General features: G+C 46.9%; 2 protein-coding genes across 6 annotated transcripts in view; one reads left to right on the top strand and one right to left on the bottom strand.

Moving 5' to 3' along the window:
- Positions 1-11,403: 11,403 nt before the first annotated feature.
- Positions 11,404-105,153, bottom strand: SUSD6 (sushi domain containing 6). 5 transcript variants are annotated; one of them, XM_060140362.1, is made up of 7 exons: positions 104,899-105,153; positions 66,276-66,381; positions 61,970-62,174; positions 21,904-22,101; positions 20,796-20,934; positions 17,216-17,634; positions 11,404-15,256 (listed from the first exon to the last, which is right to left on the bottom strand). In XM_060140362.1, exons 3-7 carry the CDS (start codon positions 62,088-62,090, stop codon positions 15,231-15,233), a joined length of 903 nt encoding a protein of 300 aa, XP_059996345.1. In that variant the 5' UTR covers positions 62,091-62,174; positions 66,276-66,381; positions 104,899-105,153; the 3' UTR covers positions 11,404-15,230. The 5 variants fall into 5 exon arrangements, with proteins under 5 accessions (XP_059996345.1, XP_059996335.1, XP_059996374.1 ...); XM_060140352.1 differs by lacking the exon at positions 66,276-66,381; XM_060140391.1 differs by lacking the exons at positions 66,276-66,381; positions 104,899-105,153 and adding an exon at positions 104,273-104,367.
- Positions 105,154-143,883: 38,730 nt separating this feature from the next.
- Positions 143,884-144,179, top strand: part of CCDC177 (coiled-coil domain containing 177) — a 2,091-nt gene continuing 1,795 nt past the window's right edge. The window contains exon 1 of the mRNA XM_060166628.1: positions 143,884-144,179. This exon is cut by the window's right edge and continues 1,795 nt beyond it. Within this exon, the coding sequence (XP_060022611.1) occupies positions 143,884-144,179 (296 nt within the window).

Here is a 144,179-nt window from a genome sequence, read left to right on the forward strand (position 1 = left end):
CATCAGAAAATCTACAAACAACACATGCTGGAGAGGGTGTGGAGAAAAGGGAACCTGCTTGCACTGTTGGTGGGAATGTAAATTGATACAGCCACTATGGAGAACCGTATGGAGGTTCCTTAAAAAAATAAAAATAGAATTACCATATGATCCAGCAATCCCACTACTGGGCATATACTCAGAGAAAACCATAATTCAAACAGACACATGCACCCCAATGTTCATTGCAGCACTATTTACAATAGCCAGGTCATGGAAGCAACCTAAATGCCCATCACCAGACGAATGGATAAAGAAGATGTGGTACATATATACAATGGGATATTAGCCATAAAAAGGAACGAAATTGGGTCATTTGTTGAGACGTGGTTGGATCTAGAGACTGTCATACAGAGTGAAGTAAGTCAGAAAGAGGAAAACAAATATCGTATATTAACACATATATGTGGAACCTGGAAAAATGGTACAGATGAACCGGTTTGCAGGGCAGAAATAGAGACACAGATGTAGAGAACAAACGTATGGACACCAAGTGGGGGAAGTGGCGGGGTGGGGCGGGCGGTGATGGTGTGATGAACTGGGAGATTGGGATTGACATGTATACACTAATATGTATAAAATGGATAAGTAATAAGAACCTGCTGTATAAAAAAATAAATAAAATTCAAAAAAAATAAAAATAAAGTAGGTAAGTAAAAAATGTCAGTATGAGTGATCTATTTAGAGGGGTGGGAGAGAGGGAGAGGTGTAAACACCAGGAGTAGAAAAGCAGGAACGGTTATATACCGAGCCTCTGGGGAGCAGAAGTGGGTGTGGGGAGGGGGAGGCAAGGCAGATGGCTTTTTCCATCATTACTTGCCTTCTTTGTGTTTTAAACAATATGCTTGTAGTAATTTAATAAACAGAAAAAAAAATAAAGGGTACATGATGACAGATAGTAAAATTTTAAAAAATTAAAACACTAAATGCGAACAAATTTGGAAAACATATATTTAAATAGATAACTTTATAGAAAAAAATCACCAAAATTATCTCAATGAAATGGAAAATCAAATTAACTCAATAATCATTCAGGAAATTGCACATATGGTTTTATAGGTCAGTTTTATCCAACTGTTAAGAGCCAATAAACTCTGTAGTCTACAGTTTCAGAAAATTCAAAAGAGGGAAGTCAAGAAAATATTGTTCCATGGGGTTAGTACAGCTCTGGTAGCAAACAGGGACAAGAAAAGAAATTTTCAGACCGTTTTCACTTACGAATATATGTCAACTGAAAAAAAAAAAAAAAGCACAACACATGAGAGTTGTGAGTTAAGTTTTATTTAGTGCCAGATAAGGACTACAGCCCGGGAGACAGCCTCTCAGTTCCCTGAGGAACTGCTCTGCAGAGGAGGGGGAGAGCGTCAGTGTATATATGATTTTAGTGAAGGGGGTGTGTGCAGCCAAGCACACATTTCGGCGGAAGGTCGCTGCTAGTCATGAGGAGCAGATGCCTCTGTTAACAATTTTAGTCCTTTTCTAGATATGAGAAGATGCAAGAAATTGAGCTCATAAAATCTCCTGAAAATATCTAAGTATCTGAAGGCCTGTTCTGTCAGCTTTTCTCAGAGCACAGAGGGCCTCCTTCCTGATCTCCACCCCGAACCTTTCAGGGTGTGTTGAGGGTCAGTGACGTCAGGGGCTAGTGAGTTCAGTCTTGCAGAACCAGATGGCGAGCGACAATTTCTAACCGGCAGTAGATGCCAATTAAACAAAAACTGCGGTGTATTTTAAGACACACGGGCACACGAGTGACAATTTTTAATTGGCAGCAGATGCCAATTAAACAAAAACGGCAGTGTATTTTAAAACAGGCACACACGGCTACATGCTCTTATCGTAATCAAGTTGGGTTTAGCAAGGATAGGAGGATGGTTTAATAGCAATCAATTTTATCACTATTCAATATAATGCATTACATTAACAGATTAAAGAAAAACACGTTACATCTTATCTTTTCTGTCAGTAAAAGCATTTGATAAAATTAAACACTCGTTCATTATTAACAGCAAACTAGGAATTAAAAGACACTTAGCTATGCTAGCCTATGAGAGCCAGCCTGTGAGCGAATGTCCCTGAAGTCACACAGAAGGGGTTTCTTGGTATTTGCTGCCGTGCACACCTCAGGAAGAAGATGCTACCAGGGGCTTGTTTTGGAAGCTTGTGTTAAGTATTTGAGGTAAGTTTCAAGGCAACATGGTTTTATTCTGGCCTGGGGGCTGTCAGAAAGTGGAGGCAGTTCTGTGATTGGAAATTTCCCTTTTTATCTAGGAGGCCCTCTGGACCTCCCCCTTTTTCACGAGTCTCTCCCTGCTTCAGTCTCTACCCCTGATAATGATGACACCTAGAGCATGCTTTAAAATCTCCTAGGGTGCCCCTCCACCTACAGGGTAGCATTTAAAGTCATGAGAATGTCCCTCCCAGCCCTTTACCATAAAGCAGTCTCCAGGTCCATGCCACTGGGAAGCACATCCCCACACACACACCCTCCCTTCCAGCCACACCAAACGCCCCCCTGCTCCCCAACATCACAGCTTCTTTCAGGCTTCTAGGCCATGGCTCACAATTTTAGCTCAGTCCAGAAGGCCCCTCCCCTGCTCACCTTCTTTCTGCTGAGCAAACTCAAGTCCCAGATTAAATGTCAGCTGCTCTGCAAAGCTCTAGCCGGTGGTCCTGTACTACTCCCCGCTATTTTCCCCGGTGCTGTCTCCCTCCTCATCCTTCCTGCAGCCCTTCTTTCCTCTCTCCTGCCCTTCCTCCATCTTCCTTTCCTACTTCAGTGAAATAATGAGTCTCTGGACCTGCCCTGCTGGGCGCTGAGGAGTCAAGGGTGAACCAGGAGGCCACAGATCAGTGACAAGACTAAAAGAGCCACACACGAAACCTCCAGGACCCAGCAGTGTCCACACGTTCAGCTCCACAAGCCCAGCCCCCAGCACAGGCCTGGCACTTTGCAGACGCTCAGGGAAAATCTGCTGGGTGAAAGGAGTCTGTTGTAGGTTGAACTGCATTTCCCAGAATGATACGTTCAAGTCCTAACCCCCAATACCTGTGAATGTGACCTCACTTGGAAATAGGGTCTTTGCAGATATCATCAGGTTAAGATGAGGTCGTATTGGATCAGGTAGATCCTAATCTGATGACTGGCAGAAATAGAGGGAAATTTGGACTCAGACACAGGGAAGATGGAGGCAGAGACAGGAGGGATGCATCTGTAAAACAACAAGCGACAAAGATTGCTGGCAGCCACGAGAAGCTAGGGAGAGGCAAGGAAAGATTGTCCCCCTCGAGCTCTCAGAGGGAGACAGGCCCTGCTGACTCCTGATTTTGGACTGCTAGCCCGCAGAGCTGTGAGGGAATAAATTTCTGTTGCTTTAAGCCATCTGGTTCGTGGCGACTTGTTCCTGCAGCCCTAGTAAATTAATGCAGAGTCCCAGGGTCATTGCCCATGAACTCCTGGTCACATTCCCTCTCCACCGCCCCAGGAGGCCACAGGTGCCCAAAACTCTGCTGCAGGCTGCATCTCAGCTTTCCAGTTTATCCCACCCGCCTGGCCTAAGCCTCCCTTCTCTGACCGGCAGAGGACTAGTGTCTAGTCTGACATTAGATGGCGCCAGCAGGCTGAGCCATCCCGGCTCCCTCACTGTGGGCTGAGCTCCCAAGGCCAAGACAAGGAACAGACATCAACTTTTTAAGTTCTTCCCAAAGAGCTGGCTTTTGTTCTATCAGAGGGAGGAAGTCAGATGCTTTCACCTGCAAACTGTCCTTCCCAGCCTCCGAGTTTGAGCTGCTGTGGGGAGAAATCAGAGGAGCCGAATTATTGCCCTCACCTCCCCACCTCCCTGGGGTTTTTTTTGTTTTGTTTTATTTTTTTGTTTGTTTGTGGTACACTGGCCTCTCACAGTTGTGGCCTCTCCGTTGCAGAGCACAGGCTCTGGACGCGCAGGCTCAGCGGCCATGGCTCACGGGCCCAGCCGCTCCATGGCATGTGGGATCTTCCCGGACCGGGGCACGAACCCGTGTCCCCTGAATCGGCAGGAGGACTCTCAACCACTGCGCCACCAGGGAAGACCCTTCCCTGGGTTTTGCCCTCCCAGGTGGGCTGTGTTCTGCTCCTTCGAGTTCCCTTACATGTTCCTATGGGAGGCCAACCACTTCTTTTTTCACCCCAGAAGCAATTCCCTAGAACAGGCTTTGATTCTCCCCCTGGACAAGTCTGATGGACCCTTCCCTGGGTCCTGGTCCCTCAGCCCCATATACTCCGGGACCCTTTGCACAGCTCCCTACATTCCCTCCTTCCAATCAAAGCCCTTGTGCACTTCTCTGTTCTTCCTCTTTTTCTCCTCCACCATAGAGATGTACGGTTGACCCTTGAACAACATAGGGGTTAGGGGTACCCACACACAGTAGTGGAAAATCTGAGTATAACTTTACAGTCCAATGTCCATATCCAAGGTTCTGCATCTGTGGATTCAACTCACGTAGTACCGTGGTATTTACTACTGAAAGAAATCCATGTATAAATGGACCAGCACAGTTCAGACCCATGTTGTTCAAAAGACCAGTACAGTCTTTTTACCTGTTTTTTATTCCTTTCCATACAGTAGAGTCAACCACAGAGACCTCAGACCTCTTAACCTGAACGATCTTCCCAAATATGTGAGCAACGGTCTCATTTCTTCCACACTAACTCAAGCCCACCTTCTGGTCTAATCACCTGAGGGCTGCTCTTCCTTCTCTCACCAGGATGCCTGCAGTGGCCTCCTGGTTAGGTTTCCACTCTAATTTATTGTCCACCAAGTTCTTTTCTAATATACTCAGAGCCTGTCCTTCTGCTCTTCAAAATCCTTCTTTGGCTCCCACTTGCCTAGGGAATCCCATCCAAATCCTTAAGACAGCAGTCAAAGTCCTGCTCCAGCTGGTGCTGTCATATCTTTCTAGCTATTTCCCTCACTAGCTTCCTCCACGCTGTCTGCCACCTGGATACGTCACTGTGGGAGAGAGCTTTGGTCAGAGCCCCCTTTGGAAATTGAATGTTATATTAATTTGCTGGGGTTGCTGTAACAAAGTACCACAGACCAGGTCGCTTAAACAACAGAAATTCATTGTCTCAGTTCTGGAGGCTGGAAGTCCGAGATCAAGGTGTTGGCAGGGTTGGTTCCTTCCAAGGACCGTGAGGGAAGGAGGCTCTCCTTGGCTTGTGGGTGGCTATCCCTGTGTCTCCACATCGTCTTCCTTCTGTATCTGTGTGTCCAAATTCTCTCTTCTTATGAGGACATCAGTCATATTGGATTAGGACCCACCCTAATGACCTCATTTTAACTTAATTACCACTTTAAAGATGCTATCTCCAATTTCAGTCACATTCCAAGTTACTGGGAGTTAGGACTTCAACATATGCATTCATGGGGGTGGACACAATTCAGTTCATAACATGAAAGATTCCAAGCCATAATTTTTATTTTCTCCAGGAAGGCAGGTGGAAATAACAGGCAACGAATACTGTTTATTGTTCTTAAGCAAAGCTCTTTGGGGAGCTGTGTGTCCCTTCCCAGAAGGCAAATTACTAATCTGTAACAAAAGATCAGATACATTTGCAAAAGTTCTTTGTGAATATTTTCTCTCTACCTAGGTATCATGCATTTTGTTTTTTTAAGAAATAATTTAATTTTGAGCAGGTAATATATTCACTTGCTGCAAAATTCAAAAGTACAAAAGGTGTAGAAAATGACCCTTCCTCCCAAGTCATGCTCCATCCCCAGAGGCACCCAATGCTGACCATATCTGGAATGATCCTCTGTGCACAGAAAAGGATGTACATTGACACATTTTAAAAATCCTTTTTTGTACACAAATGATAGCGTTCCAGCACCCTCTTCTGCACCTGGCTTTTTTTGGTTGTTTTTTTTTTTTTACAACAGTGTATCCTGTAGATTAGTCCAGAGCTATTTTATTCTTTTTTTTCCTGTATTCATTTTATGTTCAGATGTATCATATGTATTTAACCAGCCTATGTTGATGATTGTTATTTTCAAATTTTGACTTTATTAGACAACTGCAATGAATAGCTTGTATACTTTTGATTTTCCATGTATTATGCGAGGATATCTTTCAGAAAAATTCCTGCAAGTAGAATTTCTAGGTCAAAGAGTGTATTGTAATATTCTTTAAGTAAATAATTTTATTTAGAAACAAATTTACAGAAAGTTTCCTGAACCATGTGGGGAGTATGTTGTCGGATCCCCTTTAGCATGTATTTCCTATGAACAAGGACATGCCCCTGCATAACCTCAATATAACCAACAGAACAAGAAATGAACATGGATACATTACTACCGTCTAATCCTCACACTCCATTCAGGTTTTGCCTGTTGTCCCAGTAACATCTTTTATGGCAAAAGCATCTAATTTAGAATCATGCCTTGCATTTCTCTGGAACAATTCCTCAGTGTTTCCTTGACTTGTACGACCTTGGCATTTTGAGGACTACAGGCCAGTGATTTTGTAAAATATCACTCAGTTTGGGTTTGTCTCACTTTTTCATGATTAGACTTAGGTTGCATTTCAGGGCATGTTATGGAAGGGATGCTGGGTTCTGTCACTGCATTCTATCAGGCAGTGCATGATTTTGACTTGTCCCCCTAGATGAAGTAATGTCTACCAGGCTTCTGTTTATCTGTATGGACTCCTGGTCTCCTATCTTATTCAATGGATTATAATCTATTATATTATCATCACTTTACTTTGATGCTCATATTGCTCCTGATTTGGTCAGTAGAAGCCCCTTCCAGTGGGAGTCCTTTGGACATGTACCCATCATTTCTTGAGCACTTTTTTTTGCTCAACACAAAATATTACAGGCTCATCTAGTAGTCTTCCTGCCTGGACTCTGGAAACAGCCATTTCTCCAAGCAGCCCTGGTTCCTTTTAGTGGAAAACAGTATTTAAATGCCAAGATCTGAACTCTAGATGTGCTCGCTGCTATTGAAGTGTCACTGCTCCCAAACCCTCTGGAAAGAGCTAGGGAATATCGGTGTGTGTGTGTGTGTGTGTGTGTGTGTGTGTGTGTGTGTGTGTGTGTGTGTGTGTGTGTGTGTGTGTGTGTGTGTGTGTGTGTGTGTGTGTGTGTGTGTGTACATGCATATGTGCATTACATCTATATTTCTATATCTATTTATGTAGATTGAAACCATGAAAACCTACCATTCCAATCTGACACTGCAGGGTTCATTGTTTGTTCTGTTTCCCATTCTGATATATGTAACTCTGCCCCCACTTAATGGCATTAGAATTGAATTGTTCAGAAGAGAAGGGAAGAGGAGCTGCACTGTAACTTGATGGTTGCCGCCAAATTGCTCTCTGTACCAAATTGGTAGAGAATGTACCAATTTACACTCCCAGGTCTCTACAGTCTGGAGAGTCCTCTTCTTCATACTTCCCACCCCACAGCTCCTTGGGTTTTTTCTTTGTTTGGTCGTTGTTGTTTTCAGTTTTAATATTTTAAAAAATTGAACTATAGTTGATTTACGATGTTATATTTCTGCTATACAGCAAAGTGATTCAGTTATACATATGTACATTCTTTTTTTCATATTCTTTTCCATTATGGTTTATCATGCAACATTGAATATAGTTCCCTGTGTTATACAGGAGGACCTTGTTGTTTCCACAGCTCCTTGTTGACTTACTCCCCTACCTGTAGTGTTAAAACACAATTCATCCTTCACGATGCAAAGCAAATGGCACCTTCCCTAGGGAGTCTCTCTGCTCGTCCCCGAAAGAAAAGAACTCTTCCCTCTTCACTCTCCAGGCACGTGGCTGGTGAGCCATTAGATTTCTTTAAGCTCTGCCTTAAGTTTCAGGCAGCTATTTAATCTCTTTTCTCCCCTGTTAGTCTGCAAACTCTTAGAGGGCAAAGACTGAGTCTTAGTCACTGCTGTGCCCCTGGAATCTAGTATCAGACTTTGTGTAAAGTGAATCCTAAAGAGAAAAAAAATTTTTTTTTTTGGTTGATTGAATTAGCAAATGAATGAATGAACAAATGATTAGAACAGGAGTGGGAATGGCCATCCCATAGAAAGGCTACAGCACCAGAGTCTCAAAAAGTCTTTGGAGCCGATGTTGAAGGGCTTCAGGAGGCCACCCCAGAAGCCAGAGCAGCCCCCATGCTTGGTGTGTTTGTGTGGAGCCGAAGTCCTTCCTTTCAGCCCCAGCCAGCAGGCTGAACCTGCAAGCAGGCTGCCTTTGTTGGAGGCTGGACTACCTGCTCCCACAGGAAGCTCTGCCGTGGGGAAGTCCACACTTGCCAAAACCTCCTCAGTTTTCTGCCAAGCTGGGAATCGTCTGCCACCCCAGGCTCAGGGACAGTTCAAGCTGCCCCAGATGGGCTGCTCAGGACATTCCTATGTTGTGAAATTTCCTTTTCTGGGGGCCGTAGGGCATCATGGGAAATCTGAAATGCCAAACAGCTGTTCACCTCTGGGCGTGGGACGGGATGGTCCCCAAGCCCTGTGATGCTCCTCTACCACCACAGAGCTTAGAGCAGCAACCCGGGCCTGTCTTGGGAACGTGTCATGTCTTGCCCAGGTTCAGATTAATTCCTTTCCTCAGGAATTTATCTATCATCTTTCTCTACATATATAATGCATTATTTAATTTAGAAGAGGAATCGCGGTTTTGATTTTTCATCTCAAACATGGATGTCTCGGACGTCAAACTTGGACAGTTTTCGATATATGTCTTTGTTACAAAGAGTAAGCAAATTATATTTTAAAATTCAACTTCAGGAATAATGAAACAAGTGTGAATCAAAGCACCATTTTCTGTCAACTGGCATATTTTTAAAAATGATAACTCCCCATGCTGGTGAGGTTGTTTAGGAAAATGAACACTGCCAATGACAACATAATTTGGAATAACTTCCTTGGTGGGCAATTTGAGATATATCAAAAGACTCTAAAATGTGTGTTTCTTCTCATCTAGCAGTTTCATTTCCAGTAGTTTATGCCAGAGAAATAATTTAAAATACTATCAAACCACTGGTTCTAAGAATTAAAAAAAAAATTTGGCAACTTCAAAGTCCAAATTACCAATATGACAGAAAACTATACAACCATTAAAAATGAAGTCAACGAAATTTTATGAGATTAGAACAACATTGCCAGCAAGAGGTGGAATTATGGGTGATTGTAACGACCTATTCTAAATTTTCTCAAATGCCTATGTGTTACTTTGGCGTACTGCAAGATATTTTAAGTAGTCTGAGAAAGCCCTGCCCTGGAGACTGTTACTACTTTTGTTCTTGCCTAGGGGTCTCCACTTTCCAAATTGGGAGGCAGGGGTTCAGCAGCAGGGCAGAAAATTCTTCTGCTCTCCTCCCATCCACTTTAAAACCTGAGGCAACCACTTCAAAGACAGCCATTCCCCCAGCAGCTCTGCAGGTTTCGCGGGCTGTTGCCTTTGTCCCCCTCATCTGTCATCAAGAGAAAGGCCGCAAGCCTGTGGTTGACCCCGTTTTGACAAGACTACCCAGCATACCTTACCTGATGGGACGTGTTTCTGCCCCTATTTCCCAACGACAGAGACGACTTACCTCTCACTGAAACAAGCAATCTTTCCTGTGTTTTTTCTTGTAGAGGAACAACTCCCGCCGCTTTGTGAATTTATGTCTTATCACATTTCTGCATAGCTTAAATGCCTCCTCCCGACACGGTGATGGGTACGTCCCATCCTTTGAGATGAGCGTAGTTTATTATCCTCGTGAACAGTGTGCCATTTCCCTGCCCCGAAATTAAGTGTTTTTCCTCTACCTGAAGCTCACTGGTGAGACAGAGACTCTGAAAGGCAGAAAGAAGGGGGTGAGGGCCTGGAGAGGCAGGCAAGCGTGTGATGGGGCAGGAACGGGCCAAGGGAGGGGATCGCTCCGGCAGGGGTATCTGGGTTTGAATTCAATCCCGGCTCCGCTTTGGGCAAGTTAGTTCACCTCTTGAGGCCTCACTTACATTCTATATCGTCTGGGGCTCTGGGCAGGGATGGTGCCCACCTTGCAGAGCTGCTGTGTGGGTTCCATGAGTTTATACACACGGAGTACTTAGAAGCCTGCCTGGTACGGAGTAAGTGCTTTTTAACGATCAGCTTTTATCACCATTACTCCTATTGGTACAATACTCTTCTCTTCCTCTCCTTGCAATTAATGTCAGTGATGTCTGTGCGGACCCTTCTGAGGACTGGTGCTCTGAGGCTGAGACTGGGTGTTTGGCACAGATGTCCCTAGAATGTTTTCCCACCTGACACTGTTAGAGAAACACATCCTGACCATTACCCCAAGGGCAAATTTAAGGGTGGCATGGTTTTCAATGCCAAAATACCCTGTACATCTCTCTACTCACACCCTTGACTTTACTACCGGTTGCAACTGCTCGAGTACTGTCGGCCTCTCCTACCTGGCAATGATGACCTCTTCACCTCTATGTCCTCTGCCCTTTCATCTCTAGATCTCGATCATTTCCCCTCCCCAAACTGTGCCTTCCATTTCCCCATCTCAGAGAATGGTGTTGCTGTTTACCTAGCTGCTCAAACTGCCTTATTTCCCACAAGACCAACAACTCCTTACATGGTCTCCAGGTACTTATGTTATATCCCCCTAAATTCATTCTTCTTAAGAGACGGAGATAGCTTCCCAAAAAAACAAACAAAAAAACCCCCAGAGCTTACTAAGTCATTCTATTACTTAAAACCATTAAGGCACTTGTTGCCCTTAGGATGAAGTGAAACTTCTCAGCTTGGCTGGCCGGGGCCTCCTACCACTGGCCTCTGCTTACCCCGCTCAGCCCGTCCTGAGCCACTCTGCCCTCAGCCCTGCCTGCGGCGGCCCTACACTCCTTTCAGTTTCTCAAACTAAATGTGCTTTTCTGCTGCCTTCACACCCACACACACATCGTGCCCTGCTCCGCAGCCTCACTCTTCTGGCCCTTCGCATCTCAGCTCACGTGGCATCTCATCCAAAAGGTGTTTCTGACCGTCCCCCAACATAACTTCGGTGATCACAGCCATCACTGCATAGTGTTGTGACTGTCTGCTTTCCTGATACGTTAGGAATTCCATGCAGGCCCCAAACTCACGGTGTTGCTCACTGCCGAATCCCAGCGTGAGCACAGTGGGGGGCACACTAAGAGCACTAAAAAACCAAGAGAAGTGATGTATTTCCACTTACGTTTGTGGTCTCCCTTCCCTGTACCTTCATCCTGTCTCCTCTTACCAGGTACCTCTCTCCCCAGAGCTAGCGCTTCATCCCTTCACGAGCTCCTGCCCATAGGAGGGTTGCTGCAAAAACTTTCTGGAAGGATCACATCTCTCACAACTGCCTTCATAAGAACTTTTTTTTAATTATTATTATTTAGAAATGCAGTTATATACATAGAACAATTAAAATTAAATTAAACTTTGTACAAATATTAAAATACTATCTTCACACCCACTGCAATGTACAGGATACCAAAAAATATATATATAAAATAAAATAAAGCAAACCCAAACTGACTGACATCCTGCACAGTCAATGATGCGTGTGTCATGTGAAACCATTGCAGAGATTCCATAGTGGTGTGATGAGAAGCCTGGGCAGGGTGTGGTGGGCTGCCAGGCAACCCTCCTCGTCCCTCTCTCCTCCCTGCTTGGCGATCCGAGTGCTCTGCCCCTGCATCTTCCCCAGCTCCTAGCAGAGGGCTCAGCCTTGGGGTTCTCATTCAAGATTCTACCAGATTTTCAACTGGCGGTTAAGAGGAGTCGCTTCCCAGGAAAGTTGAGCCTGCCTTTCCCTCTCTGGGGAACTGGCTACTCTACCACTCGGTGCACCCATATGTCAAAAAAAATCCTCTCGGAGCCCCTCACCGGACACCAGTAATGACAGGCCCGATGCTGAGAGCCAGGAGCCCTAGCAGGCTCCACGAGAAACGCTCCCAGCCTCTATCCTCAGCAAAGCACATCTGGAATTAAGCTGTCAAGCCCGTGTCCCTTCCCTCCTGGGCCCGTTATTCTCAAGGTGGGGGGCGGGGGGGAGGAGGGGAACAGGCAAGGATCTAGAAATATTTGCAGCATTTTCCATTCTCTACGTAAAGATGTTCCCTGGGAATGGAAGTGACACTGTTATGTAGAAAGCAAGTGGTTTGAGCTCTTCTGGGATGGGGAGGGGAAAGGCCGAGTGCTAGGATTCCTGTGCCACCACTAACTTAGCAGGAAAAGTGTACCTTTGTCTGTCTTGCCATCCAGCTTCTCCACGGAGCTTTAAAGCTGGGGGAAGGGGAGAGGAGGAGGGCAGGAAGAATGCGGATGACAACGTGAGTTCTGTTTGCAAATGGAGTGTTAGCAGGATATACATTGAAATACCTTATAAAACCAAAAGAACTCACAAAGTGGCCAGGACTCGGCCCATTTCACGGTTCGCACCCAGTGAAGTGGGAGCATAGCACACAAAACTCAAAAATGGCAAAAGATAGAGCCTACGTGCTGAACTAAGGCATTGAAAGGGATGGAAATTTTAAGTAATTTTCACCACATACTGGCCCTTGAAAGTCACTGGAATGTGACTGCAAGTTGCCAGGATATAAAACCTGCACTGAGTCAGCTCATGTATGCAAAACAAACAAACAAAACAAAACACCCCTTTTTAAAAGTCCTTTGGTGCCAACCGTTCTCCTGGGCAAGTCCTCTGCTGGACTCCCCTGGAGGGGAGCCCGGGAAGCCAGACCATGGGCAGTTTTCCCCACCTGCTCCAGGCCCCTCTGGCAGCCCCAAGCACCACCTTGTCTCTCAGCCAGGCCCCACTCCAAGGCAGCTGTGGGGGGGCCCTGATCCTTCGCAAGGGACAAAGGCCAGAAGCTCTAGAAACAGCAGTGCATGGCTGATGTGGGAGCAGAAAGCTCACTGCGGTAAGCCGTCGTGGGTGTCAGCAGCAATGAGGCTGGCTCTGCACTCACAGGCCGGGGGACTCCGGGAGGCCCCAGCAAAGCCAGTGACGTGGGGGACGTGGCAGGGAGGTTCCTGACTTTTCCCTCTTCCCTACCGGGTGGCAAGTCTGGGCTTGTGATCCCCAGGGCGGGCGGGCCAAGGGGAAGAAGGGTTCAGAGGGCAGGGGGGCCAAGCCGGTCACCTCTGTGGCTGAATATACCGCAAACAAAAAGTGCAATCTCTTGGGTGAGAAACCCAGAGTAACTGGATAGAAAAAGGTAAGAGCTTCCATTTAGAGAAAGATCCTAGACTAGAATTCAGCTGTTGGAAGATTGGGCAACAGAAGCTGCAGGCTCAGCAATGAGACTTTGGATGCCTCCCGCTGGTCCCCACTGGTCCCTGCTCTCTTTTGGAGGAAGACAAGGGCTGCCGGTGGGTGGAACAGAACCTGTGCAGGGTGAAGCGGCGGGGCCGGGGACCCTGCCCTCCAGATGGGCCCCGTGCCAGCAACGGCCAGCAGGCACGTCTCCAAAAACGGCCTCTTCTGAGGCCAAGGACAGCCCTGCTCCGTTCCGTCTCCCTCCCTCCAGCTCTCGGGCCAGGGCTGAGGGCACACAGCACGAGAGGGCTCGCGCGGGGAGGAGCCGGACGCACGCAGGCGCTGCCCTCACCTGAGCCGAGGGAAGACTACAGGGGCGGCGAGCCCCCTGGCAGAGCCCGGAGTAAAGTGCGCGCGCGTGAGTGGAGGCGGGAGGCAGAGGGCGGGCCATTCGTTCTTCTCCTCTTGGAGGCCACCCGCAGCCACGCCGGAGCTACCCTGTCAGGCCAGGAACTGAAAACACATCGGGCTCTACTATTTTCACCACCCCAGGCAGAGGCTGGGGGAAGGAGCGGAGGCGCGGTGCTTCAGAAACAAAACAGTAACACGCGCTCCGTAGTGCCACATCTCCTGAAGAGGCAGCAGCCCTGTCAGTGCGGGACCCTCGGCCGAGGGAGCGGCCCCAGCAGGGCCCCGGAGCCAGGCTGCTTCCAAACCATCTCCATCAACAAGCTGGGGGGGGGGGTGTGCCAACTGTGTCTTGGGCCCTCCCGGTGCCGGGAAGATCAGGGAGTCGTTTGCCAGCTATGACGAGTGGAGGGGCGGCAGGGGAGGGTGGAACGAGGAAAAGCAGCAGCGAGGCAAGCAGCAGGATGCTTCCTGGGCACAGTTACTAAGGCACGTGACTGTGGTGAGGAGGACCCTCAGGACCGGGGCGGAGCTGCCTGCAGCTGCCTGGGGACACGGTCGGCCGGCGCCTCTCAGGCCCCCTTCCCTCACCATGAACCCAGAACAGGGCAACTGGCCCCAACTGCCAGCGACCAGATGGGCATCTCATGGCATCTCAGCAACACTCCCGACCCGTGGATGATACGCCTCAGGCCTCGGCCGGCAAGGAAGCCGGAGCTGCGCAGGATCAAACCCAGGAGGCCGCATGCAACTCCCCCCTATGCTCCAGGGAAAGAGAAAAGACCGGGGCCAGGAAGGCCAGATGCTGGAAGTAGGAAGTGAGAACTTGCATATGCGGAAGGCGATCGATCATTATCAGCCACCGTCCTCCCCTCCCTTGGGATCTTCTGGATGCTTCTTGGAAACTCGACAGGGCCAGGCGCTGGCACCTCTGAGCTACAGAGCTGGGCGCTGGGACAGCTCAGGCCAAGGGAGCCACAGCTTGCCCCAATTCGAGCCACTATCGGATCTGCTCCTGCTAAGGGCCGCGGTGCCAGCCCCCGAAGGAGACAGGCCAGACCCAGGCCCGGCCCCCTGCGTGGCAGAGTGCCGCCACCAAGGCTTGCAGGACAGCAACAAGCCCGCAGGACAGGGACACTGGACGGGCGGGAGGAAGGCACAAGTAAACGCAGCGCTCTCGGGCCCACGGGGGCTGCCGCCCAAGCGCTCGCTCGCTGGAGCGGACCCGGAGGGCTCGGGGAAGGAAGGGCTCAATCCAGCACATTCAACGATGTCCCCGACACAGACGGGAAGGCTGGGCCAGGCAAAAAGCCAGCTCCTCCAGCTGTCCAGCAGGCAGATGGTGAGAATCTTCCTTGAGTTTCCAGCCAAGGTGGGCCTGCAGGCCCTCAGAGATACAGAGATACACAGATACACAGGTGGCAGCTCAGGTATCCGGGCAGGGCAGCTGGAGTACGCGGTGCTCAAACCCACAGGGAGAGGGAGGGAGGGCAGAGAGGAGAGAAGCCAGCGGCAGCCCTCATGCTTCTTTCAACAGTGGGATATCTGCGGGCAGAGGAGGACGGAGAGCACAGTGGTTAGCCCGTGTGAGTGACTCTGCAGCACACCTGACCCCGTCGCAGGGATCCTATGTTTAAAGAAATAAAATGCCCTGTTCACAGGCTTCTAGGTAGCCTAAATCCCTCACCCTTTTCTACGCCTTCCTTGCTCATCTCTCCCTCTGCCTGGGTGACAAAATCTGAACATTCAGTCGGGTATTCAAACCCCTTCTGGTCCTACCACCTTGAACCCTCTTCTCTGCTTTAACTATGCTGGTTTAGTTGCTTCTCTTTCTATCCTTATTCTCGCCCTATGAGGCTCCTGAGCCCTGGTTAAGTCTCACCTCCTCCTTCAAGCCATCCTCCAGCTGTGTGATACTGAGTAAATCACTCCCCGTCTCTGGGTCTTGGTTGACTCATCTGTCACCGGGCTTAGACTGACACCTTAAGGGCCTGGCTTCCTTCAGTACTGTCAGCCCCAGACAGCTCAGGCTTAGCCTGCAACCAACTCGATAACCTATGCGTCTTGTTCTTTTGCACTCCTCATTCTGACATGGACCCTACCACTCTTGGTTCCATTTTTTCTCAAGTATAGGCCCCATCTTCCCAACTGACTGACAATCCATGTGGGCAGAGAGCATGTTTCACAGCTCTTCCCATCACACCTGAAAGCTAATCCAGCACCTGGCACAGAGGGGCTCTTAGAAACGCTTGTTCAATACCTGGGACAAAGCAAGGGAGCAAAAGGAGAAGACGGGAGAAGAGCTGGCACCACCCTGGCTCCTCAGGAAGGATAAGGGCTGAGGCTTGTGTCAATACGTGCAGACATACAATAGGCAAAGCTGGCTGCCCGTGGGGTCACTGGCTTCCACCTTTAAACCCTGGCCACCTATTTAGTGGCCCCTTCCTAGCTCTACATCCCACCAAGAGAAAAGCAGGCATGCTGCTGACAATCAGGAAACCCTACGCCTGATCTGCACTTAAGAACTTCCAACTTCTTTGCTTTCAGCTATTCTAAACCATACACATGAACTGTGCCCAGGACTCCCAGGGAACAGAGAGTTTTCTCTAAGGCTCTTTTACGGGGGGGGGGGGGGGGGGTTGGTAAGTATAGAAGTCCTCACTTTCTAAAGGGAAACATCTAGATTCGGTCTGCATCCTGAAACACAGTGGGATTTTACGTAAAGATGTTTTTTAAAGTGACAGAGTCAATCCCGATGTTCGACTCTCCAGGCTCCCGTAAAGGCAGAGGTGTCAGGAGGGGGCAATTTTGTTCTCTGGCTGGTTTGCCACAAAGGACCTGGAGTGACCTGGGAGGCAGCATGGCACCATGGGGCTATAACGCAAGTTTGGGAGCAGATCCATCGGCTTCAAATCCCAGCTCAGCCACCTACCAATGGGCAAGTGACTTAACCTCTTTGAGCCTCAGTATCCCTATCTGTAAAATGGGGCTGGTAATAATACCCACTTCTCAGGATCACTGTGAGGTCTGACTGACACAGAGCAAGAAAACCAACTAGCACGGGACCTGGCATGCTCCCCTTTAAAATGAAGCAGCTGGAATGCTCCGGGAAAGGCAGGCTCAGTTTCCTCTGTCATAAGACCCCACACCTCCTTGTTATTCCTGTTCTTTCAGGAACATAAAAATTATGACAAGAGGACAGGCCCCACTCCACCTCCAACTGGCTGTCTACCCTTTGATTTAGCATATCCCTGAGGCCATGAATAGTTTCGGAGACTCCAAACCTATTAAAATTCACAGACAACAGTGAAAAGCCTCCCTATACAGAGCCCAAAGGCCTACCTGGGGCTCCGAGGGTAAAATTCTATTTTGTAGGATAATCCCCCAGGTATTATCTTTCTTTGCGGCCAGATACACCAATTATCAGAAAGGTTCGCCTTCCTTCCTCACTCCCAGCAAGGACCCTGAGCAGATAATAACTTACGATCAGCACCGAGCACCTACCATCTGTGTAGTCCTCCGACGTGAGGCTTTGTATGTCGCTGTTCTCTGAATCTGGGGCTTCTTTGTGTGCCACTCGGCTGTTCCCTGAGCCGGCCACCCAGGAAGAGGGGGCTGCCTGATGCACCATCACAGTCTCCGAGCCCCGAGAGCCCCGGGCTTCACACAGTCCAGGCTGGCCTGGGGCCTCCTCCTCTCCACCTGCGGAGGAGCAGGCCCCCTGGTCCTGCAGCTGCTGCTCCCTTGGCCCGCTCCTCCCACTGGGCCCAGACCCTTCTGACAGCACAATCTGCACTCTGGGGTCAGCGGGCGGCACACAGTGACCGGAACTGCCGTACACAGCCTCCTCATACGACGGCAGCGCAACCTGGACTCCATCCACCATGATGGACACCTGGTCCCCGGACACCCCCTGGTCACGCCTGCATCCGTAGGGAAGGACAAAGGAAGAATCAGAATACACGCACAGGTAAATATCACAATATCAACACCACCAACCGTTTCTGACCACTTACTATGGTACCCGGCATGGCACTAAGGGCTTTACACACGTTGCCCCACTGAGTCCTCACCTGAGTCCTTTCAGGTAGATTGACCAAGAATGCAGATGAGGCTCAGAGTAGTTAAGTAACCTACCCAGTCGCACAGCTGGTAAGGGAGGAAGCTAGGATGTGAATCCATTCCACCTGCTTCCAAAGACTGTGTTCTTAACCTCTGGGTACACAGGCACCTAGCTCTCTGGTCCTGTGCAAAAACGAGAAAGCTAGAGACCCAGAAATAAAGCCATTCACTCAGCACAGCTAAGACAGGAAAGTGGGAGAATGATGGCTACAAATACCCGTGAATATACCCCTGCCTGCGCACTTCATGCGGGTATACTGTATGGTATGTAACTGACATCTCCGTCAAGCTCCTTTTAAAAAGAGGAGGAGGAAAAGCAGCACCGTGGTCTGGAAATGGGACACTGGACGCAAAAACTGAAGAATTTTATTCTTTTGACTCAGCCACTTTGCTTGCCTTTTATTTAGTTTTCTTTAACTTCGTAAACTTAAAAAAATATGTGAATTATAACACAAATATTAGCCAAACATTGAAAAATGTACAGCTGACTCATTCCAGAGGTAACGTGGCGTACAAACCCTAGCTGGGTCAAGAAACAACGCTGCTGGTACCGCCCAGCCCACCCCCACCGCGTCCATTCCTATCGCCTCACCAGCAAAAGCAACCACGATCCTGACTCTCATGAAAATCGTTCCTTTGACTTTTATTTTAGTAATTTTACTGCCTAAACATGAATCCTTCAACACCAGTTATTTCTGCATATTTCTGATCTTTATATGAATGGGAAAGACAATAAATGCGCGCGCGCGCACGCGTGCGTGTGTGTGTGTGTGTGTGTCTGGCTTTTATTTAACTCAACATTATAACATAACGTTTGGGAGATTTATCCATGCAAATACTTCTTTTCTGAATTACTTTTATATATGCGCTTTTTTTTGGCCACTGTGAGGCTTGCAGGATCTTAGTTCCCAGGCCACAGATTGAACCCAGGCCCCCGGCAGTGGAAGGGCAGAGTCCTAACCATTAGACCACCAGGGAATTCCTGAACCATTCTGAAAATAAGTTATTTCTTACTAATTAAGACAGTAGTTAGCACACACCTCCCAAGAACCTCTTTTCCTATGTTAACTACAACAATATTTACATCCTGGAAATAACATTGGTATAATACTGTAATACAAATGTTCCCAACTACCCAAAAATATATCTGCTTCAGCTGCTGTCTTGTTTGTTTTCATCCACAATCCAATTGTGGATCATGCATTGCACTTAGTTGTCCTGTCTCTTGCATCTCTTTTAATCTAGAACAGGCCAATCTCAGCCTAGAACACTACACGCCACAGCACTGTCTGTGATGTCATGTCCTCTTCTGTGTGTCACACCAGGAGACAGTAAGGTCTATGGCTGGACCATATTATTATTGCTGGACTGTTTTATTTGTTCTCAATTTCCTCACCTGTACCTGCAGATAAAAATCTGTACTACCCAGTTCAAATGGCACACACACAGTGAGGATGACAGAAGTGGCACTCATAAAAGTGCTCAGACATTTCTGGAAAGAAGGGAAACTTTGATGGCAGGGTGGCATCCGAAAGCAGAGTGCATCCTGGCATGCGCTTAACTTTCGTTATTCAAAATAACATTTTTTTTTTTGTTTAAAAAGTAATAGATGTACAAAATTTAAACAGGGTCTATAATGAAACCCAAATCTCCCTGCCTCTTAGGCAAAATCAGTTACTTTGAACACACTGACTAGTTAACTACCAGGGGAAAATGATCCCTAATTTGGAAGAAATGAGGAACAGCTCGAGTTGACTTTACATGGCAGTAGCCAATTCTTTCAAATAAACAGTCCCTTCCAAATCTTCTCTAGTCTACTAATTGTTTAACTACCTTTAAAAATAGCTGCTACCCCCTGCCCCAAACAAAACAAAATAACAAGATGAAAGAAGAATCACACACACAGTACACACAGATATTAAACCGGTCCTTGTCTGTGCATTCCAAACCAGGAGCATTTTATTTAATGCAGTTTAGTCTGCTCCTTCGTGCCTGTGCCTGACAACAGTCACTGAGGAAGGGCTGTGGATGGACATAAACTGTTTTCTTCAGAGGGAACGAGGAAGGGCCAGGGCAACCCAAGCAGGTAAGGGGGCCATGCCAGCCTGGGAGAGTCCACCATGAGGGACCCACCGGGGGCCAGGTCCCCACCATTGGCCATCCCCACCCCAACCTCACCTATCCAGTCTGGGATGGTTTGTGGCTGGTGCACTCACCTGGAATAAGGAAAGTGACAAAGGCAGGCAAGAAAACCACTTCCTCGGTTTCCAGTATGGTATAGTGCAGTGCTTGCCAATCCCAGCTGCACGTCAGAACCACCTGGGGAGCTTTTTAAACCACTAATGCCAGGCACCCATCCCAAACTAAAGAAATCAGAATGTCTGGGGATGGAGGCCCAGGTGCTGGCGTTTGTTTTTAGTTTCCCACAGGTGCCTCTACGTGCATCCAGGAGAGGGGAACAGGGAGACAGGGCAGTGGCTCACACCCATGAGCCTGCATCTGAAACGCTTGGAGGGCCTGAGAAACACAGAGTTTCTCATTCTGTTGGTCTGGGGTGGGGCCTGAAAATCTGCATTCCTAACAAGCTCCCAGGTGATGCTGATCCTGCTGGGACCACACTTTGGGAACCATTGATGTAGGGGAAATAACATGCCACTCGAGTTGGACAGACTGGGGTTTAAATCTCACCTCTGTCGTCACCTAGAGGGAGGACCCTGAGTGAATGACTTAACCGCTCTGAGCCTCAGTTTCCTAATCTGCAACGATCCTGTGAGGATGAAGACAATGTATGCAAAGCAAAAGCACAGTGCCAGGCACATCTGGAAGCTTAACACACGGCAGGGCCCTCCCCTTCCCCCGGGTGCACACAGACCAGCAGAGGCCAGCAGGCCCTCCAGCACCCCTCTGCCAGCCAAAGGCCAGCCTCCACCGTGACGCACGCCACCCGCTGCCACTGGCTCACCTGCTGTGATGGAAAGACTTCAGCTTTGGCTGCAGCAGCACAAACAGCACCACCAGGAGGAGAATGAGCGCCACGGAGCTGGCAGTGGAAGCCACGATGGACAGCGTGGGGACCCCGAGTGACGTGTGGGCGTCTTTGTCTACGGGAACAAGCCATCGTCAGACGTGTTTTGTACCCTGACACACGGAACGTGAGCCCCACGGCTGACCTTGTCAAGGGCCCCCTGCACAGTGCCACGCTGAGACATGCTCCGTACGGCCAGGGCCACTTTTGGAGTAACGGTGCAGAGTGGCTTTTACATCAGGGAAAGGGGACATTTCCCTATTCTGTTCCTGAATCTAAAATTCCCTTCACTTCACTTCACTTCCCTAGAGGTCTTACCTTTATAAACCCCATCTGATCCTGTCCTTAAGAGCAGGCTGGAAGACATGAACCATCCAAATGCACACATCATTCCACCATCTGAAGTCCCACCCATGTGGCAGGAAAATTTATAAGAACAGGGCGGTAATAACAATCTGTTCTAAGATCCTGCAGCTTCAGTTGTAAACCTCAGGCCTGTCCCCACCCTTCTCTGGGGTGTCACGGTCTTGAAGTTCGAGTGAAAGCACAAAGATGGCTGCATGACACACTCTCCCGCAGGCAGCTGGATTTCCTGTCATGCATGACAGGAGGAGGCGGAGGGGGACAGGTCTTCTGGCCAGCTGGACTGCAGCTCCGTGACAAAACAGTCCACTTCCATTCAAGGAAAAATAATATAAAAGAGACACTACAGAAGGTGCTCGCACCGCGCTCATGGGTTAGCAGAACACAGTCGGAGGTCACCGGCACTGGGCTAGGCAAACAAGAGATCCAGTGCATCAAAGGGACTTTACATAGCACAGCAGATGCCTCGGTAGCTCGGCTGAAATGCACTGGGACACGCACCAGCAATCCAAATGCCTTTCACAGAGACATGAAATCCCAAAGGAAAGGAGGCTGCAGGGCATCCGAAGGGCCATATGCTGCCCCACAGCACAGGGTGCTCCAGAGGGAGCAGGTACCACTTCCCGGGAGTTAGAAGAAAGCAGGAGCCCAGCAGCACCCCTTACTCATCCGCCAAACTGACCCTCGTTGAGATGACAGCTGATCTCCATGGCGGGCTTCCACTCGCCATTCTTACACGTCAGGTACTTGTAATCACCCTTCAACATGTAGCCTTCAGCACACAGGTACTCGATGACGCTGCCCGAGTTCAGGGGGTCTCTACAGGGCCGGGGGTGGCAGATGTAGCCACCATTCTCTGGCTCCGGGGGCAGGGAACACACTGCAAAGACAGAGAGAGCAGAGGTACAGTGGTGAGGTTTTCCAGCGAGACTGCCGTCAGCGACAAAGAGGGGCAGCTCTGAGGGCTTCAGCAGGAAACACACCAGGAGCAAAGAGCCAGCCCCTTGGAAAGGCAGCCGGCCAAACTCTGCAAGTTCAGGTTGCCAATGACAGAGGGAGGCGCCCTGGCAACAGGGGAAGCTTGGCTGCTTGCAGCACTTCCCCTCGCCCTCCCTCCCCAGCACTGCGCCTTAGGACAACTGCATCCATCACTGAACAGTAGACTTCGACAAAGCTGAACTCGCAGAGATCTAGTGCATGTGGGGCTTTTTCAGCATTTTATTCTTTTATGATTACAAATTGTGTATTCTTTTTTTTTTAACTCTCAGTCTATCCCTCCCCCTGCCACCCTTCCCCCCTGGTAACCATAAGTTCATTCTCTAAGTCTGTGAGTCTGTTTCTGTTTTGTAGATAAGTTCATTTGTATCTTTTTTTTAGATTCCACATAAAAGTGATATATATTTGTCTTTCTCTTTCCCTGACTTACTTCACTTAGTATGATAATCTCCAGGGCCACCCATGGTACATATGTACAATGGAGTATTACTCAGCCGAGAAAAAAGAATGAGATAATGCATCGCACAATGTGGTTTCAATAAAACTCACTGAAATACACAACGAATCAGAGTGACAGGTGATAAAACACTGGTAACCTGCACAGGGGAAACATTAGCCTTGTTTCCAACATCAGTACCAGAAAGGATTCCTTCGCATGATAAAAATGTGACTTCTTGGCATCAGAGGGGATTTCTGATGCATTTCCTGGGAGGCTTCCCAGGCCCCCATGCACCACCCATTCCCTGACTAGAGCGGTCACTGGCATCACTCGTCTCTATCCCATGGTAACGCCCATTATTTTTCATTCAGGTAGGACTGTTTAGCTTTAAAAGCACCTTCATTGACCTCCTATCTTATTTATTCCTCTGACAACTCCGTGAGGTAGTTATCATTCCTCCCTTTGAAGATGAGGACACTGGCCCACAAAAGTTAAATGACTTTTAGCCAAGTCAGGCAGACCTGGGAGCAGAGCCAGGGCTTCCGATTGTAAAACGTGTGCTCTTCCCACCAGCAGACACTGCTTCCACCCTAGGAGTGAGCGGGCCTTTAAGGAGTGCATATATGTCAAGGTTGCCTCCCCTATGAACAGGTCAGTTAGGGAGATGGCAAGTGGTACCTAAGTGTGGTGGGAACGCTGGTGTATAGGTAAGTTGCAGTAATACATCAGAGGAGCCGGAAGGCCTGAGCAGCCCAGGGAGAAGGCAGCCTCCCCTTCTGAGCCTGGACAGACACTACAGAACTGAAGTCCCCAGGCAATGGATCATGGGGTATGCCTAGCAAAAACAGGAGGGGACAGGAGGGGCACTATGGGATCACTGTTAAGAAGGCTGGGCTGGCGGAGAAGACATGCTGGCAGGTGGCCAGGCACCGACAAACTTCAACTTACCACAAGCCTTACCTACCAAGGCAGGAAAGATGAAAGTCTCTAAAGGACATTTGATTCTGCTGACAAATACCCTGTCCCCATCGTGACTACCACAAGGACATCAGTATGAGAATAAGAACTGCTGGGTTTCTTTTCTTCACTTCCTCTAACAGACCTGGAGCCTCTGACTGTCTGAGAAAAGGTGCTCTCCCTTCATGGGACCACCCACCACTCTCTCACCAAATGCCACTTCCCTTCAACCTGCTATTAAGCAAGATGACTGCCAGCCAGGCTGTGGGGTGGATACTAAGTCGAAAAAGAGATGGTGGCTCCCTGCCCTTGGGCTGCTGATCACTGAGACTAGGAGAAAAGACTCCATATTTAAAGCTGTTAAAACCCTGGGGCAGGTCCACAGGGATCCAGAGACGTCTAGGCAGCCTCTCTGAACCCGGCAGATGAGCCCAGCAAGCCCCCTCAGTCCCCTCTAAGCACACACCTCCTCCTCTAGACTCCTCCCACACCACCCACCTCACCCACCTCGCCTCTAGACTCCTCCCACACCACCCACCCACCTTGAACAGGAGGGAGACACCGGCATCACATTCCTTCTGGCGCCTCTCTCAACTCTGGCCAAGCAGTTCAAAGAGCCGGCCAGCTGGATTTCCAAAGGAACCTCAGCAAACTGCTTTACCCTTTACACTTACCCTCTTTTGTTCAGGGCAACAAGCCTGCCACAGATTCTCCCGGCTCTCCTTGGGTTGTGTCTAATTGGTTCATTTCCTCAGGGTAATTAATGATGAGCACCCAGGGGGCACTTCCCGAAAACAGGCAGGACCCACTTACAGGTCCAGTGTGCTGGGGAAGACAGTCCCAGGGGAAGGGCTGCTCATTCTAAAACCATTCCCGCTCTGCTGGGTACTTCTGCCCATAAAGCCCACATCTTCACGGAATCTCTGAAAGGGGCCCTGGTCATCACCTGGCACCCATTTTTTACGTGCAAAAAATGAGGTCTACAGAGAGGCGACTTACAATTCTATTTCAATTCAACTAATATTTACTGATTACTGTGTAGGGATCATTGTGCTATGCTCTGAAAAAGGATAGAAAGATAAGCACTTCAGGTACTTGTAGCCAAATAGGGGTATGACAAGTAAGTCCACACATATATTTTTTAATTAATTAATTAGGTTGGTTGCAGCAGGTCTTAGTTGTGGTAGGTGGGCTCCTTAGTTGCGGCTCGCTGGCTCCTTAGTTGTGGCATGCGAACTCTTAGTTGCGGCATGCATGTGGGATCTAGTTCCCTGACCAGGGATCAAACCCGGGCCCCCTGCACTGGGAGCTTGGAGTCTTAACCACTGCGTCACCAGGGAAGTCCCAACACATATATTTTAAAAGTTGCTTTCTTCACGGCTTCTGGGTTTTGTGTCTTGGCTAAGGACATTTTCCTAAACATACTCTCCAATATCTTCTTCTAATGTTTTATAGACTGGGTCCTTTGTTATGCAGATAATACCTTCATAGAAAAAAAAAAATCTTAGGAAACATATACATGGTACAAAATCCAAAAAGGAAGAGGGTGAATGTGGAAAGTAAGCCCTTCTCCTTTCCTAGTCAGTGCCTCTCTCCAAAGATACTCCACACAGATTTATTCTAATACACATCAAAGAAAGGGATTAGTGTCACAAGAGAGGGAACTCAGAGCAGGAGAGACCAGCGTTGTGTGGGGAACGGCTGGGAACAGCTCGCGGAGGAAGTGGCATTTCCAATGGGGCTTGATTTCAGCAAGAAAGGAGGTGGTGGTTTGAAGCTAATGCGCCAAAGTGGGACCGTGTAGATGAAGCCCAGAGAGCAGCAAGTAGCCTAGGTTAGCTTGGCTGCATAAGAAAACTTGGCCGAATGAATAAATAAATAAAATATAATGATAACAGTAGTAGTAGTAATAATAATACTGTGATGAAACCATCTTGTAGAGGCGTTGGCTGCAACAGGAGGTGTTTATACTATATTCAATGGGCAGAATTACAAGAGGAGCTGAATTTGATATAAGATGGACAGAAGTTGAGAGAGCTTTTAGGGTAGGTCAGCTGTAGAGCAACCCCTGCATGGTGAAATACACTGGACAAAAGTTCTTTTATGTTTGTCTATGAGGATCATACAAAGGAAACAAACTACACTACGTTAGGTTCAGCGTCACAAAGGGACTGCCCCAGGTCCGAGGAAGAAATAAGGAGGCCTTAGAAGGAAAAGTCAGAAAAAGGCAAGATTGTTTTAAGACGCCAAGAACATAAGGAAAAAAATATGGCCCAATCAAAGAGCAGAGTGGGAGAGCCGTGGCAAAGAGCAGGTGCTGGAGAGATCCTCTCAGTGACGCCTGGGGTTCACAGGAACGGGAAGAACATCAGGAAGAGCAAATAAATCATTCAGTGGCTTCCGGAAGCCCCTGTTCTGGGCAAGAGGCTGACTTAATCAGGCGTGCTCTAGGACAACCCCAGGTCCGCAGGGGGAGTTTCAAGCTCTGTTCCTAGTTCCAAGAAGACAATGAACTCATCTGATTTGGCAAAGCTGCGTAATTTCAAAAAGAGAGGGAGAAAAGCCAGAAGATGGAAATTTTACAGAAAAAAATCAATTAGCTCTCCTCAGCTTCCTTCTCCGCTTTCTGTTATCTCTTACACCCACTTAGGCCTCCAGTGAGCACAGGAAGCAGCGAGGTAATTCTCCAGGGGGCCCCGCAGAGTGCCTGGAGCACAGCAGTCATTGAGCGAGAGACCCTGTGACCAGCTGGTGAGGGTGCAGACGGAGGAGACGCAAGGCGATCTGGCTGATACTTCTACCCCAGAGTCCCCGCAGCCTAAAACCATCAGCAGAAACCAACAAGAACCCCCAGTCAGCACTTCTAAATGTGTTTTGCTTTTGCCGTTTTGGGGACCAGACTTTTAGGAAGAAGAGACAAATTAAAGACAAAACAAAGTCTTATAAGATTCCGTAACAAGGGAATCAAAACAAGCTCCAGGAATGGCCCTGGGGTCAAAGTGTTCAGTTTAACAAACTGAACAAATACCTGAGCCCCTTTAAAACGAGGTGTGGGGGCGTAGGGAGTGTGAAGATCAGCTTGAGGACAGGAAGCAGACATGTAAACACCTAGCGCAGTTAAAAAGACTCAACCTAAGAGGTGTCCGTCCATCTGATGTCACTTATCAAGAAAACACTATACTCCCACACACAGCGCCTGAGGGCTTAAGAAACTGTGTCAGTGTTCACTTGCAGGTTTGAAATAATGTCGTTTTACACCAAAACCAGTGCACTGGCATTGAGAACACAACTGAGCACAGAGAAATAGGTGCTCAGTGAAGGTGTTCAAAGGATGGCCAGAGAAAAGCTTCCCTGGGAACTCAGGGGAGAAGGAAGTGGTTCCCCCAAACCCACCACACCAACACGGCAGCTGTGGCCATCAGGGACACAGCTGAGGCATTATCAGACGTGTCCCTGTGTGGCTGTAACTCCATCAAACAGTTAAGAGCGAGCCTCTCCTCACAAGACGCTCTAGCAGGGCCACAGAAGTAAAGGAGACAGGACCATGCCCTCAGAAAGTTTACAGTCTACAGGACACGGACACACGCACAGCCAACTCTGATGTAAAGGAAAGAAGGAAGTGTTCAAAGGTGAGCTCTTCTGTTGGCCTGGGGTGACCTTCTGGGTAGGGACATCTTTTCTGTTCATCTGAGAACCGCTGGCGACCAGAGGAAGGTGAGAGCCCAGGCAAAGAGAAACGGGAGAAAGGGGAGGAAGGAATGGATGGAAAGCACACACCTAGCACAATACTGTCCAACAGAAATATGATGCGGCCACACAGGTGATTTTAAATTTTCTTAGTAGCCACATTGAAAATGTACAACTGGTGAAATTCACTTTAATAATATATTTTATTTAACCAATATATGCAAAATACATTTTTGATCGCTCAACGCATAATCAATATAAAAATTTATTAATGCGATATTTTATATTCTTTTCATAATAAGTCAACACTTACAGCACATCTCAAGCCACACTAATCGCATTTCAAGTTCTCAATAGCCACCTGGGGCTAGTGGCCATCGTACAGGACGGCACAGGTGCTAGGGAGCTGAGAACAGTGGGAAGGGTTCAGACCACACAACTGAGTGTGAGACAGGAGGCTAGCAGCAGATGAAGACACCACGGAGCACTGAGGGTCCCTGCAGGTTGCTTTTTAGAGCACTGTCTATGTGCTTGCTCTCAAAGCCCTTTCTTGATATATGAAGGTCCAATTTCTACTTCTAGCCCTCAATGGTTTGCTAGGAACAGAGAGAGCCAGAGAAAAAGCAAGGCAAAAACAGCAAAAAAAAGAAAAGAAAAGAAAAGAAAAAGTTTAGATTTCAAACGTGCAGATTTCTTTTTGCACGTAAGACAAGGAAAATAATAATTATTGCAAACAGCATCATTACGTGTGCCAGGCACTCTTCTGAACTCTCTCTTTACACGAAGCAGGTACTATGTTTTCTCCATTTTATAGTAAGAACAATGCTCCAAGCCACATCTCTAGATGACTCAACAGGCGCTCTGGCTCCTGAGCTGCAGGCCTGACCACGAAGCCACGGTGGGCCTGCAGAGGAGGGCAGGACACCAGGCTCCATTCTGCGGCTCATCCCCCGATGGACTAGGCCTAGGGCCTTTGGAACATCTAGCTACTCTGTGAAAGGTATGAGCTTGCTAGTTCAAAGGGGAGATGATTCTCCTCAAGAAAACCTCCCCAGAAAGTTGGTACTGGGCACTCCAGACAAATGCAAGGGGGGATGGGGTATCACATCTGACTACAGTCTAAAGGTTCCTTCTGAGGTCTCCCTTAGAAATCGCAGTAATTACAGCTCCTAGTCACTGACCATCGACTATATGCCAAGTACCAGTCTAGGCACTTTACATGTTTACCTCATTTCAACTTCACAGAAACCCTGTAAGAAACATTATTATAACATTATACAGGGAAGCAAATTGAGTGAGAGAGGTTAAGAAACTTGCTCAAGGTCACCCAGCAGGTAAGAGGCAGAGTCAGGATTTGAAGCCAGGAGGGGTGGGGCCCACTCCACGGCACTCCCTGGGCAGCAGCAAGGGTGCTGAGCCCAGCTTCTCCTCCCACACCCGCATCTTGGAAGGGGAGCCACAGAGAGAGGAGCCCAGTGACAAAGACAAATCTGGGTGCTGCCCGTGGACACTGGTCTCTCTGGGACTGTTTCAGTACACACAGGCACTGAACCAGATGGCCTCCGAGCCTGCCACTGGCAAATCTGTGTAAGCTGGGTGGACGGCCAGCCTCACCACCTCCTGAGATTCCTTCATAAAAGTCCTACAGCCACCGCAGTTTTGAACTGAGCACAGGGTGTGAGAGGCTCCAGGAAAACCATCCTGTCTGTGCAGAGGCTCCTGCAGCCAGCATCAGGGCAGATTCCTACCCTGGGCACGTGGTGAGGTCAGAGAACCAGGCAGGCGGAGGTCAGTTAACTCAAGAGAGAACCAAGGGCTGCTTCTGTCCATGGCTTTCCCTGGCTTTCTGCCTTCCTGACCCCACTCAAATAGTCAAAAGTCTAAAACAGGCTGCAGCGAGAGGGAAGAGAGGATTTCTCATGCCATTTGCAACCTTCCTCTCCTCTAAGACAAACCTTCCTAGCAGTCAGACAGGAAGCCCATTGTCCTGCCAGGATCCCTTTTCTCATGAGAACTTTCCACATGCCGGGAGGAGGGCCAGCTGCAGGGTGCTCAAGCCCTTCCCAGGGTGTGGCCCTGGAGCCGGGGTGGAGGCTCAGTGGCAGAAGCCACCACGGCTTAGGCTGTCCCCACAGCTCCTCGCAGGCCCCTAGCACCACCTGCCTGAGAGGGGCCCAGCCCAAGCCCTGCTCCGGGGGCCTGGCAGCTCACAAGTGGGTCCGGCTTCAGAGCCTGTCCCTCTTGTCTTAGGCCTGAGTCCCTCACTCCCCCGACCTCACAGGAGAGGGGACATGCCAGCCAGCAGGTCAGAGCCCACAAGAAGGAAGAACATTTTCTTTATTGAACCCTGCCCCAAACATAAAAACTCTTGTCACCTGGAAGTAGCCATCAAAGTCCCTAGTCATTCTGAAAGAAGAAGTGCTCATCCTCTGCCTGGAAACCCTGACCTGAAACTACAACGGGGTCAACTGAAACCCAGCCCATCTTTCAAGACTCAGTTCCAAGGTCGCCTGCTCCAAGACACTGTCCCAAAGAGAACTCAGCAGCACAGGGTAGAGATTACCAGCCTGCGCCTACAGTGAGAGCACCCGGGGTGTGTACCGCTCTGACCGTCTCCCACCACGTGGGCTCAGGGAGATCTTCCTACGCACCAGTTCCCTCATTTGTAAGATGGGGACACTAAAGGTGTGTACCTCACAGGGGCGCTGTGCAGATTCATCACAATCATGCAGGTAAAGTACCCGGTAAAGGGCCTGTCACACTCCAAGTGCTCAATAAACAGCAGCTTATTACTCCTCCTCTGTTTTCCCCTAGCATCTTCACACCTCTCTATAAACACCACTGTATTGCCGTCTCTGCAATTATTTTCTCACAGGTCAGTCCTTCCCCCACCTCTCCATTAACCCACCCACCTACCCAAGCTGTAGGGCAAGCATCTGTTCTCCTTCCTGTTCTGATTCTTGTATTCCCAGAACTCGGCACAGAATCTGGCAGAGAGTAGACGCTTAGTAGAAAACTGACTTGACTTGGAAAATTTTGCCCACATTTCAAGGCACTACCTTGTTTGTAAATGCAAAGGGTCACATGGTTTCCGATTTGAGATAAGTCAGGAGCAGGTAACAGCTGAAACAGGAGGGAAGGGGGCAGGCCACAACCTTTAAAAGAATGACACAGCCACAGGACAAGACAAAACTGGTTAGAACTAACCAGATCCACGATGCCACTTCCAGTGGACCTTGAGCCCCATTATACGCTCATTGTAATGCATTAGCTAAATGGTAACACCCACTAGCGCCATGACAGTCCTGAGGCCAACCATAATAGGTCAAAAAGTGGGCGGTGGCCCAATTCCTGGAAATCCCCGCCCCTTCCCCCAGAAATAGTTGGAATAATCCTCCCACTCATTAGCCTATGAAATTACCCCACCCATAAAAACTAACCACCCCATATTTCCAGAGCCTCTCGCCTTCTGAGATGGCCCACTCTCTGTCTGTGGAGTGTGTTTCTCTCTAAATAAATCCACTTCTTACCCATCACTTTGTCTCTCACTGAATTCTTTCTGCAACGAGACATCAAGAACCTGAGCTTCGTTAAGTCCTGAAACCAGGTGTGTGATCTCAGTTAAAAGACGGTGAGTTCAAGTCCCAATCTCGCTTTAGGCTGGGTTCGAGTCCTGGCACATGGGTTCAAGTCCCAATCTGAGCTGCACGGTTTTACAGCAGAGACTCCCTCTGCATAGTACATCTCATGTTCTCTAAGTTGGCATCTACCAGTGAAAATATTCTCCCAGCCAACCAGGATCAGGGCCACAAAGAGTCAGAGCACGGTCTGATGGATGAATCTGGGTTTGACCTAGGGGCCTGCCCTGCAACCCTGTCAACTGCCTGAGCTCTTCTGAGCCTTGCTCCTTGACAGCCAATACCCACCTCCGTAAAGTGTTTGAGGGGACAGATGAAACTGTGTACCTGAAACTGTCTTGCATCATGCCTGGCACACAGTAGGCACTGATAAATTCTTCACATTTATTTTCACATTGTAAACTCAATTCCCACCTCTGGTTTTTGGAATGGGGCAGGGCAAAGACTCTGGCAAAGAAAAGAAAAAGGACTGCTTCAGAAATTTCTGGATATCTGGAGAGAGGACAGGCAGAGAGCAGAGAAGGAATACTTTGGAGGGGCTTGCTTTGCTACCTCCTCCTCCAGCTCAGTAATATGCCAGCCCCTTCCCCACTTCTCAGCAGAGACTGGGCTGCTCTTGGCTGACAAGTGGCCTCCATAAGGCCTGTTACCCCTTCTCACAGCTCAGGGACTTGGGGGACATGCTGTCAGCTGGGACTGCACGCCCTACCCCACCCCTAAACTGTATGACTGCTATAAAACGGGCAGGCAGGAGGACCACTCGCCTTCTCCTGCTGCTCCAGGCCTGGGCTGTACAGCATCCAAAGCCCCCCACCCAATGCAGTGACCTACAGAGCAGCGCCCACAATTGTCTGCCGCCCCCGCCCCCAGGATGTTGGGACACAAGCAGAGCTAGGGAGCCAGGCCATTCCACAGGCATTAACAAAATGATACTGTGTTCCCTTGAGAGTGGTAGTTAAAGAGTTAAGAGAAAGCAGATGTTTATTTTTTTCCTCATCAGCAATTGCTACTTCCTGGTCTCATCTCCTTCATCCTATCATCTAAGGAAGTTGCACACAAGTCGGCTCTCGCCCTCAGAATTCCTCACCTCCAGGAGGAGGTAGGCTGGTCCTCCGGAGGAAGGCCCCAGTCAGCTGCTTAAGGCACTGTCCAACCTCAGAAGGATAACTGATGAGCGAGTGATAATTAACTTAGGAGTCGGGCTTGGAGTTTACAACAGGGTTGCACTCTTGGGTACAAAGCTCAGAGTTGTGGTTTCATTTCCAATTCTGCCATCTAATGGAAATGCTTCATGCCAAGTCTGGTGCCAGGCACACACAGCAGGCCTTCAAGAAACACCAATTTAAATTTAAAATAAATTTAGAGATCTCTGTTGCCCAACAGGGTGGAAGTGACTAAGAGAATTAACATTTACCACCAGGTGCTACACTAGGCACTTTAAAGTCGCCATCCTAATTAATTCTCCCATCCTGTGAGGAAGGAAAGTGAGGCTCTGAATTTAGTAGTGGCCTGAGGGTACACAGCCACCCAGTAGTAGAGTCTGGATTCCAACTCTGGCTTGCCTTTCCCCCCATTATAGGGAAGCCACCGGTCTACAGATGCCACCAGAAAAACTTACCCCAAGACCTACAGAAGTATAGCATGGGGGTGGGGTCCATCTGACAAATGTTATAGTAATTCCTGTTTGGAGAAGAATGTGGACTGGTGAGTGTGCCTGTGCCCAGAGGACTCAGCTCGTATCTCAAGTGGGGCCCCATTTTCCCAGAGAAGTGGTGGGGGGAAGGCAAGACAGTGTCCTTCACTAAGCTCTGAGCATTACAAACAATGGAGCGCTTTAAGGAGTACAGATCCCAAAGCTGCAAGTGGGAGAGGGTATGGGGGCATTTTCAGCTGGGAACACAAGCCTTCCAAGAGGGATGCATGACTAAATGCAGAACAGGGACGCGAGCTAGAGTAGATAGAGGGCTGCCCTTCTGCCAGCTGCCCAGAATACACAGGATCCCTGGGGCAGCTCTGCCAAAGCCCAAAATAAACAGCCTCCTCTGCCGTGTATCTCCAAACAGTGAGTCAGGCAGCGTCTTGCTTATGCTGGGTGCTCAACAAGCCACTGCTACTTACCGAGGCCCACACAACTGCAAAGAATGAAAGGAAACAATCGATAAACTCTACCCACGGACGGTGGCAAAAATCAGCTGAGGTGGCAGAAATCAGCTAGGGGGATGGCCTAAAACCAGCAAGCACCACACTTCTTTGAAAAACACTCACCAGTAATTGACGGGTAAAGGCCTGAATAATCTTTCCTGAAAAAACAGATGTGACTGGGTCTCCCTGTGACAGACAAGGTGCAAATAACAGACTACGAGTCTCAGGCAGGCCACGAAGTGAGCCCTGTATATTCTGTAGGGGCTTGTGTCAGGCTGACCCTACCACGAGACTAAAGGAAATAATAAAAGGGAAAAGCTGTTCTTTTGGAGGGGGGTGGGTGGCATGGGGAATGAAGCTAGGGCTAGGGGTCTTGTCTTTATCACCTCTGAACCAACAAGTATAAGGAACACTGTGACAAATGGACCATGGGAAGATACAGTCAAAAGTTACAGAGTCCACTCATCTGGAGAGTCTTCTCCGTCCTGTGGGGGATGGGATTCTCTTCTTTAAACACTTCATCTGTTTAAACCACCCCGTCTCACATAACCAGCACAGGAAAAGGAGCTTGTCAGGCCTTCTTGGTTTCCTCTGCATCTCCTAGAAGGGGAACTTATCAGCCTGCGCTATCATTAGCTGACCAAAGGCGGTGAGGAGTCAAATCCGCCCAGAGGTTTGTTTGTTCTTCCCTACTTTCAACTTGTGGATCTTTCTAAATTTCTGGACCAGATGGAGTCAGGGTACTCCTAGCAGATCCCTTTCCTCTCCCCAGGCAGCAAGGAAGACAGGAGAGCCTCTCACCTCCTGTGAATCCACTCAAACCCGCTGTCAGGTCCAAAGCAGGGCCCCTGGCCCCCAAGGTGCTTTCTCACACATCTGGGACTGGCCTCCCCTTTGATTTTAGCCTGAGTATTTATTAGCCTGACTCTGACATACTGTCAAGACTCCTTGATCGTTAAACAGAGCGACCCCAAAAGAGATTACGGAAGCTTTGGAGACAGAGTCTCAACCATGCTTTTATTTGTCACACTGAGGCCCACGCTCCTGTTACCTCCCCTGGCCTCTCTCGGTCTTTGGACCCCTGACCCTGGCAAGCCACTTTTGACTGACCAATCGAGATTCCTGGTCAGAAGACGTTGCCTGCTGCAGCCTCACCCATTCTGTGCCTCAGGAGATAATCTTTTGTATTCCAAAGAATGCCTTTCACCCAGAAGAGAGGTAAAAAACATTTGCAAGCATTGATTCTTATTCTCTCTGCATTTCACTCTCCTAATAGGAATGCCTTCCTCAATGTAACAAATAAATATCTATGAGCACCTACCAATGTGCCAGGTTGGTGCTACAAATTGAAGAGCAAATAATACACAGTTCTGTCCCTGAGGAGACTTCAGACTCTTTGGGGAGATAGATGAGGAGCCCAAGTACCTTATAATAATAGTAACATCTAAGCTGTTTATCCCCCAGAGTTCACGTAGGGATTACATGTATCCATTCATTCTTTCAACAAGTTGTTTTTTTGTTTTTTTGGGTTTTTTTGCGGTACGCGGGCCTCTCACTGTTGTGGCCTCTCCCGTTGTGGAGCACAGCCTCTGGACGCGCAGGCTCAGCAGCCATGGCTCACAGGCCCAGCCACTCCGCGGCATGTGGGATCTTCCCGGACCAGGGCACGAACCCGCGTCCCCTGCATCAGCAGGCGGACTCTCAACTACTGCACCACCAGAGAAGCCCTTTTCAACAAGTTTTTACTAAGCACCAAAGCACTGTAGCCGGCAATGGGAGAAGGAGGGTTGGGAAGATGGCAAAGATATAGGTCCTACCCTCTGGGAGCTTACTGTCTAATAAATAATCACAATAGACACATGTTAGAAATCACTATGGGCTAAAATAAGAGGTTCTAAAGAAAGATTAATCCAATGAGGAAGAGATGAGAAAGGAAGAAAGAAATGATAACAGAACTCCAATTCTAGGGGGAAGCAGGATCGTGACCACGGGATAAAAGACTGTGACTATAGGATTGTGACTGGGCTAAAGGAAGGGGGAAGAACACGCAAGGGGGAAGATAAGGGCATGAGCAGCAAAGGCAGAGGAGCAAGAAGAGGCTGTGTGTGTGTGTGTGTGTGTGTGTGTGTGTGTGTGTGTGTGTGTGTGTGTGTGTGTGTGTGTGTGTGTGTGTGTGTGTGTGTGTGTGTGTGTGTGTGTGTGTGTGTGTGTGTGTCTGTGGAAAGCAGCAGGTTTAGCAGGAGATGGCTGGAAATTGAGAAAATCAGGCTGGCGTAAGAACAGGGAGGGCCCTGACTACATAGCTAAGGAATGAAAAAGTCTTGGGTTCCTCTTCCGTAAAATGAGATTTTAAGGACCTTTCCAGTCCCAAAATGCAAAGTCATGTTACTACTAATAAAAAGAAAGCCTGCTCTACGGTACTAATCCAGCTGAAGAAGCCAGCCGTCTCCGTCTCCCTGCCTACCCTGGCAACCATTTTTCAGTGGAGCTGGCCGTGCTGGTGCGGTGGAGTGGGCACAGGAGAAGAACAGAAGGGGAAACCACGTGAGTTTCCCAGTGCAGATGCATCATGCTTCTTAAGTTTGCCGAGGTGAAGGGGGCCAGAAAAAACTGGAGGGACTAGAGTGGAGAAAAGGAGTACAGAGACATCTTGCTGTCAATTTCTTTCCCAGGGTTCTCTCGCATGGCAGCAGATGGCCTATCCCTGAAGGACTGGATCTCAGAAAGCAGCTGCTCCCAGGTCCTGGTCTAACAGCTGGGGTCACAGGACCTCTCTGCACAAGCTGAATGCCGGAAATCAATGGGTTCCATTGCGCCTGCACGCATGAACTCTCGTGTCCAGGCTCCTGCCCTATGCCTGCCTGGAGCAGAGGACTGGGAAAAATAACACTACACACTTTGAAAGACTGCACTTGCAAATTAATGGAAAGATACAGTATTATAAAGTCCAATTTCCTTTAAATTACCTTGACTTTGCTAGGAAACTACTGAGACATTAATTATTTGAGAGATAAAGGACTCATCAGTGAGAGGGTCAAGGCGAGAGGGAGCAGAGGGACATAATCAGAGGAAAACCCCTAACTGCCTCTGGCCCTCCCCTTCTTCCTGCCCAATGCACGGAGGAGTCTGACTCCACCATACCAACCAAAAAGCGGGCTGGATGTTCCATGTACTGGAAAGGGGGATAAGAATCCATAAAATGATGTGTGTGTACACAGAGGAGTGTAAGTGTATGATTACATAATTAGGCACATTAAAGTGTTTATACTGCTGAGACTAAAAGCCCCTACTCAAAGGCATTCCACCAAAGTTGAAAGGGGAAAAAGAAAATAGAAAATAAAGCATCTAATTGCAAGCTTCCACAAAGCCAGACATCCCCAGCTGGTGCCACGGCTGAATTCTCGTAATTAACATGTTGTAATGGCAAGTACGAGAGACACTGTATGCTTATCAACTCCATGCCGTGGCCAGCCAGGCATGGGAGAAGCCCGCAGCACTGCTACAATTAAAGGGATTTTTCTCTTTCCATTATACTGGTACCCTGGTGTGGGAGGTCGGTTATTGTTTCTTAAAAACTTAGTTGTTTAAAGTACACACATAATAAAACTCTATACCCACAAAGTCGGGGACTGAGACTGGAGAATATAAAAAAGTTCACAGTCTAGGAGCTGGTTTATTTTTGGTGGTTGGTTTTCTCTTACCTCCCCAAACGTGGGGCTTTCCCAGTTAGAGAAGGCTAGCAATGTTTGAGCAGCCTATCCTTTTAAATAAATAAAGCCCATCTGACAGCTTAAAAATCATAGGTTAAAAGTATCTAAATAGAAAAAAAGATGACAGAAACTAGCATATACATGAGTACAATGCAAGGGGAAAGGCCTCGGTGCACCAAGAGAGCAGATCAATATGGCCTGTGTTCCAAAGGACACTCAGTCCCAGAAGGGCCCTGCACATTTACAGAAAGGGTTTTATGGGACTTCCCTGGTGGTCCAGTGGCTAAGACTCCACACTCCCAATGCAGGGGGCCTGGGTTCAACCCCTGGTCGGGAAACTAGATCCCTCATGCATGCCTCAACTAAAGATTCTGCGTGCCACAACTAAGACCCAGTGCAGCCAAAACAAATTAAATATATATATTTTTTAATTTAAAAAAAGGGTTTTGTTTTTGCACAATTCTTGGTCACTGCAGAACCTGGTTTTAGATAGTCCCCCCCCATTTCCCTGAAAAGACCCCCCCACCAAAGTTAAATAATAGCTTTACATATTATAAGGAAGTTGTGTTCTCGGAAAGCCAAACAAGATGGTAAAATACTCTGCCTTTTACACTCTTGGACAACATAATTTGGGCATTTTTTTACACTATTCTTTAACTGTGTTTTTTTCCTCTTCATAACTGAGCAGGGCTGTTGACTTAAGAGTCAGCAAGCGTTCAACTGACACTAATGATTCCCTACTTCTGGCATGCTCACTGAGTTTCAGAATCGTTTCCTCTACTATATCAACTTTAGAAGTCCCACCCTTCTTCTAACTACCATCAGTGATGTCATTTTCCCACTTTCAACCACCCTTAGAGCATAAATGTCCAAAACTTCAAGTTACTGCTACAGCGCACACGGCTGCACAGGTGGAGTCAGCGAGGCTGCTCAGCGTGTGCTGCAGACCGGCAGGCAGCCACACCGCAGACCCACCACCCAGAGGTTCCTTCTCAGCTGCTGCACCAAAGTCCAGACTCATTACCCAAAGGTGAGTGGGGTGTCGACTTACAATGCGCCAAAGTACAGGTTGTTCCTAAGACAAATGTTTACAAGCTGACTGCTCAGCACTGCTTCAGAAGTACCTCACGAGGCATCCAATGTGGACCCCTCGCCCCTCGCTCCCCCAGCCCCCAAGGCCCGGAATCATTTTGGTGAACCTGAAGAAAATACATTCTTAGGTAGGCCCAGATACAAATGAGGAGTGTGTCCAAGGATCACGGGCACTCAGCAACACACACACCTGCACTTCACAAAGAAGCCAGGACTGCAGCCAGGGTGCAGAGGTTTGCACAGCACCAAGGGAAGTCAAGCTAGTCAGCACCTGCCACAGGCCTGTTACTCAGGATGACAGCTCATCCTGGGTTTCCGCAGCCTCTTTGCCTTGTTGATGGAAAAGGTCTTGTCACACAGCCTCTTTGCCTTGTTGATGGAAAAGGTCTTGTCACACGCGCAATCAGGGATCCCAGATGCCTCCAGCCAGACCTTGCAGTGAAATAACGTTAGCAGAACAATAGTTCCTTCCCCACTGCCGGGAGCAACTTGGCCTATGGGAGACAGAATCCAGGTGCTTCAAAGACTCCACACAAATGGGTGGGCAGTCCTTTGGGGCTAGGCCATTTGTACTCGCAGCCCTTGTACAAAACCAAATGAAACCATACACCCCAAGACAGCACAGAAGTTGCAGAGCAACTGATTCTGAACTCTGGGCCTCCTCCTTTCTCCCCAACAATCCCCTCAATTTTCCCAGCTAGCCTCACCTCTCAGAGGGACGGAGAAAAACAAACGCAAAGACAGCTGGGCCTTCTGCAAATGTGGGCCGGGCCACTAAAGTCAAACCTCGCTTTAGGGACCACCCTGTTACTCAACTGTAACAAAGTGATTACTCAGAATGGTTTCAGCAGTTTATCTAACCAGCAATCCAAACAGAGTATCTGGGGCCTTAGTTTTCACAAAAAGGGGAAGAAAGCACTGGTCCTTTTACATGAGGTAAAAGCTGAAGTTTCAAGGCTCTAGGCTAAGCCCCGGCACCTCCCCTGCACCAGGGCCCCAAAGCCCTCCGTGGAGAGAGCCAAGGCTGGCAGCGGAGCCTCTGCCTGGCCTACACCCTGGCCTGGTGACAGGCTGGGATGATCCCCAAAGAGGAAATGCTCACTTCCCAGGGCTGCAAACTTGACATCAGCCCTGGCCATGCTGTGCGTCCGTGCTGGGGAGCTTGGGGTGGGTCAGCTGGGAGTGGCAGGCCAGGCCCAGGCCCAGCAGCTGGTACGGAAACTGTGATTCCTTTTCTGACTTAGGCGAACTGGGCAGTACCTCCCTTGGCAATCATTTACTTTTCCCTCTTTCTACTGGAAATTAATAGATCTTGTGATATGCAAAACGTGTTTATGCTTGTTTGTCCCCACCGATACAAACTCTGTCAACAAAAATTTATTTTCTCAATTTCCATTTTTCTCAAAGAGCAGCTACTAGACAGTCGATTAAGAAGAGTACTTTCTGGGCTTCCCTGGTGGCACAGTGGCTAAGAATCCGCCCACCAATGCAAGAGACACAGGTTCAAGCCCTGGTCCGGGAAGATCCCACATGCCGCGGAGCAACTAAGCCCATGCGCCACAACTACTGAGCCTGCGCTCTAGAGCCCGCGAGCCACAACTACTGAGCCCGTGTGCCACAACTACCAAAGCCCGTGTGCCTAGAGCCTGTGCTCCGCAACAGGAGAAGCCACCGCAATGAGAAGTCCGCGCACCGCAACGAAGAGTAGCCCCCGCTCGCCACAACTAGAGAAGGTCCACGCGCAGCAATGAAGACCCAGCGCAGCCAAAAATAAATAAATAATTTTTTTTAAAAAAGAGCACTTTCTGACTGATACTCTTTGACCAAAGTTACCCAAATTCCTTATTTAAAGTTGTTAAGGGAGTGCAAGGCACAGGGGACGGTAATAGTACTCAGCACTGGCAAGGATATTAGAAACAGCACTCTTTCAACTCCTGATTAGGCATGAGGTGACTTGTGTCACCTGGATCTGGGCAATCGTCCCTGGTCAATCACATCCTAAAATGACCAGCTGGAGGGATGGAACTCACTGCACCTTGTGCCCGGCTCCACTGGGCCCACCAGGGCACATCACAGCTCCACGGTGGGCCTGGCCAAAGCTCAACTCGAGCTGGCGCCTAGTGGCTGGTCCTACTCAGCCAGCACTAACCTCATGGCCTGAGTTGCTGTGCCCTGCCAGGGAGAGCTGCAGGAGGCCAGAGGCCACAGGCACTGTGGGACCGTGCCCACTCAAGACAGAAGCCTTCTACCAGGCCACCCCTCCCTCCTAGGACCCAAGTACAATGGATGGAGCTGGGGTTCTCCTACTGCCCACCTGGAGGCATATTCTAACTCACCCTGATGAGCTAGTATTCCCCCAAACCACATTTTTCCTAATGATGCTCTCTTCTCAGAATCTTTGAAAGTCTGCCAATTTCTTTCTATATAAGTCTGTGTTTCTCCTGGATACGCCAGGCTCTCCACAATTCGGTCTGTCCCATTTCTCCAACGTCAAGTCCCACTAGGCTACCCATACTGGCCTTATTCACCCACACTCATGGCCTCAGATGGGCCTTCTGGCTCTTCTCAGCTCCTTCTTCCCCTCCTCTCAATATCCTTCCTTTCCCTCCATCAACTCAAACCCCTCCCATAGTGCAAGGCCTGGTCTTAGTGCTTTCTTCTACAGGAATTTCCTTTCTCTGAACTAAAGTGCCCAAGACTACACAACCTAGCCCACAGTTACATACCATTTTGTTCGCCATTGCTACGTGGGAGTCGGTCTTACCTCTCCAGGGTACCGTGAGCAGCTCAAAAGAACAGAGAACCCACCTTCACCAGCCTGGGCACATTGAAGGCACTGAACAAATACCTGATGGAGCTTGTGTCCAGAAGGGCTGACACCTCTTACAACGTGGACTGATTAAATGCTTAAAAAGTCCCCAGCTCTTGCTTCTCAGGGAATCTCTCCTCCCCACACCCCACTCCTGGACCCAGTCCTGGCAGACTCGGAGACTTCTGCCTGCAGACAGCCAGCATTCCAGCTTGCATCAAAGCGTCAAACAAAGGATTTCACAATGCCCCCACCCCGCTCCAGGCTCCAAAGCTCTTCAAGGGCACCCTGTTTAAACAAGAGGTGCAGTATATTTTTGGGAAATGATGAAGCAACTTCCCATAAGAGAAAAGAAAAAATTCCCCAAGTGCAGAAGGCTTCTTGGAAAACAAATAGAACAGCTTCCCTTGCCAGGGCAGAGAGAAAGGATTTGACATCCAGGCTCCTCGTCCTTGGCAAAGAAGCCTGCTGTGCGGGAACAGGGGAGACAAGCCACAGGGGAAGGAGGAGGCAAATCCTTACGGCCAGATGTAGAACACAGCAGTTCTCAGAGTTGGAGGCCCAACCTAACACCTCATTTCACACCATCCAAGGTGCCACAGATGGGATTGTGGGAGCTCCACAATCTTCTCTTCCTCTTACACACCTTAAACAACAGACGTGACCCTATGAAGTTGGGTGCTAATGCAGTATTTCACATAGGCCAGGAACACTTCTACTTAAAAACAACTGCACAGGGAATTCTCTGGTGTTCCAGTGGTTAGGACTCGGTGCTTTCACTGCCAGGGCTCAGGTTCAATTCCTGGTGGGGGAACTAAGATCCCGCAAGCCGTATGATGCAAAACAACTGCACAGTGACTCCTCTGGTGGATGGTAAAATCCTTTTGCAGTAACCACACTCTTGGACTTCCCTGGTGGCGCAGTGGTTAAGAATCGGCCTGCCAATGCGGGGGACACGGATTCGAGCCCTGGTCCGGGAAGCTCCCGCATGCCGCGGAGCAACTAAGCCTGTGCGCCACAACTACTCGGCCTGAGTGCCACAACTACTGAAGCCCGCGCGCCTAGAGCCCATGCTCCGTAACAAGAGAAGCCACCGCAATGAGAAGCCCACACACCGCAACAAAGAGTAGCCCCCGTTCGCCACTACTAGAGAAAGCCCGCGCACGGCAACGAAGACCCACCACAGCCAAAAATAAATAAAATAAAATAAATATTAAAAAAAAAATAACCACACTTTTTTTTTAATGGAGGTGTGGATTTTGTAATTCATACGTTAGGTTTGATTATTAGGATTGTTTTCTCATATACTGCAGAGTGTCTGCGTTTCAGGGGAGGGGGCATGAGCAAACTGGGATAGGAGAAAATTCCTGTCATTGTGCTTGATCTTCAAGGCTTAACTAACTTCTCCTCATATTTCATCTTTATAACTACTACTAATCAAACAGTACAGCAACATTAGCAGTACTCTTCAAATAAGAAGAAAGAAAAGCATCACCCACCAAGGAAACCTCTCAGGTCCATATCCATATAAAGACCTAATGTTTCCATACCTAGTAACCAGCATTTGTGCGTTCAGACCTCACTTCTTTGGCATAAGCCCCTCCTCCCTGAACTTGAGAGTTCACGTCCACCTGGACTGTTTACATGGACCAGAAGGCAGTGTGCAACACGTCAAATCCTAGCTTTGCCCTCATCAGCAACACAAGCCAAGGAGCAACTCTTCCCCTTCTGCTGTCTTACTTTCCCAACCTACCTAGCGACTGTTCTCAAGAACCAACGGAAGGGCCATAAACAAGCTGCCAAAGAGAGTCAACTCTTTCAGACACCATAACGATGTGAAGAAGGCTCCTGCAAGCTTACAGTCTTGGACTTGAATCCTTCGCAGGTGCCCACCCCAACCTCTTACAGCAGGCACGCAGGCCTGCAGTCTTTCCAGCAGGGGCCCCCTTTCTGCGTACCCACGTGGGTTCCTGCTACAAAGCTCTTTCAGAAAATAAAAGGTACTCTACCTAATCTGCATCTCTAACAGATTTCGAGGGTTTGTGAAATTTTATTTTTTAAGCCGCTGAAGGGGAGGCAGGAGGCTGGGTGGGGCTGAGTGGGAAAAACAGCAACATCTAGAATCCCTTCCCTGAGCAGGGCCTTTCCGCTGGCAGCATTAATGCATACGTACAACTCACGCATCGCTTTTACAATATGCCAGTCAATTTAAAATAAACATCAATTTATTATTTTTCAAAATACGCAGTAACTAAATTGTTGGTAGGGAAAGTGAGGGACTAGGTGCTTTCATTCGGCTGTTCAGCACATTCCCTTCCTGCAGACAAGATATGCCGGAAGAAGATCTATTAGGATGTCTACGTCAGCTCCTTAACCACAAAAAAGAAATCCCCTCCTCCTACTAAAGAACTGGGATGCAAAATAACAACAGGAGTCAACCAGGTAAACACAATTTACAGGCAAGGAACTTGCGGGGAAGGGATGGAGATGTAGCAGCTGTCCCCTAACGAAGCCACAAGCGAAACAAAGACTAAAAGAAACTAACTCCAAGTCTTCATTTTAATCGGAAACGCTGAGTTAGTGGGGAGACAAAGATGAAAAGGGATCATCTTCTCCGAATTTATATTTGCGTTTTGTGGGGACTGAGAGTCAAACAAGCTCTCAGATGGGGAGCAACATGTGAGATGGAGGAAACGGCATAAGTGAGGCACTGGGGGCACATTCGATGGTGTGTTATGGGAATGATAAAATGCCTGGTGATGTTCCAGGACGGAGCACAGGCTAGGGAAGCGGCTAGAGAGAAAGCACAGGTGAGGGTTACGTGGCTAGGGAGTACAGACCTTAAGAGCAGCCTTAGAGCAAGACCTGGATTTGTTTTCGTTTGTTTTAAGGGGAGAAGTATCACGCTAAGTCTGAGATTTTAAGTTATTCTGGCAGCAAGGTGGAAGACAGACCTGAGGGGAGGGAGGTGGGGAATACACTGCAAACAGAGGAGTCAGTAAGAGTCTGGTGAGAGGTGATGAGGCCTGGGATGTCAGTAGTGTTATTTTTTTCTTGGAGGGGCCACCACCATACCCCTCACTGTAGTTAACCTGGTGGCTGCCTGCCCGCCCACTGCCCTCACCCCCCAGCCCAGCCCAGACACAACCAGGAAGAAGAAAGCTAGTGCTTCTCTGACAGGAACTCAAATGTCCGGGGCTTTAAAGAGGGGACGCGCTTCCAGAATCCCTGTCACTAGTGAACTCTGGTCCTCTGGACAGCAAGTTGGCAATGAACTAATGATGAACACAAGGATCCACAATGAGCATGTACAGCATCTCAAGGAGAGACTGCTGGATTCTGCAAAATGCTTGGCGACCATCTTGAACAAAGGGGTCTGGAAAAAGTGACTAAATCCCTGCCTGTCCTTCCATCCCTTCCCACGTCCCCCACAACCGCCCCCCGCCCCCCGCCAAAAAGAATTCTACTATAAAGGTAGAGGTGGAAAACGTTCTATTCAGGCTATACAAATGTTTTGAGAAGGTGTAAAATTAAGCAGCTGACGGGCCTGGGAAATGGCAGACAGCACCCACAAAAGTACATTCCTAAACTTCTAGAAGAAAATATGAGCCCATCTTCATGAAATTTGGACAGAATTTCTTAAGCAAGTCAAAGGAAACATTTCACATATACACACTACTATATATAAAATAGATAACTAATAAGGACCTACTGTATAGCACAGGGAACTCTACTCAATACTCTGTAATGACCTATATAGGAATAGAATCTAAAAAAGAGTGGGTATGTGTGTATGTATAACTGATTCACTTTGCTGTACATCTGAAACTAACACAACGTTGTAAATCAACTATACTCTAATAAAAATTAATTTCAAAAAAGAAAACATATTCCAGGAAGAAAAAAAAATATGAATAAAGTAGCAGTGGTTCTCAGACCCCTTGTTCACAAGCCCCCCTTATACTATCGAAAATTACTGAGGACCCCCAAAGTTGTCTGTGTGTTACAGCTATCAATACATACCACAGTTGAAAATAAACCTAATTTTTACTCTTTATAAATCCATTTAAAAATAATAATAGGGCTTCCCTGGCGGTGCAGTGATTAAGAATCCACCTGCCAATGCAGGGGACACAGGTTCGAGCCCGGGTCCGGGAAGATCACACATGCCGCAGAGCAACTAAGCCTGCGCGCCACAACTACTGAGCCTGTGCTCTAGAGGCCGCGAGCCACAACTACTGAGCCCGTGTGCCACAACTACTAAAGCCCGTGCGCCTAAAGCCCGTGCTCCACAGCAAGAGAAACCACTGCAATGAGAAGTCCATGCACCACAACGAAGAGTAGCCCCCACTCACCGCAACTAGAAAAAGCCCTCGCGCAGCAACGAAGACCCAACGCAGCCATAAACAAACAAATAAATAAAAATTTAAAAGTAAATAAAAACAATAATAAACATCAGAGTGATTGTGTCAACACATGTCATGTAGCCTCTGGAACTCCACGACACACCTGCGAAAGAATGAGTGCAAAAAGGCAAATAGCATCTTAGTATTAGTATGAAAATAGTTTCAACCTTGTCAGCCTCCTGAAAAGACCCCAACGACCCTTGAGAACCACTGCCATAGAGAAAGTTAAAATAATCTGCAAACTGGGAGAAGACAGTCAAGGAAAATACAAAATTCAAGCCACGGAGAGATTCCATTTTATATCCATCAGATTGGCAGAAATTAACATCTAACAATACCAGCTGTTGCAAAGCATGTGGAGAACTAAGAATTTTCGTATGTATCACTAGTGGTGAAAACTCATACAACTACTCTGGAGAGCTACTTGGCAATATATAGAAAGCTGAAGTTGTACACTTCTAATAATCCAGCAACTCCACTGCCACATGTATATGCCAGAGAAATCTTGTATACATATTTAGTACACATGTACAAGGATGTTCCTTGCAGTACGTTCCTAAGGATGAAAAACTGAAGTCACCTGTATGTCCATTAATGAGAGAATGGTTACAAATATTCTGGCATATTAACACAATGGAATAACGCTATACTGTAGGTAAAACAAATGTATCAACGTGGCTAAATTTCAAAAACAATGTTGAACGAAAAAAGGAGGCTATAGAAGATAACATGCATTTTAAAACATAAAATGATACAATAGTCAGGAGATGGAAACAACCTAAGTGTCCATCATCGGATGAATGGATAAAGAAGATGTGGCACATATACACAATGGAATATTACTCAGCTATAAAAAGAAACGAAATTGAGCTATTTGTAATGAGGTGGATGGACCTAGAGTCTGTCATACAGAGTGAAGTAAGTCAGAAAGAGAAAAACAAATACCGTATGCTAACACATATATATGGAATTTAAGGGGAAAAAATGTCATGAAGAACCTAGGGGTAAGACAGGAATAAAGACACAGACCTACTAGAGAATGGACTTGAGGATATGGGGCGGGGGAAGGGTACACTGTGACAAAGCAAGAGAGTGGCATGGACATATTTACACTACCAAACGTAAAATAGATAGCTAGTGGGAAGCAGCCGCACAGCACAGGGAGATCAGCTGGGTGCTCTGTGACCACCTAGACAGGTGGGGTAGGGAGGGTGGGAGGGAGGGAGACGCAAGAGGGAAGAGATATGGGAACATATGTATATGTATAACTGATTCACTTTGTTATAAAGCAGAAACTAACACACCATTGTAAAGCAATTATACTCCAATAAAGATGTAAAAATAAATAAATAAATAAAATGATATCCTATATCGCTTAGGGATGCATGTGTAAGTATGTAAAACTTGTACACGTCATATAAAAAATACAAAAAAAACCCACACACCCCACTAAAACTCAACCTCCACAGACTGAGGGCCCTTAAAAAAAAATGCATGTAAATACATGTGTAAGTATGTAAAAACAGAGGCACGGTTGGAAGGATACACACTGATTTAGCATACTGGCTATATCTCTGGAGAAAAAGATCTGAAGCAAACATGGCAAAATATTAAATCTGGGTGGTAAGTACCCAGGTATGTTAGTCTCTGTATTTTTTTAATGTCTGAAAATTTTCATTGAAAAACTAAGAAAGGGATAATAGATTTAAAGTGGTTACTACCTGAAACATATTGCACATTTACTATAGGTATTTCACAACACCCCAAAACTCAGGCACGTCACTTCTCTTTTTTTTTTTTTTTGTGGTACACGGGCTTCTCACCGCTGTGGCCTCTCTCGCTGCAGAGCACAGGCTCCAGACGTGCAGGCCCAGCAGCCATGGCTCACAGGCCCAGCCGCTCCGCGGCACGTGGGATCCTCCCGGACCAGGGCACGAACCCACGTCCCCTGCATCGGCAGGCGGACTCTCAACCACTGCGCCACCAGGGACGCCCAGGCATGTCACTTCTTAACAGGGTATTTAGTAACTTGGTAAGTTTTCTGATCCTTCACAACCACCCTAGGTCCCCATTTGGTCCCCAAATACAGACAGAAATCTTAAGATTCACCAAGACTGCCAACTCCTATGGAAGACACTGGATTACCTCTTTCAGGGCTCTCAATGTATATGACCCTCAATCCCAAAGAAGTTTCCTCCACCTACCCACTGACTGACCCTTGACTGCTCCCACCCCCAAAACTCATCTGAAAGCTAAGATACCAAACAGCATCTGTAAAAATGCTTTTCTTAAAAGTCAGAGGCACATGCAGTAACTGAGCATGTACTGTTTTGAAGGTCCTCAGCCTCAATGGCCCCACCACCTGCCTTCAATTCAAGACAGCAGCCAGACGGACCCAGCCACTGTCAGAGTCAACTTCACTTACATCATTTAATACCACTCCTCCCTTTCCTCCTTAGTTTATCCTAAACACTTAGTCCTCAGGAGTGGGCTCTCTATGGTGTCAAAACCCAGATCCCCAGCCCCTAATGCTTCCTGCAACATGGAGGGCATTTCCTTGGAATACAGTGTTTCTCAGAGGGTAGGCCACCCTCACGACATGCAACAGTGTGTTAAATAGCTTCTGCCTCTGGAAGGGAACAAATGAAACCTGCACCCTTGCTTTCTTCTGTTCAGGAAAGACAACTGAAGGGCTGGGAGACTGATATTATTTTAAAACTTTTAAAGAATGCATATTGCTGGGCTGCACTCCAGACTGACTGAATGGTTCTTTGTGGGCATGGGGTATGCGAATCTGATTTTAAAAGCACAGTAAAGTTGGAAAAGCATCACCCCAGAGGATGTTAGTTCTCTAAGTCTGATGAAGGACTCAAACCTCACCACCTTTTCTGTATCCCAGAGTCCTAGGTGGCCAAATACCAAACTCCCCTTTCCAGCTCTCCCTTGGTTTGGATCCTGCCTTCCCACCAGGCCCAGCGTTAAGTCTCAGCTCTCTGGAAGCCTTCCTGCATGACGTCAGGGTTAATTCTCTTCTTTCTAATAGCACTCAGTACCTGAACCATTCAAGATGTATTCTGTCTTATCTTTCTCCCCAGTTAGACTATGAGGACCTCAGTTTCTGGCAGAGGGCCCAGTGCATACATAATAGCTTCTTAACACTTCAGTGGCTGAAATAATCCTGAAGACAATGGCATGGGAAAGTCAGTGTGAAACACACACACACACACACACACACACACAAAATGTAGTACAAAAAGTATTTATTTCATTTGCAAAGGGAGGACCTGGGTTCAAATCCAGCTTTACCCTTTACTGGCTGTGGTAAGTTACTGTGAAGACACCGGTATGACATGATATACAAGAAAGTGCTTTACATTCTGTCAATTGCCAACAGTAGTACGCTGTTACAGCTATTGCTACCCATTATTTCTCTGATCTCAGGAGGTGGTTCATATTATTTATTCCTCTTTAGAGCCAAGAAAGGAAAAACACTGAAACAGGCATTCCTACCATAAAAACACACAGAGAAAGCCTTAGAGACAATTCCCACGGTCTGCCTGCTGGAACCTCAGCTACTCAGGCCTCTGTGCTTCCACCAGGGCAGGGAGGAGGGGCAGGGAAACACTCAGTAACTAGACCGTGCCTGGCACACCCAGGAGGTCTGTAAATGTTGAGTGATGAAAAGCCTGCATACAGAACTTGGGACAAGAGAGCATTCTCACAGTGACCCCTTCCCACCTGCACACCAAGAACTAAGTAGAGTTTTATAGGAGCAAGGTGAGCGAGCCTTAGGCCCCCGAGTGGGTGTAAACTGAAGAACAGCGACAGTCTCAGCTTCTGGAAGTACTGTCAAAGCCGGTCGTTAAAATCATCCTCAAACTGCTCTTCCAGTAAATGAAAAAGCAGTGTGCAGTATCCAGCTGCCTCAGATTAAAGCAGGGGAGTGGGGGGAAATGAGAAACACAGTCAGGATTTCCAATTACTGCTAACATGAGGGTATTCAAAAGGGAGGAAATTAATGGAATCATCAAAAGGCTGGTGATTTCACTTAAAATGAATTAAATCAACCTCAGTCTTTCCCTGTCTCAAAGCAGACCTCAGGCTGCTCAGTGTTTGAGCTGCCTGAAAGCCACCCACGCAGGATCAGAGGGGCTAAGTGACGATTAGCCAAGGCTGGGAAATCTCTCATTTGCCCCTTCAGAAAGAGGCTGGAGAGACAGGGCCACACAATGGTTCTGAGGCAGGATGTGCTAATTTTCTCCAGGCCAGGAGTCCTTTAGTCTGCCAATACAAACAGCAGGAAATAAAGGCTGTAAACGGGGTCAAATTCAATCTGAAGAACAGCAAACTCCCCTAGGATGGCAAAAACATTCTGTAACTCACAGCTACCCCAGACCAAGTGGGCAAAAGAGAGAAGGGAAGAAGAAGACTGGGGAGCTCTGGATGTGCCCCTCACACAGATGGCGTATGTAGGGCCTTTGTGATCTCCCCAGGCACACCCCAACCCCTACACACACAACGTACAAACATCAACGGCCAGCTCTGTCAGAGCACAGAGTAGTGAAAATGAGCACAGAGGAAGAAGAGAGAGGAGGGCAAAAGGACTATTACACGAAGTTAAGCCGGGAGAAATCAAAGGAAAGGAAAAGAGGCACATGGATACACACCCCTCTATTCCATCCACCAGCAAATCTTTTCACAGGCCTACCAGGAGCACTGTGCCAGGCAGCACGGAATGCAGGAGCACCTGGAAATGAGAACTGATCAGACAGCCAGGGAAACACTGCAGCCGACAAGTGTGATGATCTGGAGTAAAGGGATCAGCACCCAACAAGGATGCTAAGTCACTCTTCTGTGGACAGTTTTATGGAAGCAGCATAACTGTAGAGCCCAGAGGCTCTCTAAAAAGAAAAGTTACTCCAATTTCCAAACTTCTCTAGTTTCACTTTCCAGATGGGATTCTGGTTCAGTACTGCGTGTCAATGGAAGTTTTCACACACATTACAAACTAAAAAACAGGGCTTCCCTGGTGGCGCAGTGGTTGAGAGTCCGCCTGCCGATGCAGGGGACACGGGTTCGTGCCCCGGTCCGGGAAGATCCCACATGCCGTGGAGGGGCTGGGCCCGTGAGCCATGGCCGCTGAGCCTGTGCGTCCGGAGCCTGTGCTCCGCAACGGGAGAGGCCACAACAGTGAGAGGCCCGCGTACCGCAAAAAAAAAAAACAAAAAACAACAAGTAACAAGCAAGCAGAAGTTCCTGACCCTGCAGAGGAAGCTGTCAGAGAAGGCATTAAAGAATATGCGGTATCTAAGCTCAAAGGGCCCTGGAGCGCTGGTCCAACCCTTACCTCACCGCTGAGCAAAGTGAGGGGCCTTCAGTTACTGCTCATTAGAGGCAGTACAGGGGCTGAGGCCCGGGACCCCAGCTCAGGGCCCTGCTCTTCATACCACAGATCCCAAGCTGGGGCAAGACTTTCTAAAATGCAGACTTTCGGAGCTCACCGCTGCCTAAGAGGGCAGAAGAAGAAGTGGAGGGAGGAGATGCCCAAGGTGATGCCTACAGGGCTGCACCAGGCCCGGTTCCTCCCTCTCTGCTGGATAGTCAGCAAGGACCAGAACCAGCTGGTGAAGGTAACTAGAGGCCTGCCAGCACCTCCCTTAATCATTTAACCTTTTCTCGGTTTTCAAGTTAGGCTCGTCCACCTGCAGCATCCTATTTCTGAACTTCCTCTCTCCCCAGAGGTTCACGACCTCTCCAGCCCTCTGTCTCCACCTTATCAAATTTGCTCTGGAAGGGTTAAGTGGGCTTGTTCAGCCCCATTGTAAACTGGTGATTCTCAAAGTGTGGTCCCCAGACCATCAGCAGTAGCCTGTAAGAACTCAGTAGAAATACTGATGCAAACTGGAGGTGGAGGTAGGGCCCAGCAATCTGGGCCCTCCGGGGGATTCTAACGCACACTCAAACTTGACACCTAATGGTGCTTATAACGTACATGCTTCAGCCTGTTGCTTCTCTCACAAGTAGGTGACTTAACTGGCACAGCTGAATGACCTGAACTTCAAGCCCAAGAGCCCACGGAGCTGCCACTGGAGGCAGGAGGAGCTTCCCAACTCAGCATCCTCTTCCCCCGTTTCCAAGGTTCAAGGCCTTGTACAAGAAAGTACACAACCTGTCCTTGAAGCTGTGACCAGAGGCTGGAAAGCACAGACTTGGGGAGAAAGGTCTCGAGGACCCTGAAGGGCCTGACCTAGTAATGTGAACAAAACGGAACCTCCCTTCGCCAGCTCTACACTGCTGAGACCAGACTTCAGAAGGGACGGCGGTGGACCAAACGGCCCAGGCCTCTTCCTGACTGGAGAGTTGACATGACTCTGATCTGCCCAGATGCCATCCTGCCCCACGGAGGCTGCAGTACTTGTTCTGCAGAAGACTGGCCTGGGTCAGACACTCAGGGAGTTGCCTGATCCTGCCTCCGTGGGGCTTTACCATGGGGCCTGCAGAATACAATGGGCACCTGCTGTGGGTGCCCTGACACACTGGGTCACATCGGGGTGGGGAGTGGGTTTCCGCTGGTGTGTGCCAGGGAGCAGGTACCGTGGTGCAGAATCTGGTGCCTCAGGTATCGCCAACCACAGCCTAAATAGAACAGGACCCGTGTCCAAACCTGCCGTAATTAGCCTTCTGCTTCTCTAGCTTATACCAGACCCTCATTCCTAGTAGGGACTCTGGGGCTTCCCAGAGGAAAATGGACGTCAGATTTCTAGGCCTCTAAAATTCCTGACTACAACAACCTTGTCTGACATGACCATGTCTGTGAAAAAAAAGACTTTTTTAAAGATCCCTCCATTTCTCCTCTCACCTTCTCTATTCTCAGGAGTGAGGCATTCTCACATCTGGAGGTCCAAGCTTTAGACTCCATAGATTTGAGCTTCAGACTCAAGATTTGGGGCTCTGTTGGATTTAGTTTGATCTCCTGCACAAAGGGGACTATCATATGCCAGCCTCCTGCCCAGGGATGGATGAAGGATCAACTGGTTAGTATTAACCAAGTGCTTTGAGCAATTCAGAAAAGAGATACTCTCTTTAAAAAAAAAAAAAAAAAAAAAAAGAGCACTATAATCATCCTTTCCATTGGAATAGACTTTTATTATTTACCCAGAACTTTTACATATATTACCTCACCTGATCCTATCGTTCACACTCTTAATTATTCCTGCAGGGCCAGGGTCTGCCATTACTGGTTAACAGAATTTCTGTTACTGAGACCGACTGCAAAGTTTCTCAAGTGCCTGACAAATTGTCACTGAGACGGACTGCAAAGCTAAGAACAACAGCGTGGAGAACGGGTTCCTCTGCTGAAAGCCTCTCTCGAGAAACTCGAGACACTGGGACTCCCCTGGCGGTCCAGTGGTTAAGACTCCATGCTTCCCCTGCAGGGGACACAGTTTTGATCTCTGGTGGAGGAACTAAGATCCCCACATGCCACGTGGCCAAACTGGAGACACATCTCTGCCGGAAGGCACAACGGTTCTCTGCACCCTGAACACATCAAATCACAGAGAGTCCTCACCGCAACAGCTCCAGTCACTGCGGCCTGACCCCAGCTGAGGGGTCCTGGATACACGCGCATGCCCGTGGCCAGCTGCTCCTCTCTCCTCCCTTCCTGAGCATTAGGAACTTCCCCATGGAATTCCTGACGCAGAGGTCCACATGGGGACCCTGTGCAGTGCATCAGACTGGCTGCAATAAGCCATCCTTGTCAGGCACGCCCCCCACGGGTTGGCTGGGCTGAGGTAAGAGGATGAAGGGCCTGTCCTGAGTGACGCCCTGGAGGGGCAGCCTCACTGAGCCAGTCACTTCCTGTTCCCACAGGCAAACAGGAGCCCATTCTTCTCATCCCCATCTTCTCCACAACTTGTACCAAAATCAACACCTTCTGCCAGCCCTCCTTATTTCCCTGTTTAGACTCATTCAACCCTTAATCCATTAACTGGTGTTTGCTTTTTTCTTTAACCCTTTGATCTTTCACATCAAGCTTGTTCCTCCTCCACGCCCCCTACCCCTCCACAGCTCTGAAAGCCAGCTAGGAAGGGCACCTACCTGCCTCCACCAGCATCTTACCCCCTGGGAGCTTCCCCCAAACTGTGCTTCTGGTGATGTTCAGCCCCATCTCTGAACTCTGAGGCTAAGGACAGACTTCATTTTTCTTTTCTGAAACCCCAGCTTCCAAACATACTCCACCAGGGACATCGCTGGTGGCGCAGTGGTTAAGAATCTGCCCGCCAATGCAGGGGACACAGCTTTGAGCCCTGGACCCAGAAGATCCCACATGCGGCAGAGCAACTAAGCCCGTGCACCACAACTACTGAGCCTGCACTCGAGAGCCCGCGAGCCACAACTACTGAAGCCCGCATGCCTAGAGCCCGTGCACCGTATGGAGGAGTAGCCCCCGCTCGCTGGAACTAGAGAAAGCCCGCGTGCAGCCACGAAGACCCAATGCAGCCGAAAATAAATAAATGAATAAATTAAAAAACAACAACAAAAAAAAAACATACTCCACCAAAGTAGAAGAGACCACTCACTTATCCAGCAGGGTAAGAGGAAAACCAGTTTAGAGAACAGAGCATATTGGACTTCCAAAGTTTCAACAGAAGTGACACTGCAAGTTCCAAAGGAAGGAAGAGCCAAGGTGAGCACAGCAGACACGAAGCTAACTCTCTCCCTCTCCTCCCTCCAGACTGCCCCCAACGTGCTGGCTGAGGTGACACAGAGTAACATAACGACGGTAACACCACAACCCTATACGGTAAGTATGTTATCCCAATCTCACACCTATGAAAACTGAGGGACACTGGGAAACTTGCTCAAAGTTAGACAACATGTTAGTGGCAGAATTAGGATTCAAACCAGCCTGCTTGGTCCAAGAGACTGCATTCTTTTTTTTTTTTTTTTTTTTTGCGGTACGCGGGCCTCTCACTGCTGTGGCCTCTCCCGTTGCGGGGCACAGGCTCCAGACGCGCAGGCTCAGTGGCCATGGCTCACGGGCCCAGCCGCTCCGCGGCACGTGGGGTCCTCCCGGACCGGGGCACAAACCCGTGTCCCCTGCATCGGCAGGCGGACTCTCAACCACTGCGCCACCAGGGAAGCCCCGAGACTGCATTCTTAACCTTACTATGCCATCTTGTCCCCCTACTTGCCTCCAGGTCTCGGTGTACACTCCTCTCCCTCAGAGAGGCCTTCTACGACCACCCCTATCTGACTCAGGAGCCCCGCCCATGTGTATCCCAGTGCAGCAATGGCGTCCCTGATCCCAGCAAGTATCTCACAGACCGGAGCTGGTACAGTCGCAGCACTCAGCAGGCGCTCAGCAAATAACTGTGGATAAATCAGAGTCTGAACCATCCCGTCTGCATCCCTCCTGGTATAAAGTACTGTTCCTGGCTGCAACCGCCCACCTCGCACAGGCTGACTGTGAGGACCAACTAGATGTGATAACTTCCAACAAGAGCCAGTCCAGTACTTGGCCCCAGGAAGTCCTTCGCGGCATTACCCATCTCCTGCTGTCCTCCCTGCCCGCCTTATATCAACACACATTTGCTAAACGAGCTGATGCCGCTTATGAAAACACCAAACCCAATCTGTCCCAGAGCAACCCTGGTCATTAGGGTTTGGAACAAGTCCATATAGGGCTTGTGTGTCATGATGTGCAGAACTAAGAGTTCAGGTTCCCCAAAGCTGAAGTCTTAACGAGCTGCCCAATCCCTTCAAATAATCAAAGACAGTTAAGATTCTAGGAGTTGGAATCCCGTTCATAGGAAAAACTCTCTGACATCCTCCCAAGAGAAAGGACTGAGACCAAAGAGCTCCTGAGAATTCCATTCAGCAAATACACACATAGCCTACTCTCCTTCCTGCAGACCCTATTAATTCTAGTGGTAAGGGGATGGGTGGTGTCTCAGAGGAGGTAACTTTGAATTTGATCTTAAAGGATGAAGTGAAGTACAGGAGGGAGGGGATGCTGGGATTCCAGCCACAGGAATCTAGCCACTCAAAGAACAGCGTGAGGATAGGCTTGACTGTGCTAGTGTTCAGGGAAGGGGAATAAGGAGTCCCCTTAGCCTTGACTTTAGGGACAGAGGTAGAGGGAGCTGTGGGTGGGGAAGGGAAGCCACACCCATGCAAGCTGACTTTCCCCCCCCTCCAATGCCAGTACATTTTTAGAGCCAGCACAGTTCTCACATGCATTCTTCCACATGACTTCATTCCCCGTAGGTAATGAAAGCCTTCCTTTCCTCCCTCTTCATCACCTAAAGGGACCCACGCTGGGTTCAAAGATCCTCACTCGGGCTGAAAGTCAGCGCACTCTGTGATAAACTCTTCTGGGCAGCCGGCCCAGTCCCACTCCCTTCCTCTCAGAAGAGCCCCACCACCTGCATCCCCTGAGGCATGAAGACACTTTCACATCCTCCTCCACTCCCAAGAAGGTTGTGGACAGAATCTCACGGGGAACCACAGATCAGGCTGCTGCCGCTCGCAGGGCCGCGGACTCGTCCTGCTTATCCTCACGCACAGGACAGGCCATGATCCTGCACAATCCTGCCAGGAGTGACCCCCCTCTGGGATGATCACTGGCCTGGTTATAACAAAGTACAAAGGACTGGCTCTGCCCTCAACGAGCTTATATGCAAACACTTACAAAACCAAGAACAAAGAACACGAACTAAGATCAAGTGGCTCGTGTACAGAAGACTCAAAGATCAGAGACTGACGGGGTCTACTGTGTGACAGGTAGAAAGCAGAGGGCCACACAACCTACTGATGTCACCACCTAACTTCCTGGACCATTAATTAGCAATTCGGGGCGACCGTGCATGGTTTTCAGGAGCCCGAGTGGGGCTGCACTGACTCAAGACACCCCTGGGTCCTCTGCAATCTGGCCTCCAAAGTAATGAGACCAACCGGGAAGCAGAAACATCCAAGGCTTCTCTCCGGTCGGCCCCCGTACCTTGCTGTGCCAAGATCAGTGCTCGGCAAATACTGACAGGTGACTCCCCACGCCCACTCAGTCCTTGTCTGGTGTGTGACAATACCAGCGACATTCTCTTGTGCCTCCCACCATTGCCAGAGTCAACAAGGCTGAGCTGTCAGTACTCCAGCCAGTGACAATAAACACACAGGTCCCGCCCTCTCCCAGGGAGACATGTGTCTACTGCACGTGAAGAACTGATCGTCGGGCCCATTGTATTTCATAAAGTGTCGCTAGTTACTCAGAATAACAAAGGCTAGAGCAGAATTATTTTATAATCCTGAGGGAGTACTTGGCCATAACTTCCTGAAACACATTTCCCCTCCTTGGTCGAAACACCTAAAATACTTTTGTGAATTTGAAAAGAAAAAACGCTTTGCAAAGAATAAACCTTGATGAGGATCTGTTTGTGTTCCCTGCACTACTTCCCAGAATTTTGAATGATTAAACAGTTGTACTTTTAAAAGATTTGGCTGCTGGCAAAGCTAACAAGTTAAAGAAGTTAAGCAAGGGGAAAACCTTGTCTCTGGGGAAGCAAGTGAATCTAGGAAGGAAAAGGCTTCTTACAAGCAGAAATGCTGTCAAATATAGCTAAGTAGGAGGAGGCAAAAGGACTACCAAAATGGAGAGACGAGAAGAGAGCTCCTAATTTTCAATTCTAATGTTGTATTCTCACGGATGTGTTTAGGAATTCTTTCAAATGTAATCCTTCCATCATACATCACTGTGCTGATGAAATGAAATACCTCTTTAAAAGAACAGACCCTTGGCATCCTCAGATTTTTAAGATTTCAAAAAAACTCTGAAAGTTCCTAACAAATAGTAGCTTTGAGGAATCCCAGCTCTCAGATGCCAACAAGACAGCCTCACGGAAGGGAAGGGCTGGCTGTGAGATGTCCTAGCTGACCCCTCAGCACAAATAGCGCAAAGGGCCACGGCCCCTCTTTTCTGCTTGGCTTCATGCGTGAGATGCCAACATGTGGCATTTGAGAATTAGGAACCTGTGAACTATGAAGAACTCATGCAGTACGTGTCTAACTCTGCTCAGGATGTACTGAACTGAATCCAAGAGAATCCAAGACACACGGAAGAAACAAGGAGCTCCTTCCAACCCGAGCTAATCAGCTTTGGTGTCGTAAGTGTAGACTGGTATCAACTGGTGCTAGAATCTGGTCTTCAAACCTAGGAATTACTTCTTTGTATGCCAGTCAATGTCCTAAGTGCTTTATATATACTATCTTATTTAATCCTCACAACAGTGTATTAATAAGTAAGATTATCTAGTGTCTTCCCTGTTCTAGGGAACATCGACAATGATGTCTGGAAGATTATCCCAGGTAATACAGGCAGCTAGGCGTAGAGGCAGTGTTCACCCTCATCTTCCAGTGAATTCAGAGTTCACGCTTCAGGTTGGCTGAAGGTGCACTGGGTGAACAGGGCTGGGAGAAACCAGCGGCCAGCGCCCCCCTCAGTCACACCACACCATGGCAAAGTTGTCTCTAAACACTGCTGTCCCTCCGGGCCCCAGAGCTAAACACGAGGCGGGCCAAGGTCACTCCTGATCTGGCCCCAGTCCAGGCAGCCAGCTACACCAGTACCAGCCACCTGGGATGGGAGGGCTGCTCACATCCTCGCAGGCTTATGCTGCTGGGGTGACGCAGAAGAAAGGAACCTCCAGTGGGTAAGAGGTGGTCAAAGAATTCATCTGAAAACATACCTAGAATAATTAAAGACTCTGAGCACTAACCCTAGTTGGTTTTTTTTGTTTTGTTTTTTTTTTTTGCGGTACGCGGGCCTCTCACTGTTGTGGCCTCTCCCGTTGCGGAGCACAGGCTCCGGACGCGCAGGCTCAGCGGCCATGGCTCACGGGCCCAGCCGCTCCGCGGCATGTGGGATCTTCCCGGGACCGGGGCACAAACCCGTGTCCCCTGCATCGGCAGGCGGACTCTCAACCACTGCGCCACCAGGGAAGCCCTTTTCTTTTGTTTTTTTTAAGCACCCTGTGACCCCCTTTTGTGGAAAGAGTTGGGCAGGTAAGGATAACCTCTAAGCTTGCAGTTAAGGATAGGGTAGTGGGGCACCTCTGTTTGGTAGGTGGAATATGTGTCTAATGAGGGCTTTCACCCAGATGAGAGCCACTGAGGTGTTCGGTCTGGTGGACTCCTGTCTTCTTTTGTTCGAAAGTTACAGTGCAAAGCTCGTACCATGCATTGGCAATGGTCTAAACATGGCACAACAATCAGCCTGCAGAGGGTAATTTCTCAATGTCTTTTCATGACGCCAGGGTTCAGCAAGCTCTGTAATGACCCATCCAGCCTCCTACCACAATCCCCAGGCTTTTTATAGTCACAGGTAATTACACCATGGAGAGATTACATCACGACGCCAGCAGCTGACAGGAAGATGCTCTGCGGACGTTTTGGGAACTACAGCCGCATTTAGCAAACAATTCGCTGTGGTCCCTATTGTTCCTTTCCAAGAATAGAACTGCCTTGGCAAACCTTGTGCCTAAACTGGGACCCAAACCACCAAGGGCCACTGTAGATAAGAACAGAAACAACCACAGAGGTAAATATGGTAACCCAGAGATGACTCCTGCATCCTATATCCAGGGAAGAAAACAGATGGTGCCTCTCTTCCTCTGTCAAAGTTACCCTCTGAAGGGTGATCTGAGTGCTCCAACAGAGCAACACAAGAACAGGTCTCAGAGAAGCCTGCCACTCAGCACAGGTAGTACAGTTCTCAGCAGAGCATGGGCAACACAGTCAGACATACTGCACGCAAATCCAAGCCCGCTTCCCCACCTACGACTGAGTGTCTCTGACCAAGTTACCTAACTTCACTCTGCCTCGTTTTCTCACTTGTCAAACAGTTACATGACCATCTAGCTCACAGGCACTCTGAGAACTTCACACGTGATGACACAGAGCCCGACACACAAGTGATGCGCCACAGGCATCGTTTCCCTACCTGTTCTCTTTTCCCAGTTCAGTGTATGTTACCTCTGACTCCAGGTCCCTTCAGAGACCGTGAGGTGAGCCAGGCCACCTGCCAACATCTCTCTCTGCCACCGCAGTGCTAACGGCTGAAGCCGTATCATCCCCTGAGAGCCTAGCTCTCCACATCTTCCATCTTCAGTGAGCACTAAGTGCCTGGCTTTCTCCCTTGGCCACACGGAAATGCAAATGGCTGCCTTCCCTGCTTAGGTGCTTGTGTGATGTTTAACATGGCCGCTGAGTGTGTGGCAACATCTTAAAGGAAAAAAAAAATCAGAAACAAGTAAAATACTAAGTTTTTTTTCAATAAATATGCTCAGAACAGGAAGAGAATGGAAATTAAAAGCTTTTTACATGAGCTAGGTTGAGACCATCAAACTATACAAACATGGAAGGCAAAAGGGATTCCGGAAGTAATCAATCCTTCCTCAACTGGTCAAGTTTGACACCTCCTCCCAACCCCTCATCCTCAACCCAAAAAGTGACTCTGCATCTCCAGTTTCGTTTTTTAAAGACAGCAGAGGACGTCATCCACAGGAAGTCTCTTGCCCAACATGACTCCACAGGAGGTCAAACACCGTCTCTGCTGCTGTTGTTATTTAGGAATTACGCTGAGCATTTTTACGTGTCAAGGGCCTTCCAATCATTTTTATTACACAACACCAACCTAACATCCTTAAGCATCTTGTTTCTGTTTTACAGGGCACACAGAGAGGGCAAGTGATTTACCTCAGGCCACACACACAGCAACTTTCTTAAGGTCACAGGTAAAGAGATCTGTGACCTTAAGATCTCTTAAGGAGAGAGATCTGGGAGAGGCTGCTACACAGTTGGGATCCTAATTCCTCCCTAGTCCAAGAAAAGCCAGCTGGGTAGCTCGAGCACAGATCTTATTTTTAAATCTGGTCTTCCCCTGCAGGCTGTGACCAGGTGTGAAGAGTAAGATATGCTTCCTTTTGCCACCCTGAAAAGGGAACTGTATCAGTAACTCTCTCCATCTCTGCTACAGGCATGACCAAGGGGCAAGCTGAGCCCAATGCCTCCGTAACCACTTCTCTGTTATAACTCCAAATCTCCAGCTGCAGATAAGAGGAACCAGGATGGAAAACTGAACTTTGAACATGACATATGTAACTTTTCCCAGAACTTTACCCCAGAACTCTCAGGTGCCTCTTCATACGTGATTCTTTTTTCTAAACCTGAGCAATTATGGCCAAGACTAGAGGCGCCTGTGGGACTTATGACCAGAGACTGTGCAGGCCAACGCCTCACCGAGGGTGCCCACTGACCTCTGTCCCGTGGGATTCTCACCGTCGCGAATGTGCCGAGACACACGAGCATATCTACTAGAGCTCACTGGGTAACGAGCGCCTCATTTAAAAAGGCCTCTGGAATGGGTATTCAGGGGAAGCTACCGGAGCAGGTAAGAAATGCAGGAAAAGGAAGAGGAGACCTTGCCTGACCTGAATTGCCTTTCCTCGACTTCAGAGTATCTGAGAGCCTTGGTTTCTTGGCAAGCTTGCTTGGCACGCTGCTCAGGGCAGGCACAGCCGTACAGGTGTGCTCTGGGTCTCAGGCCAAGGTGTGGGTACCTCCTTCCCCCAGAAGCCACTCCAGAGAGAGGGAAAAACATCGTAACTTGGTGCACTGGATCGAAGTAATGATGAAACCCCTTCCCCTGCCTGCACCCTGCTCAGTGCCAGTACGTTTGTCTCATGCAGAGTGAAAAAGACTGCGCAGAGCGAGTGGGGTGGCAGGGGAGGGAGGGTTCCTTGCAGGTGGGGGGATCAACAGAGCCAACTTCCCCATCCTGGTCTGAGCCCACACTACAGATACATTTTTCCATACTGGAAAATAATAATTCCTTTATTCAGCCAGTCTGGAAGCATCGATCCCTGATAACTGATTTCAGACCTTGAATGGAAAGGTGGGAAGGTGTGGGTAGCTGGAAAATGGGGTGGGGAATGGGAGGAGGAAGGGGGGAAGCCCATAAAAGAGAGAGTGGCGGTGTACAGGGGATGGCTTAATGGAGCTAAAGAGGCTGAAGGCATCAGACACTGAAGGCAGATGCCCTGCCCTCATACTGCCATGTAACATACCAGGACCGCTTCCCCAGCAGAGCCCTAGAAGAGCATGGTGGTGGTAGCGCACCAGGCACTAGGCGAGGTTCTGGTCCAGGCACTGCCGTGAGCTGCCCTAAGGCCCTGGGCCAGTGCACAGCCTCTGAGGTCCATCCTAGCTCTGCCCAGTCAGTCCTTCCTTCCTTCCTACTCTGATAGCCACTCCATTCACAGGCATTCTTACTGAGCACCGTCTGTTCTGGGCTGGGGGTAAGGTGGCAAACCTCTGCTATAAAGGGTCAAACATTTTAAAGCGTACATATTTTAGGCTTTGGGGGCCACATGGTCTGTCAATTACTCAACTCTGCCATCTAGCACAGGTGAGGGAACTGAGGCTTACAGAAGTAGAGACTCGCTCTCGGTCACAGAGCCAGCAAGTAGCAGGACTGGGCTCTGAAAACAGGCAGTGGATTCCAAAGCCGGCACCCGTACCTGCACCTTGCACCCTGAACCCTACACCTCCGTCCCACCCGTGACTACAGCCGGGGGAGGGGAGTGGTCACGTCATCCCCGCAGGCTCCTACACCCCCGCTCCCCGCTGGCTCACTAGGCACCTCAGCCACCAGTCCCACGCCCTCAACTGGCTCCCTGCTGTACCAACAGAACAGAAGCCCCCACTCTCTGCTCCCCTGCTAACGGCTCCACAGAGAATCCCTTCTCCCAGCCTTCAGGAGAAACAATGGTATTGAGTCTTCTCCCTCCCACACACAGGAGGCAGGCTGGGGCTCACCTGAGGCAAGTCCGTCTCCAAGGAGGGTGCTAAGAATCACCAGCAGAAGGAACACGCCATGTCCCGCGGAGGCCGCGGCAAACAATGAGGTGCTCTTTGGTGCTATCCTGCCATGGCACATCTTTCATCCGTCCAAGTTATTTTAAAAAGAAAAAATTTAAAAGCCAGAAGTAAGAACACTGAAGTCAGCCCTGGGTAGATTCACCTACAAAAAACAAACCAAAAACAAGGACATAAGTGAAAACTTTAGCCATAAGTTAGTTACAATAGGCACTTTACGGTAAAGAAGCCATAATCACATACAAAGTTGAAAGAATTCTAGCAACTGAATCCCTACTGCCAGGAGAAGAGACAAGCACATAAGTGGCTTTCCAACTCCTCCCCGGGGAAATGCCAAGGCCCGAAGCAAGCTGCCATTGGCATCAGCATCCGGGCGCCAGATCCTTGCGACGGGACAAGGAGACAAGCGCCGGCTCACCTGGAGATCTGTCAGGCTCGGCAGAGCTTTCAGAAACTGCTGTGGCTCTGCCCTGCTGCCTGCCTTGGAGGCTCGAGCAAAGAGGAGGAGATAGATGGCTGTTGACTCAGAGCTGCTACACCAGAGTCTGGCTTTGCCTTTGCCACCGGACTCAGAGCAAGTTCAACTAACCGAAAAGAAAAAAAAAAAAATAGAGAACACATGTCTTAAAGGGAGAAATACAACGCCTAGAGAGAAGGAATGCAGCAGCGGGAGCCAAGGGCCCGGGGCTTGGCTGGATGAGCCCCTGAGGACCTGGCTCTGACTCCACAGCCACGAATCTCAAAAATGGACTAATTAATCAAGGCTCACCCAACACACCTGTGACCCCAGAGCCCACATTTGTTGGCTACACTTGACAATGATTGAGCGGAGAACAGGCTGTAACTCTTAATTACCCCACCATCCACTCTAGCTCAGACAAAGACGTAAGAAGAATAGGAACCGGTATCTTAAAAAAAATAATAATAAAATCAGGGATTAAGACTTTACAGGATTTTTTTCTACTTGCCTTCAGGGAAGCAGAAGGGTTGATGATACATTATGATATAGGCCTATTATATTTTAGTTAACCCATGGGATTTCACTTATCCTAGTTTATAACAGGTATTCCAAATAATGTTACACTTCCTTTTTAAATTCCATATACACCTCCTTCTCCAACAAGGCTTTATGTAAATAGATAAAGAAGCCTGCCATCTACAACCCTAATAAAGGATGCCCCTGAGGGATAACACCCAGGCCTGACTTTAATCCATGTATGAAGCCTTGACTCAAGCCTATGCACCCCTTCTGAAGAGAGTTACTTCAAACAGCAGTATGAATTGTCTCAGGCCAAAGGAAAAGCAGCTATGAGGGTCTTCAATGAGAATGAGCCAGGGGCTCAAGAACGGAGCTAGCCACCGGGTCTTTATCCACTACCCCCAAATAGCTGGGACTGTAGCAGTCCTCTGTCCCCAGCTTTTACCCAGATTCCAACTTGAGCCTTTATGGCTGTAGAACAGGGATGGTTCATGGAGAGGTCCAGGGGTGGAGTCTGTGACTGACCCAAAACAGTACACAAAACCATGTGTAAATGTGTGGAATGTGTAAACAGTTTTGTGGCTAAGAATGGTAGAGTCAGAATGCCAGAATTCAAATCTATTTCCTTTATTATGACCTTGTGGCCAAAATACTCTCTTAGCCTCAGTTTTCTCATCTGTAAAATGGAGATAGTAACGATACCATCATCTTCACAGGGTTGATGTAAGGAGTAGGATCAAAGTGCTCAACACAGTGCCTGGCACTTAGTAAGTCCTCAGTAAATACCAGCGGCTGTTGCTATCGTAATTATTAATAAGATCTGAGCGTCGAGGACCTTGGAGGTCATCAGGCTTCACCTCCTCTTTTGACAGATGCCAAAACCAAGGTCCAAAAAGTTAAAGGATATGCCCAGGGCCACCAGCCAGTTAGCAATGGGTCCTTGGTGCTGCCCTTGTACATGCAGCCACAGCAGGTAACCCTACCAGGCAGTCATCATCCCCTCAAGGCAAGAACCAATGGATCATCAAGGATGACACCTGCCCGTGCCACATCACAGCACGTGCACGACAAATACTTCTGCAGTGAATGGATGAGGCTGGATCAGGGTGACACGTAGTGTTCCGTGCCGGTCTGGAGGAATGAGGAAAGATTACCCACAGGAGGGGCTGCTAAACAGATTGCTAAAGGATGTGTCTACTGGAAAAGGAAACGGAGACACCAAGTCCAAGTGGCTCAGAGCAATGGAACCCAGCACTCCCAGCAGATGCTAGAGGCAGGGGCTGGGCTAAGTTTAAACTTTATCCTGAAGACCACATGAAGCTTACGAGGATTATAAACAGGGAAGTTACAACACCAAATTCATTTAGGAAGATCACTCTGGCAAGGATTTTAGAGGACTGGCGTGGTGGGGGGCTTACCAAGTGGTAAAGGATCTTACATTTCATATTTTATAATTAATATAGAGCTCTTTGGAGAACTGTGTGACAATATATGTCCCCAAAATGCACACATTCTCTGACCTATCAATTCTACTTCTATCATCTGTCCTGAGAAATCACGTGTGCAATGATACATATGCAGGATATTCAGTGCATTATTTTTACTGGCACAAGACTGAAGGGTTACTAGTTAAATAAGTTGTCATACACCCACATAATAGAATACCACGCAGTGGTTTAAAAAGAACTGGGCAGTTCAGTCTGTACTAATATGGAATGACTTCCAAAATTAGTATGTGAAGAAAACTATGTGTGTGTATGCATGTATTTTTAAAGGACACACACATACACACACACACCCCTGTATGCACTGGAAGTCTCTCTCTGGAATTGATGCGCAAGAAACTGGTAGCTACCAAGTGCTGTCAGCGAGGGAATCTAGTGGTTAACAGAGAAGGAAGCTCATTTTTCACTGTATGTATCCCCTTTTCATCTTCTTGAGTGTTGTACTTTGTGTATGCATTACCTATTCAGACAGATAAAATACAGAATAAAATTAATGTAGCAAGGCATTCCTGTAAGCCACCTGTCTCCTCCCTCAAAGAACTGACTGACACTCCAATAAACCTGATTGCTCTCTCTGCCAGGAATACAGTCAAGTTTCAGGGCTCAGCACAAGCGTCATCTCCTGGAGGAACTCTTCTGACATGTCACGCCCACCTCCAGTAGAACTAACCCCCTCCTTACTCCCAAAGTGCCCTGAGCACCCTACTCTGACTGTACCTCTATCAAGTTATTATATCTGTTTATCTGTCTCACCTCACTAGGCTCAAAGTTCCTTGAAGGCAGGGACTGTGAATTACTCAACTTGGAATCTTCATAAGCCAGCACAGGGCCTGGCACCTGACAGGCAGGCAGCAAATGTCTGCCTAACTCATGAACACTGTGGGGGAGGAGCCAGTATGGGACTGGAGAGAAGATGCACACAAATGAGCCCATGTTCTGTTTTGTTTTCTAGAAACAGCCGGTTCCTCCCTTACTGTTTAAGCAGTTACCTGGGCCAAGGGACCGATTCCACCATGAAGCCTAAGACCTGATCAAGTGCAAAACAAATGGGGTGATGGAAAAAGGGGCTCTGCAAAGAGAAGAGAAAAGATGAACAGAGGAGAGTCAAGGAATGTTTATATGCTAGGCTGAGCCAAGGGTCAGTGCTTCAGAAATAATACAATAATACAGAGAAAAGTGAATCCCCACAGCCCCAGGATATCACCCCAAATGGGAAAACCCAGCTACTATGAAGAAAGGGTCACACGACATCTAATCATTTTCAGAAAGAATCCACTTAGAACACAGAATTTTAAAAAACAAAATAAAGCCTGCCCTTGAATCATGGCTTTAGACCAAGTGAAAAGAAGAACACTTAGAACAAATTAAGACTAAGTATTCATTATTACCCTTAGAGAAACACATAGACGAAAACGTAGTTAAAAAAAAAAAAAAGAATTCATTTCGCTTCAGTATTCCGCTGGTGTGTTAGTGACCACTTCCCGATTTAAAAAAATTATAATTTAGAGATAAAGTAAAATGGTGGATGTCAGGGGCTAAGGGGAGGGGGGAATGGGGAGTTATTGTTTAATGCGTATAGAGTTTCAGTTTTGCCAGATGAAAAGAGTTACGCAGACGGATGGTGGTGATGGCTGCTCAACACCATGAACGTACTTCACACCACTCTTCTCTGGCTTCCGTCTTCATACCTGAAAACAGCTCAAGGGTCTCTCTCAATCACAGAATTCTCCGGGGCATCCACGCTTCTCTTCGTATAACCTACCTCTTCCTCCAGCTCTTCCAAAACACGGGGTGGGGCAGGGTCATGGGAAGTCTGCATTCACCCTTCTGACTTTCCTTCTTGGGACCAACACTGCCGCCTCAACAGCCTGTAGCAAGGGGAGACCCCCATGAGCTAGACTGCCAGCCCCTTAAGGTCAGGATCTGGCCTTTCCCCACCTCTGTGAAACCAAAACATCAAAAGCTGAGTGACTGCTCTGCTGAATGTGATGTCACGAACCCTCGTCTCCTGTCCAGAGTGACCCTCCAAGAGGAAGGACACTGCCCTTAAGCCACAGCTCTGAACTTGGGGAAGAACCGTCCCACATTTCTGCCTCTGTTTCCTCATCTGTAAAATGGAGGTGTTGCTTGCTTTGACTATCTCAACAGTGAATATCTCACCAGTCTATAGTGAGGTTTAAAAGGGACAAAATATCAAAGACTGCTTGCTCTGTAAACTAGTAAGAAGACTCAGGTCCTCCTATTTACAGTCTTAGCCTATAAGCCAAGACAGCAGAGGGTGACCTGAGGAACCGCTCGCAAAAAAGATGATGATAAGCATGGCAGGCTTCTGGTGCCGAGGAGAACCTGTAACACGAGCTCCAAGTTCACGCAATTTGCTTACTTGTTGTTGCCACAGATGCTTCCAGATTAACCAAAAAGCCTGCCTAAGGTGAAATGTATCCTTAGAGTCACCTTGAAAAATGGCTCATAGCTTAGGGAGGCAGCAGCAGCTGGGGGAGGGGCTGGGAGTGGGGAGCCATGGAACAGCCAGGGCGCCCAGTCCCCTAGACACGCAGGGCAGGGCCCAGATCTCCGCAGCTCATGCGTCTGGGTTGCCCTGGGGCCTATCCCTGCGGGTGGAGAATGTCACAGTCCTGCTGAGGCGCAGTCATGTCACACTCTACCGAGCGCTCCTCTGTGAAGGCAAAGGGTCCTGACTCAGCGACGCTTGGCGCCCAGGGGCTAGGTGAGTTTCTCTACATCTCTGTGAGCTCAGCCTCCGTTTACATGTAATCCTCAGGACAGATTATTTCCTATACCATGGCCATCTCTCCATTAGTTACAAGAGAGAACTGGACAGGTACAACCAACATAAATCCTCTTCTTGCCTCAGACTAGTCTGGAAAGGGGATGGTGGTGGTGGGAGAATCTAGAATAAGAGTCTGTTCCTTTGATTAATACTACCATGTGATGGGGGGAGACAAAGAACAGTTCATGAAGTTGGAACAGAACTTAACCATTACATTTTAGACTGTAAAGATAAGAAGTGCTAACTCTGGAGTCCAAAGTTCCCCAGAGGGTGTGATGAGAGAAGGGAATAACGTGCTGGGAGGCCCCCCCTTACCTCTCCCTTTCTGCCTGCAGTGTCCCCCCCTTCACTCCCACTCACCCTGAAATGCCTAGGCCACAGCAGCAAAAGGTATCTCAAGGTGTATCAGATCTTAGTGCCTCCCACTCCTCCCCCACAAAATGACAAAACTGTATTACTTCTAGATGTCTTCAGTTTACTTTTTTCCTCCCTGGGGATAAACGGCTCCTTCCAATCTTCCTAACCTCTGTATCTTCCCCTTTCTTTTGTGCCACCAGCAGCTGAGTACCTTCAATAGGCACGAAGTTGTCTATCGGACTTTGAGATCCTTGACAGCCATAAGTTCCTTTATCCATTTCCTTTTCATCTCCAGCTCCAAAGCCCAAAGGACACAAACATCAAACTCTTGTCAAAATTTGTCTCCTACAGGGACTTCCCTGGTGGCACAGTGGTTAAGACTCCACGCTCCCAATGCAGGGCACCTGGGCTTGATCCCTGGTCAGGGAACTAGATCTCACATGCATGCGGCAACTAAGGAGCCCATGAGCCACAACTAAGGAGCCTGCCGCAACTAAGACCTGGTGCAAGCAAATTAAATAAATAAGTAAATAAATAAAATTCCTAAAAAAAAAAAAAATTTACCTCCTACAAATCACAAAAATAACCCTCAGCTTTTCTCAGAAACCACTGAAGCCAGGGTAGGGTAGGTGTTTGAGGCTTTTTTGAATTGCTTTAATATTCCTTGTATTCTTGTCTCACTCCCCAGAACTGCTCACTACATCCTCTTGTTGTCCCACTTTTCCCCTACACTACTGCTCAGGCTTCAGACAGCAGGGACACCAGCAGACACACTAAACCTTCTCCTCAATAGTCTCCAGCATCTCTTTTCTAGAACCTAGCAACAGGATGACTGCAGCCTGGATCTGAGTGCAGCAGACAGCCCTTAAGTCCCAGCTCCACCAACCAACAGCAGATTGGCCTCAGGCAAGTCAATCATTCTTCCTGGTCCTCACGGGGTAGGTCTGGATGATCCCCAAATGCCCTCTGAGTTCTAAGGAATCTGGAATGTCTTCTAGGGAAAAGGAGAAGCCCAGAAGTATTTCTCCTGAAAACGTGAGTCAACAAAAGTTCTGACTAGAAGGAAGAAATGTTAAATCCATCCTCTTTTTTTCCGCAGAGCAGTCCTTTCCCCCTGCATCTCCCCAGACCTATCCTAGAATCTATCTCCCTCTGCACTGCAGCAAACTCAGGAGACTCCAACTTTTCCATTTAGAGCTTAATCAATCCATCAGCACATTTGTATAGGCCATCCGTACACAGTGTTCCTAAAGTGCTTTCCAAAAATAACAAACATCTGACCAAAAAACCCCAGCCTACACACACACACACACACACACACACACACATCACTGCAGAGCTGTAGGGGCCCAGAGAGAAAGAGAAAATGCAAGAGAGGACACAAGAGAACAAAACAAGACAGGCTCAAGACAGGACAGAAAAAAGGAGAGAAAAGGCAGAGTGCCTGCTCACAGGCACTTGGCTCAGGCCATAAATTTCCAACAGTGAAGGCAGGAAACCACTTCTCCTCTAGACTGATGGGCTAAACTAGAACCAATCAGTTCGCCTCTTGATGCCTCTGTTTCCTCATCAGTAAAAGGAAACAATTCAAGTACTTCTCTCTCAGAGAGCCTGGATCCGTGGAAAGGTTCTGGTAGGCTGTGCCGGAATCTCTGGTCTGCTTGGATATTATTAGTTAGGTGGCCTAGGGCAAGTTATTTTCAGTTCCCATCTACAAACTGGATAAATAACACCCACCTTACTGGGCTGTCGTGAAGTGGAGATGGGATCAACGTGAAGGATCAGAACAGTGTCTGGAACACTGGGCCCTCAAATCAGTGCTGTTGAAGGCCCCTTCCTGCTGTAAAAGGATGTTACTGAGCCCCCACTAGACCCCCGAAGGGTACTGTTTCAGCTGGGCTGAAAACACATGCCCCCAGACTAGGCTCGAAACACAGTTAGTTTAGATGAAAGAAGAGCCAAGAGCTTAAACAAATGAACCTCCAAAGGTCTCTCCCATGAAGTTCTGAAAATATATTTTTTTAAGGAACTTAACATTCCCTCCCCCAAAATTAAATAATCATGTATGTGACTATACTGAAGTGATATTTGTGTCTAGAGGGACCAAGGAGGTTTTCTAGCCTGAATATGCTACAGGAGAGGATAAGGGCACAGAGCTTACATGTCTGAGATACACACACACACACACACACACACACACACACACATATACATACACACACACACACACACACACACACACACTCATTACCTCATTATATAGGTGCCATTATGCCTATTTTACAGATAAATGGAATCAAAGGGGCCTAGAGGTCTTTCCTCCTCTTGCTTTCCTACTGCAAAGGACTCCCTGTTCTTTTTTCCAAATACAAGGTCAAGCTTATTTGCATCTCCTCTGGGAAAACTCTTCAATTGAGCCCACAGGCATGGAAGGCTCTTCTGAACCCATAGCATCACTGCCTGGAAGACTGGGAGAACCAGTCATATCCTCCCCCCAAGGCCCACTCCCAGTTACTTAACTGCTGTATGCGACATTTACTGCAGGTAGTAAATTCCTGCAGAGCACCAACTCCCGCCTCTTTCTGTGCCCCAAAGTGCTCAACATTTATTTGTTCAGGAAGGGGAAAAAAAGATAAACCCCAAACCCATAATTTGTATAGGAAATACAAGATGGCAAAGTAGCAGCAGATATAAAACAGGAGGGGAAAAGGGTATATAAATCCTGAAGTTTTGCCAGGTAGCAAAACAGATGTTTGGCCGAAGTGGCTGTAATTGGTTCCTAGACCCAGAGATACATCTATGTGTCATCACACCCCTCTTCTTGGTTCCTATCAGAGCTGAGTGGAGCAGGCTTCAATACCCACTTGGCAAATAAAGTCTGGGAAGCTGATCTGCTAAATCTGATTTCTTAGGGCTCAGTGTTTGCAGTGACTCTACTGCAATTCAGCAAATATTTACTGGCTGTCTTCAGTGCAAGACTTGGGTGATCACAGAGATGAAGTGGGGCATAGTTCTTACTCTCAAGGAATTCTCAGTCTATGTGAGAGGAATTACATGTTTATCTACATCACACTGTGAAACTGTTACAAGGGTTTGTGTTTTTGTTTTGTTTTTTAATGTTAAAAAGTGCTATGACAACACAGAGGAGATAAGAACAAAGGCTTCTGGTTGGGAGAAGGGGGAGGTGACAGAGAAAGCTTTGAGCTGGACCTTGAAGATCACACACGGATTTAGTGCGCTCCCGGGGCAGTTTTTTTGTTTTTTTGTTTTTGCAGTACACGGGCCTCTCACTGTTGTGGCCTCTCCCGTTGCAGAGTACAGGCTCCAGACGCACAGGCCCAGCAGCCATGGCTCACGGGCCCAGCTGCTCTGCGGCATGTGGGATCTTCCCAGACCGGGGCACGAACCTGTGTCCCCTGCATCGGCAGGCGGTCTCTCAACCACTGCGCCACCAGGGAAGCCCCCGGGGCAGTTTTGCATGCACAGCGCTAATTATAAAGAGAGAGAGAGGAAAAAAAAAAAAAAGGATGGCAGAGGGAGAGAGGAAAAATAAAGTGATAATTTTGTCTGCCAGGAGTCACTGAATGCTGCTGTCTGGTAACAGGAAATAAACATGTCTATATACCTTCACTCAAGGGGATGTTTCAGTGCTAGATTTTGGTTTTCAAAGTATGTACTCATAGCTGTGTAGGAAACACCTCCTCCAGGTCAAAAATAGCAAACCCAAGAGAACTGGTTGAAGCAGTTGTGTTTACTTTTTACTGTCTCTGTGGATCGCTTTCCAAAGGCTCCCAAGTGGAAGGGTATAAACAGGTCTGTGTCACTTCCTGGTTCTCAGGCCTTCTGCTACATTCCCAGTCAGTCTGGGAATGCTGCCTATTTAAAAATAAACTGTAAAAACTCACCAAAAACCCCAACTCTACTTTCTCCTCTACTTCATTCAATTTCACTGTAATTAAAAAGGGCTGAGCGAGAGAGGAGACAAAAATGACCACAGAGAGTGAATTCTCAGGTGAAAACAAAAATATAGGCCTACTGAGTTCAAGGTCAGGGGATTTGGATTCTACTAATGTTCTGCCTCTAAGTGGAAAACTGGACCTTGAAAAAGCAAGATGCTTCATCTCTCTGCACAACAGCTGCTTCAGCATCCTCTTAACCCCAATACAGTTCTCCAATCTTTCTGGACCTCAGTTTCCTTATCTATAAAATAGCACTAATAACAGCTACCTCATAGGGCTATTGTAAGTATCACATGGGAAATATATATAAAGCACTTAGTATAGTGTCTGGCACTCAGTAAGTCATCAAAAATGGTGTTATAGTTATATCACCACCTATCTTTACTGTCATCATCATCTGAAAACGGAAGGGCTGAGCTAGATGACCACTACTTGAAGAAATCCTCTGGCTCCAAAATCCTATGATTCTTTAAGTCACTTTCTCCTTTTCTTTTTTTTTTCTTTATTTTCTTTTCTATTTTTTTTTTGCCGGGGGGGGGGGTTAGATGGAAAGGAAGGGAGATCAACTTGGAGAAGCATGACAGTTACTGACACATCCTCAATGTTTATGTTAGAAACACCAGAATACAATTAAGGAAATCCATCAATGAGCTTGAAGGGGGCGTGTTACCCTCCCCAAGGGAAAAGTCTATCTATGACTCACATGAAAGCCACAGCACATGGCAAGTTTACCCACAACTGCTGCCTCTACTCCCATGTTCATGAAGGACAGCACCCTCCTGGGCCAGCACAATCCGACTTCATCCACCTTATCTTTAACTGGGAGCAGCTCCTTAGGGAGCCCGAAAAGACAGCATGTGGCTAATCCACCCATTTCTAATAATAACTAATCCCCCCACAAAGTATTCCTGTTTTAAACAAAAAAGTGCCTTCTCCTTAATATAATTTGAATGTGGTCAAAAATCAAATGCCCTTCCCCGAAAGTTTCGAGTGTAATCAGAGATGTTTGGATTTATCAAAACCAAAGTGCTAAACTGTAGTTAATTTCAGATGAAATTAATAAGCGTTTTCTTTTATTCATTCTGTGTCCATAATGTGCCAAAGGCTGTAGAAGATGCCAGAAACTAATAGGATGGGATGAGTAAGATAAAGGATGACACCTAGGTTTTTGGCTTGTGACTGAGTGAATGGTAGAAGCTACCACAGGAGGGAGAGAACACAGGTAGACAAGCAGGTTTTGGTGAAGAATATGATGAATGTAGTTCAGGTTATTTTTGGGTGGGTTGAATTGTAGGTACTTGAAGGATATCCAGGTAGAAAAGTCTAGCAGGCAAGTTAGAAATGAGTATGAAAGTCTGCAAAGTACTCTGAACTTGGGGTACTGCCCTGGAGTGATTGGCCTGAAAGTGATGGCTGAAACCATGCAAAATAGACGATGAGCTCACCTAGGTGAGAGAGATGAGTGAGGAGAGAGTCAAGCCAGAATCCTGGGGAGAACACTAACTTTTTAAAGAGGCCTATCAAGGAAGGAGAGACCATGAAAGACACTCCAAAAAGCACAAGGAAACCGGAAGCCTGTGCATCACAGCTGTCAAGGTAGGGACAGAGTGATTCAAGGAGGATGTGAGGGGGCACAGTGGCAGATGCAGCAAAGGTCCAGTAAATAAAAACTAAAAAATACCCACTGGATCTGGCCACTAGGATATCACTAGTGACCTCCTCAAGAGCACATTTATTAGAGTAGTGAGGGCAGATCATGTTGACTTTAACATGAATTCAAAGTGAGAAAGCAGACACAATAAGGGCAAAACAATTGGCGGTGGCTGGAACTGGAAAAGAAGGGAGAAGAAACACTGGATGATGGCTTCTGGCTCCAAATATATTATGAGTTGTACTTTCTCAGTTAACCCAAGGATTTCAGTTAAAGCTTCTGGAACTGCCCAGATAGCTCCGAGACACCCTCCCCCCAAACCCAATCGAGAGTCCCTCCGAATGAGCACCCAGACACACACACTATGGTTGCCAAAGCTGTGGAGACGCTGGGGATGAATATTTAAGACCTGCCTGCTTCCTTAATGTTCAACAACAACAAAAGCCTCTCCACCCCATCACCCTTTTTCCAAAACTACTACCTCTTCTGTAGGATTCATGAGTGAGAAGAAACAGTCAACCTAATGGCAGGGCCAGAGAAGTGGACTTAGTGTCTCTCAGGCCTTAAGGTGCTCCATAAATATGGTCTCAATTTCTGCCATTTCCCTCCTTTCTACTCAAATGTCAGCCGAGTATTTTCCCCTAAGGTTCAGGATTCCAGAAGCATGTTCTTCACCTCCATCTACTGAAGCTTAACAGCCCCAGTGAGGTACACATTTAGAACAAACAAGACACTGCCTTCTGGCTCCAAATTGTTCTCCATCTTGTATAAATTCCAAGAAGCCTCCTAATTTATAACCAAACCATGACTCTTCCCATCCTCCTCCTCACAAATTACCCAAACTTCCTGTAAGTTGTCAAGGTTGGACTGAAAGGCCCCAAGCAAAAATGAGAAGCAGGAACTTGCCTACTGTTCCTTCCCCTTTGATTAGTGCCACACCCCAGCACCACCTCTGCCCTTACATGACCCTCTCATTCTACAGAGCCCCTCCACCAATGCCTGCATGCTCTAGGTCTAGCTCCAACCATACCGCCAGTTCTCTCCACGTGGGGTTCTAAGTCAGGACCGGAGAAGAAAGGAATCTGGTTAACTCACAAGAAGGAATATTCCCTTAAATCTCCAAATACAGACTCAAAAGTTATCTCAAATTAGTCAAAGTTCAGGCAGAGGTATCAAATGAAGAACTTCATAAAGTCCAGGTATCATCTTAGAAGATGTTAAGAGATTGTGATAAACACAGCAGATAAGAAAGAAACAGCAGACTATACTACAAACCTACAGTAATCAAGACAGTATGGTACTAGTACAAAAACAGAAATATAGATCAATGGAACAGGATAGAAAGCCCAGAGATAAACCCACGCACATATGGTCATCTTATCTTTGATAAAGGAGGCAAGAGTATACAGTGGAGAAAAGACAGCCTCTTAAATAAGTGGTGATGGGAAAACTGGACAGCTACATGGAAAAGAATGAAATTAGAACACTTCCTAGCACCATACACAAAAATAAACTCAAAATAGATTAAAGGCCTAAAGGTAAGGCCAGACACTATAAAACTCTTAGAGGAAAACAGGAAGAATGCTCTGTGACATAAATCACAGCAAGATCCTTTTTAACCCACCTCCTAGAGAAATGTAAATAAAAACAAAAATAAACAAATGGGAACTAATGAAACTTAAAAGCTTTTGCACAGCAAAGGAAACCATAAACAAGACCAAAAGACAACCCTCAGAATGGGAGAAAATATTTGCAACTGACAAAGGATTAATCTCCAAAATATACAAGCAGCTCATGCAGCTCAATATCAAAAAAACAGACAACCCAATCCAAAAATGGGCAGAAGAGCTAAATAGACATTTGTCCAAAGAAGATATACACATTGCCAACAAACACATAAAAGAATGCTCAACATCATTAATCATTAGAGAAATGCAAATCAAAACTACAATGAGGTATCACCTTGCACCAGTCAGAATGGCCATCATCAAAAAATCTACAAACAATAAATGCTGGAGAGGGTGTGGAGAGAAGGGAACCCTCTTCCACTGTTGGTGGGAATGTAAATTGATGCAGCCACTACGGAGAACAGTACGGAGGTTCCCTAAAAAACTAAAAATAGAACTACCATACAACCCAGCAATCCCACTATTGGGCATATACCCTGAGAAAACCATAATTCAAAAAGAGTCATGTACCACAATGTTCATTGCAGCACTATTTACAATGGCCAGGACATGGAAGCAACCTAAGTGCCCAGCGACAGATGAATGGATAAAGAAGATGTGGCACATATATACAATGGAATATTAGTCAGCCATAAAAAGAAACGAAACTGAGTTATTTGTAGTGAGGTGGATGGACCTAGAGTCTGTCATACAGAGTGAAGTAAGTCAGAAAAAAAAAAATACCATAACACATATATATGGAATCTAGAAAAAAATGGCTCTGAAGAACCTAGGGGCAGGACAGGAATAAAGACACAGATGCAGAGAATGGACTTGAGGACACAGGGAGGGGGAAGGGTAAGCTGGGATGAAGTGAGAGAGTAGCACTGACATATATACACTACCGAATGTAAAATAGATAGCTAGTGGGAAGCAGCTGCATAGCACAGGGAGATCAGCTCAGTGCTTTGTGTCTACCTAGAGGGGTGGGATAAGGAGGGTGGGAGGGAGATGCAAGAGGGAGGGGATATGGGGATATATATATGCATATAGCTGATTCACTTTGTTATACAGCAGAAACTAACACAACACTGTAAAGCAATTATACTCCAATAAAGATGTTAAAAAATAAAAAAGAAAAGAAACAGCATAACTTAATAAGGGAATCTGATATCTCCCTCATTCCCAACACACATGTTTCTTAAGAAGCTTACTGACTTTGTTCAACACATATAATGAGCACCTACTTACCCTAGATTCACACGAAAGGTACAAAGATGGGGGAAAGCTCATACCATTAAAGAGTTTATAGTCTACTGGGGGAGATAAGATACATACACAAATAACTATAATGAGGTAAAAAGTGAAAACACCCTGGAGATATACAGCCAAAGTGTCAAGGACAAAACAGGGAAGTAAGCTGGAGCTAGAAGAGGGAAATGAAACGGTTAATTACAGAATCAATCACAATGTGAGTTTCAGTGTCATACAAAAGGGAGTTCAAATCCTGATTCTGCCTCTTGCTTCTTAGGGGTACTAGGTGTACTGTTTTACCTGCTGTGAGCCTCTTGTTTCCTTATATATGAAAGTGGGGTAGCAGACATTCAACAATAGGCAGCATAGGGCAGTGACCCTTGAAAAAAGGGGAAGAAATGCGGTGAGTCCTACTAGTGCCCCAGCCAAACCCCTAAAGGAGTCTTCAGGTCACAGAGTAGGGAGAAAAAAACCTGAAAGTGTTCAACAATTTCAATGAGTTGAAGAGACAGAGTTGGGAATTTGGGGATGCCAAGGTGGCTAGAATGTGCAGGGCAAAGTAACTGAAAGGAGGGAGCTGCAAAGAGAAAAAAGTGCAGAGATCTGCAGAGGCTAAGTATACTGATCTGTGCAGGTGTTTGAGGAAACTAGCAAGGCTGAGGAAAGAACCAAAGGAAAGAAATAGGCAGCATAACCCCCAGCACTCACACAGAGCCAGAAATTTACATGTTCCCACCGGCCAAGATGGAAAAAATCTCCTAACCCACAGGGCATTGGAAGGAATCTTCAGAAGGGTTTGGCCGCAGCAGTGGGACCATCCTAGCCCTAGACTAAAGGCTGTTCTGGACCCACCCTAATAAACTGAAAAGTAAGCCTCGAAAGGATCAAACCAATTGTAAGTACTAACTGAATTGCTTCTGAAAACAAAGCTGAAGAGTTTTTAAAGGAATGCAAAAAGTTCCAGCACCCACCAACACACAACTATGTCTGCACCAACTATGTCTAGCTTCAAAGCAAAAATTAATAGGCAGGGCTTCCCTAGTGGCACAGTGGTTGAGAATCCGCCTGCCAATGCAGGGGACACAGGTTCGAGCCCGGGTCTGGGAAGATATCACATGCCGCGGAGCAACTAAGCCCGTGCGCCACAACTACTGAGCCTGCGCTCTAGAGCCCGCGAGCCACAACTACTGAAGCCCACATGCCACAACTACTGAAGCCCGCGTGCCTAGAGCCCGTGCTCCACGAGAAGCCACCACAATGAGAAGCCCGCGCACCGCAACAAAGTAGCCCCCGCTTGCCGCAACTAGAGAAAGCCCACGCACAGCAACAAACCCAATGCAGCCAAAAATAAATAAATAAATAAATTTATTTTTAAAAAAATTAACAGGCATGCAAAGAGGCAGGAAATTATAACCATGACATATGGTCACATGAGGAGAATAATCAAACAATAGAAATGGACAAGGAAATGACACAGATGACAGAGTTAGTGGACAAGGATATTCAAATCTCTATTACAAATATACTCTGTATGTTCAAGAGAAAAAAGGAAGGCGTGAGCATGATGAGGAAAGAAATGGAAGACAAAATGAAGACTCAAATTGAACTTCTAGAGGGAAAAATACAAATATCTAAAATGAAAAATACACAGGATGGGATTAACAGATTAGACACTGAAGAAGAAAAAAATTAATGAACTTGAAAGCACAGCAATAGAAACTGTCCAAAGTGACATACACAGAACATCAGTCAGAAGTGTTGACACTATCAAGCAGCCTAACATATATATAATTGGGGCACGGGGAGGGCATATGGGTAGGCACAAACTTTTTTTTTTAACAATGGCTGAAATTTTTCTCAATTTGATGAAAACTATAAACCCACAGATTCAAGAAGCTCATCAAATCCCAAGAAGCAGCACAAAAAGAAAACACAAGGTACATTGTAATCAAAATGATGAAAATTAGTATTAAAGAGAACATATTAAAAGCAGCCATGAGGGGTTATAGGAGGAGAGACAATGCAGAGGAACAAAGAATTACAGCAAGTCTATTGTTATAAACAAAACAGCCCAGGAGGCAATGGAGCATCATGTTCAAAGCACTGGGAAAAAATCAGTCTGACACTGGTGAAGGAAAAGGTGACAAGAACTAAGAAGTTCCCATCACAAATGCTTTTTGTGCTCTGCAGTAATATTTTTCACGGAGGCCTGTGCTGAGCACAAGATGGAAGCCCAGTGGCCTTATAAACATTTGCAAGTGCAGCATCCTATGAAGAGTAAAACAGGGTGAAAACTCTCAGGTTCATACAGAGCCATGTTTTACCCATATTTTATACCTATGGACTCAGAACATTACAGACTATAGCTCTTATGTAGTCATGTTCCTTAACACACTGGAAAAGACAAGAAAGGTCTATCAGAGGATTCATCCCATAGCAGAAGAAAATCAAAAAATAAAAAGTAAATCTCATGAAGGAATGAGTTAGCCTCACCAGCATCAGGCCTGACGAGGCCTCCCTCTCCTCAAGTGTACACTTCTATTGGTTAATGTGTCTGACTGGCCTTTACAGATTCAGATAAAAGGTTTTTTTCAGAATGTAAGAATGCTCCTTGAGAAATAGGTAAGAGTAACTCAAGAGCTGAATGAGAGTTACTCGATTCTTAGCTATGCGATCCAGCCCAGGGTAGCACAGCCTCCTCCTCATTAAGCACCTGGGCTGGCACCCCATTCTTCAGAGTCCAGCCTGGGGCCTTACCCTGGAGGGACCATTAAAATGGCAATTTATCTGTTCTGGGCCCACTAAACTATAAGGTCCTGGGAAAGCTGGGGCCCCATCTGTTTTTTATGCTTTCTTTGTAACTCTGAGACCACCACACTCTCAAAAAAAACCAGTATAGGTGTCCAAGAGGGACCCTCCTTCCCAAAATACTTTACTGCCTGAACTAGAGGTTTTCAACTGGGGACACCTCTACACTCCACCCCAGTCCCAGGGTTTCTGGCAACATTTGGAGGCATTTTGATGGTCATAACTTGGGGGGTGCTATTGGCATCTAGAGGGTAGAGGTGAGGGATGCCACTAAATATCCCACAATGCACAGGACAGCCCCCAGAACAAAGAATTTGGCCCCGAATGTCAACTGTGCTGCAGGTGAGAACCCTGGCCTGAGTGGATGAGCACTGAGCTGCAGCAGATGCCAGTAGATGTGCATGTCTTGCAAATTCCCTCACACCACTGGAAAGCCTCCTGTCCTACCACCTGTCCCCTGATCCGCTGTCCCTAACGCAGGCTTACAGGCCCTCGAGAGAGGAGCTTAAGGGTTCAGACTTCTGGGTTTTCACCCCATCTCTGCCACTAGCTGTTTGATACTGGCTGGACATGTCACAAAACTATTCTGGGCCCATTTCCTCCTCTGTAAAATAGAGAGGTTGGAAAAGATGACTTGAGCGTTCTTCCAGCTCTATCTGAAATGCTAGCTTTGGCCTTATCATGAGCCAAAGAGAAAGGGGAAGGATCCAGCTTAGTCGTGAGTATGCACATCCACCCTCTGAAGGACAGAGGTTCTTCTACTGTGGAAACCGAACCCAGCCAAGGGGAGGTCCAGAGAAGCCTGGAGCTCAGGTATGAGCGACCCAGAAAGGGCTCTGCAAACACTGGCTGCAAGTCCAGCCCAGGCCCTCAGGTTTAAAATATGAAAGTCCTTACTAGCCTCCCTCCTGCCTTTCCCGTGTCAATCTTTTCACCAGTGTTTGGAGGAGAAGCGGGAGGCTAGGGCCACTGAAGAGTAGCACCGGCATCACCTGGGAGCTTATTAGAGACGCTGAATCTCAGCCTTCATCCCTGATCTACTGAATTAGAATCTGCATTTTAATAAGATTCCCCAGGTGACTCCTATGCTAAAGTTTGACAAAGCGAGAGAGAGGCATGGACATATATACACTACCAAACGTAAGGTAGACAGCTAGTGGGAAGCAGCCGCATAGCACAGGGAGATCAGCTTGGTGCTTTGTGACCACCTTGAGGGGTGGGATAGGGAGGGTGGGAGGGAGATGCAAGAGGGAAGAGATATGGGAACATATGTATATGTATAACTGATTCACTTTGTTATACAGCAGAAACTAACACACCACTGTAAAGCAATTATACTCCAATAAAGATGTAAAAAATAAATAAATAAATAATAAAATAAAATTTAAAAAACTGAAAAATAAAGTTTGAGAAGTCCTGGTTTAGGGTATGCTGCCCTTCTATTATTCTCTGCTTTGTCATCTCCTCGCTTGTAAAGATGACTTTCAAGACTCTGTCCACATTCTACCCTAACCCCACCTCCTTGCACACCCTGTGCACATCTACACACACTCGTGCACACGCGCGCGCACACACACACCAGTTCAGAACTTCCAAATCCAGAGTCACAAGAGTCATGGGGACAGGTTCCTTTCTCCTTGCCTCTTTCCTACATCCACACAAGGGGAGAAAGAAGCTAGGCTTGAAGCACAGGCCAAATTAGAGCTTTTCTGAGAGAGATTCAGCCCACCCCTGCTGTTCAAAGATTCCCCAGGAGGCGGGATGGAAAAAGGGAAGGTGAACCCAAAGGTACAAACTCTGATGGGAAGAGATTCATCATTTGCATCTGAACAGAGACCAACAGGGGTCCAAAGTTTCATTTCTAAAGTTTTGTTTTTGTTTTTGTTTTTTTGCTGCTGCTGCTGTCTTACCTTACAGAAAGATTCTTGGGGCACGGGCTAAAGGGCAAAGCACACACACAGAGTAAACAAAAACGCAGCAAGGGTTCTCCTGGGGGTGGGGGCAGCTGGAACAAAGCAAGACCATGCTGAAGGGTAGCACAACAGAGCACTGGAACAGAGCACAGAATGTGGGGGGCAGGGGGGCTGGACTCTGCTGAGAAGTCAGTGTAGTGGAGGAGATTAGGCTGCTTCTCGCCCCTCACCCCACCCGCTGGTATAAGCAGCAGATGGCCCAGCCCCAGGCAGCTGGCAGAGACAGCCATCTGCACGTGCCTGCCTGCCCCTCCCCCACGGCTGAAGATGGGGCGGAGCAGGGCAAGGTCCAGGCCCAAACCCAGGTGGACGCATCCTCTGGAAAGCGCACCCTGGGAGTGGGGTAGCAACGTCACCCAATGCTCTGCCACAGTGGGATGAGCCTCAAAAACAACTCTAGCATTATCCAAGGTTCTCCTGCACCCACCTTTGCTGCCTCTGGTCACCTTCTTTACCAGGAGCAGACTCATGGGTCTGTCTTGGGATCCGAACACAGTACAGCCCGAAGTCCAACCTACCCGTGTTAAGAGGGAAAAACTGAGGCCTGGAGCGGTATCATGACTTGCCCTGGGGACACAGGGCTTGTTAGTGGCTGAACCAAAACTAAGTTCTCCCAACTCTCACTAATAAACAAGGTTCCCCAAATATCTCCCAATCAGAGTCTAACCACTGAGCCCCCTCAGAGTGCCAGCCCCAGCACTGTTCACTGTGCTCTGTCCATTCTGAGCCCCCAAGGAATGGCTGCCGCCCATTCGTAATTCTGCCAGATTAGGAAGCCCAGCAGCATTAGTCTCCAAGAACTGTGTGTGTGTGAGAGTGTGAGTGTGTGTGTGTGTTTGGAAGCGAAAAAGGACTGTTCTGAGAGCTGAAGGGAATTATCAGCCAACACAGAAACGGAGGCGAGTCTGAGTTACTGCCAAACCAGACTGGCTTAATTAAGACCCTCCCACCCTCTTCCCCAGGAAACCCACCCTCTCCCCTGGCTGGTCACACTAACCTAGCTGTAAGAAGCAGTCATTTCAGGGAAGCCGAAGCCCTCGCAGTTGACCTAGCCCTGGGGGATGGGCCATCAGCCAGGGAGCCAGGCCACTGGAGCTTCGGCACACCAGCTGCCCTTACTGTCACCTCAGTATCCACCTTCAACAGCATTTGCTCCATAAAGGTCCCCCAGCCTCCAGCCCACTCTGGATCAGTGTGCGTGCACAGTGGAAGAAAACACTCATTAGCTTTTCAAATGTAACCCTCTACAGAACCTAAATAGAAGGCACAGTTATGCAACTGCAAAGCAGGATTCCTCTTCTTACAAAACAAAGATGCACGTCCACAACCAGCTATCTGGTAAAAACTGGGTAGAAAGAGGCTAAGGGGCATTGAGGTTAAGCTGATTTACTAACCTCATCTAGATGCCTGGCAAACGCCAGCTTCAAGGCCCTGAAGCACTGGTATAATGAAAGCATCCTAATGATCAGAAATCTTTCCTGCCCTAAACGCCCTCAGATGCTGCTTCTGACCCTACACTCCAGTGCTATCACCATAGGCTCGTCCTGGCCTTTAGGGCCAACACCAGCCCAGGACCCTGGACATGGATATTCAGGGCCAGAAAGTAGCCTGCCTGAAAAACTGACTTACTCAGGAGCTGAAAAGCAATGTTTGGTCCAGTACAACAAAGGGCCATAATGGGCACCTTGTACCCCAAACTCCTTCACAGCCGCCACAAGGAAGCTCTGGGTAGAGCGTGGGGTGTGCAGTAAGGGTAGGGAATGGGGACACTACTTCCTTTACTTCCGCCCAAACCACACCCCTTTAGAACCTGCCCTCCTGAAAGGCAAATGCAGTTCTGACTTCCAAACCTCACTGTTTGAGAGAACTTCTGGTCTTCTCTCTTCACTTTTTAAAACAGACGACTGCTCCCCTAGGGAGAAAAAGCAGCTGTAAACACAGGAGAGGGCAGACAAAGAACCCTGCTAGGAGTTCCAGAGGAACAATTATACTACTGTAAAAAGGCTTCTCAGAAGAAGCAACACAGCCCATTCCAAACAGAAAAACACAACTTCCTTCAAAGTACTTGTCTAAAGGGTAACCTTTGGGCAGATGATTTCCCTACACTCCACTATGCTGCCTCCTCTACTCAACACTAAGACCTTGACATGTAAAGTGAGGTAGTGATTTTCTTCCTGGGAACCTTAAAAGAAGCAGTTCACAACTCAGTCTGCCTGCTACTGTCTATTTTTATCACCATCATCATAATCATTAAAGGGCTAAACTTCATTACCAAACTGCTACGAACATTTAAACAAATTTAAGCCATTATGTTTTTAGGCAGACTGAAGCCACAGTAGTTACCAGTGGAGAGAGAATGGGGAGAGGGTATAAATCTGAGACGCGCAGCCTGGCTTCTGCACTTCTTACTTCCCAAAAGGAACAGCAGTTTTCAAAGGCTCAGGATTCTGGGAAATCACCCACTGGCTCATTATACCGCTCCATCACAAGTAATGAGGCTGCCACCCCAAAACCCATTTCCCAAAAATAAAAGATCTAAAGAAGTGTTTCAGAGAAAGTTTGTGAGAAGAGTATTCAAGCTGGTTTTATTTTCATACAAGCTACAATTAAATGGCTTTGCCTCCGTAACCACACTTCCTACCTAGAATCCCAGGAAGTTTAGGTGTGCCCCTCAGATTTAGACTGGATTACAGGGAATTTAGCTGGCTGAAACTGGTCCCAGCCCATAAATGTTACCAACCTGTTTTCACAGTCCTAGTTGGATCTGAGAAATAAAGGGGGGTGGGGGAAGGAGGGCAGGGAGTCAGTGCTACACTTATAATTCTGCCCAAGTCAGAAGAGGAAGACACTGCTTTTAATTTCATGCAAGAGTCTATTATTAGAAGGAAAAATGCAACATAAGCCATAAGCCCCATCAGTGACAAAGCAAAGAAAAAAACATATTTACGGAATATATTTAAATCCCTAAACTTCCCAGAGGAATCAATACAAATGCCATTAATACAAATAAATCACCGTTGCCCCTAATGGTCTGTTCCCTGAAGCTACAAGCTTCCCTGTGGCCACGTACCTTTCACATCCTACTTCTGAGAGGATGCGTCACACGTGCATCTGGCCTCACCACAATTCCCCAAGAAACACTGGCCAACTTCTAGGATGAACAAAATTTCCATGTGAACTGGGTTTTCAGGAGAATCTCAGAGTGAGACCAGCTCCTGGGGGACAAGCCTGACTCTTTCTGACATTTCCATTTTCTCTCAGGTCTTGGGTTTCCAGAGCCCTAAAATTCCTTGATGGTCTTCCAGCCTCCAGCCCATGCTCTGCTCCAGGCCATCCAAAATCCTGCTAGGCACCCCACTCCCAAGCACTGTCAGATCACCTTTCACCTTTGTCCACTCTGTGAATCATCGTTTCCTGACGGTCCTCTATATAAAGCTTGCAAAATGTACAAAAAGCACAGGCCCGGCCCACCAGGAACTTTCAGTGGAGCTGGAGAAGCTGCCTACCCTGACAGCAAACAGTCAAGGCACACAATAAGGAAGGGTATCTACTTCAGTAGTCCATGTGGGTGCAATAAAACACCGAGTCGGGACTTTCCTGGTGGCCCAGTGGTTAAGACTCCACACTTGCACTGTAGGGGGCATGGGTTCGATCCCTGGTCTGGGAACTAAGATCATCCCACATGCTGCGCGGTGCGGCCAAAAAAAAACACAACCACTAAATCGTGAGGTATGAATTTTAGAAAATAAGGAAGAACAGCAACGACTTGAGAGTTATGGACAGAATAATGGAAAGAAAAAAAGATACAGAAATGGATCTGAACCAAGACAATTAAAGAGGGCCGTAAAAAGGAAGGAAGGGAGATCTGACCTGAAAGCCCTGAGTGCTGAGTAAGTATGGAGATAGAAAGAGAGAATTTCTGGGGCTGGAAGGCTTAAGTACACATGATAAATTAGGAAGGTAGAGGTGGGGAAAGAAGTCAAGAATCAGGGAAGAACAGAAAAAAAAAATCCATCTGAGATCGTTCAGGGCAAGGGACAATTCTTACGGTTTTCCTGGTATCTATCACATAGCAGACTCTGGTTATTCCACAAAGTATTAAGTATTCAACCGAATACTTAAAATAAGGCCGGATTGTACAGCTATGAAAAACAGGCAGAGAAATTCAGCTTTGGATCAGTAGGTAGCGGGGAGCCAATGAATGTTCTCGAGCAGGAAACATGACCTAATCCAATTCAACGGGCATTTACTAAAGGCCTACTATGTGAGAGGCGCCAGAATACTCAGTCCTCGCCCTCAAGGAGCACCGCCACCATGGGAAGGGATGGTAATGTGACCGCCCACACACATAGGGCTGCATTCTCTTACCTAGTCTCACTTGAGATAAGAACAATGTTAACCGGACATGAACCTGGCAAGAGAGACTAAAGTAGCCTGGGAGGCCAGACAGATGATAAGGTCTGGGCCAGAGTGGTGGTGACAGAAACCCACAGAAGAAAGAAATGGCAGGAGCTGGTTACTGACTAGACAGGAGGCGCTCGTAAGAGGGGAGTCACGATGACACAAAGTCAGAGAGCAGGACGACTCGGATTTCAGTTCCCAGATGGTGACATACCTTCAGCCCATGCTTTGGCCCACTGACCGCCTAATGCTAAGGTCAGTCGGCTCCACCATTCTGCCCATTTCTGGGAATGAGGGTTACACACTCCATCCTTCCCATCCACACACAGTTCTTTATGCTAGTTGTGATTTCCTGTAATTCCCATCTGCAAGGGGGTAAAGGAGATCGATGAGGAGTTGACAATTCCGTTGTCCATCACAACAGTAATAAATACATCTCAATAGTCCTGCCCTAAAGTTTTACTGGCAGCTCGTATTCTGTGAAGAGGAGAAAAGGGGGAGGAAGCGTTACATTTTAAAAGCCTTGAGGCAGTGTTCTCCTTACCCAGTGAGTTTTCCTCCCAGGCAGAGCCTCCCCAGCGACATTTAGCAAGGCAGAGGCAAGAGATGGAAAAGTATCAACCTTGAGAGCCAGGACCAGTTCCTACAGAGAAAAGAGGCCCAAGATCCCACCCCACCTGGCTACGTGAAAAATGAGCACACGATCAGGAGGGCAGAATCAGCGCAAAGCAGGCCCCAAACACTCGGAGTACACAGAATCAACGGAAACAAGCAGCTGGCCTTCCACAGTAACTGCTCTCCAGGGGAGACGACGCTTGAGGACTGGCCAAGCGCTCATCCCGAAGTAGAGCTGCCCAGTGCAAGGCTCTGAGCCACAGGAAGGCCAGCCTGGCTCCCAAAAAGGTGGCCCCTCCTCAGAACCCTGACACCCTGCCAGCCACCGCCATCCCTGATCATCCTAGACCAAAGCAGCACAATAACAGGAGAACGGTGCTGACCTGTGGAAGGAAAAGTCACGGCTGAGTTTCTCCCTCCATGATTGCAAGTGACCTGTTTTTCCTATCCTTTCTTCAAGAAACAAGTAGAACTTGTGGTTTCTTAAATGTTTTGAAAACAAGTAAGTTGATGGCGGAAATGAATTTGACATGTGTATCATTACAAAGGGAAAGTGCAACTTAGCCCTCTTTCCTAACCATTAAACAAGAAGAGGAAAAAAAGAGTGCAGACTGAATGAAGAACAGTTATTGGTTAAAACAACTTGGTGGATTCTCTGACATTTTCTAAACAAGTGCTTCCCTCCCACCTGTGACATATCCTGACTGCCTGAGAACAGTCACCCACACCCTTCACACAGGGGCTCGGAGGACTAAAACTGGGATGCTGAGGATATGTTATCACAAAGCTTTTTCCCAGTGCTTGGTTTAGGCTTCCTATGGTTGGCAAAAGGCCTTTCATAAGCCGGTGGCTTGGCTGTGTCAGTGGGAGAGGGATGTTTTGTTACCCTGCAGGACTCTACTCTGTAACTGGGGTGGTCATACTCCCAGTAACATGAAACCTCAGGATAATAAAAATAACAACAATAATAACAACATTGTTATTATTACCTGGAGCCTGACTGTCTAATCACTGCACAGGAATCTAAGCATTTTCCATCTAATATCTGATTTAATCTTCACAAGAACCTTAAAAGGTAGGTACTACTACTATCTCCATTTCTGGACAGTGGTTAAATAACTTGTCCAAAGTCACAGAGACAGCAAGGTTACAAACTAAGCAGGCTGACCCCAAAGCATATAATCTTGCTAGAGGTTCAAATCAATTCCATGTTAGATAATGTAATTCATTTTAAGTATTAGAATTATCTTGGATATACTATGGAATAAGAGGCAAAACTTCCATTCACTATAAAAAGAAAACAGGAAGCTTTGAAGATTGTTCATACTGCTGCTTGCAGCTCTACACCCTCTTGAGTGGGCTTGGACTTGGCTTCCCAGCTCTACTTCAGAACCTAAGCAGAGGGAAGTCTTTTAACATGCAGACCAACTCCAGGGCCCCAACAAGGGAAGGAGTCCTCAGGTATAGGGTGGATCCGGTGATTCTAAAGCACACATTGAGAAACACTGCTTTGGGGTATTCTAGGAAACTTTTTTTTTTAATTGATTTATTTATTTTTTTGGCTGCGTTGGGTCTTCGTTGCTACGCGTGGGCTTTCTCTACCTGTGGTGAGCGGGGGCTACTCTTCGTTGCGGTGCGCAGGCTTCTCATTGTGATGGCTTCCCTTGTTGCAGAGCACGGGCTCTAGGTGCACAGGCTTCAGTAGTTGTGGCACATGGGCTTCAGCAGTTGTGGCTCACGGGCTCTAGAGCACAGGCTCAGTAGTTGTGGCACATGGGCTTAGTTGCTCTGCGGCACGTGGGAATCTCTCCGGACCAGGGCGTGAACCGTGTCCCCTGCATTAACAGGTGGATTCTTAAACCACTGCACCACCAGGGAAGCCCCTCTAGCAAACTTCTGAAGCCACTGCAGGATTTGAGAACTAGGTCATTAGATGTTGATGGCTAATTCCCCCGAACCGCTAATGAGACAGATAATCACTTTCAGTCATAGGCACCGCATGTGAAGAAAGCTGTTGATAGAATGGAGTGGAGGGAAGCAGGAATTCAGAGACTTCAATTCCCAAAGCTCTCTTTACAGACCTGCATCATCTGAGGAAGCCATGTGCCCCTAATCTTCCACATCTGAAATAACCTGGCTAGAAGCTGCCCCCCAAAATGAGATTGATTCCTCTGAAAAAGAACTGCCAAAGAAGCAGTTAACATTGCATATTAATGACCAAATTCAGATATCCTTAATAGAAACTTCAACACCAAAAGGCTGAGTGGGGAAGAGTTATTTTTTTTTTAATGTGTGATTTTTCGAAGTCCCAACACAAAGCTTGTTGCCTAGGTCTTTGCACTCATTTGTAAATTGAATAAAGATGCACTCTCGCTTTAAGGTTTTGCCTCTCTGTGTTTTAGTCAGAGTTAGTAAGTGTCCATCCACATGTGTGAGCTCACCGATTCTGTCCTTCCTCTTTGGCTTAAATTATCTCTATGTCAATTGCATTACTATCCAAGAAAGATGGCTCCAAGTTCGGAAACGGTTTTGGTAATTTGATTAAGTTGTACAGAAATGCTAGTGCTTTCTTGGGCACCAGTGATCTTTCCCTGATCCTTTCTGGTCTCTGAGGGTAAGTCCTGGCTGCTGCCTCCCCTTGAGGTGGGACCCCCTCTATTCTCTGATTTCCGCAGGGTCTTCACAGAGGCCACACAGTCCAGCCAAGACTTCAGATTGTCTGCTTCTACTGCTACATACCAGCTGTGCCATCCTAGAAAGTGTTTTTTATCCTCTTTTGGCATCAATTCTCACAACTGTAAAATGGGTATAATATAAGCAACCTACTCTGAAGTTGCTGCGAAGATTAAACAAACTCATATATATAAATCACTTGGAACAATGCCTGGCACACAGAAAGCACTCAATACGTGTTCTCTTTTATTATGACTCCACCTTGCAGTGCTAAGAAAGTTTTGCATGAATCTAGAGTTTTATATTTTTGAAGCAGTCTCAATGCATTATTACTACAATCAGCCCTCACAATAACCGTTTAAGTGAGACAGGACTTAAAGTTTATGGATGCTTCCTGCTATAAGGAAAAGGAACTGGCCTGGCCTGCTCCTCATGAGCTGTTTGCTCATTAGTCCCAGTCACTGGGTCAGAGACCCATCTCCATCATCTTTGGATACCACTCCCCACACACATGCCAGCAGGCGTCAGTAAATCAAGGCTGAACTGCACTGAAGGTTTACAGCAAGGGCTAGCCGTGCTATAAACAGAGCAACCCCAGCCTTAAGGCAGGGAGAGGGGGAACAAATCAGAGTCCCTGTTCTAGGGAATCCCTGGCTACCCTGAACACAGAGACAAGAGGGCTAATTTCCTAGTCCTGACTCCCACCTCATCCCCGAGAGGAAAAGGAGCAGCTGCAGGAGAGGGAGCAGCCAGAGGTCACTTAGAGGGAAATAGCAGAACTGTCCCTGCACAACCTCGGAGGCAGCAGGGAATCAGGAAAATATAACACAGCGTTACCCAGCCCCTCCTGCCGGGCCAAACGGGGATCCATAAATGCGGTGTTTCAAAGGCGAATAATGCTGCCTTCACTAACTGAGATGGGAGTTGCTTTTGAGTAGAGTACAGGCCAGTCTATAAACACCAGGGATTAAAAGGCTTACTGTGGGGCCCGACTGCCACCGGCCTAAAGACAGAGTCTACCTGGCCCTCCAGACCCCAAACAAATTCAGGGAAGAGCTGCCATCACCCGATGGTGCACCCCCTCAGGGTGATACCGTAACCCTTTTTCTTCTTCTCTTTTTCCACTTCAGATCACTTTGCTAAGCAACCTCCCCTTTCCGCATCCTGCACCCAGCACCACTCACTCCCCAGCGGCCCCCCAGCAGCTCCCCACCTGACCCTGTCCCCTGCTCTCCAGGCATTTGTTTTCTGCCTCCCTCACCACCTCATCCTCCACGCCAACAACTTCCTAATGCACATGTATTTTATCTGCCATGAAAACAACACAGGCTTCGGAATCCTCCCAACCTTGGTTCGGGCTGCACACAGTTACTTACAGTACTTAACTTTTCAGAGCTTGGTTTTCTGATCCATGAAGTGGAGACAGGCCCTCCTAGGTACAACACCTAGCACAGGACCTGGCACAGAGCGTGCACTCAATACTTCCTGCCTTGTCCCGCTCCCCACGGGATTTTTCTTCCTTCTTTCCTGGGCTCTGTGACCCTGATACAGTCACTCTTTCTAGGTATCACACCTGCTACATCCAAAGGTCTCAACTCAAAGGAGTGACTCAAATGAGGAACATTTTAGTCCCCAATGTTATCTGTGTAGCAGGCACATTCTGGGCACATGGTCCCATCAGCAACCTTCAAACTACACTAAAGAGAGGACTGGTCACCTTCTATCTCCCCACCACAAATGACCCATTTAATGAGAAAAGTAACCAGAGGGGATGGGAGGACACGGAGTTGAGAGTCACTTGTGGCAGAAGCAGGAGATAAATAAAGGCCTCTGTAAGGTAAGGGTAGCATTTCCACATGCAACTAAAAACCCCAAAAGGAAAATTCCCATAATTCCACATTTACATGTAAAATTTTTAAATCACTTCTGACAGCAAGAACATCTGCCAGTTTTGCTAGAAACACCATCCGGTTCATTTCTGATAAGCCCCAGGCACAACTTCGCACAGGCCAGGAACTGCCTACAGTTTGGTTCCCAAAAGGTGGCATCCTCCACGACAGCTCCAAGGCAGTGAGCCACCCCTCCCTCCCTGGGGCCCGAAGGCTGCTACTGCTAGTTCATGATTAGACTTGAAATAAGCCCGGAGCTTGAATCTTTTGTAAGTACCTCCTCCAAAACTTCCAAGCATCACCCTTATATCCAGAATTAATTTAAGCAAGTCTCTTCAAAACCCGATAAATACTACAGAAACAAAAACAAAAAAAAATACTACAGAAACATGACAAACAGCAGGAACAACTTGTGTTTCAGAGGGGCTTTCATAAACCAGGTGGGAGGGCAGCTTCTCCACTGAAGAGTCTTATTTTTCAATTAGCTAAGAGTAAGAGGGTCCCCTCCACGAGGTCTTTAAGCTCCTCCAAGTACCTTCCTTTTGCCAAGCCAACAGGAAACACTTTGATGCACTTCATGGAGGTCTTCAGGCCACCATAGATAAGGGAAAGAAAGCAGCCTGGGAGTCAGAGCAGACTTGTCTCAAGGTGCAATGACTTGGTTTGTGATGCCTCAACAGCAGGCCTATTCTTCAGATCCTGACGGGGAATTAAGCATAAAATGTGAACCCAACACCTACAGCAAGGATATACCCCAAAGAAAAATGGACTACAGGGTTCACCAGCCACCACTAAACACAAATGGAAAAAGGTGTATTTGAAACACACGAAAACAGGATAAAAACTATCATGTGCAAGAGCCTGTACAAATATGCACACCCCTGGGACTTCCCTGGTGGTCCAGTGGTTAACAATCCGTCTTCCAACGCAGGGGACGCGGATTCGATCCCTGGTCAGGGAACTAAGATCCTACATGCCGTGGGGCAACTAAGCCCGCCTGCTGCAACTACTGAGCCCATGCACTCTGGAGCCCACACGCCACAACTAGAGAGCCCGCGTGCTGCAACTACTGAGCCTGCGCACTCTGGAGTCTGTGCACCACAACTAGAGAAAAGCCCACACGCTGCAACAAAAGATCTCACATGCCACAACAAAGATCCTGCGTGCCACAACTAAGACCCGATGCAGCCAAATAAATAAATATTCAAATAGGCACACTCCTTCTTCTAGTCCACTAAGCAAACCTGGGGTGGTAAAGCTTTAAACACTGTATTGCCCGTATTGTTCACCAATTTTTGGTGTTTCATGACCCTTGTGAAGATGGAGCAAGGCAAATGTGGTAAAGAGAGAACTGAGAAGGCAAGGGTGAGAAGCATGCAGTACAAACCGAAGGTGAGAAACTGGGGCATAATCAGCTCTGAACTCACAACTGGGTTTGGGGATGAGAATCTCTCACTCTCTGAAAACAATGCTGGGCAGAAATCACTCAGCGTTTTTTTCCTCTCAAAATGTGTATACACAGAACAGGAGCCCACAGAGAAGCTCAAAACTGATTTCCCACCAAGTGTGGCTTCAACTCACCCATTCAGCCGCACAGACAGGCAGCTAGCTGAGGAGTAGGTAGGAAGCCACCAGCAGTACCAAAGTGGTGTGGAAACAGGCCTACCCCAGAGAAGCTGAGCGTCCTTGTGCTGGCCTTCCAGGACAGAAGGAGGCGGGCTGGGAGGCTGTCGGCGTGGACTCCAGCAGCAGGGCAGTTAACAGAGAAGGCCAGACTGGAGGAGCTGAGAAAACTGAACCCACAACAAAGGCAGTGGTCAGGAGTCCACCACCTGACAAGCCAGGAGGATGTGAAAGAAAAGCAAGAGGAAACAATCCCCTCCCTTTTGTCAATCTGGATGCGGTCCATCTGCCTTAGAAAGTAGAGGAAGGATGTGGCCCTAAACTGGCCTCTCCCCTTCTCGGACAAACTGACCCTCAATAATCTCCGCTGTCCAGACCAGCAGCATGTTTCACATCCGGCACCTGGCCAGTGCTTCGTGTCTGCCCATCGGTGAGACCTCCCTGGTTTGCTACTTGAGCCAACAGGCCACACCAGCATCACCATTTCTGCTGCTAACTCAGCCCTTGGCCTTAAGACAGGACACTTGTCCTAAACTACTCTGTGCCTCACATTCTGTAACTTTAAAGTGGGCGTCACTCCCACCTCACTTCCAGGGTAACTGAGACGATAATAGCCAGTAACAGATAATATTTACTGAGCACTTACTATGGGCCAGGTACCAGGCTAGCTGCTTTCCATGTCTCCTCCAAACCCCCCTATGTAGTAGATACTGATATTAACCCCCATTTTCAGTTTAAGAACTGGGGCTTAACAAAGAAACTTATCCGAAGTACACAAGCCAGGCAGAAAATCTAACACTACAAAAAGCAAGGGTCAAATACTAATTAATACCACTTCTTCCCCAAATAAACTGCCGTGAGTATCTTTTACTTGACAGACACTGAACCTAGTGTTTTAACTATCCCATTTTATTTGGTTTTCATAACAATCCCATGAGGGGTTACTTTTCAACATAATTTTAATTATTTAAGTTATACATGCCAATAGTGAAAATTCAAATGAAACAAAAAGAAAGTTTAAGAAGCTATAGTTTCCTGTTACCCTTTATCACCCCAGAATTCCCACCCCAGGTAATCGTTAATATTCTGGTAGCTACCCCTCTACAGACAGGTAGTGGTAACATTATCACCTCCATTTTACATGTGATAAAACTGAGCATCTGAGAGGTTAAATTTGCTCAAGGCCATACAGCTGGGAAGTGGCTGAGCTGAGACGGGAAGCAGGGCGAGGCTGATCCCAAGGCCGCTCTCCTCCACTGCCTCCCACTCAGTACCCACTCCTCGAAACAATCGTCCATTTTCATTCACCATAGGAAAGGGGGAAGCTCTGCCTGGCCCACAGCCAGTCTCACTTCTCCACTTTCCCAACCAAATGGAAAAAGCAGGCAGGCTGTCCGAGCACACCCTGCCCCAGGAACATTGGCACTGCTTTATGTTTTTCAAATCTAAGCTGTCCTGGATGAGGCAGGACCTTCACCTCCAACCTCCTCACTGCCCAGGCAGGCTCATCTTCTGCCTCTGAAAGTAAAGCCAGGACAATGGGGAAGAGGAGGTCAAGCCAGGCCTACAGGAGACCTTGGATCCCCCTGTCAGCAAAAAAGGACACTCTTCAGGGAGCTCTTAGGAGTACTGAAGCGAAGACAGTCCACCTTTGGAAACAGCTGCGGGGGGCATCTCAGGAAGGCCCGGACCCACAGTTGGTGCCTAGAGTCAGAACACACCTGCAGAAAAACAGAACAAGACTGCAGCAATGCTGATACAGACTGCAGAGCCCTCAAAACCCCCATCACAGGGCCCTGAGACCCAAGGAACTTAGAATTTCCGCTCTGGCTCACCCCCAAATGGACCTCTAATAACCTGAAAACTGCACAGGATTCTAGATACCAGGGCTTTGCCCCTGTGGCCTCCCTGCTCCTCCGAAAAATAAAAGTAAAAACCTTCTCAGACTATATGGCAATGCTTTTTCCTTAGTTAGGAGATGAAATTTGCCCTTTCTAATTACACACACTTTCACATCTCTGTCCCATCAGTACACAAAAACATACCGACCTTTAGAGTACCTATGCTGAGATGGGGGTAGGGACGAGGAAAGGGGTTGTTACATTGCTTTCCACACAGAAGTTAAAATTTATCAAGTCTGCAATTCCAAGAGCTTTCCTATTCCCCAGCAGCATACCAGTGTTTGATTCAGCCTCAGCCCTGGCTGACTCAGCATCCCTATTTACAAGCACAGTGGATGCTAAATGTCCACTGGTTACCAAAGGCCTTGGCTTTCCCATTTGTAAAACGGGACTGAAACCTTCCTCACAGTAATTATCTGATTTCTTATGTGAAAGCACTTTGTAAAATAAATAAATCTTTATTGCTATTAATATGAATGCCCCACCTACATAAGTAAATGAAGAGGAAACTTAAACCACCCCTTCCCTCCTCAAGGGGTTTGACATCTATGAGGGGAAAAGATTAACCAAAACACTGGAGAACAATTCAAAACCTTGCTTATACTGTGCTGCAAAGAATCCCTGTGGGGAGATGATTATATGGGAAAGAGCATCCAATACTTGTTCAATTAATAAATGAGTTCAGATGCACTGCTTAACAAACATCTACTTGTTACCATCCACAGAAAGTTGTACCAACACCAAAGGCTCTGGAATCTGTTCATTCACTGTCACTCACACACACATCCCAAGAAAAACCATCAGCGTTTGCAGAGAGCAGCCCTTCTTTCAAAGATGTGATTTTTCAAAAGCATTCACAGACCTTCAAATGAGATGACCCACACAATTATATTCTGTAATTCCAGGAGCAAAAGAACCGCCCCCAGAAGAGCTCAGTTCTGGAGAACAAACAGAAACAAGCCATCCTGTGTTAACTACTTCCTTGCCTGCAACCAGATTCACAGTGGATAACATATATATATGTAAAAAAGGCCAAACCAGTAGATGCACACATGTAAATTTGCTTTAGGGTATGACTGATACCTCCTGAGGCTTTTAAAAGAATGACAGAGTTTTCCAGAAACAAAGACCTGCACTTGAAAATTAGAAGGGGTGACTCTCTGGTCTCGGATCAAAATTCCTAAGGGTTCCTATAGATTGTTTTTGACTGGCCTTGCTAAAACATTTTGGACAACAGCCAATACCCTCTCTTTGCTTCTCCTCCTCCCACCTCCATGGTTCCCGAGCTGTCTTCTTTTCCTGCCACCAGTCAGAGTAAACTTGGTAAATGTTAACAGCTTTTTATCACCTTGTTTCTATTTGGTTTTCACTCAAACCAAGCCTCCCTCCAAATGTTTCTTTTTCGGAATTTCATCAATAATACCACTCTTACATTCCTTGTCATCAAGGCTTATGGACTCAAGGTCACCTTGCCCTCTCACCCTTTTTACTTTAATCCTCTATACCTGGTCAATCCTTCTCAACCAGCTGAGTATAAAGAAGTGGACAAGACAGTCACTGACCTCAGGGAACTTCCAGTCTCAGCCTAGAACCTGAGCCTACACGGAGATGGCTTACCCACAGAGGTAAAACATACGGGGATGTGCTTTTATTGGGACCCTTATTTGTGTCAGTAGTGTTCTAGGTCCTTTACTGCCTCCAGCAAGTTATAAAGCCAGATATATCAGGAAGAGACACAAATTAACATATCTAAAATTGAGGCTTGAAGGAAATGGAGAAAAAAAAGATTCCCTAAGGAATTCACACCACTGATCCTACCTATTTCCCTTCTCCCAGTTTCGCACTGTTGAATTCACACCCGTTTTTCTCTCTAAACTAAAAAAAAAACAAAAAAAAACCACGTCAGGGTCAGAAAACATTCCCACATTAAAAACTGGTTAGTTAAGTAAAGCTGGAAAAACGGAATCCTCACACCAAACTCCTAGACCGAGCTTGCTCTACAGAGAAAGGCAATTGCTCTCTTGCTAGAGAGGCCAGGAGGAATTCTTCAAGGGTATTTTTCAAGTCCTCCTCCCTTCCAGGGTGGTTGCTGGTTTGGAGCACAAATGTCCCTGAAAAAGCCAGAGCCACTCCTTCAGAGCAGCCAAGCTGAAAGCCTGCTTTACACAACAGATTCCTCCAACGCTACTGTCAGACTACATAAAGCGTGGGTATTCCCCCAGACTGTTAACTTCATGAGGGCAAGTGCTGTGTGCATTTTGTTCTTGTTCACAACTGCATACCTAGCACTTAACCACCACGGGCATTCACTGAATACCGGCCACACAAATGACTTGACTTCCTTCCTTCCTCTTGGTTTCTGCAGCAACCCTCTAGCCACCTCCCACCAGCCTGACATCACAGCCCAACCAGATTTTCAGCTCACAAATTATGAGAACTTGAAGGTGCATGTAAAGGGGAAAATAAGATGGACCAATGAAATCTTATGCAACCCAGAGCCTGTTTTTCTTGCCATCCTGCTGTGTAACAAGCAAAATTCCCACAGGACTGAAACGAGGCGGTAGATGGCCTTCCCATGGCAGAGTGTCTACCTGGGAGTGGATGAGAATCAAGGATTGATAAAAGTGCGCACCAGCCAACATACCATTTGTTAATTCTCTAAAAATGTTCTGAGCATGCCAACTGAAAGAACAACACCCACTGAACACCAAACTGCTCACTGGTTTTCTGGGATGGAGAAAGCTAGCATATATGACACCTCAACCCAAGAAGTCTATTTCCTTCCTGGCTGGTTAGAGACACAGTTAGAGACATGTGTTCACACTGCATTTGGACGGGTGGCTGACCCACATGAAATAAACCTGAGGATATCAGAACCACAGTTGTGAAGGGTTTCAGTCTGCTAGGAGGGAGGGGCCATCAGCCGTCCTAGACAGCATGTTTTCAAATACTGGGCAGTCCTACTACATCTAGGCTGCCACCAGCACCTACCTGCCACTGTCCCACCTGGGTGACCAAGACCCAAAGGGGAAAATGACTCAGGAACCACATCCCATTGGCCTGGAGTCAGGTGGTGTTTTCTAAATTGTAAGGAAGCACAGTACAGAGATAAAAGAGTTAAGCAGGCCCAGCCTAAGCACAACTCCCATTTTAAGAACAGTTCTTCTTAAGAACTGAATTTAAAGACTCATTCCCTTTTGTAATTTCACTATTAGACTCAAAACCACAATCACAGAAGGGATAGGAGTTTGTTCCTAACGATATCAACCACATACCCTTCTGGGCTCCAATCCCCTTTCCTGGAACAGGCCCAGAGAAGAGAAGTTGATCACACTGGGATAGAAAAAGTACCAGACTAGGAATCTGCAGCCCTGGCTTCTCCCCTGGCCCTGTCATCACTCAGGAAAATGAGCTCTGAGCAACCATTTCCCATTTTTCTATTCTATAAAGTGAGGCTGTAAAATGAGACCATCCTCGGAGTCCCATCCTCCCAACTCGAGCATTTCATGAGCTCTCTCTGGTCACATGCTCGGCTTGTTGTGCAAGAAGTTTTGGTAACATCTGGATACTACAGTCAAGCATTCAAATCTTCAGATAAGAGTCCTGTCTCCTTACTCAGCCTTCTGAGACTCCTAGTACTTGGGAACAGAATTTGTATTACCAGGTAGAGCCACTCCAAATCTAAAACTTTTGGCAGTGAACAGTGGCAGGGAAGTTATGGCTGTATTCATACACATTTACACACACACACGAGGGAACTTTCTGGAAAAACTGGTCCTTGGACTTGGCTCCAGGTGAAGGAACCTGAAACAGGTACAGGGGAAGATGATTCAACTTCCTAGTTTTTGTCTGGCTTGTTGGACAAAGGGCATGTGCCCTGTGTCCCATGTGTTTCTGAGGTAGAACCATCTTGACTCTCTGACCCTTAGGTGGCCTACACATGCACAATTTCAAGAGCTTCTGGGAGGGATCTAGGAGCAGGAAAAGCAAGACCAGCTATTGGTCGCGAATGCTAGGAATTCCAATTAGAACAAGAGTGAAAGGAGCCACTGCACTATTTCAGTACTGAGGCTGCTATGATGTAAAACCACCCAGGGGTAGATTAATCTGTAGAGGAAATGACACTCCCAGCAGCACCATCTGTTCCTCTTTGTGTCTGGCCTGATCTATATTTTAAACCTCGGGTGCAACTAAGGTCCACCAGTAAGAACCCATAAGAGCCGTTCTAAAGAACATTCTCTCTCAGGCCTGCGTTTAAACCACACTCACAGCCCCTCTCCCTCCCCCGCTCACGGGCTGGCTCTCTATTCAGCAAGCATGCCACTCCCCAGTCTAGCAGCAGCCTCCAAGCAAGTGCACAGAACCCTCGCGTGGAATTTTTCATAAGGAAAGGGAAAACTTCTGAGAACTATAAATTACATTGATAAGGAAGGCTCTGTGGGGTTCATGGTAACACTCTCTCCAAAAGACACAATGATGCAATTTACAACTGAGGCTTCATGCTGAAACCACGCCCCCCCTTTTTTAAAGCAGCAGTACATGTGCACTGAATCGAGGCACTAACGCATCTGTCAACTCACTACTGTTTAAAGTTCCGCACCAAAGATTTGGAAACAATGCTACTGGAGAGTTCAACCCTCTTAAACACTATACATATATATATATATATATATATATATATATATATACACACACACACACACACACACACACATATATACACACACATATATACATACACACACACGTGTATATATATACATATGTATACACACATATATATAATATAGGTATATATATGTATATGTGTATGTAGCACCTTTTCTTAATTCAGGGCAACACCCTCAACACCACAGGACCAAGAGATTTCGCTATACTGCTCTTGCCCAAACAAACTACATAACCAAGTAGAACGTTAACTCCAAAGTAGAAATATGGATGCAGCTTTTAAAATATCTCCCTGAGAAATGAGAACATATGTCTACATGAAACCCATGGGTTCATGGCAGCATTATCCATAATAACCAAAAAACACAAAAAACCCCAATGACCATCAGCTGATGAATGGATAAACAAAATACAGTAGTATATCTAAACAACAGATTATCCAGCAATAAAGCAGAATGAAGTAGCGATATATGCTGCAACATGGATAAACTTCAGCAACATCATGCTAAGTTAAAGAAGCCAATCATTAAAGACCGCATATTGTATGATTCTATTCAAACGAAATGTCCAAACAGGTAAACTATAGAGCGGATGAGTGGTGCCCCTGGGCTAGGAGGATTATAGAGGAATAGCGACTGACTACTAATGGAGTTTCTTTTGGGGGTGATGAAAATGTTCTAAGATTAGATTAGGTAAGATTATGGTGATCGTTGGACAACTCTGTAAATATACTAAAATTCACTGCTTGTACACTTTAAATGGATGACCTTTATGATATATAAATTACGTCTTAAAGCTGTTTTTAAAAAATGTCATATGACAAAATAAAATCACCCCTCCAAAAAAAAATATCTCCTTGAGAAAACTTAGAAATAATCTAGATGTATGAGAGAGGGTATTTAAATCACAGCTGATCTATGTGATGGAATTTTATAAAGCCACTTTATAAAATTATAAATTTAATTTATAATTAAATTATAAAAATTATAATTTTTTATAAAATTATAAAATATAAAAAATTATAATTTTTTATAATTTTTTCTTTATAATTATAAAAATAATTATAAAGGCTATGTGTTATTATAGGAAAATGTTTATGCTATAACAGTAAATGAAAAAAAAAACGAAATACAAAATTGAATGTTACAAGGACTACCAACTAAAAGAAAAAGTAGAATGCATGGAAATGATGTTTGTGTTAGGTTGGTAGAATCATAGTGGTTCCCCCCCTCTATTTTCCAAGCTTTCGGTAATCTTGTCCCAGCGTATTGACGATTAAAAACAAAACAAAAAAAACCCCTCAGTCTTCCCTCAGTTTGCGTTGACTACAACTTAAAATGCAAAATAAGCAAAACCACTTTGTTCTCTTTTTCAAGTTCCCTTTTTTAAACTTCCATCCACTTAGTTTATTGAGATCAACTGAGAACCCAAAGAAGGAAGAATGGGATAAACACTCCTCCTCTCCTATTCCCAGAAGCTAGTTTCATTTTCCTGGCTTTGTCAGAAACCAAAGCCAAGTCTAGCCAAAATTTCAGCAAGGAGAGTCTACACACAGGGCAACTCATGTTCTGTTCTTAAACTTCTGTGGGCGAAGGCAAGTCACTGCTGGCAGGAGGCTGGATTTGGAAAGATCAGACTTTCCCCCTCCTTAAAAAATGATAGAAAGAAAGGGGAAGCTGGGGAAAAGCCCCTATTTGTGTCTGTCCTCTGAGGTTTTGTGTCCAATCTCCAACTACAGGAGGAAAGAATCCTGAGTCATTTAATCTTTCACCACAGAAGATCCTCTTCTGAGTAGTAAATAATTGTCAGTCACCACCTCTGCCGTCTGCAAACCCACTGAGAACCTCTTACTATCATCAGGAATCCCAGGCTACCTGTCCCCAAATCAAGCAATGGGGCTCTGCCAAAAAATAATAATAATAATGGTACGTGTGTGTGGGAGGGGAGAATACATTTAAGGGCACACTGCTATCAGGTAATTTTAAGGATCCACCAGCACTGGCGACAGTAACAGGGAGCTGCATCTGTTTCTGCTTGAGAAAAATGCTTCAATAATATCCTGTCTCTGGAGTACTGCATGAATTCTTGGCACGCGGCTTCAGATGCTTCAAGCGTGGCTATTTTCCTTTTTTGAGATATAAGAGCCAGGGAGGGAGAATACATCACAGGCAACACGAGAGTCTGTGAAACCCGTTCAGTTCTCACCACAGTCGCTGCATTTTCTGCTCCATGAGTCTCTCACGGAGACTCAACTGTCCCCTAGTCCTGACAGCAGCACAGGTGGCCTTTCACAGCTGAAGTGACCCAACTTGGCACCACCGAGAGGCCTACCAACAGAGTGGAGACTTCCACACTCAGGTAAGAACCAGAGGATGAGAGAGCAAATAGAGGAATCCTGCTGGTTTCTAGGCCAAAGAACTAAAAGGGAAAGAAAAAGGACAGCATCACAGACACAGGTGAGCACAAGAAAAAGGAAACATCCACAGGTGCCTGACAGGCTCTGCCACTAAAACCTAACCCTTGTAAGAGGTGCCTCTTTCCGCAGTACCTCTACTATTTCAGATAAAGGTTTCACACGGATACACTGGAACTTACAGCCATCTAAGGGAACAACAGCTGCTGCCTTGAATCCTAGCCGGGGCAGGAGTGAACACATCTTGATACTCAAGGACGGTCACCCCCATGCTGTCCTGAAACTGTCATTAGTCTCAGATCCACAGCTGTTAGCACCTTCAAATACTCATCACACACACACACCCCAGCCCCAACCCTGAGCTGCATCCTTCATTCCCGCCAATGGGGAAACAGCCCTACCACATTACAGGTATCGTTTCTCATTGCTCTAGTTTCCTGCAATGCGGCAACATAACTTAAAAATACTTATTTTTTAACAACCATTCCCATTAAGTGAAGCCTCACCACGGTGGGATATGTGGGTGGCCCCTAGACTGAAGCCATCTTGAGGAGAAACCAGGGGAAAGAGTCTCTATTATCATACAAGCAGGTGTCCTAATCCTCAACACTCAAGTCTGCACCACAGCAATATTTGCTTTCAAAGTTAAAAAAAAAAAAAAAAAAAGGCACTGGGCTTCTTCCTCTCCTTGTTCCTTCCCATCTTTCTCCTACTGCTTGAGGGAATGCACTCTACACAAGACTTCCCTACTGTCTAGGTGGATGAAAGAGGGAAAATGAATCCTGCTCGGCAGCTTTCACTAGGAGATCGCATGTCAAATTTAGGAGCTCAGTAAAACACTTCATGCATGGCAATTACACAACCGGGCCTAGTGGGTCTGCAGACATTCAGGCCTCCAAGTAGGCATTTCAGGCCTGTAAACAGAAATCACATCCCTGCTGCTGCCTCTCGGTGAATCGTCCCTGAGTAAATGGGAAACTAGAGGGGAAGACAAGCACATGTGCTCTCTGGCCTTCCTTCTCTGCCTGCAAGAGGCTCTGCTAAAGACATTCTCCCCAGTTCACTTGTTTTGGTACGGAAACGAGGAAGATTACGTGGCTCACTAACTTTTAAAAAAATACTGTAATTCTCTGAGCCCACAGACAGATACCAGTAGTTACCTGGCTATCAGAAGAGCTAAGAATGCGGAAAGAGAGTACTAGGAAAGATTTAAAACATAAGGCAAGTTTTTTTCTGGAGAATGTAAAAGCATAGAGGAAGTGAAACAACGCTGAGTAGCAATAAAGTTGAAATAAGTTCTTACTTTTAAGAAGCCAGATAAATTATTCCCTTTGGACGGTGCATATGTGTGTGTATCGAGGGGGAGGGTAGCTAGAGGAATTGCTGCCCTGGGAACGGCAAGGAGGAAACCCCCTGCCAGGAGATGCACCATTATGTAAGAGCACAAGTTCAGTCACCACACAATGGAGACCTGCCAGGAAACCAGACGAAGTGCTGAGGTCTCTTCATCTGCCAGCCTGCATCTGTAACACCTCATTCTACCTTTTTTCCTCTTCTTTCTATCTGCCCACATTCTGGGCTTTGAGAAGGCAAGCCTCAGTAAATAAGTTGAACTGCCATTTGACAATGGGTTTGCTCTCCGGGTTTAAGCACTGCAGGGCAGAGAGGCAGGTCCTACTCTGAGCACTCAGGGACCTGTCCCCGTCTAGCTGTAGGTAAGGTTTGGTTTCATATGCCATTTCTACTACAGTACCCAAAAGACCACCCTGTGGACAGGAAGTTCTATTTATCAGGACTGGTATCAGTATTGTTCTCTATTTAATGCACTGCTCAGGACTTCCTTAAGCAGCAAATGGCCACCAATGAAAATTAACAACATAAGCCAAAATAAATTGACTTAAAAACCATGAACTCTGTAAGAAATGGCAGGGTTCTGCACTGCCATTCACTGCAGTAACCCCAATACCTAGCACAGTGCCCGGCATATATTCTGTATCACAAATACTTGTGAGTACTAAATTAAAAACAAGAATGAATGAACCCACGAATGTTGTGCAAACATACCATAAATGTGCACCTTGGAGAAAGAAATAAGGATGCGCATGATCTGAGAAAGCCTGAGGAAGTAGTGCTTTGGACAGAGTCTAGAAAGACTCCAATTTCAATTTTACCAAATGGTAAGCAAACTAGAAATTAACAGTATAATCTAGTAGTTCAGGGTGAGGGCTCTACTATGAGATACCTTTGTGACCTTGGGCAAGTTATTTGTTTGGCTTTGCTCTCATCTGAAAGAATGAGGATAATGACAAAATCTACCACAAAAGTTTGCTATTTATTAAATGAGATCAAAAAAGTAAAGTTCTTGGCACAAAACTCAGTTCACATTAAGTCCTCAAGAACTTTCCTCTGTTATTGCTATTATTTTTTCATTATTAAATATCTCCTCTACTGAGGAGAAGGTAGATGTACTCCCCATGCCCCAAACTCTGAAAATTTTCATTTCTGGTTGAATATGCATCTAGCTAAAAATGGAAAGCCCAGAAAATTCAAAACTCAATGCCAAGTACATGTCTCTACTAGCCTCACTACATGGTGACAATTTGGGTGTGGAATTCCCAAAACAGAAAAGGTGTATGTATGCATTCACCCCATTCATACATATTTTTTAAATCAGAGCAATGAAAATAACAGAAGTGAATTAACCAGTGTAAAGGATGGAAAGACACTCTTGTCACCTCTGCAGACCTAGAAAGGGTGTAAAATACCTACGGTTTAATTGAACTGGGTAGTTTCACTGCACCTCTGTACAGAGCACACACAAGCCCAGTTAGCAAGAGCAGTAAAGCCCAGCGAGCTGCCTGCCACCAGGGGACATTCTATGGGAACAGCAGCATCAGGCCTCACTGCTGAACTTCCCTCGAACCAGCTGGAGATTTGTTCTCGACGCCTCTTTTCTCCTGGGTCTTTCGGTCCCCAAAACCACCTCCCCCTCCTGACCTCCTTACAGGTAACTTTTCCCACTTCAGCAGCCCCACAGTCACAACCCTGTGGGAGGGTCAGACCGACACCAGTATTTGTCTCTAAAAACCAGAAGTGAAAAAAGAAAGTCTACATACATAAACAGGAAGTGGTTTCGGTGCGTCTCAGCCCGGATACTAAAAAAAAGTTTTTGAGATTAAAGACCAGACGAGGTGCGGGGGCTCCAGAAAGCTCCGGTGCTCGCACACCCGGGCTCCAAGGTACCCTCGGAAGTCCACCATCGCTAAGCCAACCCTGCCCCAGCGCAGGACCCGCAACTTTAGCTGGCTTGACGAAAACACATTAACAGTAATAAAGACAGCCAGCCTGTGACTACCTCCCAGCGACCTGCAAAATGTGGTCTCCACCGTGAATTCCGAGCCGGAGCGCGACCCCGCACGCCCGACGAGGCCCCGGCGGAGCGCCCCGATCCCGGCCACCAAGCTCCCGGCCGCAAGCCGGCCGGCCGGTCTTCCTCCCGGCCTCGGCACAGCTCCCCCCCGCCGCCCTTCCGCCCAAGCCGGCACCGGGCTCGCCGCCGGGCGTCGTGGTGACAGCCGGGCCGGCGCAGGAAGCGCGGAGAGCAGCCGACGCGAGGCGGCCGTCCGGGCTCCCCAACGTCCCTCCCGGGCGGTGCGCCGGTCCTACGCCCCTGACAGCCGGCCGAGGGCGCCAGTGACACAATGCCCGGCCCCGCCGCCCCCCGGCCGCGGTGACAACTCACCCGGGGAACGGCGCGGCGACCTCCGGGAGGCGGACGCTCGCAGCTTCCGCGGCGCCGGGATCCGCTCCGCCGCCTGCGCGCGCCCGCAGCCCTCTTGGGTCTAGGCGAGACCCCGTGGGCCCTTGTCTGGCTGGCGCTGGCCGGCGCTGCGGGAGGAGGAGGCGGGAGGCAGGGGACGAGGATGTCGCCGGCTTAGGAGAATGGAACGCGGCGGCCGTAGCAGAGGCAACGGCAGCAGTACGCGCGTCACCGGCCCAGCTGTACCGCGCGGGCGGGGGAGGCCCGCGGAGGGGGAGGGGAAGGGGCGGGCGAGGGGCGGGGCCAGGCGCGCACGCAACCAGCGCCGGCGTCGCGCTGCCGCGACCGCCCCGCTGGGAAGCCCCGCCGGTCGACGGCTGGCAGCACGCAAGCGCCGCCGGTCGGCCCGCAAGCCCCGCGGTAGGCGAGACTGGGTGGGCGGGGGGTGTTCTTAAAGGCACCGTCACGCCAGCGCTGCTAGAGTGGACCGGGCGGTGGTACAGATTCAGACTGAGATGCCTTTGCGCTGCACTCTCCAGTTCTTTTACTATTATTATTGTATTACTTTTTGGATTATTCGGATATTATTTGGATTACTATTATTTGCAAAGAATTGGTTTACTCTCCGGTCGACAAGGCGCTTTCATTCCTGTTGCCTTCTTAGCTCAGGAATCCCTCGCCAGGCCTGTCGCTAAGCGGTACTTCTCCCCATTAAGCGGTACTCCTCAAACTATGTTGCAAAGCCTACCAACCTCAAAATTGTCCCAGGGGTGCAGGTGTAAAAATGCAGATTTAGGGTCCAACGTCCCATCATTCTGATTCGAAAAAGCTACGATTGGACTCTGGAATCTATCTTAAAAAGCATTCCTAAGGGATTCCTCAGCACACTAAAAGCACGCGACGGATCTCAAGGTTCAGAAAACTGAAGTTCAGAGTGCGGACTGGCAGAGTCCGGGCTAGAACCCCGCCACCACCTAACTTTATTTCCCATCCTGAGCCTTGCCTCCTGGGGCTATTTTCCAACATATGCTAGTTTGTGGACTTTATAGCTACAGCATCTATAAGTGATCCCACTGCGGCCCTAGGAGATACGTCCTCTGTATTTACAGGGCTTGTGACCCCTTAATGACAACAGTTTTGACTTTGTGGCCCAGGGCCTTGAACAGTGCCTGTCTCAGAGGAGCTCAATTAATGTTGAGGCGTTCCTACTTGAGAAACAGTGCCAGAGTCTGCGCTCGGACCCAGAGACTTAAGCCTCTGCTGTAGATTGGGTAAGGCAGGCTCTCCTTTCTGATGCCCTTTGGACACCCTTTCAGGGCCTCTCACCTAGCCTAGTTCTAGCAGGTTCTCTGGAAGAGTGCTGTGAATTGAATTGAATTTTTGGTTGAATTTTTGAGGTAGCTCAAACAAAGCAAGCAGGGTGTCATGCCGACCCCAGTCCCGCCCGACCCCACCACCATGCACACACACCCATCCCATTCTGGGCCCCACAGAACGTATGGCTGCTGCTTCCTCTTCCATAAGCCTGTCTTTGTTCTGCCTTCTTTCCTCCCTGAGTTCTGTTAAAGAGAAAACCCACAGGCCCAAAATGGCATCACTTGTGCTAAAGCCCTTGATACCAAACCTAGATTTAATACCTAACCTAATTGCAGTTTTGACCTTCACCATAAATGTAATCAACCAGTTTGGAATCTTCTGGTCAGCACCAATGAGGTGCTATCACATAGTAATCTGTCACATGGACCCTCTCCATTCCCCAGAGGAAGAAGAGGCAATCTGCATAATAGAACCCTTGGCAGTTCTCTTCCCTCCCACCAAAAAAAAAAGAAGACCTTCAGGCCTAAAAGTTATCCTTTCTTTTCTTTTAATAATAGCTCCCTTGCCCCAGCCTTCTTCCTATAAAATCCTTCCATTTTGTACAACTCCTCTGAGCACCCTTCTAGTTGCTAGATGGGATGCTCCCTGATTGCTGAATCATTGAATAAAGACAATTAGATCTTCAAATTTACTTGGTTGAATTTTGTTTTCTAACATCTCCTAGGTCCAGACTCACTGCAGTTGATGGACACCTTCCCTTCCTACTCATTTCCTCCTCTACTGGGGCCTCACTGCCCAGACCACTAAGGGGGTTGAAAGCAAACATTAGATCTGCCTGGATCTGCAACGGAGTTCAGCAACCTGCTGTCGGCTGCAGGAACACCCCAGGCGGACCCAAGGGCCAGGAAAGCAACAAGGGGGTTGGAAGCAAAGGAAGGGCTAGGGAGGAGTCAGAGAAGACAGATGAGAGAAGAAGAAAAGAAAAGCGGGCAAATCATCCTAGAAGGCAGCTTGGCGTGATGGAAGATGGGTTAAGCCAGGCATTGGAGCCCCTAGTTTTGTACTGCAGTCAGTTTGGCCACTAACTGATCGGTGACTTCATGCAAGACCCTCTACCTCACATTGTAAAATGGCTTCTGAGACCCTATGCAAATCTGTTACTATCTAAAAATCTTATCCTGGACATCCCAGTGTCCACAGAACAAAATCAAACTTGGAGCATGTCTTGGACTGTGTCTTGTGCACCCTACAGTCTGGCCCAGATCCTCTCCATCCCTCCACACATCCCACGCTCCAGCCTCCCCACACCACCTGCACGCCTCCAACAAGCCACCTACTTTCACACTTCAGGGCCCATGCCCACACTGTTTCCTCTGCCTGGAATGCCCTCCCCAGTCACCCTTTGCAACCTTTCTAGAGCTTCCCTTCTGCTCTTCTGTGGCATTTTGGATGATCCTCAGTTTAGCACATATTTCCTTCTGCTTTATATTGCCAGGATCAGGGGTGAATCTCTTTTCTCCCTTTGTAAATGCTGGCTCCCCAGCCTCTCCTCTCCCACCACTTCCCCTCCTGCCAGGTTCCAGTGGCCTCCTCTATAGAGCTGAGCAAAAGCCCCTGTTACATTCTGCCTGTGGGCCTTACTCGCCTCACCTGCAAAATGGAGATGGTACTCCCTGGCAGAGGTTAAATAATTTTAGGCCATTAAAGAGATAATTCCCAAGATGAGAGTTAAGAATAATTTAAATTTAGAGATTCTCAAGTGGGAGGAACAGTTGATTTTTTTTTAATTTAAAAAATTGTTTTAAGATTTGTAAATATTTTTGAAAATTTAACAGTTTTACTGAGATACAATTCACATACCATACTACTCACAGTTTAAATATATAATTATATATTTGAAATGTACGACTCAATGGTTTTCAGTATATTTACAGAGCTGTACAACCATTACCACAATCAATTTTAGCACATTTTCATGATCCCCAAAAGGAACTGTATACTCATTAGCAATCACTCCCCATTTCCTCCCACTCCAACCCCTGCCCTAGGCAACCAATAATCTACTTCCTGTTTCCATAGATTGGCTTATACTGGACATTTTGTATATGGAATCCTACAAGATGTGGTCTTCATAATTGATGTTTTTGTATCTTACACCTAGCATAATAAATTTTAAAGCCAGAGCTAATTTTTTAATTTTCTCTTATTTATATAGCCCCTGCCTTGTACTAAAAGGGCTTAAGATGGCTCTTCAAGCTAATATTCCTAGGTCCATCCAGATTTCCAGTACAAATCTTTATACTGTAAATCTAGGTACTGGAAAATGGCTTGGTGGCTAGACCCAGGTTGATGGTGAGTAGAGTGATCAATCATGCCAGTTTGCCTGGGGCAAAGGGCGTTCCAGGGACATGGACTTCCGGTGCTAAAACTAGTACAGTCCTGGGCAAACCAGGAAGAATCGGTCACTCCCATGGAATGAGTCAGAGGGCACGGTATTCCTTCTCCCTCTCCCAGGAATCTAGGAGCTTGTGCCTCTACCACTTAGAGGGCAGGAAAGAGGAGCATGGCTCCCTGAAAGCGAAAGCGAGAAAAGGTTCAGAATTTGTACCTTGACCCTTGAACAGGGTGGGGTTAGGGGAACCAACCTCTCTGCAGTCAGAAATCCGCTTGTAATTTACAGTCAATCCACCTTTATGCAGTTCCTCTGTATCCACGGTTTGACATCCCTGTGTTCAACCAATGGGGATCATATAGTACTGTAATATTTACTGGAAAAAATCCGCATGTAAGTGGACCCAAGCAGTGCAAACCCGTGTTGTTCAAGGCTCAACTGTACTCGGTATCTCTGTTGTTATCACTATTACGTATAACAGCAGGAATGACAGCTACTCTTTATTGTGCACTTACTGTGTACCAGATACTTGGTAGGGACTTTATACATGTAACTACTAATTTTGACAACACTCCCAAGTTAAATATTGTCAACACCACTTTACACGTGAGGAAACAGTCTCTGAGAGATTTCTGTGACATCAGAAACTACATAGCATTGCAAAACCAGAATCCACTCTCGTCTGTTCCAAAAGTTACACTTTTTCGGGACTTCCCTGGTGGTCCAGTGGGTAAGACTTTGCGCTCCCAATGCAGGGGGCCCAGGTTTGATACCTGGTCAGGGAACTAGATCCCGCATGTCGCAACTAAGAGTTTGCATGCTGCAACTAAGGAGTCCGCATGCCGCAACTAAAGATCCTGCATGCTGCAACGAAGATCCTGCGTGCCACAACTAAGACCCGGCGCAGCCTAAATAAATAAATAAATAAATAGTAAAAGAAAAAAAATAAATAACCAGAACTCATAAGAAAAAAGAAATGTGAAGCCCTAATTTGTTAATTTGTTGGGCAGATACTACTATGTCCCGGGTTTAAAAAAAAAAAAAGTCACACTTTTTCAAATAAATCATATGCCTTCTCCTGTCCCCAATTTTTAAAAAGAGCAAATAATGACCCAAATGGTTTTTACATATTTCTTGATCTTTTTGAAAGGACTTTCTTGCACACCAGCTCATTTTATCTACACATTCTCCCCATAAAGTGAGACATTATTATCCTCCAGTTTTACCTGTAAGGAAGTTGAGGCATCCAGCAGACTTCTGGCTTGCCTAACCTGAGGCGGGAATTAGCATGGGGTTTCTTGTTTTGATTAAAGATTCCTTGGGCAGCCTTCAAAGTAAACAAGCAAACCCATCTGACCCCAGGGGAGGTGGAGGTATTCAAGCCACCTTCCCCACAGCAAGTCAGAATCCAAGGTGGGTGGGCTAGGCGAGGCTGGGCACGCAGAGTTGAAGAGCAGTTCCCACTGCGGGGGAGGAAGACCCTGAGCTCAGGTGGCTGTGCGTCAACCGTGGCACCTCTCCCCAAGTGTGTCAGGAAACTGTGAGAGTCAGGCTTGGTGGCCCAGTCCCTGTTGGCCACCGATCTCCAGGGACTTTGCAGAGGTCAGAGGTCAGAGCGGGGCTTCCCAGAGCAGCAACCGTGATTCCCTGCTCACCCCAACCCTGAGCCCAGCCCTGGAAAAAGTATACCTGAAGCTGCCCGGTCAGCAGGTGTGTGTAAGGGGATGAGCCAACCCCTCCTGTTGTTCTGAAGCACTGACAAGTCTTTGATGACGTCTGTATCTCTGACACAGACCAGGTAAGCAGGGTAAAAGTATCAGCCCCGTTTTACACTTAAGATAAGCCAAGGCAGCAAAGAGAGCATCTACCTGCTGTGTCTTCAGACGGGAACTGCCCAGATGCCGCCTGCACAGGTGCCAGCCAGCCTCATTTCCTGCTTCTTCTCCCTGGCCTTGGCCCGAGGGCTGGGCAGTGGCTCTGGGGGGCTGCCAGCAGGGAAGGAGGAAGGCCCTGGGGGCAGCGGTGTCCTGAGCTCCTTCCAGACACAAGTGGCCCTCCGCCCTTGCTGCTCCTGGTCACTTGACACCCATTCCCTTTCTTTCTCAAGTCTGTCCTGACCATTCATTTTCAAGTGATTTAATGGTGGGAAGGCAGATGGTGTGATTGGCTCTGCTACCTCTGACAGCAAGTGGATGAGGATGGAGTGGCCCCCTCCCTTCAGATGGGCCTGGGAGGCAGAGGCAGGGCTGTGAAGCTCTGGTGCCACTGCCGATTTACTAAGTACCCCGTACTGTCTGCCAGGCACCGTGCTAATGCTTTTACCTACATGATCTCATTTAATCCCTGCAGTAACCTGTGAAGTGAGTATTAATACTGTTATCCGCATTTTGTGGATGGAAACTGAGGTACTGAGAGGTTAAAGATAAGGCCAAGACTACAGTTAAGTAGCAGGGCCAGGCCTGCTTACCTCTTACGGAATGCAACTGCAACTTGCACTGCAAAAAACAAATGTGATTTTTTTTTTTTGGTGGGGGTAGTTTTTTTGGCCTGGTCGTGCGGGATCTTAGTTCCCTGACCAGGGATCTTAGTTCCCTGACCAGGGATCTAACCCGTGCTCCCTGCATTGGGAGCACAGAGTCTGAACCACTGGACTGCCAGGGAAGTCCCCCAAATGTGATTTTTTCAAAGGGAAACCAGAGCCAGTTACCTGCAGTGTTGTGCTGGAGCCTGCTCATGCTGTCTCTCAAGAACCATTAAAGTAATAAATACCCCAACTTATCAGTTCCTAGTTGTACTACATTGTGCTTCTACCTATGCTTTCAAGTCTATTTACATCCATTATGTACGTATGGTGGAAATACTGTATAATATTATATTACTTAGAATCTCTTCCCAATTCCAGGTTCAACAACATCTCATTAAAACCTTGAAATTAGACATGGTGGAAGTACTTACACCACAGAAATTAGCAAACCCTACAAATCGACCCTCACTCCCAGGACAAGCTGTTAAACATTTACCAGCACGTGTGCCTGCAGAAGCTGCCATGTAGGAACAGTGAACCCAGCACAGGTGGCCTAGGGTTAGATACACTCAACAGTAAAGCCAGTAGGTGAATGAGGGCAGAGAATATGTGGGGTACCCCTAAGAGACAGCCAGACCCTAGAGAGTCTCCATTTACCAGGGAATGTGTGTGAAAAAGATTTGATGCCCCCAAAGTATGTCAGTTCCATCACCTCCCCTGAGGTGTACTATGAATATTTCTTTTAATTTCCCCTGGTAATAGAAACTAACACAATCATAGTAGGGGACTTTAACACCCCACTTTCACCAATGGACAGATCATCCAAAATGAAAATAAATAAGGAAACACAAGCTTTAAATGATACATTAAACAAGATGGGCTTAATTGATATTTATACCACATTCCATCCAAAAAAACAGAATACACTTTCTTCTCAAGTGCTCATGGAACATTCTCCAGGATAGATCATATCTTGGGTCACAAATCAAGCCTTGGTAAATTTAAGAAAATTGAAATCGTATCAAGTATGTTTTCCTACCACGATGCTATGAGACAAGATATCAATTACAGGAAAAGATCTGTAAAAAATACAAACACATGGAGGCTAAACAATACACTACTAAATAACGAAGAGATCACTGAAGAAATCAAAGAGGAAATCAAAAAGTACCTAGAAACAAATAACAATGAAAACACAATGACCCAAAACCCATGGGATGCAGCAAAAGCAGTTCTAAGAAGGAAGTTAATAGCAATACAATCCTACCTCAAGAAACAAGAAACATCTCAAATAAACAACCCAGCCCTACACCTAAAGCAGTAAGAGAAAGAAGAACAAAAAAATCCCAAACTTAGCAGAAGGAAAGAAATCATAAAGATCAGATCAAAAAGAAATGAAAAAGAAATGAAATAAATGATAGCAAAGATCAATAAAACTAATAGATGGTTCTTTGAGAAGATAAATGAAATTGATAAACAATTAGCCAGACTCATCAGGAAAAAAAGGGAGAAGACCCAAATCAGTAGAATTAGAAAAGGAAAAGGAGAAGTAACAACTGATACTGAAGAAACACAAAGAATCATGAGAGACTACTACAAGCAAAACTATGCCAGTAAAATGGACAACCTGGAAGAAATGGACAAATTCTTAGAAAAGCACAACCTTCTGAAACTGAATGAGGAAAAAACAGAAAATATAAACAGACCAATCACAAGCACTGAAATTGAAACTGTGATTAAAAATCTTCCAACAGGGACTTCCCTGGTGGCACAGTGGTTAAGAAACCACCTGCCAATGAAGGAGACACAGGTTCGAGCCCTGGTCCGGGAATATCCCACATGCCACGCAGCAACTAAGCCCGTGTGCCACAACTACTGAGCCTGTGCTCTAGAGCCCGCAAACCACAACTACTGAGCCCACGTGCCACAACTACTGAAGCCCGCATGTCTAGAGCCCATGCTCTACAACAAAAGAAGCCACCGCAATGAAGAGTAGCCCCCACTTGCTGCAAATAAAGAAAGCCCGCACGCAGCAACAAAAACCCAATGCAGCCAAAAATTAATTAATTAATTTTAAAGAAAAATCTTCCAACAAACAAAAGCCCAAGACCAGATGGTTTCACAGGCGAATTCTATCAAACATTTAGAGAAGAGCTAACACCTAACCTTCTTAAACTCTTCCAAAATATAGTAGAGGGAGAAACACTCCTAAACTCATTCTACAAGGCCACCATCACCCTGATACCAAAAAGCAGACAAAAATATCACAAAAAAAGAAAACTACAGGCCAATATCACTGATGAACATAGATGCAAAAATCCTTAACAAAATACTAGCAAACAGAATCCAATAGTACATTAAAAGGATCATACACCATGATCAAGTGGGGTTTATCCCAGGAATGCAAGGATTCTTCAATATACACAAATCAATCAATGTAATAAACCATATTAACAAACTGAAGGAGAAAAACCATATGATCATCTCAATAGATGTAGAGAAAGCTTTCGACAAAATTCAACACCCATTTATGATAAAAACCCTCCAGAAAGTAGGCATAGAGGGAACTTACCTCAACATAATAAAGGCCATATATGACAAACCCACAGCCAACATCATTCTCAATGGTGAAAAACTGAAACCATTTCCACTAAGATCAGGAACAAGACAAGGTTGCCCACTCTCACCACTATTATTCAACATAGTTTCGGAAGTTTTAGCCACAGCAATCAGAGAAGAAAAAGAAATAAAAGGAATTCAAATTGGAAAAGAAGAAGTAAAACTGTCACTGTTTGCAGATGACATGATGCTATACATAGAGAATCCTAAAGATGCTACTAGAAAACTACTAGAACTAATCCGTGAATTTGGTAAAGTTGCAGGATACAAAATTAATGCACAGAAATCTCTTGCATTCTTATACACTAATGATGAAAAATCTGAAAGAGAAATTAAGGAAACACTCCCATTTACCATTGCAACAAAAAGAATAAAATACCTAGGAATAAACCTACCTAAGGAGACAAAAGACATGTATGCACAAAATTATAAGACACTGATGAAAGAAATTAAAGATGATACAAACAGATGGAGAGATATACCATGTTCGCGGATTGGAAGAATCAACACTGTGAAAATGACTATACTACCCAAAGCAATCTACAGATTCAATGCAATCCCTATCAAACTATCAACGGCATTTTTCACAGAACTAGAACAAAAAATTTCACAATTTGTATGGAAACAAAAAAGACACTGAATAGTCAAAGCAATCCTGAGAAAGAAAAACAGAGCTGGAGGAATCAGACTCCCTGACTTCAGACTATACTACAAAGCTACAGTAATCAAGACAGTATGGTACTTGGCACAAAAACAGAAATATATATCAATGGAAGAGGACAGAACGCCCAGATATAAACCCAAACACATATAGTCACCTTATCTTTGATAAAGGAGGCAAGAATATACAATGGAGAAAAGACAGCCTCTTCAATAAGTGGTGCTGGGAAAACTGGACAGCTACATGTAAAAGAATGAAATAAGAACACTCCCTAACACCATGCACAAAAATAAACTCAAAATAGACTAAAGACCTAAATGTAAGACTGGACACTATAAAACTCTCGGAAGAAAACATAGGAAGAACACTCTATGACATAAATCACAGCAAGATCCTTTTTGACCCACCTCCTAGAGAAATGGAAATAAAAACAAAAATAAACAAATGGGGGGCTTCCCTGGTGGCGCAGTGGTTGAGAGTCCGCCTGCCGATGCAGGGGACACGGGTTTGTGCCCCGGTCCCGGGAAGATCCCACATGCCGTGGAGCGGCTGGGCCCGTGAGCCATGGCCGCTGAGCCTGCGCGTCTGGAGCCTGTGCTCCGCGGCGGGAGAGGCCACAACAGTGAGAGGCCCGTGTGCCGCAGAAAAAAAAATTTAAAAATTAAAAAAAAATTTAAAAATGGGACCTAATGAAACTTAAAAGCTTTTATACAGCAAAGGAAACCATAAACAAGACAAAAAGACAACCCTCAGAATAGGAGAAAATATTTGCAACGAAGCAACTGACAACGGATTAATCTCCAAAATATACAAGCAGCTCAGGCAGCTCAGTGTCAAAAGAATAAATAACCCAATCCAAAAATGGGCAAAAGACCTAAATAGACATCTCTCCAATGAAGATATACAGATTGCCAAAAAATACATGAAAGAATGCTCAACATCACTAATCATTAGAGAAATGCAAATCAAAACTACAATGAGGTATCACCTCACACCAGTCAGAATGGCCATCATCAAAAAATCTACAAACAATAAATGCTGGAGAGGGTGTGGAGAGAAGGGAACCCTCTTCCACTGTTGGTGGGAATGTAAATTGATACAGCTACTATGGAGAACCGTATGGAGGTTCCTTAAAAAACTAATAATAGAACTACCATACAACCCAGCAGTCCCACTACTGGGCATATACCCTGAGAAAACCACAATTCAAAGAGAGTTATGTACCACAATGTTCATTGCAGCTCTATTTACAATAGCCAGGACATGGAAGGAACCTAAATGCCCATCGACAGATGAATGGATAAAGAAGATGTGGCACATATATACAATGGAATATTACTCAGCCATAAAAAGAAACGAAATTGAGTTATTTGTAGTGAGGTGGATGGACCTAGAGTCTGTCATACAGAGTGAAGTAAGTCAGAAAGAGAAAAACAAATACCGTATGCTAACACATATATATGGAATCTAAAAACAAAGAAACAATGGTCATGAAGAACCTGGAGCAGGATGGGAATAAAGATGCAGACCTAGTAGAGAATGGACTTGAGGACACGGGAGGGAAGGGTAAGCTGGGACGAAGTGAGAGAGTGGCATGTGCATATATACACTACCAAATGTAAAATAGATAGCTAGTGGGAAGCTGCCGCATAGCACAGGGAGATCAGCTCGGTGCTTTGTGACCAGCTAGAGGGGCGGGATAGGGAGGGTGGGAGGGAGGCAGATGCAAGAGGGAAGAGATATGGGGATATATGTATAGCTGATTCACTTTGTTATAAAGCAGAAACTAACACACCATTGTAAAGCAATTATACTCCAATAAAGATGTTAAAAAAAAAAAAAAGAGTCGTGTACCACAATGTTCATTGCAGCTCTATTTACAATAGCCTGGAGATGGAAACAACCTAAGTGTCCATTGACAGATGAACGGACAAAGAAGATGTGGCACATATATACAGTGGAATATTACTCAGCCATAAAAAGAAACAAGATTGAGTTATTTGTAGTGACGTGGAGGGACCTAGAGTCTGTCATACAGAGTGAAGTAAGTCAGAAACAGAAAAACAAATACCATATGCTAACACATATATATGGAGTCTTAAAAAAAATGGTTATGAAGAACCTAGGGGAGAACCTACCAAATGTAAAATCGATAGCTAGGGGGAAGCAGCCGCATAGCACAGGGAGATCAGCTCGTTGCTTTGTGACCACCTAGAGGGGTGGGATAGGGAGGGTGGGAGGGAGGGAGATGCAAGAGGGAAGAGATATGGGGATATATGTATATGTCTAGCTGATTCACTATGTTATAAAGCAGAAACTAACACACCATTGTAAAGCAATTATATTCCAATAAAGATGTTAAAAAAAAAAAGAATATTAACAGAACCGTTATTTGCAATAGCCGAAAACTGGAACAACCCAAAAGTCCAACTACAGCAGAAGGCATAAACACGTGTGGTATGTTCATACAATGAAATACTACGCAGTGACAAGAATGAACAAACTTCCAAGTCACAGAACATGTGGCTGAATCTCACGAACATGATCTTGACTGAAAGAAGCCAGACACAAAAGAAGTATACACTACATGATTCCATTTACATAAAGTTCAAAGATAAATAGGCAAAATGAATGTAAGGTGTTAGAAGTCAGGATGTTACCTTTAGGGGGGCATTGTGAGTAGAAGGGAGTATGAGGGGACTTCCGGGGTGCTGAGAACGTTCTGTTTCTTGACCTGAGTCCTGGTTACACAAGTGCTCGTTTTGCAAAAGTTCATAAGGTATATTCTTATGATTTGTTCACTTCTTTGAAGTATGTAGTTAGTTAATAAAAAATTTACTTAAAAAACCCCAAAACATCAATCAATCCAATGCTTGCACCTAGAATTACCATGACTTTGGTAACTATAAACACAGATGGATGTACGTATGTAGTTTTAGTGACTCAAATGCCTTCAGCGTTGTTGCTGCCTGTTGCATGATTTTTCTGAAATGGTGAGCTCTTGGTAAAGTGCTGAAAAATAAAGCACACTCTTCCTGCAATTGTTGTGATTGTTGTATTTCTGATTGTTATACAAAGGAGCTTTTTTTTCCTGCATAAACATCCAGCAGGGCATACAAGAAGCTGTGGAACACAGGGTGGTTCTTTGACGTGCAGGGCTGTCCTGTCCATTGCAGACCTACTGGCACCCCTCACCCACCCTGCCGTCTGTGAAATGGGTATGATGGCAGTATCTAGCTTGTAAGACTGTTGTAAAGACTAAATAAGTTCTTTTCAATAAAGTGCTTGGAAGAGAGCCTGGCACACAATGAGCACAAAGTAAGTGTTTAAATATTATTTTTGTCCTTCTGACCACTCCCACCCATTAAATGCCAGTGGTGCTGTTAATCATCATAACAACCAAAAATACCCTCACAGGTGTCTAAACAACCCCTAGAAGGTGACACTGCCCATAATGAACCATGGCTTTAAACCCACTGGATGACCAGGGCTCACAAGAAGTAGCACAAGAAGTAGCAGCAGCACCCACTGATTCATTCATTCATTCATTCACTCACCAAATATGTGTTAAGGACTACTTTCTTCCAGGTCCCACCCTCAAGCTGCCACCAGGCTAAGTGGGAAGACCAAGATGTCCACAAATAATGACAACACAAGATAGTAAGTGTTTACATAGACCAGCAAATTGTCTATCGGAGATTCTAGCCTCCTGTAGAGGGGTGTGGTCAGCCTTCAGTTTGTTTTAATTTTTTATTTAGTTACCAGTATTTGAAAAGGAGAAGATTTCACATAAAAAGCAAGACTTCCTGCTTCTCTTTCAAAATCCAAAGCTTTGTACATGCTGGGCCTGCATTTGTTTGTCTGGTCGTGGGCTCTGCGTATACCACCGTCTCCAGCTGGCCCTCATTTACCTTCCCTGTCTTGAAGACCCTGGAGCTTGGGGCCACTGTCACAGATCTGTCTGCTGGTAGCTATGGGGACCCTGAGGAAAATAGAAAGCCTCCAGGATGAGCAAGTGAGTGAGCCTTGAACCCTCAGCGGGAGGCAAATAAAGAGGGAAAGGACCTGTCACTGGAGGAGGAAACGGTGCTCTGAAAGCAGGGGCATGCCTGCAGACCAGTCGCTAAGACATGGAGGCATGTGGCAGAGCCCTCGGGCCCACTGCTGCAGAGGGAAGCCTGGGACCAGCTGGAGTCAGGCCAGCACTTGGAAGTTCCGAGGTCTGAGACCAGCCTGCTGTCTTTCTCTGCGTACTTGTTTGACACAGGTACGAGGTCAAAATCCGAGTGAGTGCCTGGGCTGAGGTGCTGCCAGACACTGCTCACGGTGTCCTTGCACCTGGGCCTACCCATCACACGTCTGGGGTTGGGGCCTGGGAGATGAACAAGAAGCATGAAGAAAGTGGCAGGAACAGTGTGGTCCTTAGGGTCTCTGCAGGGCTGGCCTGACCTGGCATGACTGAAGGGTCAGAGACAGCTCCTCCCACATGTCTAAAATACACCGTTAGAGATTCACATCCCCTAGCTCGGCGCTTCTCAAACTTTTCTGTGCACACCAATCACCTGGGGGAGCTTGTGAAAATGCAGATTCTGATTCAGCAGGTCTGAGGTGGAGCCTGAGAGTTTGCCTTTCAAACAACCCACCAGGGATGCCGTTCTGCTGGTCCAGAATCACACTTGGAGACTGGATCGGGGTTTCTCAACTATTGATATTGTGGGCCGGGTAACTCCTTGTTGTGGGCCTGTCCTGTACATTGAGCAGCACCCCTTGCCTCCACCCACTAGATGCCAGTACCAGCCCCCTAGTTGTGACGACAAAAAATGTCTCCAGATACTGCCGCATGTCCCCTGCGTGAGGGACAAAATCGCCCTTGGTTGAGAACCACTGCTCTGGAGTCTGGAGAAACTCTTAAAACGTAAGAGTTGGGCTTCCCTGGTGGCGCAGTGGTTGAGAGTCCGCCTGCCGATGCAGGAGACACGGGTTCGTGCCCCGGTCCAGGAAGCAGAGCAGCTGGGCCCGTGAGCCATGGCCGCTGAGCCTGCGCGTCCAGAGCCTGTGCTCCGCAACGGGAGAGGCCACAACAGTGAGAGGCCCACGTACCGCAAAAAAAAAAAAAAAAAAAATTGTAAGAGTTTATATGTCTATGGGCTTTGCTGGAATTTAGAGAGCCTTCAAGGTACCGAGCAGGGCAGACTGCATAATCTGTGGGTCCGGTACAAAATTAAAATGTGGGAGCCCCTGTTCAAAGAGCAGGAAAAATGTGCCACTAAAGGTACTAGAATATAAAGGTTTTGCCTTTGAAATATTTTTATTACTTGTAGAATCTACGAGGGGTAATAGAGATACATGAGTAACAACATAAACTCACAAATTGTAAAAATGTATTTTTGGTAACTTATTTTACATAATTCAGTATATAATAATACTTCATTAGTGTTAGATCTTGATTGATTATAAAAATTTTCTGGCTTGATTTTCTGCAAATTCATTTATTAGGTCATAAAAATGTATAATTTTAGCAACTTTATTTTCAATCAGTATAATGGAGAGTGATGTTAGTTGCTCTTGGCAAATGTAAGATTGCAATATTTTTTTTTTCTTTTTCTTTTTCTTTTTCTTTTTTTTTTTTTGCGGTACGCGGGCCTGTCACTGTTGTGTCCTTTCCCATTGCGGAGCACAGGCTCCGGACGCGCAGGCTCAGCGGCCATGGCTCACGGGCCCAGCCGCTCCGTGGCACGTGGGATCTTCCCGGACCGGGGCACGAACCCGCGTCCCCTGCATCTGCAGGCGGACCCTCAACCACTGCGCCACCAGGGAAGCCCAGATTGCAGTATTTTCAATAATCTTTTTATTTTGAGAAGGAGCTTTCTGCCGATGCAACTGTTACTAAAGCTGTTAAGAGTATTTTATGGGCTGTGAATACATTTCTGATAAATTATTTCAAAATATAAATTTTAGTACATTTAGAGCTGAAGATTCTCATGGAAAAATTTTTCCAGGCAGATTGAATTCTTCATACAAATCAGTTTCATGCAAGTCTGAATTTGATTTTAAATGTAAACTACACAATGGCCTTTTAATGTTTCTTCTGACATTTCCTGTATGTTGAGGTCATATAAGAAACTGAAAGTGGTTTCATCTTTCGTATATAATTTAAAACACCTATTTCTTCATTCTTTCATTGTATCTTCAATTACAAGAAACAGTAATTTTGAAATTGTCTTGCTTGTTAATGATTGGTTTAATCCAAGCTTCATATGAATACAGTGTTCTTTTTCATTGAATGAGACAATTCGATTTCAATCGAATCCTTCTTTCTAAGCCTGTGAATACTTGCTTTGCAATTTTTCAGTAGTCTTTAAAGATTCTAAACTCCTTGAAGAATTCTAATAATTCCCTGATATGCTCTATTACAATGTCTAGATATATGTTTTTATTTTGTAATAATTTACTGACAAAGTCTACTGCCTGGAGGCCAGGAATTCCTGTCTGGGAGCTCAGATCCAAGAGTTAATTTTTGTACGGACACTGCACGGATGGGCTCCAGGGACACAAGTAGGCCTCCCAGTGGGGTGTCTAGTACTGCCTTCCTGTAGAGCCCCTCCCTGCTCCTGTGGTTGCTGCTGCCACCACTGTCACTGCCACCAATTTGGGCCCAGGTCTGGCCCAGCGACGTTGGAGCCCAGTGGTGCCCCAGACTGTGCCAGGCATGCATGTGCACGTGGGGCCACTAAGCCCATTGTTCTGTGTTCCTGTTGCCTACCCAATCTGTTGTCTTGTCTCACGTGTGCTCCATTGATCCACTGGATTTCACTTACAAAACACTTATCTATTTCAAAGGATAAATTATTAAGAATTTCAAGATGGAGACAGAAGAAGAGCATTAACCAAGGCAGATTTGGGGAGTTCCCTGGTGGCCTAGTGGTTAGCATTCCAGGCTTTCACTACTGGGGCCTGCGTTCAGTCCCTGGCTGGGGAACTGAGATCCTGCAAGCTGCATGGCATGGCCAAAAAACAAAAAACCAAGGCAGATTTAATGCTCTTTGGGAGCATAGGACCTGGTATAACCACACAGGTAGCACACCCAGGAAGCCTACCCCACAAAAGGTAGTGATAGGTAGTGAATGAAAGGGGGCTTAGTGAGAGCAGTTACCAGCAGAATCCATGGGCCTCTCCGAGGCAGCAGGAGGGCATATGGAAAGGAGAGCTAGAAGACTCTGAGGGCAAATGAGATGTTTTGTTTTGTGTCTTTTTAATTTATTTTATTTTTGGCTTAGTTGGGTCTTCATTGCTGCGTGCAGGCTTTCTCTAGTTGCCGTGAGCAGGGGCTACTCTTCGTTGTGGTGCGCGGGCTTCTCATTGTGGTGGCTTCTCTTGTGGAGCACAGGCTCTAGGCGCGCGGGCTTCAGAAGTTGTGGCGCATGGGCTCAGTAGTTGTGGCTGGCAGGCTCTAGAGCGCAGGTTCAGTAGTTGTGGCGCACGGGCTTAGTTGCTCCTCAGCGTGTGGGATCTTCCCGGACCAGGACTCGAACCCGTGTCCTGTGCACTGGCAGGCGGATTCTTAACCACTGTGCCACCAGGGAAGTCCTGAGATGTTGATTTTAGAATCTACATATAAGCATCCCCTGCACAGCTCCATGGAAGCAGGCTGCTCTGGTGCGGACAGGAGTCCCTGGGAGAAAGTATGTCCATGGGGACTGCTGGTTCCCACAATTACTCAGGGAGAGACCCTCCAGGTTCAAGGCCCCCTTCCTCTGCCCTCTGACTTCCTGCACTTTCTCTATTTGCTGCTGTCACACCATTCCTTTTCCCGACTTCACTCCAACTTTTCTCCAGCTCTTCCTTCTCTGTCCTGCTCTCCTTTGCAAATGTGCCTGGGGGCAGGCCTAGATCTTCCTTGGCAGTAAGAAATACTTCCAGAGAAAGATTAATTTCAGAAAGATGAAAACCTTTTCCCTAAGGCTGAAAATAAATGGAAAAAATATGACAAAGGGAAACCAGCCTCAAAATGTAAATACCTTTTAAGGCTTCGGTGAAATCCAAGCTGCCAGCCTCTCAACAGCTTGCGGGGAATGTCACCACAGCTTCTGTAGTAACCGCCCCAGAACAAGTAGGGGCCTTGGGCTGAGAAGAACAATCACAGCAGAGAGAATCTCCTCGGCTAACAGAACGTCCCGGCGCCGGCAATGCCAGTGACACTTCGGGGCTGCCACTGCTAATAAATTACACATATGCTCAAGGTCTCAGTAAGAGAGCGTGTTCACAATCACAAGCCTGGGAGGCAGAAATCAATACCCTGCCTTAGCGATGGGAAATGGGGAATCAGAGAAGTCAAGTAACAAGTTCAAAGTCACCCAGCCAGTAATTGTCAGAAGCAGGATTCAAACTATGGTCTACCTGACTCCAAGTCCAAGGCACACTGTTGAATAATACGTCTTTGTCCCAAAGCTGTCCTTAAGCAGATTAGCACAGTCAGCAAAGTGTATCTTTCACCACATCTTTTTAGGCCTCCTGGCCTCACCTTTTGGGTCGTCGTTGACCTGACTCAGCCACCCACTTCTTCCGACTGGCAGTGGTAGAATTTCAGGCATGATAACATGCCCATGGAGAGGGATGTCCTCCGGTCGGCATACCTCTCTGGTCCCTCATGCACTTATGCCAAAGGGCAAGATCAGCTTTGTCTGAGGCTCTGGGCTCCGTGTACAAAACACATGGTTTATGGATATGATGCCTATGTTATTCCTACTGTTTCTTAAAGCCTGACTCCTTTGCTGAAAGCAAAATTCAGGCATTAAGTTGTTCCCATTTTCCAAACGAGGAGGCTGAGTGTAAAGCTGAAGGAAGGAGGAATATGCATGGAGTACCGTGTGGTCATGGCATCGGGGAGGTGCTCACAGGAATGCCTGTTCTGTGCCCTTTCTTTCTGTCTGAAATGAGTCACTGCAACTCCAGTCTCTTGAGGCACTGAGAGGGGCTCTCCTGGGGACCCTGACAGCTGACCCTCCCTCGGCCTGTCCATCGGAACAGTGTCTCCAGGGCTTTGCTCAACAGTTTTGTGAGCCAGCCAAATTCCCATCCACGCCTACCTCCCGCTCAGCTCTCTGAATGCTGGCGATCCACAGGCAACATCTGCTCCAGGGGCTTAATCCAGCCTTTGGAAGGTTGCCCTTCCGAAATCTCTGGCCTGGCACCACTCCCAGCCCCAGTCATCAAAGGGCTGCTGCATTGCTGTGGCTTTTCCAGCAATGGCTTTGTATAGTGGAGGGAGCAGCTCTGATCTCCATGGAGCTGGGAAGGGCTGGGGATGGAGGAAGGAGGCCAGAGACGAGAAGGCAGGAAGGCCTGCACACACTTGCTCAGGACCTTCCACCCAGCACCTGCAGGCTCTGTACAACCCCGAGGAGTCAACAGATGTGACTTACACTTTCACAATTCAACTTTGATACTTACCTTCAGGCATAAACAGTTGTCAGTTCTAGCAGTATATCGTGGAACTTGGAGTTAAGAAGGATGCACGGTTTTATCTTTCAGAGTTAAGCATCTATGAATGCATTTTTTCATCCAGTTATGGGACATTTCAATATTTTGTAATCATATTAACAAAGACACTCTGTCTACAGTACTGCTCTCTGGGTTCCCCAGCTTCACAGATTATTCTAAAGTATTCCTCTGTAATATGGCTTGGAAGAGGACAAGGCTTTTGTGACAAGCGACGACATAGATACTCAAAAACAAGAAGTAATTGGACAGAAGTCACAGGAATTTTGCAGAGAAAACCACATCATGAACAATCCAATGACCTCAAACAATTAACTAACGCAGGGTCCCAACATCCCCATGGTCTCTCTGGTCTCAGAGTCCTGCAGAAGGTCCTCTAGACCCCTCTACCCGGTCCCAGCACCAAGAGCCCTCCTGTCCTTTCCCAGTCGGCCCCTCGGTAGCCCTTGTGGAAGCAATGAGTGTTCACTTCGTGAACCATGTCTTAGGCTTCCCCCGACCATGGCAGTCCTGCAGCGTGCCTCAGGCTCCACCCTCTGACTCTAGCCTTCCAGACGTGCAGTCCTCCCCAGAACCACTCAGAGCCAAGGCTCTCGCAACCCCCAACCCTCACCCCACCCTAACCCTCATAAGACTGACCCTCTCAGGACTTGCTGGGTTCAGGAACAGGATTAGATGAAAGCCCACCACCACTGACTGATCATTTTCTGCAAGTCCTCCAGGGGGCCAAGGGCCCCTCCTGGGCTCTTATACTCCCACCCTAGAGGCCTCATCCCTCTCTCCCTGAAGCTAGCATCATTGGTTGGAAAACTGAACACCAATAAGATTCCTGAGTGCTTCTTTCCCATGGCAGGAACTCAGGCTCAAATGGAAGCTGAGGGGATACCAGCTCACTCCTTCCTTTTGGGCTGTCCTTAACATCATCAGAACATCTCCATGGGTACCACATCTCTTCTTTTGTGCTCTTATGGACTTTCTTGACACTTATAAGCCTTCAGACTTTTTATTAGGCCATTGCTTCAGTTAGTATTACCTTTAAAAGATATCAAACTGTGGCTTAAACACACTCAAGATGGCTGCTGTAGCTCCAGCCATCCCATCCATATTCAGGCAGTAAGAAGATGGGCTAGGACACATACCTAGAGAAAACTATAATTTGAAAAGATAAATGCACCTCAGTGTTCATAGCAGCACTTTTTACAATACCCAAGACATGGAAGCAACCTAAGTGTCCATCAACAGATGAATGGATAAAGAAGATGTGGTACATATACACAGTGGAATACTACTCAGCAATAAAAAAGAATGAAATAATGCCATTTGCAGCAACATGGTTGGACACAGAGATTATCATATTAAGTAAGTCAGAAAGAGAAAGACAAATATCATATGATATCACTTATATATGTGGAATCTAAAAAAATGACACAAATGAACTTATTTATGAAACAGAAACAGACCCACAGACATGAAAAACACACTTATGGTTACCAAAGGGGAAAGAGGTAGGGGAGGGATAAATTAGGAGTTTGGGATTAGCAGATACAAACTACTATATATAAAATAAACAAGGTCCTACTGTATAACACTGGGAACAATGAACCCGGTAACAAACCATAATGGAAAAGAATATGAAAAAGAATAGATACATATATGCATAATTGAATCACTTTGCTGTACACGAGAAACTAACACAACATTGTAAATCAACTATTCTTCAATAAATAAATAAATAAGGCGGGCCAGAAGAAAAGAGCTGTTTTCCTGGAAGCCCCACCCAACCACTTCCAATTACATCTCATTGCCCACTTTTATTTGCAAGGAAGACTGGAAAGCAGTACTTTAGCTGGGCACATTTCTATTCTTAATAAAATCAATCCGGGTTCTATATTAAGCAAGATGATAAGAATGGATATCGGGTAAGCAATTAGCAATACCTGCCCTGCTATTTTTATACCTTATCTTTCTCGTCGCTGTTGGGCTAGATGTGTGTCGGAAGTCAGAATTCCTTGGGTTTTATAAAGGTGATATGGAGCTCATACTGCGTGTCACATAATACCCCCACTGGGGGTCTGGCACGGCACTAGGTAGCCCACACAGTAACTTTTCCATAGTGAAATGTGTGAGTCACATTAAGGGTGATAAATAAAACTATAAATGGCCTCACATCAGCCCAGGTCAGGTTTCATCACCTAACCAGTTTTTACAGCCAAACTTAGGGGAAAATTCAATTTTTAGAATTTCTGGGATTTTGCAGCTATGAATGAGGAATGGTGGCTCTGTATCCTTATTTTACTTAGGGAGAGGGCAAGGCTCTTCTTTCTTAGAGAAGTTAAGTAACTCACTCAAGGTCACACAGCTGTAAGTGCGATAGCCAAAACTGGAATATGGGTTTTCTAACTCTAAGGTGAGCACATAGGGAAAAGAGGCCTATGGGAAGCTGACTTTTTATGATGATGCCCGGAGCCATGATGAAACGACACAGGAGTGCCTGCTTAGATTGAGGTCTGCTTCGGGGAGGTTATATTTAAAGTGAAGATTTATAAACACATTTTAAGCGCACCGTGGATGAGCTCAATTTAAAAGGAAACCACATGTTATATACTCCAAACAGTCCAAATGACAAGACTTCTAATTTATTTCTTATAAAGTTCAAAGAACCTACTCTTTACTATTATTTATATAAAATAATACATTTTTTATGCACATGGTACAAAATTCAAAAGGTACCAAGTTGAGAAGTAAAACCGGTCTCCCACCACTTCTTCGCAGACAATTGCAGTGACTTTTGTGTATCTTTCCAGAGATAGCTCCTAATTTAGAAATTACCAAATATTATCAGTGGTTGCCTCTGAATCATGGGATTAGAAGTGATTCCCGTTCATTGTTTGTTATACTTTTATACTGTTGAGATTTTGTGCCAATTATTTAACCCCATGGAGCCTCAGTTTCATCCTTGGTAAAAGAGATGTAATACTATCTGGACAGTACCTGTTTCAATATAACGCGCTTATCCCAGAGTCCAGCCCAGAGCAGGCACCCAAGCTCTTTCCCTTCAGGTTTTGGATCAGACCAGAACACAGCCAGGCTCAGACCCTAAGTGCATTGGTGTGTGCTGGCTGCTGGCCACATTTTTCCCCTGGGTACCTCACCTTTGTGGTGAGGTGAAGAAAGTGGGTGAGATTTCAGGGCAGGCAGGGCACAAAACCTTTCCAGGGTTCTTGTCCACCTCCTCCCGCCCTCTTCCCCCTTTATCTCCAGGCAAAGCACTCTTGTGCTCACAACTCTGCTCTAAGACAGGAGGCCTAGGAGCCTTCCAGGCAGATCCAGGGTCTTGCCTTTGTAGGGTTAAGGCAGCCAAAAACTGTGTCACCACTCTCCTATAAATGAGAGGAACAGGATTGGCTACATAATTTGCAGGGCCCAGAGCAAAGATAAAAATCTGGGGGCCCTTGGTCAAAAATTAAGAATTTCAGGGGCTTCCCTGGTGGCACAGTGGTTGAGAGTCCGCCTGCCGATGCAGGGGACACAGATTCGTGCTCCAGTCCGGGAAGATTCCACATGCCACGGAGCGGCTGGGCACGTGGGCCATGGCCGCTGAGCCTGCGTGTCCGGAGCCTGTGCTCTGCAACGGGAGAGGCCACAACAGTGAGAGGCCCACGTACCACAAAAAAAAAAAAAAAAAAAAATTAAGAATTTCAAGTTGAAAACAGTAAACCATTAAACTAAGGGCAGAGTTATACTAAATGTGGGACCCTGGGAGACTGCACAGGCCTCATGCCCAGGAAGCTGGCCCTGGATGGGACCGAGATAGGCTCTGTCCCCCCCAGGAATGTCCTCTGTAGGCCACTCTCCCTGCCACTTGGGGAAGGCATTCACCAGCATTGCTTCCTCTCCATTCTACACCTGAGAGGATTTGCAAGAAGACTCAGACCTCAGAAAAGATACTCAGGGTTCTGATGGAGGTCGTGTCCACCTACCTAGACAGCCAGCCACATGCCCACACAGAGCTTGCTGTTTTTGCTGCTTTGCACAGTTTGATCTCTTTGCCATCTTGAAGGTCTCAAGCTGACGTTGCTCAACATAGTCTATACATGTGTTTGAACATGAGTGCCTTTAGGTAGAGCAAGCCTGTTCTCACACAGCCAGGGGCCCTCCGCTCTGCACTGCAAGCTCCTCCTCTAAGGATTCAATTATCTGGATGGTATCCGATCTTTTTTCTTTTAAAAACGGAAAGCCTTACACCTCATGAGTCGTTTTCAGTCAGATCTTCTCTGGGAGGCATGAGGAAGGTATTCTCCCACAACTGGTTCCCTCTCCAGGACTGTTAGTCTTTGAACATCTTTGCAGAGATAGCATGGCTTTGAGCTGATCTGGATTTTAATCCTGGTTCCACTAATTAGCCGGGGTTAGGGACTTCTCTCTTGTAAACCAGAGCTCACTTCTGCTGATTAATTGATATGCATCAAACATCTTTAAAACACCCATATCCCTAGCTAAATTATTGTCTATCCTTAACAAGAAATACTATGCAACTATTAATATGAATGAGGAAGCTCTTTATGTAATGATAGGAGACATCTCTAATTTATACTATGTAAAAAGGGCAAGATGTGTTTGTAGTATACCAATTTTAGTTTTCTAAAAAAATGTGGGTTATATAGACATATATCTGATGTTACACTCATCATCTCTGGAAACAGGCACAAGAAAGCAATTTTGGTGCCACTGAGTGGGAAACTGGGAGACAGGAGTCTCAGGTAGACCTCCTTCTCACTGTATATTCTTATACCGTCTGAATTCTTTTCTACCACTTGTACATCTTCTTGTCTAAAAATAAAATATTTAATACAATAAAAAAACCCAAAAAGTCCACATCCTTTATCCCAGTAATTCCACTTCTGTAACTCGATCCAAATGAACTAATTGAAAATATAGACCGAATGATTGGCACAATCACTGGCACATTTATAAATAGTGAAACATTAGAGATAAACGATGTCTAACAGGGGAGCATTTAAATAAACGATGATAACAGGTACATGTAAAAGTATGAGATTAGATCACTCCCTAACACCATACACAAAAATAAACTCAAAATAGATTAAAGACCTAAATGTAAGGCCAGAAACTATCAAACTCTTAGAGGAAAACATAGGCAGAACACTCTATGACATAAATCACAGCAAGATCCTTTTTGACCCACCTCCTAGAGAAATGGAAATAAAAGCAAAAATAAACAAATGGGACCTAATGAAACTTCAAAGCTTTTGCACAGCAAAGGAAACCATAAACAAGACCAAAAGACAACCCTCAGAATGGGAGAAAATATTTGCAAATGAAGCAACTGACAAAGGATTAATCTCCAAAATTTATAAGCAGCTCATGCAGCTCAATATCAAAAAAACAAACAACCCAATCCAAAAATGGGCAGAAGACCTAAATAGACATTTCTCCAAAGAAGATATACAGACTGCCAACAAAGACATGAAAGAATGCTCAACATCATTAATCATTAGAGAAATGCAAATCAAAACTACAATGAGATATCATCTCACACCAGTCAGAATGGCCATCATCAAAAAATCTAGAAACAATAAATGCTGGAGAGGGTGTGGAGAAAAGGGAACACTCTTGCACTGTTGGTGGGAATGTAAATTGATACAGCCACTATGGAGAACAGTATGGAGGTTCCTTAAAAAACTACAAATAGAATTACCATATGACCCAGCAATCCCACTACTGGGCATATACCCTGAGAAAATCATAATTCAGAAAGAGTCATGTACCAAAATGTTCATTGCAGCTCTATTTACAATAGCCCGGAGATGGAAGCAACCTAAGTGTCCATCATCGGATGAATGGATAAAGAAGATGTGGCACATATATACAATGGAATATTACTCAGCCATAAAAAGAAATGAAATTGAGCTATTTGTAGTGAGGTGGATAGACCTAGAGTCTGTCATACAGAGTGAAGTAAGTCAGAAAGAGAAAGACAAATACCATATGCTAACACATATATATGGAATTTAAGAAAAAAAGATGTCATGAAGAACCTAGGGGTAAGACAGGAATAAAGACACAGACCTACTAGAGAATGGACTTGAGGATATGGGGAGGGGGAAGGGTAAACTGTGACAAAGCGAGAGAGTGGCATGGACATATATACACTACCAAACAAAATAGCTAGCTAGTGGGAAGCAGCCGCATAGCACAGGGACATCAGCTCGGTGCTTTGTGACCGCCTGGAGGGGTGGGATAGGGAGGGTGGGAGGGAGGGAGACGCTAAGAGGGAAGAGATATGGGAACATATGTATACGTATAACTGATTCACTTTGTTATAAAGCAGAAACTAACACACCATTGTAAAGCAATTATACCCCAATAAAGATGTAAAAAAAAAAAAGATGGCAAAAATAAGTGATGGAATTTTATTCAGACAGTAGATGTTTACATAAAACATCTGATGCCAGTGTATAGTGTTTATGACATAAGGTTAAACAAAAGAAGGGTGGTGTTTATTTATCAAACATTATGTAACTTTGGTATGTGCCGGCACTCTTTTTAGTGTTTACAAGTAATTAGCTAGTTTACACCTCAAACAACTCTATGTGGTAAATACTAATATTATCCTCATCTTACAAATGAGGTAACAGGGATAAGAGGTGGAGTGCTTTGCTCACGGTCAGACATCAGATGAGGGGCAGAGCCAGGATTCAAGCCCGGGCCGAGGGCCCCAGAGTCGACCCTCTGACCACCCCGCTTCACTGCTCTCTAGACGTGTATACACACACAAACACGCACACACAGACACACACACGCGCACATCAACAAAATTGTGTGTCTGCACAGTATGCTCTCACTACATCTTGTAAAGCCTAGAAAAAGTGTTACAAGGAGTTATGGCAAATGTTATCGATGATTACCTCTGGATAATGGAATTAAAAGTGGTTTTTTTCCTTCTTTATACTTTTCTTCTACTTTAAGGAATGTCTGCACAGATTCATTTTATCAGCAGAAAAGAAAAGAGAAAAAGAAATCGGATTCCCTTACAACTCCTTCCCACAGACCCCAGGTTTTTCTGGAAACAGCTCTTATGCTGCCCCAGACATCTCCACCTGGGATAAATGGTTTTTCTGGCCCATCCCGCTCACTGCCCCAGTGTGGCCATCATCGAGGTAAGACAATCTAGTCTGTCTGTTAGGGTCCAGGCAGGGTCTGACCAGTGCCAAGAGCAGAGGGCCCATTCCCCGACTCTACCCCTCCTTCCTCAGAGCCACTTCAGATTATATTGACTCTACCAGATCAGCTGAGACTCCAGCCTCTCTCATGCCAGCCCAGTTTAGGCAGTCTCCTGGACTTAGGCAACTGCTGTGCTGAGTTCAGGTACAAGACTCTACGTGTATCCTAATCAATTTCTTGAAACTCAGTCCAGAATCACAGCTCCCTTGGTACCCAGTAAAGTCTGGTGCTCTGTTTCTTAAAGGTGCCAAACCCACTTTGCCTTGGGGTCTTCCCCCAGGTCCTCCCCACCATGGTTCCTTTTTGCACAGATGTCACTTCCTCAGAGACACCTGCCCTGACCATTCAACCTGAAGTGGCCCTCTCCTTTTATCCCACTTTATTTTTTATAGCACTTCTGTGAAATCATCTTTTTAATTTGTTTACTTCTTTATGCCCCTTCTCTCCACTAGGATGTAAGCTCCAAGAGAGCGGGATCTTGTCTGCTTTACCTCACATACTGCACGTGGAAGGACCTCGATAAATATATGTTGCATGGATAGATGGATGGATGAATGAACAAATGAATGAATGCAGTTTGTCAGTGCTGATGTGAGCTTTAAAGGGTTTTCCAAGCCCATCTCACCACTTGCTAGCTGTGGGACCTTGGGCATTTTGCTTAGCCCCTCTAAAACTGCTTCCTCATCTGTCTACTGGGGACTGTAATAATCCCTACTTCTCCAGGACTACGACCATTAACTAAAAAGTAAAAATTATGTGACAGGGTGAAAAGTTCCTGGCATATAAATCTAGTTACAGTTACTTTTATTATTTCTCTGCCCAGATTAGTGTCATCTTTGATCACCCCGTCTACAACCAAGTTGTGGATAAAACCCTTGAACAGCATTCGGGAGGGCACTGCCACTAGAGGTGACAGCAGAAGGCTGGAGTCTGACCGGGAACACGCTTCCCATCCCATCCACAAAGGGTGTCCAGGACCTTGCCTTTGATTGCCAGTGTTGCCCTGATCTGCCAACTTAGTCAAGAAAAGGAAATGAAAGCACCCTGGTTCTGTTCTTGGTGATCCTTCTTTTCCTTTTGAGGCTCACAGGCCATTTGTTGGCTGACCTCACCCAGGGCTGATGTCAAGTTCACTTTTTGCCCTGGGCTGGGCCAGGTCGTGTTGCCTGGCAACAGAACACCTGCGTGTCCTAGTCTGATCCCCTGGGCTGCTCAGGGCTCTGGCCTCTGGCTGTACCAAAGCAAGGAAGACAGGCTCCGGGGGTTGCTGGGTTGCTCTGGGGCGCGGGGCGTGGGGGGGAAGCTAAGGGGTGCAGTGATGGAGAGAAGGAGAGAGAGGAGGGAAGCCACTTATGATTTCCCAAAACACTGGGCAGAAAGTGCCTGAGATGCTCAGTATTTGGAAGCTGTTCTTTAAAAACAGTTCCTCTGTATGCCTCCTTGAGTAGACGGCAAGTGCTCCTTGAGTGGACATGTTCTCAGCTGTCATCTTAGGGAGGCATCAGCTGTCATCATGTTCTCAGCTGTCATCTTAGGAGTCTTCCTTGGGGAGAAGGAGACTAGTTCCTGCAGCCACTTGAGAAGAGGGCTACAGGGGCTGAGCTAGGAGGTTTAGGAGGTGAGCCTCGAGTAGAGCTGTGTGACAGGGAGCTCAGGGGTGGGGGGGATCCACCTGGAGTGCCCCACAAGCGGATGGGGAGAGTGGATGAGCTAGGGGTGGAAGGACGGAAAGGTTCTCTTCTCCCTACACACTTGGGCCTGGCTCACTCCCATTCATCTTTTTTTTTTAAATTTTTTTAAATTTATTTTTTATTGAAGTATAGTTGAATTACAATGTTGTGTTAATTACTGCTATACAGTAAAGTGACTCAGTTACACATATATATTTTTTATATTCTTTTCCATTATAGTTTATCACAGGATATTGAATTTAGTTCCCTGTGCTATACAGTAGGTCCATGTTGTTTATCCATTCTGTACACACCAGATTGCATCTGCTAATCCCAAACTCCCACTCCTGCCCTCTCCCACCCTCCTCTCCCTTGGCAACCACCAGTTTATTCTCCATGTCCCTGATTTTGTTTCTGTTTCATAGATAGGTTCACTTGTGTCATATTTTAGATTCCACATATAAGTGATATCATATGGTATTTGTCTCTTTCTGACTTACTTCACTTAGTATGATAATCTCTAGTTGCATCCATGTTGCCGCAAATGGCATTATCTGGTTCTGTTTTATGGCTGAGTAGTATTCCATTCATCTTTTATGTCTCTGTTTCAACGTCACTTTCTCAGGGAAGCCTTCCCTTCCTCCAGACTAGGGTAGATCCCCCTGCTCTTCCCTCTCATAGCCCACACTCTTTATTCACAGCCCTTATCCCTTGCTGCAATGTGCACCTGTCTCTCCCTCCACCCCAGCCACGAATACCGTAAGCTCTGTGAGGGCAGCGGCCACCTCTGCCTGTTCACTGCCAGTCCCAGCACCTCACCCCGTGCCTGCACACGGAAGGCGCTAAAGAGCATGGAGTATCAGATGGAGTAAACGAGTGGAAGAAGGGGCAAAGAGAACAGGAGGGCACTTGCAGAGGCCCCGCGGCCCTGGTCATTTGCCTCAGCCTGCCTGGCCTCCCTGGTCAGATACAGAGGGCTTGGGAGCGCAGGCAGGTTGACGTTCTGTTTCCTATGCCCGGGCAGGGGAAGCCAGTGTTTCCCAAAGATTCGTGTTGTCACTGCTCCACCTGCATAATGAATAACAGCCACTCTTCCCACGGATGAAGTCATTTCCCTGGGATCAACATAAAACCCACAGGAAGGAAACTAGCATTCATTGCACACCTACTATGTGCCAAGCCATTGGGTATCTTACTTGACTCTCAAAACAGCTCTGCAAAGCAAACAATTTCTGTTTTAACCGAGGCTCAGAGATGTTCAAAAATTTGTCACGTTCATAAAAAAAGATCTGAAATTTGGACAGTTGTGTGCGTGGCCCTGAAGCCCATAGCAAGCCTCGGTGGAGGATGGTGTCATGGTGAGCCTTAGCCCCGAGTGCTGCTGGGACTGCCCGTGGCTGCCTCTCCCTGCTTGCCTCTCAAAGACCAAGGCGATGATGGGGAGAGCCTCCCCAAAAAGGAGGAAAGAGGGGGCAGAGTATGAACAGAGAAATGAGACCAAGTATGCATCGTGTCCATTTATTCCTCAAACCTTTTGAGGATCGCTGTCAGGCACAGGGGTTTGGGGACAAAAGGTCATAAAATACAGACCCCCTCCTCACAGAGGTCATTATCTAGTGGGTATACTGAATAAAAAATCAGACATTACACTTTAGCAAAATTGATGTCATTAGATCACTCATTCTAATCTTTAAAATACTTGAAGTTCTCTACAATAAAATGTTTAAAAATACATATTGTAGCTCTATTCAAATGCAGTGCTCAGGGTGTGGAGAAAGCCCGGTAGGGGGTTGTCCAACCCAGACTGAAGGGCCAGTCAGGGAAGGTGTCATTGAGGAGAGGACATCTGAGCTGAGTTTTGCTAGACAAGAAGGAATTCGTGAGGCGGAGGGGCAAGAAACAAGTATTGCTGGCAAAGGGCACATGCAGAGAGACGCATGAAATGGCATGGCCTGCTGAGAGAATTGTAGGTACCAGTCAATTCCTAGGGCCAAAATGAGGAAGCCATTTTCTTCAAGTTCCCTTGTAGAACTGTCCCTCAAGTGCATTTGACACCCCTCGGGTTTTAGGGGTTTGGTGTGGTGTTTTTGGTCCTGGTTTCTCACTTTAGAGAACAGCACCAGAACCACCAGCAGGGACTTCCCTGGCGGCGCAGTGGTTAAGAATCCGCCTGCCAATGCAGGGGACACGGGTTGGATTCCTGGCCTGGGAAGATGCTACATGCCACGGAGCAACTAAGCCCGTGCGCCACAACTACTGAGCCTGTATGCCACAACTACTGAAGCCCGCGCGCCTAGAGCCCGTACCGCACTGAGAAGCCCGCGCACCACAACCAAGAGTAGCCCCCGCTCGCCACAACTAGAGACAGCCCGCCCGCAGCAACGAAGACCCAACACAGCCAAAAAAAAAAAAAAAATCACCAGCAGATGAACAGAGGAGGGGCACCACCTGGTGGCCAGAGTGTGGAGCGTTCCCTCCTCAAAACTTGCCTTCAGTAAACAAAAACAATCCTGCCTGCCATCAGCTCTATTAAAGAGCTAAGCATCAGGGAAATCCTCTGATCTCCAAGAACAAAAGGCAAAATAAGTAGAGGGCAATGTTTCCAAATGGAGCCGAGGACCTGAAATCCAAGTTAGAGGCATAAAGGAAATTAGCCATAAGAAAGCTTGGATTTGCTTGTCATTTCATCCAAATTTAGTAACCATATAGTGATATTATATTTGTGGAGTGTTTTTTTTAATATTTTCTGGCCTTTAAACTTATTTTTTTAATTAAAAAAATTTTTTTTGTCTGCACCGCTCATCATGTGGGATCTTAGTTCCCAGCCAGGGACTGAACCCGCATCCCCTGCGTTAGAAGTGCAGAGTCCCAACCACTGGACCACCAGGCAAGTCCCTATTTGTGGAGTGTTTACCATGTGCCAGCGACATGGGTACACTGTGCTATGCGCTGAACACATTTCCTCTCATTTAATTCTCAGCAACAACCTTATAAGGGAGATACTACTATACCTATTTTATAGTGAACAAAGGGCAGTTCAGAGAGGTTGACTAACTCTCCCAGGATCACACAGCCAGGACACAGACAAGCTGGGAGTTGAACCCAGGTTTGTGGACTCAGAAGCTCATGCTCTCAACCACTGGGTTAGACGCCTGAGGGATATGGCCATTAAACAGGTCCAAAGAACTCATCATATTGGCCCCAAGCTTCTTCCTCTTCCTCCTGCATTCCCCATCCCAGCAAATGACACTACCCTCTGCCCATCCAGTTGCCTAAGCCAGCATGCTGAGAGTTTTGACCCCACACCTAATCACTCTCCAATTTATGATGCTCATAATTATCTTTAACATTTTTCTATTCTGTCTTCACTGCTGCTGCCTCAGTCCAGACCAGGGCCATCTCTTGCCTGATTTGATGTTCTCCCAGCAGTCTCTCTCCTTCCCAGCAATCTATAGTCATCTCTCCCATTATAGACTCCATGACGATGGGGCTCCACCACTATAATCCCAGTGCATGGCACACAGCAGGGAACTCAGCCAATATTTGAATGACTGAAGATAGCCTGGAATCATTATTTCCATTTCACCAATGTTACGGGCTGAATTGTGTCCCCTAAAACTCATATACTGCAGTCCTAACCCCCAGGACTTCAGAATGTGACTGGAAATTGGACCTTTAAAGAGGTAATTAAGTTAAAGTGGGGTCATTAGGGTGGGCCCTAATCCAGTATGACTGGAGTCCTCATAAGAAGATATTAGTCCACAGAAAACACAGACAGAGGGATGACCATGTGAGGACATGGCAAAAAGGCGGTCGTCTACAAGCTAAGGAGAGAGACCTCAGAAGAAACCAAATCTGCTGACACCCTGATCTTGGTCTTCTAGCCTCCAGAGTGTGAGACAGTAAAGTCCTGTTGTTTAAGCCATCCAGTCTGTGGGATTTTGTATAGCAGCCCAAGCAAACTAATATAGTCAAGAAAGGAAATCATTCTCAGAGAGGTAGAAGGACTTAGCCAACACTGGATGGTAAGTAGTAATAACTAATTAGTAATACACTCAATAGTAATCCGTTAATCACATTCTGTCTGTGATCACTCTGTTGTTTACCAACTCTTATGACTGACTGATCTCATGTATTATTTAACTTCTTGACTATTTGGGTGCTGTTACTTCAACTGGCACCCAGGACCAGGACGGTCTTACCCTTCTCAGTATTCCCAGACTTCCTAGCTCAGCTTGGTGCTTTTTACCAATAACTTTTCAATGCATTCTTTGTTCTGTGTGACTGATTGCCACATTTGGATGGGCAACAAGGAGCCTGGTGGAAGATTCCCGGTCCTCAAGAGAAACATGCAAAAAAGGGGCCACCATTTCCAGTAATGGAATATGACTCATCTCTGAATCTCCAAATACAAACATCAGGATGACTGTCTAAGACATTGTGGAAGGCAGTGATGCACAATGTTTGGCGTTAAAATTTCCGTCTTTTAAAAAAGAAGTGTGTGTGTGTGTGTGTGTGTGTGTGTGTGTGTGTGTGTGTGTTGCCAGATAGTGGGGGGAAAGGCCTGTGGAAACAGGAGTTATACCTTCAGAGTAGCGCCTCTGAAAACAGAAGGGGGCCTAAAGCACTGTGCGGGCAGGTGGCTTCATGCCAGACACAGATGACCCAGCAAAAGAGGCAGAGACTGAAGACAAGTCTGGCTCCTGAGCAGTAGCCCCTCTTTTGAGTAGACCTATAAACATTTCATAGTCAAAATGCCCAGGGGGCCCCCAGGGCCTGGCCATACTCAGGAATGAGGACCCTTCTCCAGTATCACACAAAATGGAATGAGTATGGCCCTTCCAGAAGTGAGAGAAAACCCCATTAGATTAATTGTAAGACTCCCTCTAGATTTCCTTGCTGACGCACCTCCATGGTTTAGTGCAGGTTGGGGTCTCCTGTCCCACAGGACAGTCCTCAAACATGAACATCACCTGCTTAAGATACTTAACTCTAAAGATTCATCCAAGTGGCCTAATAGCTCAAAATATCTTGACAAGGCCAGTTTCACGGGACATACACTGGGCAAAGCAGCACCAATTAGACCCTGTTCCCTCTCGTTGATGCGTTCAGCAGGAGGGCCCACAATGTACCAGGCCCTAAGCAGTTGTGAGCAGCAACAGACATGGACCTGTCCTCCCATAAGGTATAAGTCCCTGCCACCTACACACCAAGCTGTGTAACTGAGCTGGTGGGCTTTGGGTGATCATTTATCTACAGGTAATTTTTTTCCTTCTTACTTTTTAATTTCCCACTCTGATGAACATATATTATTTCAATAAAGTATGAAAGAGAGCACTTTATGTTTAACAAATATTACCTATACCTGCTAGCTTGTTTCATAAATTTCTTCTTAAGGCCTTAGTCTCAAGCATTGGGAACGGTTACACTTTACACTGTGTATTACCCTGTGTCTAATCAGGAGACAGAAACCACGCAGTAATTTAAACAGAGGAAGCTTAATATAAAAAGTTACTAAGCTCTGAAAAGGGAGTAAATAAAAAGATATAAAGAGAACGCTCAAAGGTTCCCTAAGGCTGAGGGAGAGTCCTCAAGGAAGGACAACTTGGAAGGGGAGCCTCTGCCTCATTGGAGAGGGTGTGGTTACAGCCCACTGGGTTGCAGAGAAGTCTGGGGCAGAGCTGCTTTGCAGTTGTTGGGCGAACACGAAACAATCGTCATGGGCACAGGTGTCCAGAGGCTGGTGACAGGGAGTAGAGGGACAGTACAGGCTCAAGGCTCAGAGCACATGGTGTCCGCCTCAGGGAGGCATGGGAAAGTGGTTAGCAGGCCTGGGCTAGGGCTGCGAGGTTGCCAAGGGACTGCTCTGAGTATGCAGCTGCAGTAGGGGGGGGCCACAGGGTAGTCCCACATACCTGCACCACTCACTCTGGAGCAGGAGGAAGAAAAAGCAAAAAGCACAGCACACAGGAACCAAAAAGAGAAGCCTCCTTCCTCCGGCGAAGACCCTGCAGCTCCCTCTGCTGGCAAACCTTAGCACTGTGCCGTCAAGTAGAAAATGCTTATAGACCGTTATCCCAGAGCAAGTACTGATGGGTGAATCTGGAGGTATAAGGCAATAAATTCATAGCTGGCACAAGCTGCTATCAGTAATTAGAATAAGGGTTGCCAAGCTGTTTCTATAAAGAGCCTGATAGTAAATATCTTAAGCTTTCTGAGTCATACGATCTGTCAAAACTGTTCAATTCTGTCATTGTTGCATGAAACACAGCATAGACAACAAGTCAACAAATAAGCCTGGCTTGTTCCAATAAAGCTTGATTTACAAAAATACCCAGTGGTTTTGACCCACAGATCATCATTTACCAACTCCTGATTTAGAACTTTAGATTGAATCATCTCTGTTCTGTGAACGGGATTACATTGAAAGGAAGGGGGATGAACGCACAGAGCTGAGGTGGGTGGTGGAGACTAAGAAAAAGGAATTTAATGTTGTATTTTTTTGGTCCAAATTAGATGAGTGCTTTGTAGAGTGTGTCCCCCCCACCCCCCGCCAAGTTCATATGTTGAAACCCTAACCCCCAATGTGATGATGTTTGGAGATGGGGCCTGTGGGAGGTAATTAGGTCATGAGGACAGAGCCCTCATGATGGGATTAGTGCCCTTATAGGAAAAGACAGGAGAGAGCTCGCCCTCCACCGTGTGAAGATACACCAAGATGGTCATCTGGAAACCAGGAAGTGGGTCCTTACCAGACACCAGATCTGCCAGTATCTTAAACTTCCCAGTCTCCAGAATTGTGAGAAATAAATGTTTGTTTTTTAAACCACTCAGTCTATGGTAATTTGTGATAGCAGCCCAAACTGACTAAGACAGTGAGCTATCACATTAAAGGATCTAACGGGGTCCTTAATAAATTATTCTCTCTAAGGGTCTTTGCAAGACAAAATAACAGTCCATATTGTGCCTTCTTTTCAGGAAGCTGAGACTCAGAGAGGTTAAGACACTTGCCTCAAATCATAGAGCCTGGCTGGGCCAGATTTTGAATGATTAATCTGTCTGACTCTTAAACGCACTATGTCCACTACCCCACTCATAAGGGACAGGTGGGTGTTCCCAAACTGGGCTGCTTTAATAAAGTTGCATTTAACACCCTTCATCTTTGGCAGGCTGGGATTCCCGATCTGGAGGAAATCAATGCTTAACCTGTGTGAAGCCCATCTCCTGAAATGTCCAAGGCACGCAGAGATGAGAGGTGAGAGATATCTGACTGTCCAGTGGCACCCCATGGATTGCCAAGTCAGTTTTGCTGAATTGGCTGGCTAGGTCACTGTCCTATTTTAGGGCCCCCTTCCCATGGCCGCTGCTTCCACGACCTTCCCAGATGAAGAATCGTTTCTTAATCAAGGATGGAACATTTGTTGGGTTTTCCCTTAAAATCTTGCAGACACTACACGTGTCCTTATTCTGATCACCCCTATTAGATGAGCTTTATCAAAATAAATAGTAACAATTTTATCACTGTTTACTGAAATGTGTTGGTCTAGATACTTCGCATATAGTCTTTCCAGTTCTGACAACAACCCTGAAAGGTACCTAATACTGTCTCTATTTAATGACAAAGATGACATTTACATAGCAGACATTATTAATCCTTGAGGTAGGCAATGTAGTGGGATCTTCTGTAAAGAAGGGAAAACCGAAGTAAAGAGGTTTGAAGAGGTTGACTTGCCCACCCCACTTATCTCCATCTGAATCCACATCTCTCCAGATGTTCAATTTGGTGTAGAAATATAATACATGGGACCCACTTCAGGATTAGACAGAGCCAGGTCCAAATCCCAGCCCCATTTCTTACTGGCCATCTGACCAATTGCTCCTTTTCTCTATTGAGAGCAATTCATGGCATTTTTGCATGTCTTGTAAAGGCTTTTATTCTGGACTACTTTTCAAGGATGTTTGTGCAGCAAACATCCTTGGAAGACAGAGATAGAGTCTCCCTCTACGTCAGGGGGGAAATTTGTTTTCTCCCAGGATAATAAAGTTAATGCCTCCCTCTGGGGCAAAGTTTAAACAGGTTTGCTAGCAGTCCCCTTTAAAAGGGTAGGGTCTACTAAGCTTAGGGTCACTCAGCTGGGACACAAACCCATTATATGTAAAATATCTATCTCAGCCCACCTCTCCATTGCCCCACGGGACTTGGGGAGCAAGGGGGACCAACAAGAACATAAACCTCATGCTACCTACTGTGCCATGAGTAACAAAGTCCTTTGTTTCTGACCCACGAGTTTCACGTCTTCTGCCGGCATCAATGAACCGGTGGCAGGCTAACTTGTTAGCATGTACGTAGGATAAAATCTCAAGCCCTTCACAGTCTTTAACACTGTCATCCAAATGTCAAATAGTCAGTAACTCTCACCTTCTCATCTCCCACTGCACCGCAGCCTCCTGTGGTTTGGCATCAGCTCCTAGGACAATACTGAAACTATTTTTGCCAACGTCACCAAAGACCCTCTCACTGTCAGTTTCAGTGGGTATTTGATTCTGGCAAAATCTTTCTGGACCTCTGCAGCCTTAACACTAGGGGCACACCCTCCTTCTGAAGTGCTCTACCATTAGATTCCACGAGACCACACTTGCCTGCCTATCCTTATTCGTCCTTTTCATGGGCTCCTCTTCCTTTAGCAGCCCCGTCAATGTCCTGCCCACCTCCCTACTGCTCCGCCTGCCCTCCCTGGATGATCTCACTCACACTTCTGGCTTTAGAAACCTCAAATATGGTGCTGATGTGCCAAACTCTAGCTCTAGTCCAGACCTGTGACACAACTTACCCAGCCACCTGCTGAGGGGCTCCACCTCAAACTCAAGTGATCCTAAAAGGAACCCATCCATCCTTGGCCCTCCACACCACCCAATCCTCCTTCTTGGACCCACACTCTCAGTTTGTGGTACACCCAGCCACCTCATCACTCCAGGAAGTCATCCTTGCCCCTTCACCACTCCTCACACCCCAGAGCCAAGCTCCCTTTGAGTATTGCTTCTTCTACTCTCCACCTCAGGAACCTGTTCACCCTTACCTCCCACCAGACCCAGGCCTCCTACTGCTGTCCCCCTCAGGTCCCAATCCTTCCTGCCTTGGGTTACTGTAGTGTCCAGCTAACTGGGCTTCCTGCCCCCCTTTGGCCCTCCTATAGCCCTCACCCCATGGTTGCCAGCGTTATGTTCCTAAAGTATAAGCCAAATCACGTCATTTCCCTGCTTTAGGCCTTTCACTTGCTCCTCGCTGCCTATCTGACAATGTCAAGTTTATTAAGGACACAGTTCACAGTGCTCTCTAAACGTTATGTCCCACCCACGCTCCAACCCCCTCCCTTAAATATTCCTTCCATCTGTCTGCTGTGGCCACTACCACTCAAACTGGAAGAGGTGGGGAGGAGGTATCTCAAAATAGCACTCATTAACTGGTACTGACTGGTTTTAATTTGTACTGTCTGGAACCAGGAAGTCCTAAAATGTTGCATTAAACAGTAGTGTGTTTGGTTGGCTTTTCTTAAAAAAATAAAGTCATGGTTTGGATCGGGAGCCAGAGTTCTACCAAATTATTGCTATCAACTTTGCTTCTCAGGGTCGCCTTGAGAAGGAATGAGCTATTCCTTCATTCTACCTAGTTAAGGTGCTGCTAGAACAGGGTTTGTTGATGAGAGAGAATATATATACATCTCCCCGCCACACACATACAACTTCTCCTTTGCCCTATAAGAAAGGAAATCAACACCCTTGAGCGTCCACCAGGAGGCGCCGGTGGGGGGGGCCGTCGAAAGACCTGCGGTACCTTCACGATTGGAGAGGCGGCGGTGGATGCCGCAGCGATGGAAGCCGGCTTGCTTCCCTTTTTAAGAATCAGTGTGAGGGAAGGGAGCAGAGCTGCGTTATTTTAGGGAGACCTTGTCGCACTCCCCCTCCCGCGGGTAGGTAGCGTCTGGGGTGCGCGCGGGCCCCATGGAGAGACGCTGGCGTTGGCTGCGGTGGCAGCTGGGGCTCCTATCGCGGCTGCGGCCGGCAGTAATCCGACCCCGCCGACGCAGGGACTGAAGAGGCGCAAGCGAGAGCGGCAAGCTGCGAACAAAAGCCCGCCGCGCGGGACGTGCGGTAAGCTAACCGGCCGGGGGACCCGGGAGCGGACGGGCTCGCTGAGCTCCAGTAGCCCAGCTGGATACGGTGGGGGGGACTCGGAGGACATCTGGGGGCAGGTGTCCGAGCCTAGACTGAGGTGGATGGAGCTTTTAGCATGGACTTAGAGAGGATTAGGTGCGTCCGGGAGGACCCAAGCTCCTTCACCATCCCTGGCAAACACCCGGTGGGGGGGACGGGGGAAGGCGGGCACAGCTCCTAGCAAGCCCTGTCCAAGAGGCAAGAGCAAGAATCGATCACCCGTCCCAGGGAGGTCTTTTCGGACTGAGGTATTTCTCTGCGCCCTTCCGTCACCCCTGGGCCCCGCGCCTGGGTCTCCTTTGCAAATGGAAATCAACCATAAACTTCTTCCCTAGGCAAATGGGGTCTTCACAGCAGTGCACTCTGGGGATGAACAGACCTCTTCCTTTTTGTTCCTGCAAAGCTGCATCCCCGGTCGCCCGCCTAAGCTACAAACAAATACGCTAATCCTCCCGGGAATCCTCCAGAGCCTCTCTGGTCGGCTACTGCCTGCTCCTCGATCTTTTCATTTTAACTCGCAACAGGGAGGAGATGCATCTAACGGGCCAGACGCCCAGGGGAGCCTGGCCACAGGCCTCCGCCCAGCACTCCGGCGCTGAGGGAGACTGAGGCTGCTCTCTGTGCACCCTCCCGCCCGCTGGGGTTTCAGGGCATCGGTATTATGATTTACATTCCACCGGGCCTCTGAGCCTAATCCCAAAGCGGATTAAGTTTTTTTTTGGGGGGGGGCGGTGAATATGAACGGGGAGGGGGAAACTGCTTTCAAATGTGTTCTTCGATGTCCTCCCTTGTCATCCGCAGAGCCTCCACAAAGGGACAGGGCTCAGCCATGGTGGATCCCGTGCCTGAAGAGGAGAAGGCGGGAGCCGAGCCGGGAGGCTCCGGAGGGGACGAAGCCGCCGCGTCCGTGCCCCCTGACTCCCAGGGCGCCCCGCAGCCCGCGGCGACTTCGGCCTCGGCCTCCGCCGCGGCGCCCCGTAAGGCTGAAGTCCCGTGCGCAGCAGAAGGCGGGCGGCGGGAGCAGTCCCCGCTATTGCACCTCGACCTCTTCAACTTCGACTGTCCGGAGGCCGAGGGCAGCCGCTACGTGCTGACCAGTCCCCGCTCGCTAGAGGCCTGCGCCCG

Source organism: Lagenorhynchus albirostris, chromosome 1 (assembly GCF_949774975.1).
Source record: "Lagenorhynchus albirostris chromosome 1, mLagAlb1.1, whole genome shotgun sequence".
Lineage (NCBI taxonomy): Eukaryota > Metazoa > Chordata > Mammalia > Artiodactyla > Delphinidae > Lagenorhynchus > Lagenorhynchus albirostris.

What these genes read in the sequence shown, in the direction of transcription:
- SUSD6 (XM_060140352.1), bottom strand. Translation starts at nt 62,090, where the DNA reads ATGTGCCATGGCAGGATAGCACCAAAGAGCACCTCATTGTTTGCCGCG. An exon ending in CAGCTGTCATCTCAACGAGG is followed by an intron (nt 20,935 to 21,903) that starts GTCAGTTTGGCG and finishes TTGTTCCCGTAG; the next exon opens with ACAAAGACGCCCACACGTCA. An exon ending in AAGTCTTTCCATCACAGCAG is followed by an intron (nt 17,635 to 20,795) that starts GTGAGCCAGTGG and finishes CTACGGATGCAG; the next exon opens with GCGTGACCAGGGGGTGTCCG.